This window comes from Pelmatolapia mariae, linkage group LG8 (genome assembly GCF_036321145.2).
Source record: "Pelmatolapia mariae isolate MD_Pm_ZW linkage group LG8, Pm_UMD_F_2, whole genome shotgun sequence".
Lineage (NCBI taxonomy): Eukaryota > Metazoa > Chordata > Actinopteri > Cichliformes > Cichlidae > Pelmatolapia > Pelmatolapia mariae.
The window spans coordinates 9,094,472-9,197,965 of NC_086234.1; the positions used below are offsets into that span (position 1 = coordinate 9,094,472).

At 39.4% G+C, this 103,494-nt stretch overlaps 10 protein-coding genes across 11 annotated transcripts; 3 read left to right on the forward strand and 7 right to left on the reverse strand.

Annotated features, from left to right (window-relative positions):
* The first annotated feature begins 3,736 nt into the window (after window positions 1-3,736).
* Window positions 3,737-7,900, forward strand: timm23a (translocase of inner mitochondrial membrane 23 homolog a (yeast)). Its single transcript, XM_063481943.1, has 7 exons — window positions 3,737-4,139; window positions 4,256-4,314; window positions 4,407-4,500; window positions 5,462-5,546; window positions 5,637-5,695; window positions 5,887-5,997; window positions 7,045-7,900. The coding sequence occupies exons 1-7, from the start codon at window positions 4,034-4,036 to the stop codon at window positions 7,158-7,160; spliced, it is 630 nt and encodes a 209-aa protein (XP_063338013.1). The 5' UTR covers window positions 3,737-4,033; the 3' UTR covers window positions 7,161-7,900.
* A 59-nt stretch (window positions 7,901-7,959) lies between these two features.
* Window positions 7,960-10,569, reverse strand: zgc:112285 (uncharacterized protein LOC561476 homolog). The gene is made up of 6 exons (XM_063482149.1): window positions 10,379-10,569; window positions 10,189-10,298; window positions 9,315-9,409; window positions 8,947-9,227; window positions 8,429-8,592; window positions 7,960-8,330 (listed from the first exon to the last, which is right to left on the reverse strand). Exons 1-6 carry the CDS (start codon window positions 10,512-10,514, stop codon window positions 8,151-8,153), a joined length of 966 nt encoding a protein of 321 aa, XP_063338219.1. The 5' UTR covers window positions 10,515-10,569; the 3' UTR covers window positions 7,960-8,150.
* Window positions 10,570-13,331: 2,762 nt separating this feature from the next.
* Window positions 13,332-17,509, reverse strand: LOC134633726 (uncharacterized). The gene is made up of 2 exons (XM_063482721.1): window positions 17,204-17,509; window positions 13,332-15,627 (listed from the first exon to the last, which is right to left on the reverse strand). Exon 2 carries the CDS (start codon window positions 15,610-15,612, stop codon window positions 13,645-13,647), a length of 1,968 nt encoding a protein of 655 aa, XP_063338791.1. The 5' UTR covers window positions 15,613-15,627; window positions 17,204-17,509; the 3' UTR covers window positions 13,332-13,644.
* Window positions 17,510-18,074: 565 nt separating this feature from the next.
* Window positions 18,075-23,135, forward strand: syt15 (synaptotagmin XV). The gene is made up of 8 exons (XM_063482300.1): window positions 18,075-18,225; window positions 20,014-20,206; window positions 20,449-20,591; window positions 20,896-21,188; window positions 21,736-21,903; window positions 22,040-22,148; window positions 22,293-22,475; window positions 22,996-23,135. Exons 1-8 carry the CDS (start codon window positions 18,075-18,077, stop codon window positions 23,133-23,135), a joined length of 1,380 nt encoding a protein of 459 aa, XP_063338370.1.
* A 2,639-nt stretch (window positions 23,136-25,774) lies between these two features.
* Window positions 25,775-31,251, forward strand: nat9 (N-acetyltransferase 9 (GCN5-related, putative)). Its single transcript, XM_063481944.1, has 6 exons — window positions 25,775-25,927; window positions 26,881-26,990; window positions 27,080-27,220; window positions 27,353-27,412; window positions 27,584-27,678; window positions 27,770-31,251. The coding sequence occupies exons 1-6, from the start codon at window positions 25,851-25,853 to the stop codon at window positions 27,917-27,919; spliced, it is 633 nt and encodes a 210-aa protein (XP_063338014.1). The 5' UTR covers window positions 25,775-25,850; the 3' UTR covers window positions 27,920-31,251.
* Window positions 31,252-31,694: 443 nt separating this feature from the next.
* On the reverse strand, window positions 31,695-36,855 carry lrrc59 (leucine rich repeat containing 59). 2 transcript variants are annotated; one of them, XM_063481946.1, is made up of 8 exons: window positions 36,720-36,855; window positions 36,466-36,604; window positions 36,249-36,308; window positions 35,731-35,889; window positions 35,329-35,433; window positions 35,171-35,243; window positions 33,733-33,924; window positions 31,695-33,560 (listed from the first exon to the last, which is right to left on the reverse strand). In XM_063481946.1, the coding sequence occupies exons 2-8, from the start codon at window positions 36,565-36,567 to the stop codon at window positions 33,277-33,279; spliced, it is 975 nt and encodes a 324-aa protein (XP_063338016.1). In that variant the 5' UTR covers window positions 36,568-36,604; window positions 36,720-36,855; the 3' UTR covers window positions 31,695-33,276. The 2 variants fall into 2 exon arrangements, with proteins under 2 accessions (XP_063338016.1, XP_063338015.1); XM_063481945.1 differs by having other exon boundaries at window positions 31,696-33,560; window positions 36,466-36,575.
* Window positions 36,856-36,865: 10 nt separating this feature from the next.
* LOC134633462 (5-hydroxytryptamine receptor 3A-like) lies at window positions 36,866-46,165 on the reverse strand. The gene is made up of 10 exons (XM_063482301.1): window positions 46,010-46,165; window positions 45,508-45,552; window positions 45,267-45,376; window positions 44,138-44,307; window positions 43,853-44,013; window positions 39,986-40,196; window positions 39,115-39,294; window positions 38,878-38,951; window positions 38,569-38,706; window positions 36,866-36,928 (listed from the first exon to the last, which is right to left on the reverse strand). Exons 1-10 carry the CDS (start codon window positions 46,163-46,165, stop codon window positions 36,866-36,868), a joined length of 1,308 nt encoding a protein of 435 aa, XP_063338371.1.
* A 4,437-nt stretch (window positions 46,166-50,602) lies between these two features.
* LOC134633463 (5-hydroxytryptamine receptor 3A-like) lies at window positions 50,603-59,525 on the reverse strand. The gene is made up of 12 exons (XM_063482302.1): window positions 59,489-59,525; window positions 57,898-57,966; window positions 56,276-56,439; window positions 55,963-56,007; window positions 55,716-55,825; window positions 54,896-55,065; window positions 54,610-54,767; window positions 52,860-53,070; window positions 51,253-51,429; window positions 51,061-51,122; window positions 50,733-50,848; window positions 50,603-50,624 (listed from the first exon to the last, which is right to left on the reverse strand). The coding sequence occupies exons 1-12, from the start codon at window positions 59,523-59,525 to the stop codon at window positions 50,603-50,605; spliced, it is 1,341 nt and encodes a 446-aa protein (XP_063338372.1).
* A 15-nt stretch (window positions 59,526-59,540) lies between these two features.
* Window positions 59,541-66,353, reverse strand: LOC134633464 (5-hydroxytryptamine receptor 3A-like). Its single transcript, XM_065471621.1, has 10 exons — window positions 66,265-66,353; window positions 66,138-66,154; window positions 65,187-65,354; window positions 64,699-64,739; window positions 64,453-64,562; window positions 62,789-62,958; window positions 62,509-62,669; window positions 62,146-62,356; window positions 61,871-62,050; window positions 59,541-59,611 (listed from the first exon to the last, which is right to left on the reverse strand). Exons 1-10 carry the CDS (start codon window positions 66,351-66,353, stop codon window positions 59,541-59,543), a joined length of 1,218 nt encoding a protein of 405 aa, XP_065327693.1.
* A 7,861-nt stretch (window positions 66,354-74,214) lies between these two features.
* On the reverse strand, window positions 74,215-86,025 carry LOC134633465 (5-hydroxytryptamine receptor 3A-like). The gene is made up of 8 exons (XM_063482304.1): window positions 85,989-86,025; window positions 80,505-80,666; window positions 78,918-78,958; window positions 78,700-78,809; window positions 77,436-77,605; window positions 77,168-77,325; window positions 74,417-74,627; window positions 74,215-74,348 (listed from the first exon to the last, which is right to left on the reverse strand). Exons 1-8 carry the CDS (start codon window positions 86,023-86,025, stop codon window positions 74,215-74,217), a joined length of 1,023 nt encoding a protein of 340 aa, XP_063338374.1.
* Between the last annotated feature and the right edge of the window lie 17,469 nt (window positions 86,026-103,494).

Sequence of the window (103,494 nt, forward strand, 5' to 3'; positions counted from 1 at the left end):
CCACTGATCACAGAGAGAGAGAGAGAGAGGGGACATAATGTGACCACTGCTGACAATCCTCTGGACAGGAAGAAGCAGAGTGGAAGCACTGAGTGGACATAGCAAGAGAGAAAAAAAAGAGAAGAGAGAATGTGTGTGTGTGGATAGAGATGGGTGGGGGTGCGTGCATGTCTGGATGGGTGTGTACCCTTGTCTTCATTTTTCCTGTTTTCACTTGAGTTTTTGTGCTTTTTTTATTCTTGTTCTCTGGTATGAAACACTCTTTAAGCATCTGGTAATGTATTCTGCAGTCAGCGCTCCCCATTGCCAACACTGGGGCCCAGAGCTCCCAGAGCTTACAATCAAAGTGTGTTAGCGTGTGCGTGTGTATGTGTGTGCGTGTGTGTGGGAGAAAATGAGCAAAAAGTGAGAAGGAAAGACAGGTTGATTTATATTGCTATGTATGCACAGCATTCTCCACATAATGAACAACCCCTGATTTCCTCTGCTTGGTAAATATTTGATGACTGAACGGTGGAATGATTTTAGCTGAAATTCAGAGGACTCCTACAAGCTGCTTAAAAGTTGTATTTCAAATCCCTCTCTCTCCCTCTCTTGTCCTCTTCCCATGTAAATAAGGCCAACTCCCCCTAACTCCACACACCCTTCTGAGGCAGTTTAAAGACCCAACACTGTCTCCTTGTATCCTTGGCAACCAGCATACACTGGGGTCCTGTCGTGGCCTCTCTGTCTTTTGTGTTTGGGAGCTCAGAGAGACAGAGAGAAAGAGAGAGAGAGGGAGAGGAAGAAGAGAGGAGAGGAAGGAGACGAAAACAAGACTTACTGAAAAAGACAACAAAGATGACATCACCGCTATTTTATCCCACAACTGAAAATTTGGTTTGTAGCCCAACGGTGATGAGGATGATGATTATGATGATGAGTAGCCAGAGGCACAAAATGGGTAGCAGCTCAATCTGAGAGAGAGAGAGGGGGGGGGGGGGGGGGGGGGGGGAGAGAGGCCCAGGGCTGAATGGGGCATTGTGGGAAAGACAGTGGGCACACTGGGCAGTAACACAGAGAACACTAACTCACAGATCATGCCAGAGAGTCTGAAAACACCCACACTGGGCGACAATGGCAAACTTCATCGCTCCACTTGGCCCCCTCTGAATACACACATACAATGGCAGAATCCAAATAAGATGCTCTGTTATTCGTGAAATTCAACACACTACATTCCTTCAGTGCCTCCATTCCTTTGGCCAGCAGCAGATGGCCTGGTCCGAGCTGCACTGAACGTGCACGTCATGTGTTGCATCACAGGTAGGGCACCCAGCTGGCCTGAAAGGTGTGACAGGTGTCACGTGGAAGTTGTTTTACCACCTCAGCTCTGCTTCCCTGCTTCAAGTAAATGCAAACGGCGTCATGCAAATTTAACTTGTATGTGCCACGACTGGTAACAAATTTAACTTAATCAGTTAATTAAATCAAGCCTAATTAGAGCGAGGACCGAGAAGGACCAGAACCAGCAGGTTTGACCCTCTGCAACCGGTTTCATCTGTACGGTGGGCTCTCTGCTCCCACCCTGTGCCGAATGTGAGGAATTGCACCTCTTACTCGAGAAATGTTTGCAATAAACCGAACAGGTAAGGAGATCAAAGACAGGAAAATAAAAAACCCACAGCATGCGTCAGCAGTAGAGCTGAATTCGTTATCTGATTGAATGACTAGTTCCAAGAAAGGTAAGACAATGAGTCTTGATGGGGATTTTTCTTTTTCACAATTTCACAAACTTCTGATAGAAGGATTAGATTAGAAATAAAATAAGTAAACGTTGCAGTAAATCTATGAGAATTAAATAATCATGGGGTTATCTGTTGTACATCTGATTTGTTTTATTGCACCATATGTCAAACATCTGAAATTCATCTACTTCATCTGGATGTTATCAGTTCATTCAATAGATGTGAGTCTCAGACAATGAGGCGTACTGATTGGATTTTTAAGACGTTTCAGTTTTTATACCCATTAAATAAAATGCAGTGTGCAGTGAGTATTTTGTACATAAAATAATTGTTGGTATATTTGCAAATTGCTCATTAAAGCATTTTTGAAGCTGACAATGGATAGTTATTATGAAAAATCATGAAGTCAAACTTGTTTTCAAGTGCAAGAACAATATTGTAAATTTACCAGTTTATACTGTATAATCATTATTACCAGGAGTAGCAGAATGTTAAAACAGATTACTTGATTGTTCCTCTTTCTCTTTTTTTATTATGTTTTACCATTATTGACATTTTCATATAATTACTTTTACTTACACGGAATATATTCTTGTACTACCAATGCAGTTTCTATATTAAAAACATTCTATAACTGCTTTTATTATGCAAGGAATCATGAGGCTGCAGAACAATAAGGATTTATCCCAGCCAATCAGCAAAGATCAGGCTATGTGACAGATAATGACATTATTGCATGCAATCAATCAGCAGTGACCTGGGGTATTTCACACCTCAGCGTTCTTTCGGGAAATTGGGTTTTTCTACCCCCTACCTACTCCCACACCTGCGGTCATAACATTGAAACTAACAGTGGTAAGTTGTTCTATTTTTTGTGGCATAAAAATGGTGGCACCTTATTTGATCACAGGCCCTGTTCACCTGAAACTAGTGCAAGTAATGGTAAGAACATTTTTTGACACACACCGGATGGATCTGTGAACCGTACTTATTTCGTATTACAGACATTTTCAGGCTATAATAATTAAATATGTGTAATTTTACGTGTTTTTTTTAACCTTTTAGCAGTTTTTATTATACTTAAATTGCATATATTAGTGTTTATTTTCCCTGTTAGTCTTATTAATGCTAAAAACGATTTAGTAATTCAATATTTGTGATTTACTTAATTTTGATTTCATTACATGTAAGAAAAAAAAAACTGTACCACCAGTAGTTCTAATGTTTTTTCACTTTGTATTATATATTTAAAATTTCTGCGTCAATATTTTATCATTTCGTTTTTGGTAGATCTATTTTTTTTTTCTTGTTTCTTTTTGCAGTGGTCTACTAGGCTCTTGTATGGAAGCTTGCCCATTCAGTACTATGCAAGAGAATAAAATAACATATTTGGGTTTATACAAAACTGTGTGAATGAACTTACATTAACTTAAATCTTTGAAGAAATGTATAAATAATTTGCCAAATTATCTTACTTGAGATTACAACAGCTTCACCAAGTATCATGAAGCAGTTGGCTGTGACTGGTGATATGCAGGTTTGTGTGTAAATATATACCATAATAACCACATTGTCTTACTGGATACTACTACCTTACAGTAGTTTCACAAAGTATCACAAAGCCTGTCACTGGTATATGTAATATTCTGATTCATCAGAATATTATATATATTATTATATTATATGATCTCTATAGGGTTGAAATTCTGAATTTCCATACCCTATAAAGGGTTAAATGGATCTCGTGTCCACAACTACCCTGCAGTCAGTTTTTTTATGCTCTGCCTGCTCCTCAAGTTTGCCCTTCAGTTAAGTCAACAGATCCCAGATCCGTTGAACTGTCGTAAAACCGTGGTTTTATTAACGACATCAGAAAGACTTTTTAGTCGACTTATCACTAATAGATACGCAGTAGTACGAACTTTTGGTGTTAAAAATAAGTCTGAGCCGATTTTTTCTCTCATTTTTCACAAGTTACTGTGGGTTTTGATAACGTAACGACAGTGCAGCACCGGTCATCGCTTTACGGCGGAGCGTGCTGCTGTAGGTCAGAGGCATGACGACAACGCGAGATTGGTAATATCGAAGCAAAAAAGACGTAGTTTTCGCTCTAAAAATCCAGCAAGACCAACAAATACGACCTGTGTTGACGTTTCTTTCTGGCAGCAGTGAATTCAGGAGCTCTTCTGATATACGTTTGTCTAATAGCTTAAGGGTTTCGACATATCTTGCTAACGTTAGCCAGTCGGCTGCTGTAGCAGCTCCCCTTCAGCCTCCTGTTTGACACTCAGAACATTTATCCAAGCATGGATAACAACTCACAAGGATCGGGGGGAGTTAAAGCAGGCCTGGGGAGTCTTTTTGGAGGGGGTGCACCTCAATACTCCAACACAGAGCTCGCAGGTGTCCCACGTAAGTGTCTAATCTAACTGTGATGCTAGCTGCTGTTACATTACTTCAGTGTTGCTGTACTGTCATTCAGTATCTGAAAAATCAACTCAGTCGATAATTGATCGTTTACATTACAGTGACTGGAATGAGCCCTTTGTCCCCTTATCTGAACGTGGACCCACGTTATCTGGTTCAGGTAAAGCTGAATCTGTCTCCTTTTCTTTGCTGTGAGTGAGAATGTTTTGGATTTTTTTTTCCGGGCATCACTGTTTGAATCTTGTGTTTTAGGACACAGACGAATTCATCTTACCTACAGGGGCCAATAAGACAAGAGGAAGATTTGAATTGGCTTTCTTTACCATCGGAGGCTCCTGCATGACTGGTAAGAAAGTGGTACACTGACAAAACGGGTTTAATGCTGAATATGACTTGGAAGTACAAATTAAAGTACTGTATAGTACAGACTAAGTAGAAGTATGTTGATGTCCTTGTTTTGTCTGTCCAATTGATCTACATTTTTTCCTGTTGAGAGCGACAGCTGTGGTCAGAAGATTACATAAAGGTGGAATGATTGTACTGCATACATCTTTAATGAAATCAAGATTTAATTTATTTTTGACAGAGTCTAAATTACACGTAGAGGCTCAAATATAGTATACCAACTATTATTTGGTTAGCAAGTTCCACCTTGATCAGATGCTTTTGGTTTCCATCAACAAGCTTCTGGTATAACTGTGGCTGGATATTTGATGACACTTCTTGGCAGAATTGATAGAGTTTATTTGTTGTTTCCCGCATGGACCTGGCTTTTAAGCAGAGTCTGTAACTTTGGAACATATTCATGTAACATTCACGGATATGTTCATATGGGTAACTGCAAGTCGAGCTTGAAGGTTTTTGGAGCAGGGGATCTTTCATGGTTGGCACTTTCTCAGCCCATGGTAATGTAAAACTGGCTTTTACATTGAATTTGACTTATGGACAGTGAGGCTGGTGTTTCGGTTTCCAGTTCATGGTAGGCTTGAGCCTTGGTGGTTCCTAGGTTGTTCCTGAACGTGCTAACCAATTTCCTGTCATATGAGGGTGACAGTTCTGGTCATCTTCCAGACCTTGAGCTATGTTCAGCTATGTTTAAAAAGCAAAACAAAACAACAAAAACACAAGAGACAGATATAAAGTGTGGGCATAGAAACACAAATGCAACAAGAACACACACAGTTAATGGCATATAAATCTGTCCATGTTATTTATTAAAACCAAAGCATGATGCAGGTGGAATAGTGTGAAATAATTCTTTCACTGACCCTTTGTTGACCTGTTCTGCATCCTTGTTTGAAATGCAGGGGCGACATTTGGGGCTTTAAATGGCCTTAGAATGGGCTTGAAGGAGACCAGAGACATGGCATGGTCCAAACCACGTAACGTACAGTAAGTTTGGTTACAGAATTCAGTTTATCTAATGGTTTTACGCTTGGATTTGGGTTGCATGTTGTTCAAATGTTTATCTTCCCTCCCCAGGATTCTCAACATGGTGACAAGGCAGGGCGCTTCATGGGCCAACACTCTGGGCTCTATTGGTAAAGCTTTATTGTTACTTAAAAAAAATGATGTAGAGGTGTTACTGTAACAAGAATATCTATGAATCCCATGGTTGGAACATCTTAGTGTTACTGATTTAAATTGATGGATGTATTTACAGGATTTTAAGTTTTCTAAATCAGTATATAATCATACTTTAATTATTTTGTTTTTCTTTATGTCACTGCAGCCTTGCTGTATAGTGCTTTTGGTGTTGCAATAGAGAAAGCCAGAGGAGCAGAAGACGACATCAACACAGTGGCTGCTGGGACATTAACGGGGATGCTCTTTAAATCCGGCGGTTGGTGTCTTTTCCTTTTTTCTGCCTCTACTTTATATCTGGCATTAATGTATATTAATGTACCTCTGTGTGTTTTTAACCTTTTAAATATTAGTTTTTACCAATAAATGATCCAAACATTAGTATTAGCAAATATCAGGCTGTCAGCAAGCAAAATGGCATTTACCAATGTTGGTGTTCATCAGTTATTTGTCATTTATTTTGCTCTGCAGTGTGATAAAGACTGAAAATTTCTTAGGTCCTTGTTTACAAAATGGGTGACAACATAAACAAAGTAAACGCAAACATGTATGGAAATGCTCAGTTTGTTAGGTAAGCCTTGCCAGTACAGACTTGGACCCCATTTTACTTTCAGAGCTGCCTTAATTGTTCATGGCATCGATTCAGCAACGTCCTGGAGATTTTGGTCCACACTGACATGATAGCATCACACAGTTGCTGTGCGTTTGTCAGCTGCACTTCCACGATGACTCACCACTTAGGTGGTCTGTTGGATTGAGATCTGGTGACTGTTGCCATTCAGCTGGCGGATTAGACAGTTGCGTTAACAAGCAGGTGAACAGGTGTACTAAATAAAAGGGCCAGTGAGGATGCTGGTTTAAGTTGTCAGTTAGCAGACGTTTAAAATCCTATTAAAATGATAGTTTGTTCAAAAGAATGTGTTAAATGTGACACATACAGTGTTCATATTCTCTTATTTGAAAAGCTATTAGCAGGGATTCTTTTATATTGAATCAAGGCTAAATTTTGAACCACATGTCGTAATCATTAATACTGCACTGACTTTTTCATCTTATGCTGTATAAATGTTGTGTGGGCATGTTGTGACTTACAAAGGGCAGTACAGTGAATGCGCAGGCACTGAGATTATCTTTGGAAAGCACCTAAACTTTGTGTTATTAATTTACTCCATGCTGTTTGAAGTATTAGGTTTATCTTTGCCCACCTGGTACTTTGGCTAAGCTGAAGCAATTATTGTTTACTGTAATTAAAATGATTATTGTGATGCATGTTAAGCCGTATGACTCACTCTGTTTGTTTTCTCAGGTGGATTAAAGGGCGTAGCCCGTGGAGGTCTGGTCGGTTTAGCCTTGTCTGGTGCTTACGCTCTCTACAACAACTGGGACCATCTCACCGGCTCTCCTTCATCGAGGCTGTACTAAACTCCCCCACACAGCTGCTTCAACATTAGGGCCAAATATTTTGAGGACACAGCTTTTAACTACAGCGCTGAAAGGCATTAGACTCTGGTCAAATGCTTTTTCTTTTTTTTCTTTTTTTCATTTTTGTTTGATTCTTTTGGGTTTTTTCATGGTGCGAATTGGTCGCAGTTCACTGGTTTCCCATCATAGCTGTTTTCCAGGAGCATTCTGGGAACTATGAGATGTGTCTTGGAAAAGTTTTGAACTGAATTAAAATAAAAATCCAGACGTAGACCATCCAGTGACAGTTCTCCTTTCATTTATGTTGATTCTCTGAGGTGTTCCTGTCACTGATCTGATCAGTAATGAGAGCACTCTGTGAGGATGCGATATAAAAATATGACTTTTTGTGATGATTGTTAATGGAACACATGTTATTACGCTAGATTTTAAACACCCATGATATTTGGGTTCAGTGAGTCAATTTGTAAGATGACCTCCAACATCTGTCATGTTGTTTAGCCCTTGGATAACAACAGATTCATGTTCTGATTCATGTTGGACTGAAAGACTCTTCTGTAATAGAAGAACAGCTCAGACCTGCAGTCAGAGGGAAGCCTTGGGGTCAGTTTACTCTTCTATTTATTGAAACGTATTGGCTTCTGGCCCACTGTGGAAGAAGAAATCACTGTAAACTGTACCTTGAAGTGCATGCTGTTAATATGTGTCCATCAAACCCACTGTATTATAGATTAAAATAAAAAAACAAAAACAAAGGAGGTGTTCAGAGCTTTTGCTTTTAACCAATTTTATTGCATAAATGAGATTGGATGTAAAAGGTGGTGAGCAGTGTGTACTATGCAGTGCTTCACCAGAGTATAAGTATATACTGTAAGAAGATAACAACACATTCAGAACATGTATTAACATCATGGAGTGGAAAGAACTGGCTGTGAGACTGTCTGTAGACGTCGGACATTAAACGGCAGAGCTTATGCTTGCTGCGAGCGCTCAGTGCAGGAAGAAGTCCCTGATGCGCGTTGCCTCGATCCAGGGGATGTAGGCGACGGTGCGGGTGAAGACGCTGGGTTTGTTCTCCACAGTGCAACCGATGGGGCCGAAACTCACCACGCCGTGCACCTCCCAGCGGTCCCGGTCCAGCTGGCACAGCAGAGGACCGCCAGAGTCACCCTGAGGAAGGAGGATGGAGACAGGTGTTGGAAGATGAGGTTAGAATTGAATCTGGTGGATGAAATTTGACTTCAGGATAGTTAAAAGTGTAGTCCTACCTGGCATGCAGCTGGTGGATCCTCAGTGTCTCTGAACCCGGCGCAGATCATGGAGTCTCGGACGCGGTCTCCCCAGAATTTCTTCTGCCGACAGGTCTTGAAATCAATGATTGGGAGACGGGCTTGATTCAGGGCTTCTGCTAGAGACACGTTCTCCTTCCCACCTGAAAAATGACATGATTTAAGAAATTATATCTCTTAACGTCTTTCTGCTCTTCTTGACTTTTTAGCTGTGTTTACATTATATCAATGGACATTTTTTTCGGTGGATGAATACTTCTGACATCCCTTAACAGCAATCTGTTGTGGAATCTGAGATAGAAGGGTAAAAATATTTAGCCTATTATACCAAACATGATCGTTCTTTAAAAAGGTGTTGCTGTTCCTCTACCACTAACCCTCTACCAATAACCCTAGACCCTAGCAATTTTCCTAAAAAAGGCATTAAGTTGCTTTTAAGATTTAAGCTCAAAGTTCTATCATTGCACAGCATTTCAGTACCTTTCTGCACTACTCACCCCGGGTGTCTCCCCAGCCGGTCACCCAGCAGTAGTGTCCTGGTTTGAGGCTGGTCTGCTTGCGCGGCAGGCAGGCATAGCGGATGAAGTTTGAGGGGAGGATATCTGTGGCAGACTTAACCAGGGCAATGTCGTAGTCCAGCTCGCTGTGAGCGGGATAGCGGAAGTTCTCGTGCCGGTAGATCCTCTTCACGGGGATAATCCTCTCTGCTGTCTCTGAACGCTTCAGCTGGTGCTTCCCCAGGACAATCCTCCAGCTCCCAGCATCCTCAGCTTTACCCCTGATAGACGAAAAACACGTGTAGTTTTTGTGTAGTTGTTGAATTTGTATAAGCGTGAAATTATAAGTGTAATAAATGTTTTCTTACTTTTGGAAGCAGTGAGCAGCAGTAAGGACCCAGGTCTTGTGGATGAGAGTGCCTCCACAGACATGAATGAAATGTTTACTTCCTCTAGGCCGAACCTGTGAGAAACAACCAGCTCAAAAAATGTGGCTTCTTACCCCTCAGATACTGAAATTAACCGGCTTTCCTTATTTTTTAAAAAATGAGCCTAGTCATACATGTTTCTCTCATCACTAATAAATGTAAATGTAAATTTTAAATACTACGTTCTGCAAAGAAGTTCCAGAGCAAATAAATTGAATATTACATAGAGGAACTCATCAGTTTCCCTTGTGAGCAGCAATTGGCTACAGTAAAGAGGAGAGTCTCCAAATTCCGAGTGGGCGACCATCTGTCTCGCCTGGTTGGGGTGCGAATCAGAAACAAAACTGCATCTGCTGATCAAGTAAATTTGTTTGTGATTTTTCCTCCTTGTGTGGTGGTCCAAAACCTGACTGGAAATTAGAGTCTAAAAATGTATGTAGTTCCAGGTGGAAGGTATGTGCTGGGTAATTGGCTAAATGTTCAGGTCATCTGTGACTTTTGACTATTTTCGGCCAATTTGGCAGATTAATATTACTTGAGATGACAATAAAAGTGAAGACTGTGTGCTTTAAAGGCTTTTCATGGTCACTTCTGAATAAACCAGTGATTCTCAAATAGCCCCTTCAGAAGCTCCTAAAGTTCCCATCCCTAAACCACAATTGAATTCTCCTTAAGAATACAGATAGGTTAGACATATCACTTAAAATGATAATGAAAATAATGATTAGTTACAGTCTAGAACTGATATGACCTTTTTAGGTCAATGTAAGACCTCCAGATTCTTTGAATACTGAGCCCCTTCAAAGAGGTTTACCTGCAAAGAAACCTGCCAGGGCCAAGAGTGAGGCCTGGCCTCATTCCCAGACACAATCCTTTCAGCCATGTTGGGCTTGAAGTGGGCCATACCACAATCCTTAGGCCAGTCTAAAAAGAGAAAGGCAGAAAATATGAGCACCAAATATTTTGTTTTCCTCATATATTTAGAAGTGTTTTCAAGTCCTCACCCAGGTGAAGGATTTTATGCTGTGGCTGTCGTTCAGAGGTGAGTGTGTATGCAGCTGCAGGCAGGGACGCCTTGCTCAACAGCAGCGGCAGCAACAGAGACAGCAGCAGAAGCAGAGGAGGTCCTGGTATAGCCATCGTCTTCCAGAGAATCACCGGCCGGCCTGCGTTCCACGCTTTTTATACCAAGCACATGCAGATGTACATAAACAGGTACACACACGCAAAAACAACACACTTCCAGGGACAATGAGCCGTGTCACAACAAAGGCTGAGCGCTGGATAGTTCTCCTCTAGCTTTGGAGTTTCTACTGTAAATGAAAAACAGGGGATTTTGGGGAGTCCCATCAGCACTTTCACACACATATAGTTTGCTCACATGACACTAATTTGCATGCAAGACAAAGACAACATAGTACTGTATGCAAACAAACATCACATCATGTCACGTGACTTAAAGCAGTGACATAGTGACCTGAAAATGACCTTTATCTCTGCATGTGGACTATTTAGAGAAACTGGTATTCCAAATAACCAGTGTAGTTCTCACTGTGTAAACATGGCCCAGAAGAAAACATGTTTTTACCTTGAGCTCCTATGATTAGTAATGTCCCTCAAAACTGGTAGTGGGAAAATAAAAACTGGGGTGAATTCTAGAGCACAAAATACAGCACCCAGTGTATGAATGACTCATATAAACTCAAACAAACTTTTACTCCGGTCAGCTAGAACACGTAACAGATCTCACGCTGTCAACATCATTGTGAAGAGATGTCAAATATTTCAGTTGTTCTCATTTTTAGGTTTTTAGATTTTCAGGTTTTCTTACACATACAAATTTTCAATAAGATTAAATTCATTTCTCACTATTTACAGAAATACATAAAAAATAAATACATAGCTTTTGGCTAGACTGGCATAATATTTTGTGTGAACATGAATTTTTCGCAGAGGATGATTCCTACGTCCCGATCATGACGTCCACAATCAGGTCAAAATTCCACCGCTTTACATTTAAATATCTGTTGAACTAATGATAGCATTATCTATAATTTTAATAGTTTTGCAAACCTCTCTTTTTACAGGACGAGACCTCCATCAGAACCAGGTCTGAGAGTTGCAGCCATCTGCCATGATGGTTTGGAGGCGACGGGGGGGGGACGTCACCTTTCTGGTGGGAAAGCAGTTTGAGCTCCTATATTGAGGTCTTCTCTGGTGGCTGAGAGGGTTGCTTTCCTATTCATTTGTGAATGGACCTTGACTGTTATTTGCACTTGTGTGCCAAATCACACTTCCAGCCTCACAGAGCTGCTAGGTTTATTTTTGAATTGTCACTCACCTCGTGGGTATTTTGGTGAAGGACGTTAAAAGCCATAAGTGCTTGAATACTTTACACCTTTATTAAATTTTACAAACTTTTAAATAGCACAAAATATATCAGCTTTAAAGAACCATTACTGGTTCTATTACAGTCCGTTCACCCAAATAGTAACAATAACGTGTTCATGTGTTTATGTCACCTGAATTATTTTGACAGACTATTTTGTAAAGTATTTATAACTTATTGGCTTATCAATTTTCATAAAAATACAAGTAACCCTCCTGCTCCTTCTACACACAAATCCAGATCTGTGAAAATATGACAACAATAACTGCAGTAGAAGCCACTAGTGAGCTGAGCCTTTTTACCCTTGGTGAATGAGAGAGAATGTGCCTGCTCATCTGAATGGCAATGCCTGAATGGCCAAAACTCACAACTGTGGTTCACCAAGTTTACATACAGTTGAACTTTGTGTGTGTGTTTTTCCGCCTGCTGTGAACGAGTTGAGTGAGGTGACGTGTTGCTTCAAAAGTTCAAACAACAAAGTAGCCAAACAATTACACATTTTAGCAAAGAGACCAAAATTATAAAATGTGTATTCCTGAAACATTTTCATTTTATTATTTTGTTGTTGCTGCTGTTGTTGAAGATTTTTGTAATAAGTTTTGAAGGACTCAGACCTTTACTCCAGGTAGCACTTTTTAGATAATAAAACCCATTTACAAACACATTCGTGCATTCATAGTTTTAACACAAACGTACAAAAGTACATTTTTAAGGGATTCGTGCTTAATAACATAAAACACATATTTGGGCAGAGAGCTAACTTAGCTACTGTGTATATTCCTTGGTTGTGTTTATTAAAGTCATAATGTGCGGAGTGGTTGGTAACCAGCACTAGTCCTGCCCAGGACTTTACATAACATTTATTTGCAGTGAAATGTCAATGTATGTATTTATTTAGCTCTAACTAAGCAAACTAAGCAAAAAGAGTTGGGCAATAGTTCGACTGGCCCCCAACTCAAATGTGTATAGGACTCTAACATCAATCCATCCATCAATCTCTTTTCTGATCTGGTTATTACACTAGGGCTCAGTGAGGCTAGAGCCCTGGACAGTTACGAAACCTTCAAAGGGCTAACACAGGCTGTTTTCACACATGTACTTTTGACTTTACCCACAGCGGTGCATTTGAAAATACAAATGGCCAAGTGGATCAGATATTAACTGGTCTTATGGTAGCGCGCCAATTCCCTTGTACAAAGTCAAAGTAATGCCAGATTGTAGTGGTGTGAGAATAATAATGCATTCACTGCCAACCAGTGGACAGCGTGTGTACTGCCTTGCTAAAGGCTACATCAAGGAAACTCCCTGACCTAAACAACAGAGTTTTTCCAGTAGTATGAGTATGTCTGAAGGAGAGTGTGGAAAATATCCCGACTTGGGTCTCACAGATGTCTGAGGCTGTGAATTCAATAATAGCTAAAGACACATAAAAAATACTTAGATTCAATTTAGAATGACGAATGAACCCAACAAGCATGTCTTTGCACAGAGAAAACTCTTACCCTTCACTTCTTATCCTTATGTCCATTGTGTTGCTCATTTGTAGTAATCACTCACAAACCAAAGAATTTCAGCAATGGACACCAATATTTTATTGTACATCTACAGGAACAAGTTTTAGTGATCACTGTTTACTTTCATGAAAAGTTTAGCAGAGTTGCATCTATCTTCAACTAAACAGTGAATACCAGTGAGAGAGGAAAACATTACTAATGTTGCACCTGTTGTAAGATGTACCTAATAACAGAAAACATGCTGACAGAAAGTCTAGAATAGAGCTGAACAGAACTGTGAAACTCTTTCAGCTTCAATCCAAGGTTATGAATATTGTGCAACCTGAGGATTTAATTAGTTATCATGGATTTAATTTAGCCCGCTATATTAGTCATCTGCCTTTGTGGAGGCTCCACACCATCTTGGCCTCCTCAGTGACCTTAACACACTCTTCTTCCGGCTGTGTCCATTCCCAGATGAGGGGGACTTAGAATGGTGGCTGCCTTCCTCTCCACAAATCTCTTGCTCATCTTCTTTTGCTTTGTCATCTTCTGCTGTGCTCTTTCTCTGTGAAGCTTCTTCTATTTCTATCTTATTTCCCCCTCCTTCCTGCTCTTCTTCTCTACCCTGTTCTGCTTCTGCTGTTCCTTCACTCTTAGAGGACACAGTGATATCAAGGTTTTGAGGAGGTTTAGGTGCTTTCTTCTTCTTTGAGGAACGTCTTGGTGGTTCTGGGCTGTTCTTGCTTTCCAGATGTTTTAGTATGGCTGTGTTCAGCTCTTCAGGGTCCACAGATGCCCCATGAACATCCCATGTCATACCATCCTCATCCCATTGCACCTGCTTCATACTGCTCCTCCTTCCACCTAGCTCATCCCTATCCTCTGCCTGAATCTTCAGACACGGCCTCCTGCTCTCCAGATCGTGTGAAGAAGCAGAGGTAACTTCCAATGCAGGGTCTTCGACTTGTTTTTCCTCCTCCTCTGCACTGCTAACTGGGAACATGCTGGAAGATGCTGATACTAGATTGGAGTTAGACCCTGCTGAAGACTTCAGGTTCAGTCTGGATCCAGGTGGCGAGCCCAAGATAGAATGGGACCCCATGTTGGATGTGGAAATGTTCCTCTTGAGGTCCCACCATGAGCCAATAGGAGAGACCGTCTGCACAGCTGCATCTGCCATTTCTGGCCGTGACACCATTGGAGCTTCTTGCCTGAACAGCTCTACCTTCATGGCCCTTTCAGTGCCCTCTCTGGCATTTAAGCAGCACCTGCAAGTGTCACCCAACCGTGAGTCACTCAGGGAAGAGACAAGTGGTGACCCCCAACCTCGACCTGCTGCACAGATTTGCTCTGGCTGCCACGGCAGCTCAAGATAGCAGACAGATGGTCCTGTTTTTGACTGCTGCTCTGGAGAATCAGGTGTCAGGTAGCTAAGCATTTGCACAGGGCTTCTTGCTTCTTCACCCTCGAGTATTCCTCTAGGGCTGGACAGCGGTTCTATCACGTCATCAACAAGGCATTCGGGATTTGAAGACACTCCTGCTTCATCTAAACTAACAGAGGACAGGATTGGGGAAGGGAACTGAAATGAAAGGGAATTATTCTCCAAGAAGCCTTCATCTTCTGTGTTGGTGAGCCGGAGTGTATCAGGAGAGTGGGACTGAAAGCTTGATGAGTTGTCGATCTTTGGGGATGAGAATGTAGGTGAAGGTTCTAGTAAATCTTCCTGCTGCAGTGAGTTCAGTGGAAGTGGTGAAGAAGAAGTCTGTACAGGTGGTAAAGTAGGCGTGTTGAGTGGGGAGATGAACGGTGAGGGTGTAGTTTCTGGAGAGGTCAGTTTGGACATTGGAGAATCTGGTGCTGCAGAACAAGTGGCTTCATGGATGAGACTGGAGGGGCGTGACACAACTGTGTCTGGAGTGCTGCTGCGACTATGTGTGCTACCGCTACACCCGCTCCATCGCTCCATGTTGGAAACCCAATGCTCGCTGAGAGCAGGAGAGCTATTGATGTCAACATTATTGGTTGTGGATGCTAACTGGTGGCTGTTGGTGGTGTTGACGTGTTGCCACATGTGAGCGTGCAGCGGCTGCAGCGTCACAGAGTTCTGCTCAGAGTGGGTGTTGGTGCTTGAGCTGCGCCTCAGGTCCAGTCTGGTCCATGCTGGATCACGCTTGTGTGGTGGACTTGCAGCCATTAAAACATCCATGGAGCTCTTAGAGAGGGAGAAAATTGGTGCCTGATCATCTTCATCCTCCACCTTTGGAGCTCCACTGGAGTAAGAGAGCGACTGATTGACAGAAAAGCAAGGTGGCTGGTAGCTCTCAGATGCAGGGCGCCCAGCCCTGGCCATGGTAACGGCACTGACCTGTTTGGGAAGACACACCTTTTAACATTAATTCACTGTTTTTCACTGATGCAAAAGTATTGGCCACTAAGAGGGAAGCAGCAATATGTCTATGACATAATACTGACATACAGTATCATCACCATTGTTGGGAAGGTTAGTTTTGCAACGAAATAGTTTACACATGACTAAATACCCTGTTGATTACCCAGTCAAAGTCACTTTACTATATTTTGATTATTTTTCTTATAAATAGTTGAAACTGCTGTCTTGCTTCTCTCACCCCAACCGATCGCAGCAGATGGCCCCGCCCCTCCCTGAGCCTGGTTCTACCGGAGGTTTCTTCCTGTTCAAAGGGAGTTTTTCCTTCCCACTGTCGCCAGAGTGCTTGCTCACAGGGGGTCATATGATTGTTGGGTTTTTTCTCTGTATGTATTATTGTAGGGTCTACCTTACAATATAAAGCACCTTGAGGCGACTGTTGTTGTGATTTGGTGCTGTATAAATAAAATTGAATTGAATTGAATTGAACTAGTTTTGCGTGTGTTTCTTAATGAAACATTTCAGTGTTAAATGTCAGAATTTTCAACAATAATTAACAAGCTTTACTCTGTGCAGTGATGTCAGGACACTTTTATGATGATTTAAACATTTAGTTAGTAAAAGTCATTGGTCATCAGTCAAAAAGCTATTTGCAGGCATAGCAGACTAAGGTTGTTTGGAACAATGTGTATTATTTATGGTGTCATACTCAAATTACAGTTTAAATTCATGGATATGTAGGTTAAAATACGTGGCTTATTTTGATTCTAGTAGAGAGGTAGAGAAATTGTTCCCCAACTAACCACTCAAAAAAGTAGGTAGTGGATGTAACTCTAGTTTTATGTGCTTAGCCCCCTTACAGGTACCAAGTTTGATACTTGTACAGCTCCATAGAGTCGAGGGAAGCTGCAGACTGTCATAATGTCACATGATACAGTTCATTATTGAAAACATCACAACTGACCACCTTACTAAAACTAAATTCAACAGTTTAGGAAATGCATGCCAAGACTTGGATGAGAAGGCCGATGCTCACACTGAGTGCACGTATATGCACACCCCCACACATCCGCAGGCACTCCAGATTAGCCAAATAAGATTACACAATCCAGATTATTTGGTCAACGAGACAAAAGGTAAATTGTTTGAGACAGAACTACAAAGCCTGTTTGGGACTCATCTGACAAAGACCCAAAAGAGACAAAGAATGATAACTACAGTGGATGGTGGAGTTTAGAAGAAATTACAATCAACCTTTTTTAAATCTTTGATTTGTTCATGCTTTTCCTCTTTATTTCCTTCTATTCATTCATGATTCATAAGTATAATGCTACTATTTCTGATAAAAAAAAGCGTGCATTCTTATTTCACTACCTAGCTGGCTCTGTCCAGCTCTGTCCCAAACTGACCTATTAGTATTTTGACCACAACTGACCCGATGGTACCCAGACTACCTAATCTGCACAACATAAACTCTTAGTTACCCATAATGGTTATTCACATAAACAAAACAGTATTACATTAGAAAGAAAAAAGCAAAAAAGTAAAGTCCTACCTTTAAGTTCACACGTTATGTCCTGTTTTACCCTCTGCCATGCCACAGAGCTGGTAGCCCTAAATGGTGTCTTTCCTTCCTCCCCTCATTCCTTCCTCTCTCTTCCTCCCTCACTTCTTAATAAGATCACCTTTGCTGTCTCTAGCATTAAAATAACCCACAGGTTCACACTCTGTGTCTGTCTGCTGTCAATTTGCTCAAGCTTAATCTTCTTCTCTGTCTTAGCTGGACTTCATTTGAAGCTGGCAACAGTGTAAATGTGATGATTTCCTTTTGTGAATTTGAGTTCTTTGGTATGTTCACATGCGGGGGAAACAGAGTGGGCCACTACTCTACCTTTAGCCCAGAAGATTAACGGTCATCTTATTAGCTGCCGTCCAATCTCTGAGCAGTCTGAGCGTGTGGATGAATGCGTGTGTGTAAGTGATCAGTGGGTAAGCAAGTGGCTTATTTTGATTCTGAGTTAAGGTCAGGCCAGCTGTCATGGCCACCATTGTATGTGTGTGCAGACTATTGTACGAGCAAAGGATATCATATAGATGTTTAAATCAATCATGTGGGAAAGTCAACCAGTCGAGGGATATATTTTAGAGAATGCGTAGAAACTTTGAGCTCCTAATGGTTACAAAGGTAAAGTTGGGTGTTTTCATTAAAATCAGTCAGAGTCACCTACCTGATAGCATGAATGTTGATACCACATTTTAGGGCAATGCAGAGGCCCCTTCCACAAGATCTTCATTTTAGGGTAAAGCAATGTTCTAATCAAACTGTATATAGTGGGGTGGGATGATGCTGATTTCAACTGAGAATGTAATCAGGCAGTTAAAAGAACACTAAGGAACTCCTTAATCCCACTACCTTGCCTTCTGTAATGGAACCAGAATCTGACCACCCGCTTCTTGTTGGGGTGAGGTTACTGATGCAGTTAAACAACTGCTCAGTGGCAGAGCCCCTGGGGGAGATGAGGTTATCCAAGACTGGGGTGATGGCTCCCATCTTTAAGAAGATGGTAACACCGGAGGGTGTGCCTTAACAATACCCCGGGAAAGTCTGAGGCAGGGTGCTGGAGAAGAGTTGAATATTAATTGGTAAATGAACTGGTTGTTATATAGCACTTGTCTGCTTTACTTGGGCACTCAAAGCACTTTATACTTTGGGTATGAAGTGCTTTTTCTGTGTAAATGCATAAGTGCTTTCTATCTGACATTCACACACATTCATACTTTGAATGATAAGGGGTTAGTATCTAGCCCAAGGGCATTTGGCATGCAGACTCACCAACCACCAGCCTTTTGATTAGTAGATGTAGCTCAGGAGGTAGATACCTCCTGAGCTACAGTGACCCCGAACCGAATCCCAGATTCACCAGTTGAACCTCAGAGGGACAATGTGGTTTTTGTCCTGGTGCTGGAACACTGGACCAGCTTTTTATCCCCTTGATAATACTTAAGGGTGCCTGGGAGTCACATAGTGATTGTTTGATTTAAACTCAACTGTAGAGGCGTACAGAGAAATCACAAAAATCCTGCCTTTATCCAAAATCCCATGGATCTTACTGCCCCTATTCTTATATTAGCGCTGAGGTACTACAGAGCCCCCAGTGACACTAGGTTGGATAATTCTTTAAATAAAACAAGTTCCCTCAGATTCAAAGTCTAATAAAGGATCAAAAGAACAGAAGACATACTCTTGTTTTAAGATGTGATGCAGCAGAGTCACTTCAGCACTTAAGTAAGAGAGACACAAACAAGAGAAAAATGCAGCTGAGACCAAAATATCCTGACTTATTCTAAGAATAATTTACCACAACACAGCTAACAGCTTGATGACATTAACAGGGTTTTTTTCTTGACATTTTTTTGAGGACACTCTTCCAGATCTGCAATTTTGCATGACTGGGTGCTCATCATGGTTGGGAAACTGACCTTCATGTGTAAAACTGAAGCAATGGCTCACTAAGGAAATTAATGAATGCCAGTAGTTGCCAGTCTTTAAGCTGGATCACAAAAGACCCAGTTTTCGCTCCATGCTCTTATTTCTCAGTGTAATTTTATGGATCTAAAATTATTGTAAGTTTCCGGTACTGATGTATATTATAAATGATTAGGAAACGTTTCTTACAGTAGGACTCCACATTAAAAACTAGCTTTAACACTTCATTTCAGCTGTTTTATAAAATTGTGTTAATGTCAACTAGTTAACACAGAAAACCTGACAAATGCATTGCATCCATGCATTCATTCTCAGTTCTGACAATGAACAAGAACAAAAATAAATCCTTAAAACCAGAAAGCACCATCAAACCCAACAAAAAATGTCTCTCTGCAAGGAAAAAATGAGACAAAACCATTTATTAAATGTTTCATCTTTTAATTTATGCAAAGCAAACAATTAACAAATAAATTCCGCTCTAAAGCTCAAGTTAGTTTCTGGGTGTTTGGTGAATTAATTTAACTTAGAATTAATTTGAGGCTCCACTGGAGCCCAACGGTAAATTTTTGCCCGGTGGGTCCTCAGGAGATTAATCCGGCCATGCATATAACAGCATGGGAACCAGCCAGATGTGTCGCACCCTCACAGCTCTGCAGAGTCACAAACGGTAACCTCTCACATTAACAATGAATGCTAAGCAGTAGCTTCATTCCTGGTGCGTCTGTCTGAGTCAAAGCTGACAAAGAAAGACAAGAAAAGTTATTCACGTGTTGGAGCTGACCTCTTCATGGCTGGTGAGCAGGAATCTAGATTAAACCTACTGCCTGTGAAACACCTGTATTACACCCTGTCGTTCCTCCTCTTTGTGTTTTGTTCAGATCACATGTTACAGCTTGCTGTTGGTCTGTCTGTGGGTGTCCTGTTGCTGTTGCTGCTGCTAATTCTGATAGCGTGCTACCTAAGGAGGAGGAAAAAAGAGCAGAGGCAGTATGAAGAGCTGCTCTCTGCAGTGCCTTCAGTCCCGGCATGCTCTGCTCCAGTGATCCTGGTGTCTCAGGGCTCCTGGGCCACGTTAGTGAGCATTTTACATGAAATATCTACATACGGGCTCTTGAAGCATTAATTTATTGATTCAAAGAATATTACATATTGATAAAACTTGATCAGACTTAATCAGTGAGTGAGTATTTTGAGTTTGTGAGGAATTTAGTCTGAATTTTACTGATATCTCTGACCACTACCAGCTATTTGCTAAAGGCAGTTGCAGCACCACTCAGCACTCATTTAATATTATTTGTCTCTATGTGTGGAAGGCCCCGTGAGATCGCTTTCACTCTACCTCCTCGCTTCATCACATATAACCATGGAGATCAGAAAAATAACGAGCAGGACAAGAAAGAGGAGGAGGATCCCCAGCGGGACGTACTGGCTCATCGTGGGTCGCTCTCAGTGAGGAGTAGGTCATTGCTTCTTTTTATATGACAGCGTATCAAGACAGTTAGAGCCACTTTGTGGGTGCTGGTTGTATGCTTGTGGAAACATAAGAGGATATTAAGAGCATTCACCTATGATCTCCTGAAGAAGATATTATTGTTGTTAAGAAGTTTCAGTCTGGACAGATATGGCGCTTTGGGGTGGACCAGCTCACCTACACTCCTTCAAACCAACAGGGCCACTCCTGGGCCTGACAATTACACCAAAGTATCACATAGCTTTCATTAAGTTTAAGAAAAACTGTGATATTTTGCTGTTTCCTTCAGGCTGGTACCCAGTGGGGACGGTTTTGGCTGGTCTCTACTCTGTACCTCCTCTAAACGAGGTGGTGGCCCCCCCTCCCGGCATGGCCTCCCGCCTCTGCTTCTCCGTGGAGTATCGACACAGCAGCGAACAGCTCACGGTCTTCTTGCTCCGCCTCAGCAACCTCCCTCCACGTTTCCATGGCAACATCACGATGGTGGAGCTCAGTCTTCTCCCTGATGACAGGCGGCCCCGTCAAGCCAAGGCCCGGGGCACGGGTCCAGACCCCGAGTTCACCGACTGCTTCGTTTTCCAGGTGAGGGCAGAAAAGTTTCCAGAAGTTCACATCTAGAAGTTAGAACTTTAGAGACAAAGGAGAAGACAAAAATTATTTCCTTAACTTTTATTTAAAGCTGATATCATTTATATTTTTAGAATGTTTTGACTGGAGATGAAAGGGGACAAAGTATCTTGCCCAAAGTATCTTTGGGCAAGAGGAAGAAGAGATGGAGGGTCAGATGGGCACAGAGATTTTTCTAATTTTTAGTAAAATGATCGTAAAATGCTTGATGGATACCATTCTCTGAAAGTTTAAAGGGAGCGTTGGGAGCTAGGAGCAACAAAACTGAACACAGTCCGTGCAACTTCACACTTGACTTCAGAATCATGGGTGAAGGTCCAATTTCTGTATTGGCAACAATATTGTTCCCATTCTGCAGTGATTAAATACTAAGAACAACAATTTATCAGAGTTCATTCAGTACACAGAGAAAGACTGACTCTGAGATCATAGCTCAGATAAATATTGTGGATAAATGAAATCTGCTTTTTGATGTTGAGGAATGAGTGTATTGACTCCACAGGTGTCAGCGTTGCGTGTGCTTCACAGCACCCTGAGTGTGTGTGTGCTGAGTGTGGAGCAGGATGGTAAACGCCATGTGGTGGGCAGGGTGCTGTTTTCTCTGGAGGGGGAGTTCGGTCAGGCTGGCAGGGTGCTCTGGAGAGACCTTGAGACTGAGGAAGACCCACAGGTACACACCAAACAATCAATTACACACACACACACACACACACACACACACACACACACACACACACACACACACACACACACACACACACACCATGAGTGCAAAGCTAAAAGTTCATGATTGCTGTGCTTGTCAGTGTTCAGAGCTGGGGGATGTGCAGATATCTCTCAGCTACAGTACGTCCCTGCAGCGCCTTTCAGTGGTGGTTTTGAGGGCTCGAGGCATACAGCTGCTCACAGATGCAGGTACGAGGTGATTTATGGTTGTGGATGGAGCTTGTGTGGAGTACACAAATCCACTGTTTATCTACAAAAGAAAGAAAATATGAGATAAATCTGGTTATGACAAAAGGAATGTCTGGTAATACAGCACCCATGTGTGTTTCTAAGGTGTGTGTGTCCAGGTGATCTTACAGAAGCACACTCAGGTGGTGAAGATGAAGCGCAGCTGTGTGGTGAAAGGTGAAAATGACCCCTACTTCAACTTCAGGACGACCTTTAAACTGCGACCTCAGCACCTGGACGAGGCCTGCGTGAGGTTTGAGCTGCAGCAGCCGAGCAGCGTCCGCTCAGGTGACTGTTGGACGGGCTGAACTTTAGATCTAAACTTTGCTTGGAGATTAATGGAAATGATCAGTGTGTCAGTGTTTCATAAGACAGGCATTAAAAGCTTTTCATCAAACACTCATCTTTGTCATTTTAAAATTTTAACTTCTGACATTTGTTTATCACACTTTGGACCAATAACAATAAGACCTCACCTACCTGACATTTATAGTTATATTATTTATATTTATTGAGTTTTTTGAGATGTTTATTAGTAGAGGTATAATCACATTTAATAAAATGTCATCAGTCTGGAGAGTCCAAGGTTTGGCATTACTGTTAATTTTTCTTTAATGCTTTATGGATTTTTTCGAACTGTCCATTGGAAACAAAGGTTCTTAGTCAAAGTTTATGTGTAACAGAAAAAGCCTTATTTTTTCCCTTTTTAAAAATGTTTCCTTTTAGGAATTTATTATTTTAAAAATAAGTAAAAACAGCATCTTCAGAAGATAACATTTCTCACTGGTTCTGTTTCTTTTCCTCTCAGACCCTCCGATCCCTCTGGGAGTGCTGGTGTTGGGTCCCTTCATGTACTCCAGAGGTCCTCAGCTGCAGCACTGGATAGACATGGTCAACACGGCACAGGAGCCCGTCACACTGTGGCACGGACTGCACAGACCCACCTAACGCTAAAAGCATCCTCATATGAGTAAATATCAAAAAAGAAATAAAATAAGTATGAATCAATCATCTACCATTTGTTAAGAGAAATTTCTACAGGAAACTCTGGAATACATCAAAGGAAAAAAGCTGAGAAAAGCTCATTGTTTCGTTTTTTGACCTGTAGCTTTACTCTTTTCGTTCACTGCTCTCAAAGTCTTGTTTTCAGCTGCTGCTGTGCAACATTTAGCAAATGTATTTTCAGGTTTTATTTTCTGTAGCTGAAATTGAACAAATCAGAACTCAAAGAGGGAGAAAACTGGACTTAAATTCATCAGATCAGCACTAAGCTGAACAGTTTTTGCTGCCCCCAAATGGTAAAAAATAGATAAATAAATAAATAAATAAATATTTAGGCTCCTACAAGTTTCAGTAACATTTGTTGTGCAATTCTCTCAAGATTCATGTATTACTTTAAAACAAAGGAATATGAATTCTAATGTGAGAAACTGTTATGTAATATAACAATTAGATGATAGGGTTTAATAAAAATGCTGTAATAAGACTCAGATTTTAATATAGACCATCTTAAAGCCTGTGTAGGAAAGTCTTATTTAGCATGTAAGCATTTCAAATGTAGAGATATTTTTAGTCTAAACCTCCAATATGTGACATAAGAGCAGCCAAACACAAAATATAGACTTTGATATAAACATTCTTATGTTCCTGCTTATTACTCGTCTTTTAACCTCTATGATTTATCCTCAGATCTTTCCGAGTGAACTCCAGAGTGCATCGTATGTGTAGCAACGTTAGAAAGAGGCATGCATGCCACATCAAGCTCAAATACATGGTCTTGAGTTTGTTGTTCCGTGATTTTCTTTTGTGTGTTTTTTAAATTACATTATATTATACTGTATTATATCTTAAAATATCTTAAAATGACTAATTATTACAAATTGTAATTATTATTAATTATTATTTTTATTAATAGCCACTTTTTTTTAATTTGCTTTATAAAAACAGAAAAAACTTTTATAATCTTTACGGTACTGTGCAAAAGTCTTGAGCCACTCATCCTTTCTTTGTGTTTTACTAAGAAAATGGGAAATAGGTTCAGCAAGTTATTAAAATATGTGCAATCATAGATGAAAATGCTGTAATTTGAAAATTCTAACTAAAATTAAAATTTGGTATGACTGCCTTTATTCTTCTACACAGCCTGAAATCTCTTAGGTATTTTCCTTGTAATTTATCTCAGTAGTCTTCAGAAATAGATCTTCAGGATTCAGGAGATTCTTACTTGGATGTTGGCTTCCTTTTGTTCTGTTCTCTGTCAAGATGATAACAAACTGCTTCAATAATGTTGCAGGAGGCCAATCAATGACTGGTAGCGTTCAGGTGTGTTTTTCACCCTGGTATGCTTTTACTGCATTGGCAATATGTTTGGTATCAATGTCACTGCTCAGAAATAAAGACACGGTCCTTTCCAGATGGTATTACATGTTGGCAAATAAAAATTCTCGACGCCACTGCTTGACATGCAACTCCAAACCATGATTTAGCCTCAGCTTTGTTCCACAGATGGCTGTAGACAATCACTGTTGTACCGCTCTCCTCTGATAATAATTTAATGTACAAAAATGTACATTTGGATTCATCACTTCATCAGACCTGTTGCCACTGATTTTCAGTCCAGTTCTTGTCTAATTTTGGATACCTCAGCCTTTTCTCCCCATCTCCCCTCGCTAGAGATTAGCCTCTTGACAGCCACCTTTCCACTGAGGGTGAACAGACAGATGAACTGAAGGGCCTGATGCATCTCTCAGGTCCTGTTTCAGGTCTTTCATTGATTTGTTTGGGATATTTCTCAAGAATATGACTTTCAGAAGCTGCTGATAGTTGTTTAGACCTGTCACTTCTTTAGTTGTCCACACTGTCCAGCTTCCTCAAACTTAAGGGCACACTGTACATCATGGAGGTTTTATGCTAATATCTTGATACAAAAATGCTATTTTATACAATTTAAAATCATTTAAAATAGTTTCTTTGTCAAGTTGTCTGTTATATGTAAGCACATGACTGGTTTATTCATGAGTCACAGGTTAGTGTTAGAAGTTTAAACTCCCCGGAAGGACATTATCACTTACTTTGAAACCAAAGAAAATAAATTATGTGCCATTGTCAATCTTAATATCTTACTAGAGAAATTCCACATACATAAATGTAAATTTCAAAACTCAATCCCAATATTTAGTTTGTTTTTAATTGAAATTGAATATTACTTAAACTCTCTAAATGAACTTCAAATTAAAAAGGTTTATCATTAATTGAAATTCATCCAGAAATTTTCAACAAATGAGCTGTCACAGATATAATTTTCAAGCACAAAGCTATTATGAAGTCTGTCACATCCCTTTTTTTTTTCTTCTTTATTTATTTACCCTTCCTATTTTCATTTTCATTATATTACTTAATGTTACTCTTATTTGCCCTGAATGTCTACTGTACAAACTGAACTGGAATGACTGACTGTTCACTTTACAATTTCAAATAAAGTTCTGAAAAAACAAAACAAAACCTCCCTCCCTTTCGTGCTTCCTAATTCTGTCCGGCAGGTGGCGCCTCCTGTCTGTGTGACTCCTGTGCGCAGCTGCAGGAAGAGTCTATGCGGAAGCGGTGTCTGAGCAGAAACGTGGATCGCTTTTAAAGTTTTTACAGCTTCATCAGCGGTTTGATGCCATGAAGATAAACGAGAACACTTTATTGGAGGGACACAGAGTCGTGCTGGTTCCTTACAACGTAAACCACGTGCCCAGGTAACGTGAACAGCTGTTAGTGGAAGCGATCCCCAGCATCACAGCTGTTTACTGTCCTCTCCCCCTTTTATTCCTCTTCTTATCACCACTTCTTGTTACAGTGTGTGTGTCTCTTTATGTGACAGTCTTTTAGTGCTAAGTATAAAACATTTGTTTACAATAGCATTTACACCTGCACAAGGAAAGGCGATAAAAAGAATAAAGATAGTTTAATCCGTTCAGGTCATATTTACTGCTTAAATGATGACACATTATTTGTCTTTAGTAAAGAGTATGTTTTAAGGCAGAGATATCAAATATGTGGTCTTCCAAAGGCTTTGCGAAGTGTGAAACCTGCAAAAAAGAGGCATAATCTTAGCCTTTTCTCTGCTTTTGCACTATTAACTATTGTGCTGCAACTCGTTAAGATGTATTGCACTATAAGAGTGTTTCTAAACTGTTCATCCCCCTAAATGAGTGTTAGACATAACCTGTCATATAACACTGAAATAAAATGACTGAGCCACACAGTCATGCAGATGTTTTTCTCTGAGTTCTCATTCAGCTCATCGTCTGTTTTTCCAGCGGATGCTTCTTTACATGTGAGTGTGGCTGTAAAAGTTAGTTAAATAGTTTGTCATGCAGCAGTTTTATTGACATAGCCAGCTGGAGAACTCCTGAACACCTTGAGCCAGAAGCAAGATGCATATCTGCCACCGTTGTCTGCTGTTATAGCCTTTTTCACAGCAAAATACAAACACCTCCCATATCATATCTGCATTAAAACATATAGTTCATAATTAATTCTGGCAATAATAGATTTTTCTCAACCCATTATTTATTTATTTTTTATTATTACAGCAAATCATTCAATTTCTCAGTAATTTAGTTTGATCATAGTAACCAGCTGTCTTTGTTATTTTGCATTTCCTGGCCATCTTTATTAGTGAGTTTAACTTGTACCTTTCATCCAGGTATCATGAGTGGATGAAGTCTCCGGAGCTGCAGCAGCTGACCGCTTCAGAGCCGCTGACCCTGGATCAGGAGTACGACATGCAGAAGAGCTGGAGGGAAGATGACGACAGTGAGGAGCCATCAGTAGACATGATAGGAAAGCAATGCCAAAAAAAAGCATTTTCATTGTGTTTGTGTGTTTTTATGTTGCCTTTCCAGAATGCACGTTCATAATCTTGGACAAGCAGCGGTGGGCAGACCCCAGTGTGGAGGAGGAGCAGTGCATGGTGGGAGATGTCAACATCTTCCTGACTGATCCAACAGACCCTTCGCTGGCTGAGCTGGAGATCATGATAGCAGGTTCTTAAAAACATCTATAAGAGCGTAACCAGTGCATTTTTACATGCTCGGTGCAGACTTTTTGTTCAGTTGTTTCATTGTTTTGATTCTGTGATAAAGAAGAAGTGTTTTTTATTGTTTGTTTTTTAACAGAGCCCAGTTACAGAGGGAAGGGCATCGGAAAGGAGGTGACACTTATGATGATGTGCTATGGTGAGGCAGCCAGAACAGTCTGTCAGACTTTTAAAGATTTCTGTATGGAAATGAAAGATTTTTTCAGCCTTTTTTAAAGTAAAAGTACTGTACTGTACTGTACAGTTTTTACATTACATTTGTAAAAAACATTTATTTTATGGTGGTGATCAGCATGTTTTCCTCCATCAGGAGTCACCAAACTCGGGGTCAGAAAGTTCCAAGCAAAGATCGGGCTGGAGAACCAGGTCAGCATCACCATGTTCAAGAAGCTCCACTTCCAAGAGGTAACCAGATCTCATTGTGTGGAATAGTGGATATGCTCTATAAAATAAACCTTTTGTTTGGGAATTTAATACAAAGTCTTGCTTGCTGCAGGTGTCGCAGTGTGCGGTGTTCAAAGAGGTGACACTCGAGCTGACGGTAGATGAGTCCGTTCGGACGAAGCTGCTGGACGATGCAGCTCATATGAAGGAACGAGATTACAGACAGACATGCAGCAGCAGACATGAACTGCTCTCACAGTGAGGTTCTATACTGAGCTTCTCACTCACCTTCTAAAGACTTCAGCTTGTGAAGCAGGATGATGTGACAGGATGATGTGAATCTGAAAACTTGCAACAGAATCCTTTATTCAAGTCACAAGAAATGTTATTTTCTGTCACGTAGTGGCAAAAAATTCTGATTATAAGACAAACAGAGGCAGACAAGGACAAAGCCATACCTCATACAATTTTAAATAAGGAAATCCAGATTCACAATAGAGTTGAATGGGTTCTTCCTTTTTGGATACGCTTCACCAGGTTTGTGGAATTCGTCTTGGTGGTTTTGGCGTGATCTTGCTGGCTGTTGGACTTTGCGGAGGAAAAAAACTGCAAATTATAACTTGAACACTGTTGAAAAACAAATGCATAGGTTTGAATATGACATCACACTTTCATCCTCACGTATCAAATCGTGTACTGTAGTCAAGACATTGATTTAACCGTTGTCATCTCTGATGCGAGGAGTAAAATGAAATGAAAGATGCTGTGGCTGACGTTTCTAGTGGAGCTGGTTCACTTTATATTGATTGTGTACCACTTTAACAAACTAGAAATCACTTGCCAACGCAAAGATTTGTGCTTCTTTATCTATAAACCAAGTTAATATCTCTAGTGTCCTTTGTTTGGAGAAGATTTACACTTAAAATTGAAAGGTGATGTTTTTATGTTTGGTTCAGTATTTCTATTGACCAGTTCTGACTTTTTGAAACTAAACTTCAAATTGGACCAAACTGATGGCTTTAGTCACCAGCTTTCAGCAACATTAGGCGCTAATTCTTTTTAATTATTCACTCTGTCCCCAAAATGAAATTGAGAGCTTTTTTCCACTTACTGATGCACAGCCATTAAAAACCACAGCCTAATGTGTTATTTACACATCTCTTATACATTAAAGTCTCGTATTCCTCTTAATGTCACATATTTTTCTTAATTTTGTTGCTGAAAACTGGTTGGTGTCAAACATTAAATGCCAGCTGCGGGAGCTTTATTGCCATGTTTATTTTCGTACTTCATACTCCTAAATCTCACTGTCCTCCTATTCAGTCAACAACAGACATTCATGAGGTCTTAAGATTCAGCAAAAAGGACTAGATGTTATAGTCCCTGATAGTGCATTGCTTTAGATGGAGAGACTCTTGAGGGATGGCTGTTATGAGGAAAGGCAGCCCAGAAACTTTGCCAGCAGCACACCTCGTTGTGTGCCTCAACTTTCGGTCTTTTACCCAAGCTAATCTGCCATTTCCCTTCCTTGGTTAGGTTTAGGGATTAGAGATCTGATCTAGGTTATCATTTTAAAATTTAGGACACATCGTCAGTAGTGGACCTTGGATTCATCGGGTGTTTCGGCCATTATCACTAGACACCCTCATATAAGGAGGTCTTGCCAGGGTTGATCAGGCCCTGGAGTGTGTCACTGGTTTATGTTAAATTGTTATTTCTCTTCTCCTTTCTTCTGTTTAGTTTCCTACAATTTATTTTTATCTTTTCACTGCAACTGAGAAATAATACTTGCCTCTTTAGCATTTATGGAGCCTAAATTCTTCTACGGGGTAGAAAAGGTGATAGAGAGAAGTAAGACAAAAAGGACAAGATAGGAGAGAGCAGAGAGGAGAGCCGGAAGGGGGGCACCCGATCTGGCTTCCCACACCTCCCCGCCGGATCGGGCTGTATGCTCTACCTCCCCACTGCCTCCCAGAAAAGGTAGAAGAGCAGAGGAGAGAAGAGCGGAATATTTCATAAGATCATAACTAACAAACCAATTAAAATTTTCCTCTTCTTCTCCTCATCAACTTCAGTTAAGTCGTATCATTACTATGTGATATTAGCACAAGTGTGCTACAAGCTAATGCTAGTCTACACCTTAAGGGAGTCCTGCAGTTAGGTCCATAAGTTTTTGGACATGTCATATTTGTGATTTTTATCATATCAAAGAGCAGAGATGTGATTGAAATGCACACTTTCATCTGCAGCCACCTTCAGTTTCTGCTTCTTTGTGGGTCTTTTGGCCTTCAGTTTTGTCTTCAGTTTGGGTTACAATCATGTGACTGACTGGGCTATTGAAGAATACAATCCAGATGTTGATGATGTTGTGGTTTGCACCTTCTTGTAAACTGTCAGGATTTCCTTTATTATAAAGACATCTGTTGATTGCTGACCTTCCTCTGTGAGGGTGCTCTTGGACAGATATTGTGAAAGGTTTTTTCCCATCAAGTTTAAGACTTGAAATCAACTCCAGATGAACTCCAGATTTATCTGCCTAATTTGTTATTAAATAATGATGGAGCAGGCCTCATGGAGCTGTAAAATGGATTGCTTCTGAGCCCTTAAAATAGGGAAAAGATATATAAAAATTCCAAAACAGCTGATACAATGTACTTTTTTTCAAAATTACCAAAATGCAGTCTTGTTTTGTTAGACTTGAACTGAGAGGTACTTGTTTTTTTTGAAGAATTGCTACATTAACTTCAGTTGTGACACCAAGCCTTTGATTGAATTTCCTTCCAACCCTATTTTGAAAAATCAGATTTAGGAAACATGAACCGCCACTAAAGGCACTTCCCACCCATTTTCTTTCTTTCTTTCTTTTTAACTTATTTGTTGTGGTTTCCCAGACTTCACTCACGCAGAATGGACGTATTAGACAAAAAGCTAATGGATGGCAACGGCAGCTAAAACGGAACGCTTTGTTGGTCATATTAGGTGGTTTATAGTCTCAGGTTTCAATTGTCCAAGGAGGGCATTCTGAGTAATGTTTGTGGTATTGTTTGCAATTTCTAGCTAGTTTAGTTTAGTTTTAGTCTCGTTTTGGAGAATGGCTCTAACAGCACAGAGTCCTCTGAGGTGTCTTAGTGCAGCTGTAAAAGTGCATCAAGATGTTTTTTTTTAAACACTAACAATGATCATCAATGTGTAACTTGAATATGAGCATTATAGTTCTTTTTTGACCTTCTAAGCAGCAGGGAATTTCACCACCCAGCCCATCCTGGTGCTTTAACATATAACATACCAAATAATCACATGAGCTGCACCTGTTTGTCACATTGATGTAATAAAGTCAGAAGCTCCAGAGAAGCTACATTCTGGCTCATTACACACTGATTCTCTATTACTTTCTCCATCACCCGAGTACTTTATGTTTCACAACATTTTACAACAACGTTAAACATTTCACCAAACTACAAAACCCAGGAAGCCATTCTCTAATCAGTCTTTATACCAGCTGTCAACTTCAAACTGATGCACGATTGAGGAACCTGCATCCAGTGTAGACGCAGCTTCATGTTCACTTTATGTTTAATTTGTGAATTTTTAATATTAAATGTGTATAACTCTAAAAAAATGTGTCAGCGTTTACATAAATGACCAGGATGTTGACCATTTCTTCTATTCCACATTGCACCACCTTCAACACTATTTTGAATGCTATGCTAATGCTGAAATACGTCGAATTAGCAGAGGAGAGATGAAACTTAAAAAAAATGCATAGTACGAGTCCTGCCTTTATTTATTGCCCAAAGTATGTCTGCAGCTAATATCATGAAATGGCTAGTGCAGAGACTGAACACTATATTTTGGGGGAAAATACTTTTACATTAACAAAGACAAAACTAGACCTGAACCTAGTGACGGCATTTTCTTGTCACCAAGGTGTTATTCTGTCACAAATAATATACGAGCCAAATATGATTTGCAGCGCATTTAATTATGCTGACAGGAAAATTACACAAAAAACAGATTTTTTAAAAAAGCTTTTTATTTACACTGCTAATTCAATATCCACATTGAACTAGCAGTCTTGGGGGTTAGATTTACACGCCACGTTTTTAAAAACAATACGCCACTCTTTCAACAAAGTGACGGCAAAATCACAACTAAAGAGGTTCGAAACAGAATATCTGAATGAGTTTTATTTGTCCTTCACCGCTGCATCTGAATTAAACATTCAGTTATTGCGACAGTAGCAAAGCTTGTTTATTGGTAGTCCAGTTTAAATACAAATTTACAGTTTGCACATTGTTACTGAAAAATTAAGAATCTGCAAAAAATACTCACAGTTGGGAAGCAGGAAGAATCTATGAAATGATATAATCTGTGCAGGATTTATGAAAAAAAAGTGTTATCAAGTTTAAAATGACCTGTTATATTAGAATCATCAGAACTGTCAGAACTGAAATTATTTAGTATTTCTAAATTTGCTTTCAAGGTAAACATTTGTTTTCTGATTTGCTGGTTTTGTTTATTATAAATGCACATAAAGGAAACAGAGCTTTATAGTGAAATGGAAGACATAGAATTCAATCTTGGAAGATGGTTGTTGGGCCACTGGATGGCTTTGGAAAATGCGAAGGAGGCCATCCTTTCCTATTGATAAAGATCTCTACCTATGCCATTCATACACCATCAAAGTAATGAAGTACATTTTCTTTCATTTATTTATTTGTGCTGACAGATTTCTTGCACGTACTACAGCAGCATTTATTTATTGTGGAGAAAACCCGAGATGTGCTGTTGAAATTGCCCTTTTCTTTTATTAAACGGGATTAGATTTGTGGTTAAGCAACTTTACACCGTCAGAAAGGGGATTTTTGCTCTTGTTAAAGATCTGTAAGCAGGAAACAGGATGTACTAAATGAGACATTTTGCTCTCTGCTGGATAATACCGACACTTTTTCTTAACTACCTCTGATATCTTTGGTATTTGTGTGACTGAAAATGTTTTACCGGCTGAGGATATAAGCTGTGACAACATAAAATCCACTTCTATCATTTGGACTCCAAAGTGCAAAATTAAGGAGGGTTGACTATATGGCTGGAAAGGCTTTGTATTGACACAGCTTTTACTGCACATGCTCAGACTGCCTAATCTAACACTGGCAAATGGACAACTGTGACTGGCAGCTAACATGTGACTGGTGCAGCACAGACAGGGCCTCCTGACACTTCACTGAACGTCTCTCAAATACAGCCTGTGCTCCGTGTAATGCACAGAAAACACAAACCAGCTGGCTGCTGGTCAAAGTGCAAAACATGGTCGACAGGGAGACATTTAAGATGATTTCTTCTTCTTCTTTTTTAAAAAACACACTGTAGTACAAAGAGGGTACAAGAGAGACAATTCCATAGGAATTTAAGATGGTTTTCACACCTGTTCCATTGTCATTTATCTGTACAGACCTTTCACCTCCCCAGCATCACAAACATGGTAAGGAGATGCAGGGTTACCCACTTTAATGAGACTCATGATTTCTCATATTTAAACAAACAAACAAACAAAATCCCTTGGTTCACAGGTGATAGTGGAAAACCTGGAGCTCTGAGCTTTGATGGAGGCATGAGTAATTAGTTCTTAGATGTTTGTGTGGATTCGAGGAACTCTTTCGCTGCAGTCGACAGATTCTGCACCAGCTGTCTGAGCACAACCTGCTGCTCTTTGGCCCAGGATAGGCCGTCGTCCACTACGGCGTTTATCGGCAGACAGAAAGCTTCCTTTTGCAGGTCAGCCAGCCGACAGACAGCGGCGACTCCGGCCAATCCCACGAGCAGCAGGAGGAGGAGCTTGAAGATCAGACCAATGACAGAACGGCGAGGTTTAGGCTTAGACTCCACAGCGACCTTTTTATCTGCTGTAATGAAACACATGTTTGACATCAGAGTGACTCATCAAACCAGAAATAAAAGACTTTCTGACCACTTTGAGTGATTTGTGCATTTCAAAGAAAAAGGAAAAAAGAAAAGGCCTGTTATAAAGTCTTCAAACATAGATATGGATACTTTCTACTTCAATAGATTTACCACCTGCTGCCTGTCCGTTCTTCTTCTTCTTCTCCTCACTTTTCTTCTTCTGTTGCTCTTGTGCAGCCAGTGCTGCCTTCTGAGCATTGTACTCTTTCCTCCTCTTCTCCTTCTCCTCTGCCTTTTCCCGTTTGCGAGCCTCCCTCTCTCTGGCCTCCCGCTCTCTCTGCTTCGCCTCCCTCTTCCTCTCCAGCTCTGATTAAAGGATGAAGGAAATGTGGCCAGAAGAGATGCAATTACACAGATTTATTCTTGCTGGGACATTATAAGCTTGTATTTCAGGGAGCTTTTTCCTGCTGTCCATAAATGAGATGAAGTGCCTTTACTTCTTTTCACAGCGGCAACAAGACTCCCATTAACAACGATCCTCTCGGTCTGTTGTTTGCGATACTTTTTCAAATAATCCAGAACAAAAACAACCCACAAAATTATTGTGCGAGTCTGCACTAACCTTTAAATAAATTTATCTATCTGAAAACTCTGATTTTTAACAATGATAGATTTGAGTGGTGGAGCAATGCATGAATGAATGAATTCATGAACACACTTTACAGTAAAGTCGTAAGTATAGTTTTCCTTGTTTAATTTGTCCTGATGTCTGCTTTTTTTTCCTTCTACTACTTAGACTTTTTGTGTTTTAAAGGCCCAACTAGGAACGGGTATTGCAAACATAACATACTTGTGCCTGTGTAAAAATAAACTAGCGTACTAGCTGTCTTATTTTACACCTGTAATCATTCTGTGTCACTGCAACTTTTAACTATGATGTTTTAATAGTAAGAACAATATTAATTGCTCATAAAGTGATAGAATTCACCCTCAAAGTCCCACATTTTCATCAGAATTATTTTTTATTATTTATTACTTATTTTTATTATTATTATTTTTCCTGTTTTTTTGGGTGGGGTTTGTTTTAATAGCACTTCTGTAGTATTAATTCTATAATCCTCCATTTTTATTCAGTCAAAATTTTCAAATCCTTTTATAGTCTGTTCCAAGGGCACAGTGAGACTCGTGCTTCATTAATGTACATCAATCGGTGTGAATACTAATGGTTGATAACAACTAAGTTTCCTTACTGTACGCAGGAGCATTTTAAATGTGCTTTTTCATAATTTCTACAACCCTGGATCTCAGTAAGAAATACTTAACTTCATTGTATTCCACTGCATTTGTTTTTTTAAAGCTACAGATGAAGTTTCCGCTACATTTCACACAACTTCAAAAATGTGTTGTTTGTGTGGACGATACACAGGATAGATATGCTCCTGTAACACTTGGGGAGGATGTGACCCCACTTTGCAAATCAGTTTTTTAATGTATCAAACAGTATCTAGTGCTTTCTCAACCAAATGCAACAGTATACTTGTTAGTTTAAAATAGCTTTTTTTTTCTCCTAGTTATTACTTTTTTGAAGTTCTCAAATGATAAAGTTGCCTACCTTTTTCTCTTAAAAGTCGTTTCTCTCGAGCATGATCGACCTCCTCCTGAATGGCTCTCATGTGCTGCAGAACCTAAAAAACCCCACGATCTTTAGTTTTGGATGCATTTATGGTAATATCATGTGTCAATTTGCTGACTCGTCATTCTCTCTGTCACCTTAGTGGCGCACTGTTTGCACTGTTTCTCATCCAGACAGTCTCCTGCTGCCTTGGCCAGGCCAAGCTCCAGTGGGTTATCCTTTAGGTCCAACCATTTGAGACTCTGAACACAAAGACACACACAGAAAGAGGTAAAACTGAGCTTGGGAACCCCAACAACCACACGCTTCACATCTTGTAATTACAAAGTAAGAAAACAGCAAGTTATCAGCAGCAAAGGTTAACAAAAAAGCAAAGGATTTTTGTTTAGAAACACATATACTAGCTTCTTCCTGAGATTTAGGAGATTTACATCCAGTAGCTCAAACTCTGGCTATGAATTTAGCTCTTTATGCTAAGCTAAGGCTGCTGGATGAGGCTAACTTAAACAATGGATGCACATCTATCAAAGAACACCCACCCTGAGCTGAGAGAAGCTCACTGGCAGGTTTGTCAGCTTATTGTTGTACAGGTCTAGATGCTGAAGGTTCACCAGGTTCCCCAGGTCATCTGGCAGACTGGTCAGCTGGTTTTTACTCAGATCCACCTTCACTAGGTGGGTCAGGTTGCAGAACTCTGGCTGCAGGAGGATAACCCAGTCAAAGAGACACACAGCAGTTATAAACATCCCAGCTCATTCATTACGACATTTGAATGCATGCAGGGTAATTCAACTTGTCGCTCCCAGAGTTTCAGAAAATGTAAGTTACTGAAAATACTTCACTAAAGCAAGAGTGATTACTTTTTAAAACAATGAAAAAGTAACTAAGACAAAGAAATACTTAAAACATTTGAAGATGATCAATTATCTAATAATATAAAATAATTTTGACCTCTAAAACTTCTCAAACAAACAGTCTTTGCAAAAAATTGTATTATTAAGAGCATCAACTTGATCAAAAACAAACAAAATGTTTAATCTGAGTGTTCAATACTCACAGGAAGGGAGGTAATGTTGTTACAAGACAAGTCCACAACTGTTACTTTGGGGAACAGGGCCTATTGGAAAACATCACATTACAAGTCAAGTTTGACATTAGTGGCAGGTAATTATTTAACAGACATTTTAACCAAGAAACAGGAATGGGAACAAACCACAGCAGAGTAACGGTGAGTGTAAAACTACAGTATGCTTTGAAGCAGCTGAGTAACTTACCAGCTCCCTGACTGGCACCTCAGTGAGATTACACAAGCTCAGGTCCACTTCATTCCCACTGATTTTATCCTTCAGGTTCAACACTTTGCTGTTTTTACTCATTCTGGAGTCTGTGGTGAGTAAACACACATCACAGGGACTGTGACAAAGAAATACTGACATGAGTGGCCAGTTTCTGTAGTTTTTACTGCAGATACTTCTGAACTAGCAACAGGAAAACCCTGCAATGTGAACATTTTACGCGACCTGCTCACCTGTTTCGACAGCTGCGGCACAACTGTGTTAAAAAGTGAAAAACGACGAAAGAGAGCGACGGATTCAGCTTGTAAATGTGGTTAAAATGCGTTAGAAGGAGAGCTCTATAAGGCTGGAGAAACTGCTTCTGGCAGCACTGACTGCTTCAATGAAAATCCACGTCACTAACTGAGCGACAATACGGAGATACTGAAGCGAACAGCGCCCCCTGTAGCAACGGAGGAAACAGCGCACTGCAACCAGTGCTATCTTTGATCTTATTCTTAAAAGTCATAATATACTAAATTATAAATGATGAATATAATAATATGCAATTATTAAATAAAATATAAATTGTGAATAATAATTATAAAAAATTAAAATAGTTAGTGTGTGGGGGCAATAGAAATGGCAGTTATATTTGATGTGTCAATCCATGCTTCTCTCAAGTGCAAAAGAACCCAAACTTCAGCATCTTCTCTTAAATTTACATAGATGTGAAATTAAAAGAGGCTTAAACTGATTGTACAAGAGGAAGCTTGAATGAAAAGTTTTGCAATTGTGCAACTTTTTTAATGGAAAAATTAATGAAAGAGTCCCTTTAGCGCTGAGCCCGAAGACAAATGATCTACTATATCTTTCACCAGGCATTGCTATTAAATTGAATGTTGAGAAATTATGTAATTCAGAATTTGTGAAAATTTACATTGTGATTTGTAAAGTGGCTTGTAAGCCATTTACACATTTGCTGGTAAAAAAAAAATAGAATTCCACCACCTGCAACTTTTAAAATACGACATCAAGAAATAGCCAGAACCAATGTTTTATCAATGCCAACTTTCTAGAAATTGGCAATGGTCTAAATTTCAAATATATTATATAAGAAGAAGAAAAAGAAAAAAGAAAAAGTATTTACCATTTTGGATAGCTTACAGCGTGGAGGTAGATCTCTCTGGACTGCACACTCACCCACACACATACACTCAATAGGAACACTTTTAGAACTTCCTTAATTCTCCGTGACACACATTTAGACATTGCTCAAATATTTTGGTTCATATTAACATGATAGTATGACAAAGTTGCTGTCGATTTGTCAGCTGGACATCCATGATGTGATAATGTTTCAATACATCCCAAAGGTGCTGGGTTGATTGGCTGGTTGCATTTGATTGGCTGTTTAGACATTTACAACAACAAGCAGTTAAACAAGTGTACCTCATAAAGACAGCTGATTGTACATTCCAGTTTCCATTTATTTTATTTTTTTCATTTGATCATCGTTGATACATGCTCCTGGTTGGTTTTTTGGTTGTTATAGAAAGACATAATGACTATGCATTAAAAGAGCATACAGTTGTAAATGTGCACATAAAGCAGCAGTAGCTACATTGTTTTACATTCCCACAGATGAGCTTTTAACTCGATTTGTAAGCTACACTTACAAAACACTAGACTTTAAATAATTCATTGTGTACTTGAAGAATAAACTGAGCATTTCACATCAAAAGAGTGTAATACATACAGTAATGTATAACAGGTCAGTAAATATTAGATGCATCAGATGAGACAAAATTGACCTAACTGGCCTATTCTTTGGTTTAATCCAAAGGAAATGAATTACAGGTGTGAACACAGACCACACATAAGTACATGTAATTGGCAATATTTATTATTATTATTATTATTATTATTATTATTATTATTATTATTATCATTATTATTATTATTATTATTATTTTTTTTTTTTTTAATTGAACTTTAGAGATACTAGTCTTCAGCAGTTCTCCACAATGAAAACATAGTTCCTAAAAATACAGTGACTGCTATGATATAGCAAATTAAGAAAACCCTGTTGATGACTTTAACCATTCTGGTCCAGTAGCCGGATTTCTCCTCTTTGCTCCCGTTGCTGTTGAGCAGATTCACCGTTTTCTCAATCTTCTCCAGCTCATCTGAGATCTTTTCCATATCAAATGACACCTCCATCAGTTTGTTGGTGCTACCCTAATGTGGTTTTGTAGAAAGGTAATTAACAAGGTTTTAGGCCATATATGGTCTATTAGTTGCTGCTACATGCAATAAACATTTTTTTCCTTATAATGTAATTTTTTTTCTCATGCATTATAGGGATATATTTCTTCCATGCATATAATAGCTGTTGTACTTTAATCTAACCTCTTTGGTCACAGGTGGTGCTTCATCAGTAGCTGCATCATAGACAGATGAACAGTGAATGAATTTCGTCATGTCTAAAGGACATACAGAATGCCACACCATTAGAATGATACAAACAATCAGTGTATAGTAAGCTGTGAAACAGTCTGAGCTTGTAAACCGTACCTACACATACAAACCTGCAAGGGTAATAGAGGTTTGTATGATAAGCTTATTTGATGCTATGGTACAGCATACCTCTAAAAGAGCACTGAAAGTTGGATTTGCCCTGTTTGTCCCCACACCTCTCAGTCAGGCTTTGATCCCCATTTGTCTCATTGTGTTGGGCTGTTGAGTCTTTCTCAATCAGATACATCACCAAAATTGTCTCCAGTAGGCTGAGCAGCATGAGAGCAAAAATTCCAATACAGTAGATTGCTGAGGAGAGCAGACAGCATCAATAAGATGGAGAAGGTAATAATTATTGAGTCCGTAAGCCAGATTAACCAACAGTCTACAGCAGCACATAACCATTGTTTAAAGTTAAAAACTGCTATTGGTATCTACTAAAGAAACATTGTATGAATTTTGCAGTTTTTTAATTTGTATTTTATTCTTTTCCTTTTCAGAGTGCAACATTTTGAAAGTAGAGTATTAAAATCATACAAATATGACTTATTAAGGTTTGCACAACAATTAGCCCTGAAAAATAACAAAAACACTCATATACTGGTAAGTTTGTTTCCTTTATGTGAAATGCCAGGGGATGTATAATTGACATGATTGGACTGCTCAAAGCACTAACTGTATTGGCTGTGTAATGGTATTTTGATGTGATACAACAGAACTTAACTGAAGTGAAATTAGACTGGAGCACTAGAGGGAAGGCCAGAATCCCAGTAATCACAAGGACACATAATGTGTTGAGTCAGCAAAGTTACTTGTTGTTACAGTGAGATGAGCAGCTTGAAGTGTTTTGCAGGTGGATCAGTACATCTTTGGTTGTTTTGGTCATTATTAAAATTAATTGTGTTTTAAAACAAATAGCTCAGTGTTAAAAGATCTCCACTCTGCAGTAAAACTGGTGTACTATGCACAGTCAAACACAGGATAGATTCAGCTGCATTACCTATAAGTGGAACCTTGTTTGAAGAGCAGGGCAGAATCTCATTGAGAATAAGTTGCATCACTGTGACAGCCAGCAGGACAGTAATCTTAAAGCCGAGTTTCTCGCCACCACTGTCTGAGATCAGGAAAGAAGCCATGTCCAGAAACAAGAAGAAGAGGACTGGCAGCAAGAAATTGGCGATGTAGAGTACAGACCTCCTCTTCATGGTAATCTGCCAAATTTTATGTCAGGTGGTTATGTTGGATAGAGGTAACTATACATATGCTACCAAGATAGCCACAGAAAGACAAGTAACAATATCAAACTTTTTTTTTCCTGCAATAAACAAAGATTATGTGACAATGTGCTGTAGCAAAAAGAATATTATATTCAGTTCAGTTCAGTTCATTTTTATTTCAAACATGTGCCTTCACAATCATTACAAAATATCATTCCATTCTTTTGTTTGAAAAGGAGTAGGCAGAAGTATACACTTATTAGTCCCTACCCCCTCAAATTTTACCTCTCATTGATTTAATTTTCTTTTAGCCTTAAATTAAGCAAACAACATATGAAGCAAAAGTAAAGCAAAGACAAAAACAAAACAAACAAACAAATAAACAAAAAAAATAAACAAGCCCCACCACAGTATAGTTACTTTCATATAAATAAGGACTGAACGTTTGCAGATTGACAAATTATGAGACAAACAAACTAAAACACTATTACGAACAACATTACCACCCTGGGTTAACCCTGTTTTCTTCATTCTTATATTTGTTAAAAATGTGTTTTTTATATTTCATTTTAAACTGGTTTATGTTGTTACTTTCTTTCATTTTTTCTGTTAGACTGTTCCATAATTTAACTCCTGCTATAGAGATAGACATACTTTTTAAAGTTGTTCTAACACTTTGTATTTTTAAATTCCATTTCCCTCTTAAGTTATACCCACCTTCTCTTTCTATAAACAATTTACAGATTTCTTTTGGAAGCATTTTATTTCTTACTTTATATATTATTTGTGCTGTTTTAAACTCCACCAAGTCTTGGAATTTAATAGATTACATTTTGAAAAATAGTCCATTTGTATGATCCCTGTACCCTGTATTATTTATTAATCTGTTGGGCCTTTTTGGTATTATATTTATTTATAAATTATAAATAGCAGCTTCTATCTGAGCATCCCTCCCTTGCTCAGCTGTTCCCTAGCCGTTATAGGTAGGAGTCATATACATGCCGCCGCTGCCTCAGTTTGGACTGGCTATATATTTTTGTTGATTGATGTAACTTGTGGTTTGTAGAGATCACCTGCAGATTATTTGCCCTGAGGCCTTCCATCCATCGATTTTGTGCTGTACATTCAGTTATTTTACTTGGTAGTCAACAATGGCTGCTTTCTCTGAGAATGAATGCCGTTTGATCGGTATGTAACTTTGACTTGCAAAGATCTGAGCATTATTCCTGTCACCATCGTTATGCTAAATTTAAAGGAGGTTTTGGCCTGGGTGGGGCCTGATAGATTTACAGCAGGACTACTGCTTCTCTGGGCTACGTTTACAGAACTTTATACTGCTACTAACAGAATCATGTCATAATTAAAAATATAACATAAAAAGATTTTTTTTACATGTTTGGATACTCTTAAAACAGCTAGGTAAGTCCTCAGTTAATTGTGATTTGGTGATATATAAATAAAACCGAATTGAAATGGATGTTTCAAAACATTCCCATCTGACATAATTCATTTATATGTTGGTAGACACATTTTACCCTGGAGAGAAGATAGGAAAAGCTGGCGATTGGCGAATGAGTGCATTTACACCACACTTATACTATCAGACTTTTAATGGATCTTAATACCTTTATTGACATGTGGGTCTCTAGCCAGTAGCCTCAGGGGACTCAGGGACTAACTGGCTCATCCATTTCTTGATGGCCCTTACTTTGGTCCATTCCCACAAAGTTGAGCACATGAAACTGTTTATGCTCTCAGCTTTCAGAACATGAACAGATCTTAATAGGAATATTCATGCTGGAACTTACGGGTCGAGCCCAACTCCTGGAAAACAACCCCGCACCACTATCCCCCATCCACCAAACTTCACAGTTGGCACAATGCAGTCAGACAAATACTGTTCTGCTGGCAACCGCCAAACCCAGAGTCAAATTGATCAGATTGCCACACAGAGAAGGATGATTTGTCAAAACAAGGGGAGCATCTCCACTGCTTTAGAGTCTTTTCACCACTGCATCTGATGCTTTGCAATGTGCTTGGTGATGTAAGGCTTGGATGAAAACCCATTCTACGAAGCTCTCTAGCACTGTTGAGCTAATCTGAAGACTATAACAAGTTTGGACATCTGCAGTGATTCACTCTATAGAAAGTTAGAGACCTCTACTCACTGTGCCCACCAGCATCTTATGACCCCACTCTATCATTTTACATGGTCTACTACTTTGTGGGTGAGTTGCTGTTGTTTTAAATTATTTTCACTTTGTTATAACACCCCTAACAGCTGACGGTGGAATATTTAGTAATGAGGAAATGTCACGACTGAACTTGTTGCACAGGCTGTGTCATCCTCTCACCGTACCATGCCTGAATTCACTGAGCTCATAAGAGTGGCTAATTCTTTCACAAATGTTGGTAGAAACAGTTTGCATGGCTAATTTTATACACCTATGGTGATGGAAATGATTTGAGCACCTGAATGATCAGGTGATTTAGATGGCTGAGTGAATACTTTTGGCAATATAGTGTATGTTTAGTATGAGTGCTTATTATAGGGTGGGCCAAGTTCACCATGCAAACTTAAAAAACTTAAACTTAAAAAAAACCCTACACTCTCTTTTACAAATGAAATATATATATGAGTAATTTATGTTTATTAATAAAGTGACTATCCATCCATTCATCCATTCTCCTCCACTTATTTTTTTCAGGGTTGCGGGGAGGCTGGAGCCTATCCCAGCTGTCTTAGGGCGAGAGGCAGAGTACACCCTGGACAGGTCACCAGTCTGTCACAGAGTTAACACATAGACACAGACAACTATTCGCTCTCACATTCACACCCGAATTCACACCTATGGGCAATTTAGAGTTTCAAATTAACCTATCCCCACTAACTGCATGTCTTTGGACTATGGACTGAGGAAGCCGGAGTACTCAGAGAGAACCCATGCAAACATGGGGAGAACTCAGGGGAGAACTTCAGTTTTCAGGCCCCTCTTCTATGGAACCAGCTTCCAGTTTGGATTCAGGAGACAGACACTATCTCTACTTTTAAGATTAGGCTTAAAACTTTCCTTTTCGATAAAGCATATAGTTAGGGCTGGATAAGGTGACCCTGAATCCTCCCTTAGTTATGCTGCAATAGGTGTAGGCTGCTGGGGGATTCCTGTGATGCATTGAGTATTTCTTCTTCAGTCACCTTTCTCACTCACTATGTGTTAATAGACCTCTCTGCACTGAATCATACTTGTTGTTAATCTCTGACTCTCTTCCACGGCATGTCTTTTATCCTGTCTTCATTCTCTCACCCCAATCGGTCGCAGCAGATGGCCGCCCCTCCCTGAGCCTGGTTCTGCCGGAGGTTTCCTCCTGTTAAAAGGTAGTTTTTCCTTCCCACTGTCGCCAAAGTGTGCTGCCCCTTAATAAAGTGTATTTATCTGAAATATATCATTGCTAATTTGAACCAACTAACTTGGCAACAAGCACACTGCATAGCTCTACAACTTACTAAACCGCAACAGCATGGATAGTGATATCCTTTATTTGCTGTGGAAACATGAGTCATCATAGTGTGGCTTGGCACTAAGTGGCTAAAGTATGCAACGTACCCGATTGAAAAACAATTATTTTATTCTGCTTTTAGCAATACTTACAGTGTAAATAATTGTAGTTTGGTTGAAGCCAAAATGGTTAACAGTTTTGTTGGTGACTGACATGCTGATGAACAGCCACTCGTACTGTGTGTGCATCACCTCACGAGACCACTCTGAGATCAAAGTACTGTTTTCCTGGTAGAATAACAGAATTTCTTTATCTGTAGTGAAATATAAAAATAACTGTGAGCAGTCCAACAAGGAAGGAATACATGTTGTGGTTTCTGATGCTGTGTGCTCATCAGAACATTAAAAACACATGCAAACAAAATGTTATGGGCTCACCAGAGTGCATGATAGACTTCACGGAGAGGTTGCAGCTCTGAATGTCAAAGGGGAATTTGTACACGTGCATCTTGCAGGTGCTTAGCACTACCTGATCATTCCTAAATTCAACCCAACCGTAATTCCTAATGTTGAGATAAGGACTTGGAGAGGCTTTGTCCTTCTCTGTCCTGAGTAACCAATGAGAACAAATTAGATTATGGTAACTAAAAATAGTGTATTATCTGTTATGGACTGTAACAACCTAAATACACCTACTATGTAAACAAAAAACTCTCATGTAGAAGAATGGTATTTTTTTTAGTATCTACAGCATACAACAGCTAACTAACTACTGGTGGGAGGGGCTTAAATGGAAGATTCGTCTAGATTTCTGTGCGCCACATCTTAGTTACTCACTGTGCCGCTTTAAACTGCTATGAACTAAAAAGAAACTAGGGTGACCAAAGTCTCATTTCTGAAGGTTGAACACATTTTGATATTTTTTAACATCTTCTGTCAAGATCTAACGCATGGCTTAAACTTAACTGCTGTACTGTGACCACTCGCATTAGCAGATCCTTAGCAGTTACACAAAGTGCAAAAACTGTCTGAAGGCTGCTGCAGTCAGATACAGCACAGAAGAGAATATTACAGAAGAAAATGACCTGAAAAATATCACTTATATGTTTGAGAGCGATTTCAAGAGGCTTATAAGGTGAGATAGTGGATAGTTAATAATATTATTATTAATAATAAGAAGGATGCTACCTGTAAAAACTTTGAACAAAGAAGACTTAAACAGTTTTGTCTGCAAAGCAGCGATGTCTGACTAAATCACCACATTCAAGACAATGGATGCACTGTGATCATTGCATCATATTCCTTCTTTGTTCTTTTGTATGGTGATTCAATGTTTCAAAGAAAAAAAATTAATATCTCAGGTAAAGACTGTTTTTTTCTAACCTTTTTATTAGCTATATTTCCGATTCCATTAGCTATTTGATGACTGAAAGGCTACAGCTTGATGAAAATGTATGTTTTCCCTGCAAATTAATCTAAATGTCTCAGGCTTTTGTCATTTCTAAACAATAACTTAATTTCTTCGGTAATGACTGTTTGTGAATCAGTGAGTGTTTATTAAACTTACATTTCTTCAATAGTTAGATCCGGCATCCACAAAAGCTTGGTAGGAACTAATATATGATCAAGTCCACAGAATTCATCTGGATCCCACCAAATGTGCTCATTGTCCCATCTCTGCACAGAGGAATGGAAAAAAGAGAGACGAGGTACAAGCAGAGAAAAAAAAAGCGAGGAAAAGATGAAAAATAATACTTTTAATTTCACCAATAGAGTGAGAAATTATGTATTTTTAAGAGTAGGCTCACCAAATAAACCCAAATGTAAGAAATGAAGGTCTGATCAGTTTCTCTCTGTGAGCAAAGAAATTGAGCAGTGTTACTTCAGGGAGAAGCTGAGCTTTTCTCAGTGCTATCTCACATCATCTGATGGCTAATGGCATACGGTTAATTCAGTTCAGTTTTATTTATATAGCACTAAATCACAACAATGGTTACATCAAGGGGCTATTGTATTGTAAGGAAACACCCTACACTAATAGAGAGAAACCACAACAATCAAACGGCCCCCTTTGAGAAAGAACTTAGCGACAATGGGAAGGAAAAACTCGCTTCTAACGGGAAGAAACCTCCGGCAGAACCAGGCTCGGGGATGGGTAGCTATCTGCCACGACTGAAAAAAAAAATTCCAGCTACGTGAATGTAGCTGAAAAAAATGGTTTGCTATGATCCTTTTAATCAGCTACAGAGGAAATAGCATTAAAAACAAGAGCAGTCGTTAACAATAAACAAAACAGTAAAAATAACTTACCACATCTAGGATGGCAAAAATTTTCAATTCAACAAATATCCATGTAAGATGATTGTGGCGTTTAACAGGCCGGCTCAGAGTGTATTTGTGACTGTCTTGGGTTAGGTTCAGGTAGTTTACAACAGCCTGAGAACTGCAACTTTCATTAGTGTCCATTAGTCTATCTGAAATGAATACACATATAATGCATTAGAGAGTAAATTCCTGCAAGAAAAAGAAAAAACAAATTCCACCTTCCACTCTTCCATGCTAATTTAATTTGCTTTCAAAAAGCACTTCAGTGCTCTGGTGGTCATCGAGACTTCAAACTTCATGTTTATCTATGTTAATGCTTATGAGCTAATGGTGTCAATGAACAACAGAACAATACTTCTGTGGGTACGTAGAGACTGCTTCAGGAACCTTTTAACAAGCCATGAAAAGCATGGGATCACAAATGTAACCCAGTATCCAGGGGCTTGTGGTCACAAAAAGGCCTGAATTGAGCATGTATATGTCATCAATTCTCTAATGAAATTATTGTAAATGTGAACATCTGAGGAGACAATTAAAATTAAAAACGAGTCTTCATTTAAATTCAGTTTTCTGAACGCATGAGTTTCAGCAAGTTGTTATTGACTCAATCCACACATAAACACTCAACCCAGAATTAAAACAATAACCTGGTTCAGTCTCCATGTATACTCAGTCTACAATATTAGACAGATTGAGAAGAAAGAGAAGAAGAAGAAAAATAAGCAGTTTTGGAGGTTTTGTTTCATACTTCGCATTTGTTCAAAGATCGGAATATCTTCAGGATTCTTTATCTCTGGAAAGTAATCAACTGAAAGAAGAACATTTGGGTTGTTATTTTCCACATTTTTCAGTATATGGTATTTGATAAGTGTTGGTTTAATTTATTTATCTGTTAGTATATTTACCTTGGGAGGAGCAGCTATATTTTATGGCATCAAATCCATTTAAAATGCTCACAAGTACATGTGTACTTACTATTTCTTCTTTATTTAGTCAGGAAAATTATCCACAACAAAAACACTGCCTAACTAAAGAAATGGCAAAGTTTAATCATTACACAATATTTATATAATTAGATTCTTACGTGACATTTCCACTTGTAGCTCAGAACTGGAGGCATTTCCATCTGGCAAAAAACAAAAAAATAAACAAACAATACACATTTCTTAGATTATTCATATTTTATCATCTGTTAATAACATCTAACTATTTTCTTATCCACTTGTACAATTCATTGTCACTATGGGGCTGGCAGGGTAGGGCACAGCTTGGAGATGTTGCGAGCTCATCACAGGACAAACACAGAGTGAAAAAGTTTTGAAGTGTTTGTTCTGTACCATAATCTTGTCTCTCTAAACTGGAGGCATTTCCACCTGAAAGAAAAGAGTTTTTTTTAATAAAAAATGAAAAGCAAAATTTCCTTTACATATTTTATCATGCAGGAAGACAATAGTCACGAATATCAACCATAGTGCTAATTTATGCAAGCCACAAAGAAAAGCTGCAATCATGACTGATCTGGGCTGCCTCTTTTACTGCCAGCCCAGATCAGCTAATTGCTCAGTTTATACCATTTATCCACTTGGCAAATCTTATATATAATATTCTTTGAAAAGTAATAGTTTGTTTGTGCAGGAATTTAGCAACCAAAACTTGGCATGAAGGCTAATCATAGGCCTTTGTGTAAATATTGTCAGTAAATTATTCCAACAGAATACATCACAGAGATGCCTACAACATGCTTAGAGAAGCAAGCATCTATCCTAGACTGAAATATTTATAATAAATAAAAACAAACAATGTTTCAATAAATTTAATACACATGCAGTACACAATAACGTCTCAGCTTACCTGTGAGGAGGAGTAGAAAAAAGAAACCCACAATTCTCATGGCTGTGAGCGTGTTAACCTCTCTATGTTGTCTGCAGATGCTGCACTAATCTCACTGCCCTCACTGGAAGAGGGCGGGGCAAATGTAAAGACTAACTGCGCATCTATGTCCACATCAATTGTAAGAGAGTAATGGCTGCAGCATAATGGCAACCAGTAACACCAATGCTGCTGTTACAAAGTCAGTGAAAAAAAACTGCCTGAATGTGAAAGTAAATAAACAGAGCAAAATCAAAGCAAAGTCAATATTTATAAGTAGAAATTAATAAAATGTGATAATCATTGTTTTGTACTGGTGCTGTATAAATTCCACTTAAGACGTGTGGACTACTCTAGGTTGTTGTGGTATCAAAGGGATGATTACCTTAAACAAGTGAATATACTACAGATTTCAGAACTATTTAATGAGGAAATGATAAGAATCAGCAGAAAAATACTTTGCAAAAATATATTTTGATCGAAACTTTATAGAAACAAAATCTTTCCTTGGTGAATGTGTGATACATGTTTGCTTATCACATTTATTACTTTATGTGGTAAAGGCATTTAACCCATAGTCATAATTTATTTTACTGTAGAAGAGTGGGGTTTTTTTTCAAATAAAAGACTGGTGCTTTCTTTGCATTTCACACTTACATACAATCTCTTCAATGCATGTGGGCAGCCATCCACTTCCTCATCAGCTTTGCTAAAAGCTGGATGTGGTGAAGGACTTTTTAGAAACTTTAGCTTCATCTTCCAGCAGAGGAAGATTTGAAGGGGGCAAACTCAAAAAGATAAAAAAAGCAAATTAATTTCCCTCCACTTGATATTTGTTTATCATTGTTTGCATCTATTCCCAATTACCTTGTTGTAGTTAGTGTGCCCTGCACCAGCGTGGTCTTAAAGGTCATAACTGGAAAACACAAAGTAATAAATTTAAAGGTGGACTTCCACTTTTAACAGTCCAACATAATAGTTAAAGCTTCTCCTCTGTCTGCAATAAAGGTGGATGGAAAAGAAAGAAGGAGAAGTAAAATGCTTGGCTACAATCTCATCTCCATACAACTGGCCAGTCACTCTTTACAGTCACTTTGTTTGTTTGTTTACTACTATAAATTGATGCATGCTCAATAATCCTGCTTTCTTGACACTCTTCGGTGTACCCTTTCAAATAGTCTTAATATTTTTTTTCTAGGACTGAAAAGTGTCAGTTACATGATTTACATTTTAAAATAATCTTTACTTATCTTATACTCAGTCTTGGGGCACCCCTTCAGTTCACCACTGAATGTAACACCACTGTAATAATAATTATTGTCATAGTCCATGTGTGCAAATTCAGCAGTGGCTTTAGCACAGAGAGAAAGACAAAGTACATACTATGGAGAGAGTAGAGATAATTTATTGCAGTGACATATAAAGACATGGAAAGTGAAAAGCAGTGAAAACTAAAAAAAAGAATAAATAAAGGTGTTTCAGGGTCACCTAATCCAGACCTAAATACAACTCAGCTCCTCTGGCCACTCCAGGTCTATGAGTTTCCACTGACCCATGTTAAGGGGTTTGAGAGGAGGATTAGGCACTACCTGCACAGATTGTCTCAGCAGCATTGAACTTCATGGCAGCAAGAACAAGCTGAAAACTTCCCTTCACCTTGTGTGTTGGAAGGATTCATGGTCGCCCTGCCCTGAGGGTGTCTGATGTCTCGATGACTCTGTCCAACTAGGTTGAACTAGTATCATTCTGAGATAGAATGTTTCTAATTTTATTGATATGGCAGAGATGAAGGAAAACAGTTAGTTAGAAAGCAAAACTTTAAAGGATGTCCTGGGCAAAAATCACTCCAGGTTTCCTCACAGTGTAACTTTGAAGCCAAGGCAATCTCATCCACAAGAAGTACTGTATATGGCTAAATTCTCATTTTCAATATTTGGCTAAATCATTTTTCCAATCATATAATTAACCTTAACCCAGCAAGAAAAGCCATTATCACATAAAAATATGCATATACATACACATATACATACACAAACTAACAGTCCATCAAATGACTTCCAGACTTACAGCAACAGATGTCACTTTACTAATATTCTCATCAAAATAAATACACATTTTAAATGAATTCAAAGAAAATGAAAGTACAATATAGAAGAGTACCAGTCAAACTTCCAATGACCAAAATCATTGAGGTCAGACTGGGTTAGACCCAATGTGTACATATCAGCTTTCGGTACAACATATTAAAAAAAAACTTACAGTTTAAAATTAAATATTTTAAAATAATATATCATATTAGTCTAGTTGGTAACTTTAACTGTAAAAAGTAATTAATAAATATAACAAAGTTGCGACCAGTTTGAACTTTAGAAGCTTAAACATACACTAGATAGAAGACTGAGGACAAGACTTGTCCCCCAAGTTTTTGTAATAATGCTTTAAAAGCCAGTATTTTCTACAGTGGGTCATAATAGATAACTAAACATAACTACATTATCAGTGTGGATCAGACTCCACGTTTACATCTTTGGATTACTTTGTAACATGCCAGTATGAACTCTCACCAGCCTACATTGCATCAATGACTGTTCTGTCTACTTTGGTTTGAATACATGGAAACTACAGGTGTGAAAACAGACGGTACATAATGATTTCAAAATGTTTAACTTTGTTTTTAAACTAAGAATTTCTTTATTGAGGGTTTTTCTTCTACCCATCATCATCTTCAGAACTGTTCCACATTATAAACATAACCCCTAAAAACAGAGTGACTGCTGAGACATAAAAAATCAAGAAAGCCCTGTTAATGATTTTAACCACTCTGGTCCAATAGCCTGACTTCATTTCTTCCTTCCTGTTACTGCTGAGTAGATTCATTGGTTTCTCAGTTGCCCCTGGTTCATCTGAAACTTTTTCCACAGCAAAGGACACGTCCGTCAGTTTACTGCTGCTCCCCTGAAAGCGGTTTTGGAGAAAGATAATTAACATTAGCAGTGCATATTTGCAGATGGTTTTTTCCCACTCCATTTGGAACAAAATATCATTCCAGATATACAAAAATGTTAAGAATAATCTCTTCCATGCAAACACAATGTCTGTTAAGATTTTTTTACACTTAAAAAATAAAAAATTTAAAAAATTCTTTAAAAGTGTAATATAATCCTCACCTCTTTGCTCACCGATTGTATTTCTTCAGCAGGTGCATCACAGACAGATGCACAGTGACTATCTGGAAAAACATATTAGACATAAAGATAAAGGCAACACAATTTAAATTTATATAAAGAATTAGTTGTACAATGAACCATTATTAATGTGTCTTTGAGTATATAAACCATAACTATACATCCAAAATATACCTGAAATTTCAAGGTTTCTGTGTGGGTTGGATTTGTCACCACAGTTCACATCTGTGCTTTGGTCTCTACTAGTCTCATTATCTTGAGCTGCAGAGTCTTTCTCAATCAGATGCATCACCAAAATTGTCTCCAGGAGGCTGAGCAGCATCAGAGCAAATATCCCAATGCAGTAGACAGCTGAGGAGAGCAGGCTGTGTCATTAATGTGGATATACAGTCAATGTAAAAAGAAAGTACATGGTTTTTAACTTCTAAGGTTTTACATACAGAGGTAATAAAAAGTAATGTGGTTCTTACCAGGTGCTAAAATTAGATAAATGGTTCAGATGAACAATAATGCATGACATTTTACACTACGTTGCAAAGTAAGGTAAAGACCCTACAATATTACAGAGGACACACGAACAATCAGATAACCCCGTATGAGCAAGCACTTGGTGACAGTGGGAAGGAAAAACTTATTTTGTAACAGGAGGAAACCAGGGAGGGGCAGTCATCTGCCACGACTGATTGAGGGTAAATTCAGACAAGAAGCAATTACTGCTGCCCATCAGTCTGGGAAAAAACTTTTTAAAGTCCAACGTTCTAGAGTAAGAAATGTTATTTACAAGTGGAAACATTTAAGATAATTTGCAGTGTTGCCAGGAGTGGATGTCCCAATTCATCCCAAGGTCAGACAATGTAGCGCTCAGAGAAACTGCAAAACACCCAAGAATTACATCTCAGACTCAGTCACAGGCCTCAGTTAGCATGAGTTCATGGGAGTACAGTCAGAAAAAGACCAAACAAGCTTAGAATGGTTGCCAAGAGAAAGCCTGTTGCATCTAAAGAAACCGCAAGACTTCTGGAACACCATCCTTGGGCCAGTATAATCAAAGTGGAGATACTAAACATAATGCACAGCACTACATTTGGAAAATGAACAAACAGAGCATGTTAGTGTAAACATCTCATGTCAACTGTCAAGCACAGTGGAGGAATGATGATTCAGGCTTGTTTTGCAGCCACAGGACCTAGGCACCTTGTAGTCCTTGAGTCCACCATGAATTCCTCTGTATACCAAAGTATTATAGAGTCAAATATGAGATTATCTGTTTGACAGTTCGATCTTGTCTGAAACTGAATGATAACAGGACAATGATCCCAAGCATTTCTACAACAGAATGGGTGAAAAAGAATCAGTGCTACAATGTTCCAGTCAAAAACCTCAACCTGATTGAAATGCTGTGGCAAGACCTTAAGAGAACTATGCATAAATGAATGCCTGTAAACCTTAATGAACTAAAGCAATGATGTAAGTAAATCAGCCAGAATTCCACCAAAATGATGTGAGAGACTGATAAAGTCAGAGAGAAAACAATTACTTCAAGTTCTGGCTGCTAAAGGGGGGACTACAAGCTACTGGCTTAGTTTCCTAGTTGAGTAGATAAATAATGACAGTGAAATATGTCATGTGTTGCTGTTCATCTGGGGTTCTATTAACTTAATTTTACTAACTGGTTTGGACCAGGTGATTTTTTCTTTACTATTTTCTGATAAATCATTATAATTAAATGCGGCATGAACGTACAACTGCTGCAACTATGTGCAGTTAATGCATTTCTTTACCTATGAGTGGAACCTTGTTTGAAGAACAGGGCAGAATGTCATTGAGGATAAGCTGCATCACTGTGACAGCCAGCAGGACAGTGACTTTGAAGCTGAGCTTCTCACCCCCAGTATCTGAAATGAGGAATGATGCCAAGTCCAGACACAAGAAGAAGAGGACTGGCAGAATGAAATTCACAATGTACAGGATAGACCTCCTCTTCATGGTAATCTGTGAAATTATGTTCAATTGGTTAATCAGATATATTGGTTATCCTCATATATTTTTGACTGTATCATGTTTACTCTGTATAAACTAGCTCTTTGTGGATTAGGGTTTTACCATGACCAGAGTAAGAGTAGTGAATGTTAAGATTACCAGAAGGGGAAATTTAACAAAATTGTGCATATTAAATGATATACTATAGTGTCTAAATGTTTAAAATAACTACTGAGAAGCAGGCTTTTCAATCTGAACAGAATTATTCAATTACATCAAAAAAGCAGTTTTTCCATATTTATCTAAGGATCTAGGGATAATTAATCAATTATTCATGACAAAGAAACACCTCCATTTGTACTGGATAGTCTATATTTTGTGGACTTGAAAACTACATTCAAACACATCTTAAAGTTTCTTGTGGGGAAGCTGTTGATTTACTTGTTGGTCTTTGTTCTTATCTTCGTTTATATTAACTAGCTCTGGTGACTGATATAAGAAGATTTTGGGTACATGTGAAATGAGCTTCATATGAAGGGTTACTAGGCTCAGCCTTACAGACAGACTAACAGACTGACTAACAACTTGCTCTTCCATGGACCAAGTTGGGGTGACTTGGGAATCCAAACAGGGTGTTTAATTGATGCCTCCTAGGTGAGGTTTCTTGGGTAGATCCTACTTGGAGGGGGCCCAGGTGCAGCCTCATGACAGCTGTCCTGGGAACATCGTTTAGTGCTTTGTTGATTTCTAGTCTTTAGCTTTTGTTTCTGTGCCTTCCTTGTGTCCCCTGTGTTACTTCTAGTCATCCTTGTTTCTATGTTCGTGTATTTCCTCTTTCCTATTTCCTCATTACCCTCTGTGTGTATACATGGTGTATGTTTTCTTTTGTTCCTCGTTGGATCGTCTGTGTATCTCCCTCTGCATTTCCTCTGCATTTTGTCTGCTATTCTTCCCTCCGTGTTTCCACGTTTCAGGTTTTTCTAGTTCTATATTTCAGGTTTTGTGTTTGATGTTTCATGTTTAGCTTTTCCAGTTTAGGTTTTTCTTAGGTTATCTCAGCTCCCTGTGGCCTTTTGTTTTGCAGTGTTTTGTGCCGCCAACAATAAAGGCTTGCTTTTTTGCTTTTTTTTTAATCCACCTCCATCTCTGTTTGTCTGCGCTTGGGTCCACACCTCATTCTCTCCACACAATCTGCCCTCACAAATCGTGATAGATATAAGGTAATTATAATTGTATATTGATGCATGAAAAATAAGGTCAGCAAGTAGGGTTAAGATGTGAACCTGGGTTAGTACTGTGGTTTTTGTTACAAGACAAATCTATCAAGAAAAGATAGAAGAAAGTGTAAATAAACAGAAAAGGATGGTGTAAAATTCTTATTAATAAACAGATGAAGAAGAGCCTACATACCAAATGCACTGGTTTTTAGTTGGAACTATGGAGATGTATTTGAGCTACTTTTTCTGTGTAAAACAAACCCAGCTGAAGCCCTGTAACATAGGCAAACGGGACAGTTTCCATTGATATGTCTCTGTTTGAAAAAATACTTACAGTATAAACAACAGAAGTTTGGTTGACGTCCAAGCGGGTGGTTTTGTTGGTGACTATCATGTTGATGAACAGCCACTCGTACTGTGTGTGCATCACTTCCCGAGACAACCGTGTGATCAAAGTGTTGTTTTCCTGGTAGTGTAACTGTATATCTTCATCTGAAGTGAATATAAAAATAACTGTGACCAGCTCAAACATGAAGAAATATGTTGTATCTATTGTATATTGTACCTATATGATATCTGATGGTGTGAGTTCACCTAAACAAAACATGTTATGGACTCACCAGTGTGCAGGATAGACTTGAACGAAAGGTTGCAGCTCTGAATATCGAAGGGAAATTTGTAAACATGCATTTTGCAGGTGCTTAGCACAACCTGGTCATTTCTGAATTCAACCCAGCCATCTGAGCTAATGCTGAGATAGGGACTCGGAGTAGCTTTGTCCTTCTCTGTCCTGTAAGAGAGCAAATATTGGACAAATGAGATCACTTGTAGTTTACCATATTACAGACTATGAAAAACAAGTAACATTGTGGTGTGAGATGCAGTTTACAATGTAAGGCTCTAGGAGGCAAATCTAAAGATCTAATAAAAAACCCAACAAACATAAACTAGATCAGTAGAACAATACACAATTGTTTCTGGTTGCCAGGGTGTCACTGACTGGTACTTAGATCTGGATAAGGAGTTGTGAGTTAATCACTTTAAACTATAGGCTAAATGAATTGCTGAAAGGGGTGTCAGGGTAACATATTCCATTTTGAAAAGTTATTTTTGTCTGTTTGCACGTACAGCATGCAAAAAAGCCAAAGAACAGGCTTAAGCATATCTACACAAGACACAGCTATCAAGCTATTAGTTTGGACCAAATTAATATGTCAAATACAGTCTAGTATTGTCCATATTCTAGATTCAATATGCACCTTCATGAATAAATGGATAGGCTTTTTTGAGTTTGGAGCAGTAGTGTATTATTTTATGTTTTATACAAGTGAATCAATAAGGGTTTAGCTTGGTTGACATTTTTAAAAATAAATCAATGTTCTCTCATTACTGCATGTGGATCTGTCAGTGTGAGTGCATGAGCAAATATATCACACTTACATCTCTTCAATTGTTATGTCTGGTATCCACAAATATCCGGTAGGGACAGTTATGTATTTAAGTCCACAGAACTGATATGGGTCCCACCAAATGTACTCATTTTTCCATTTCTACCCATGAAGATGTACCAGATACATAAAGGAGAAATATAGAAAGACATGGCAAATAGACACATTTTCAAATAAATAATTTGAATTTCCACATTTCAGTAAAATACTGTGTATTTTTAAAAGAAGAGAATACTGACCAAAGAAACCCAAATGTAAGAAATTAAAGTCTGGTCAATTTCCCTCTGTCAGCAAAGAAGTCACAAGTCAAGCTTAATAAAATACAATATACATACATACAAATATAAGTTATTGATTCTGAAAATAGTTTTCTTTAATTGTACCGCAGTGGTCCCAAGTACAATACAACATGTATAAAAAGCTTTCCAGCTGCCCATTTAACTGTTAAATGGCTGCATACAAAATACACACACCACATTTATTTTAATAAATGTCATTTGACAAATTAAAGAAAAAAAATCATCAAAAAAACTCGAAAGAAGTACAACTTACCATATCTAAGATGGCATAGATTTTCATTTCAAGCTCTACCGTCAAAGGGTGAGTGTGGTGTCTAACGGGCCGGCTCATGGTGTACTTATTATTGTCTTTAGTCAAGTTCAGGTGGTTTGCAACAGCCAGGAAAATGCAAAGTTCATCAATTTCTACTTTTTTATCTGAAATGAGATTAGATTCTGTATTAGTGAGGAAATTAGAGGAATGCATAAAGAATTGAAACTTGAACGCAATCAATTACACTCACACTCAATCTGAACTTACGTCGTATTAAACATGACAAACACAGTAATCACTGTGGGTAGATATTGACTGCTTCAGAAACCTTTTATCAATCTATTAAAAGCACTGACTCACAAATGAAAGCCGATATCCTGATTCTTGTGGCCACTAAAAGGCTTAGGTTGCAGGATGTGTCTCATGAGTTCTCTAATTACATTATTTGAAATGTAAAGATCTATACAGACATTCAGAAAGGGTTCTTTAATAATCTATTTATTATTAATATTAAAATTAATATCAGCAACTCAATACTATACACAACGAAACCCTGGCATAATAATTAAATTGCTTTGAGGCTGAACAAAAGTCTTGTCTCATGGCCTCACCATATTTCCCCCCACAGCTACTGTCAGAGCTGCCCCCTGTCCGCCTGCTATTAGTACCATCTTACAGCTGGAGCTTCTTACAGCTGCTTCAGCAATGGAATTGTGAACATTGTCCACTCACAGACAATGTCTCTGTTGAATTGGTATAAAAGTGTTGTGAGTCTTGAGGTCCTGCGGCCCTCATAATATGTTTTGGAGTGCCAGGCCTCTCCTGCATCCTTCCCCACCTGATCCAACTGAACACCAGGTGGTGATTGTTTGACAGCTCAGCTCGTCTCTCTAACCAAGAAATGTGGTTGCTGAACTGATGAAAGTATTACTAAATCAATCAGCGACCTGTGACCTAGGGTGTCTTGTGGACGTAAGGACACCCTTATGCTCAAACATGTTTAGTCCATAGACTAAGTTGGTCCTCTAGGTAAGTCCTAATAGGGTAACTTATTATTCAAAGGTGGATTAACTATGGACAAACCATAGTTAGTCCATAAAGTAACTATGGACTAGTAGTTACTAGTTGCCCATCGATTAGTCCATAGGATAACTATGGACTAGTCTAAGGACTAACTATGGTTGGTCCACAGACTAATTTAGTCTTCTAGGTTAGTCCTCTAGCTAACTTTGGTTATTCCATAACCCCTGGGGAAAACCCCAACATACTGGCAGCAAACAAACATACCTCTCGCCAAGGGCAACTCCACATTAGAAACATAAACTAGACAGCTCCAGATTGCTTCCAGAGCCAAAGTTGTGTACTGAGGTGAGCCTGACTATATCTAGTCACCGTCTCTGAACCTTTTCATTAGGTCAGGCTCCTTTCCCACAAGAGTGCTGATGTTTCATGTTCCAGGAACTAACAACAAGCCAAACTGCCAGGATCTCTGCCCTGCACTGCCACTGAACACTTATTGCACCTGACCTGTATGGTGCCTCCTGCAGGTGATCAGCCTACAAGAGAAAAATATAAAAGCATGCATCTGTAACTTCTGTGAACTCAAAGTTAGTTTTACTTACCTCTTGTAATGGTCTCATTGGGCATCAGTTGAGCATCATCTTGTAGCTCTAAAGTGGAGGTATTTCCACCTGAAAGAAAATAGTAAACCTGTTGTTTTTTTTAAACATAACTACTGTGTTGCAGTATATATTATGTCATCTTTTAATACTATTTATTTTAAATTTCCACAGATAATCTTTACAAGAGGTCTGGGCTATTAAATGTTAAAAAGTCACCTCAAGAATCACCTTCTTAATGTTCCCGCGGTGTTTTGGCATACCTGAGCTGGATCCAGACTGGAATAGCAACATGAGCCTGCCCTCCAGTGGGCATACCAGTTACACAATGAATGGTAGAAATTTGGTGCTATGTGGATCTATTTGTATTCAGCAGTGGTGAGCTGACTTTTATTTATCAAAAGTTAGTTTAGTTAGTTTAGTTAGTTAGACCTCAGCTCATAGCATGGTTCTGAAACAACTCTCGTGTAAAGGAGCTAGACTCTATTCCACTCAGCAGTTCCTCTCTCCTATTATCTCCTATTTCTATTATAAGACTTCTGTACTAATCACAGTTCGAACATAAGGTTGTTGCTAAAGCTCACTTGGCACCCAAAACCGTCAGACAAAGACTGAAGTTTAGTTTTGCATTGTACCATCGGATGTGCAGCTGGATGTACTGGAGACTCAAGTAAAGAGAACAGTTCAGCTGTCAGCTTACCAGGTGGTAAGTAAATAATGCTGGATAGGCCTGACATGCCTAAATGTGCAAGGGATATACACAAAAGGGCTCACAAAAAAACAAGAAGTTACAAATGGGGAAAACATGCAAGAATGTAACAAAATACATACATGTTGCTAGGTTTCATACAATATGAGACCTGGCAACATCGATAAATCCTTGCTTGGCTTCCCTGAGTCTCACTTCTGGTTTCCGATTACTGCAAGGATTAACTCTTAATGTTCCTCTGTACCAGCCCAAGTGTTCAGTCCAGCCTGCACCGTCCCACCTCATTTCCAGTCACAGATTCTCACGTTTTCTTTTAGTGATAATAAAGACTGAAATAACATGTTTTGTGATCTCCTTCTCAGTTTCTGGGTTCTTCATTCATGGCCAGGTTGTTTTTAATTAGTTTTAATTTTTTCACAATGTTTTTTGTGTTTTTAATTATTTGAGAAAAGTAGGAAGATTATTTGGACAGTAGGTTTTATATCAGAGTTTCATACCAAGCAGATTAAGCAGGAGAGCTCCTACTCAAACTAAATAAATGTTTCTATGGAGAAAAAAAGAAAAGAATAAAACTTTCTTGGTGAAGCTGAGTATCTGAATGTTACCACCTCATCATTATGTTGTCCTGATCCTCCTAATAACCAATTAAAATTGTGTTAAAGAATGAAGGTCACAACACTGCAAATTTGAGATGTTATGTCACAAAAAAGATTTAGTAAATTGAAATATTTATTAACGGTTGTCAGCTGGTAGCTACTAGATGGTAACATAAGCCATTATCTTACACTGAAAAACATTTTATTGGTCACAAGCAAAAACAAACAGTGTTTCTTAATTGAATTAAATGATAAGCTGCATGCATTGTACAGAAATATTGAAACTTACCTTTGAGGATGAGGAGAAAGAAGAGAGATACAATCATCATAGCTGTGAGAGATCAATGAGCCCTGTCATGCTCTATGTGCTGTCTGGAGAGGCTTCCTGTTCTGCTAATGTCACTGCCACATACTGGAAAAGGGGGAGGGCAAATGTAATCACCAACGGTGTGCCTACCACATCCATCCTTAGAGAGTAATCACCATCAACAGTCAAAACAGCAGCAACTGCCAACTTTTGCTGTTACAAAGTCAGTGAACAGCACTGCCTGTAGCAAACACTGAAACATTTTTTTAACATTTTAAAGATAAAAAACTAAAAAAAAAAGTGTAACTGAGATCCAGCAGAGCCATTGTTGCAGCTTCTTTCATGACAAACAGACAAACACAAATGGACTGGTTCTTTAGCACTTTTCTACTCTAACTGAGAGTTTAATGCACCCTCATTCACCCTTTCATATAAGCACTTTTTAAAAATGCTTTTCATATGCAAGTGCAAGTCCAAGGATGTTTGGCATGCAGAGTGGAGCAGACAGGGGTCAAACCACCAGCTTTCCAACTAGTAGGTGATCTGCTCTATATCCTGAGCCACAGCAACGCCAACCCCGACATACTCACAATCACACATACAAACACCACAGCAAGATTGTATGTTTGTGCATCCATTTTTGATAGTTGTAGTTGATCTACATGACAAATGAGCAAATGATATGTTTTTCAACATTTGAAATTGACATTTTTTTCTGCTAAACTGATTGCACACTTGTTGGAAGCTGTTGGAAGCCCTTTAATGAAGACTTGTTGACCTGAATTAGAGGTAAAAAATTAGTTAATTGTCAGTCATTCAATCAATAAAGGGAAGCAGGAATAGGGGTTAAACTCCTGGTCCTGATTTGAAAATTAATGGACCGAAATGCAACAACCAGGCTTTTTTTGTTTGTTTGTTTGTTTTTTTAGCAGCCAGATTAATCTAGTTTAGACCAGCTGAAGGGAAGCTGGAAAGAACTTAACTATATGATTTTTTTGCAAGTGTAGGGACTGGCTTCCTTAGCGAACTGACATTTTTGCCACAGTTAAAGTTTAATAAAGTTAAACATCCATTTTTTGATGATAATTAAACATTCACTGAGGTAAAATACCTTTTTTAGTTTGTTAGGTAAATCATACAAATAAAAAGTTTAAGGAGGTGGCTCAAATGTAACATATAAATAAAAAAAGAACTGGTCTAAGGTTTGACCCTAGACTAGTCCCACCTGCAAATCCTTCAACTTATATTTGTGATTCCAATATAATCATAGAAGAAGTTATAGAAATGCTGAGCGAAAATGGGAAACAAACTTCCACGATCATTACCTTTACATGGAGTGCACTTTATAATTCAAAGAGTCAGTTGGTTGTGCAACAAACACACAAAGATATACAAAAGAAAAAAATAAAAAGCTTTTTAATGTTTATTCCAACAGCCTTATATTCCAACATGATACAGATGTAAATGAAAGATATACAACACTCATGAACTGCATTGCTTTATATTGCCATGCATATAACCAAATTTCCCCTTGTGGGACAATTAAAGGATTATTCTATTCTATTCTATAATGTGATGTGAGCTAAAGTTACAGTGAATAAATGTGAGTTCAAAGTGGACTTAAATATGAGGTCCATCACACAGTAAAATACAAATGTTATAAAGTGTAGGAAAAGGGGCCTAAATGCATACTTGCATACATGCAACTTTAGGCCTACTCATCTTCAGCACTGTTCCACAATAAAATCATAATTGCCAAAAACACAGTCACTGCTGTCAAATAAAAAATGACAAAAACCCTGTTGATATGTTTTACTATATTGGTCCAGTAGCCGGACTTCCTGTTGGCACTGTGCAGAGTCACGGTTTTCCTAGTCTCCCGCAGCTCATCTGAGACTTTTTCCAGTGGAAAGAACATCTTCATCAGGTTGCAGCTACAACCCTGAAAAAATAGTTTTGTTGAAATGTAATCAATAAGATTACATACTAGTTGCTGTTACTTTCACACACTGATTTGTTTTCACATTGATTTAGTAAAAGTGTTTGCTTTCAACACCCATGTTAGGGTTTGGGACAATCTCTCTCTCATGCAAATATGATCTCTTCCATCAGTTTTTATATTTCACTTGAAACACAAAACACTTAAAAGTCCAATTTAACTCCAACCTTTATAATCAATGGTGGCAGACTGTTGATTGATGTAGACACAGTTGGTCTTTCATCCACAGATACATCATAAACAGATGCACAATGACTACATCTCTTCATGTCTGGAATAAACAAAAAATAGACAGGAAGATCAATGCAACACAACTAGAATTACATAGATAGGTGACAGAGAATGACGGCTACAATTAAACACACCTCTAAAACAGCTGTGAAAGTTGGATATGTCCTGTTTGTCCTCACAGCACTCCACCAGGCTTTGGTTTCCATCTGTCTCATTATCCTGGGCTGGCGAGTCTTTCTCAATCAGATGCATTACCAAAATTGTCTCCAGGAGGCTGAGCAGCATCAGAGCAAAAACCCCAATGCAATAGACAGCTGAGGAGGGCATCCAGCATGAAAGTGGACAAATCACTTGATGACTTGATAGCTTGATTAATTCACTGCACGAAGTCAAATATGCTCTTCTTTACCTATAAGTGGAATACTGTCTGAAGAGCTCGGCAGAATCTCATTGAGAAGAAGCTGCATCACTGTGACAGCGAGCAGGACAGTGATCTTGAAGCCGAGCTTCTCACCTCCACTGTCTAATATCAGGAAGGAGGCTAAGTCCAGAACCAAGAAGAAGAAGACTGGCAGCAAGAAATTGGCAATGTAGAGGACAGACCTCCTCTTCATGGTAATCTGTCAATTTGCATGTGAGGTGGTTAATCATCCTACTCCTACTCTATATTGGACATGTATTATGGTCACAAAAAGGAAAGTAACGAAAAAGCAACGAAATTGATTAATGCTTTTTTTCCCATTTCTGTGCAGCTGCTCCCAGAAATACTCACAGTGTAAACAATCATAAGTTGATTGAAGTCAAATTCATTGACAGTTTTGGTGGTAACTGACATGTTGATAAACAGCCACTCGTATTGTGTTTGCATCACATTTCGAGACCATTCTGTGACCGTATTATTGGTTTCGTTGAATTGTAGCTTTATTTCTTCATCTGAAGTGGGACATAAAAATAAAAGATCAGCAAGAAAGAAGTATATATTGTGGTATCTGATGGTTTGGGTTTATGACTTCATGAATGGCACGCATAAAGAGAATATGCTATGGGCTCACCAGAGTGCATGATAGACTTGAAGGAGAGGTTGCACCTCTGAACATCAAAAGGGAATTTGTACACGTGCAGCTTGCAGGTGCTTACGATCACCTGGTCATTTCTGTATTCAACCAAACCACCGCTTTCAATGGAGAGATAAGGACTCGGAGAGGCTTTGTCCCTCTCTGTCCTGTAAGACAGAAAATTACAATCAGTTATGGCACAAATAATAGCAACTCAAAAAAGCAGCATCAGTTATGACAAATAAGTAGGCAGAATCCTACTCAAATCTTACTCTCCAGCTGAGGAGGATTAACGCATTAAGCCACCATGTCTTGATTACTTATGTTACAATCCAGATAAAAACTGCAACATCAAGTGGCGACTGACACCAGAGTTTGTGTTAAATTACTTAATAATTTCAGCTAGAAATGATGGACTAGAAATTATGACAAAGTTTGGTAACCAATTCCCCTCCCAACTGTCCTCAGACACGCCTTTATCCACACCTCATCAAGTTCAGACCACCAGGATCAATACGAATGACCCACACAAACATGCCTGCGTGGGCCCATAATGAACCCTAGGGCTGTTCCACGCAGAGTCTAAACAGAAGTTTTGCCCTTTGTTGCCCTCAATAGCAAATCATACCGTTTCATCTCGGCTCTGGAAACTAATCTGCTCTGGAGAATACAGCATCTGTTACTATGGCAATGTACCCCATTAAAAACTGACCCACTTTCGTAGTATAAGAAAAACTAAGGATTTAATCTGTAGTTACTGGATAAGCCATGAGTACCATTCAGAGAAAGTTGGGAAATGGCTGTAAGATGGTGAAAGATGTACCCATAGGCCTCTTCCTTGATTCAGACATGGTCTTTCTTTTTTCATGTAAAGGAGCTACTCAAACTTGCATTCCTCCCTGTGCAGGATGTGTAACTCTTCATCACTGAAAAAGTAGCCACTGGTCTGTAGGAAAAGGCAGATCTAACACAATATCTTTTGGATGTGTTGTTTTAGGTGTGTAAAGAGAAATAGAGCATGGGCAAGCAATCTAGAACTGTCCATAGGTTTGGGGCGGTTTTGCAAAGGATTCTTTAGCACTAAAACTTTAGCAACACAAGGATGAACAAGTGCAGGAATATCACTGCGAGATTATCTAAATGACAGAGGGATATCCAAATAACTGAATATTCAGGTGCATCGATATGTGCTGGACAAAATGGATCTTGGAAAAGGAAGGTTATCATTTCATGTTTCAAAGCCACGATGTACCTCATGAATCCTGCTTGGTTTGAGCTGATTGCGCCATGACAAAACAATTATCCAGTGCACATCTCCAAAATTATCCAGGACAGTTTTGAGAAAAAAACAGCATTTAGTTGCTATTCTTCTTTAATGGGATGGTCAGCATAGATATAGTCCTTATTAATGTCTTGGAGGGCTCAACTTGACCACATGGACTTGCTTGCTGCTCAATTTGCAACATATTTAATGAATTACACAATATTTTCAAGGATAAAAAAAATAACGATGTTAAGATTTTGAAGAGCAGCATATAAGTTTCTAATAATGAATTATAAATGTTCAGCTTTGTTTTTTGTTTTTTTAGCTGTAGCTTAATGCCTTATTGCTAGTGACTGTATGGTCTGTGTGAGTTTATGTGCATATATGTTAAACTTACATCTCTTCAATAGTTATATCTGGCATCCACAAATATTCTGTAGGAATTGTTATTTGCTTAATTCCACAGAATTGATCTGGTTCCCACTTAGTGTACTCGTTTTTCCATGACTAGTCAGAGGGTTGCAAATAACAGGAAAGAGATACAAACAAGGAGAAAAAGACAAAAGATGAAAACACGTAATTTCAAGCAATTTCAATTTCAACAATACTGTGAAAATTGATGTACTTGTAAGAGAAAACTCACCAAATAAACCCAAATGTAAGAAATTAAGGTCTGGTCAATTTCTCTCTTTGAACAAAGAAATCAAGCAGTGTTCAAGCTCAAGTGGTTGAGCCTGACTTGTGCCACAGTAATCCTAGAAAGACCTGGGTAAGATCAACAATATGCAGCCTCCAATAGACAAGAAAGTTAAAACCCAACATCTGGGAAGTCTTAAATGGTCTTAGCCAACTAACAGAATCATAGAAGGCCACAAAAAGACAGGCCTTTGATGTATAAGAATTCATAGATGAAGCTTATGGATCTCCATAATTAAGACTGCCAAACCGAGAGAATAAATGAAATGGAAAACTGAAATTATGCATATGAAGCAGACAAATATGCACCAATTGAGCAGACTTTTGACATTATTTTATTATCGAAAGAAACAAACAAACTATTTGGTAACAAAAATATCCATTATCATTTATTCAAACTAAAACACACAAACATACACAAGTAGCTTGAACAACTTACCATATCCAGAATAGCGTAGAGTTTCATGTCAAGCACAACATCTGTATAATGACTGTTGTTTATAATGGGCCGGCTCATAGTGTACTTAATACTGTCTTTACTTAGATCCAGGTGCTGTACAATAGCCTGAAAATTGCAGAGTTTCTCCACATCCACTTCATTATCTAAAAGGACACATAAAAAGACATTCTTGAGATTGATTTTATGATATGAAAACAATAAAGCAGCTTCTGTGCTTTCATTTCTGATTTTCAATTTATTGGATCAGGTCTGGATAACTGTGTCAAGAAAACAAAAAAACAAACAACAAAAACAGACGACATCACTTGTTGGCATGTACAGTACTGTGGAAAAGCCTTCAGTCATCTTTATTTTCTTTATATTTTGCTATTAAAAGTGAAGAGATTAATTGAAAGGTTAGCAAGCATACATGTAATTACTGTATATGAAGCAAAAACTTCATTTATACAATTCTAACCAGCTTGAAATTCAACACTTTGTATAAAAAACAATATTATCCAACATAGTCTGAGCTCTCTTAGGCAAACTTTCTTGTAATTTTTTTAAGTAGTCTTCAGTAGTAGTTTTCTAGTCTTCTTTAAGGACATTTAAAGCTCTTCTTTGGATGTTAGTGGCCTTTTGTTCTATTATCTGTCATAATGATTTCACATTATTTAATTAATTTTGAGGTCTATCCTTGACTGTTAGTTTTCCATTCTGTGCTTTTGTTTCCATTTATTCTTTTACTGCATTAGCAGTGTGGTTGCCAAGCTAAAAAAATAATAAAGATGCTGATCAGCTGCTCCTGTATACCTGATCAAAATCTGACAGAATTTTTCTGCATTCATACTTCAAACAGTTTTGACTGGCTCCCGAACCCCACTGGCTTAATTTAAGCCCCACATCATAACAAAACCTCCATCATGTTTCACAGCTGGCTGTGGTACCTCTCTGCTGAGCTCCTCTGTACATATAGACAAAGGTTTCAATCCAAAAGTACAAATTTTGGATTCTTCAGTCTAAAAGACTTGTTGCGACTGATTATCAGTTCTTGTGTAATTTGACATACCTCACCCTGAGCCTCTTGACAGCCTCCATTCCACTGAGACCATTTCTGTTGAGGCTTTGGTGAATGGCAGGTGGGATTGAAGGGCCAGATCCATCTCTTAGCCCTGTATCAGATCTTTGTTGGATTGTTTTCTGTTTCTTAAAGCCATGAACTTAAGATACTGTTTGTGTGCTCATGTTTGGATGTTTTTCTAGACTTGCCAATTCAACCTTTGTCTTACACTTCTACAGTTTTCTTAAAATTTTTAAGAGCAGACTATGCGGCATGCTGAGATATGCCAGTTTTTTGACTAATAGCTCTTTGAGAATTGCTTTGTTGGTGCAAAAATACTATTTTATGTCAGTCGAACTGTGTTATCCTCTGTCATAGGCTTAAGAAAACAAGAAAACATGCCTCTGAAAATGGTTAGGTGGAAGCACTGGAATGAAAACGACTCCCAAGGACAGAAAAACTTTGAGAGACTGGAAATGAGAGGTGGCTAAAGACTTTAAGAGCGAGAGAGAGAGAGACTTTGTTTTTGCTATGTACCTCTTATAGTGGTCTCATTGGTCATCTGTTGATCTTCCTGTAGCTCTGAACTGGATGCATTTTCAGCTGACAATGAGTGCACTGATTTTTAAAAATAAAAAATGTGTTAATATGACTTGCTTTACTTTAATATGCAGTTAGAATTAATTTGAGTTTTTATTTAAAAATGCAGTGTCATGAATAGCTGTGTGGCAGGCAGGATGTTGAACCAAACACAAAACTCTGGAAACAGTATGAACTCAAACTGCAATTCAATTGCTGAACAATGACAAACAAAGGAAGTCCAAAAACACACACAGAGCGAGCTATGAAAATTAGAAACTAGGAATAAAGGAATCAAGAAACACAGAGCAGGGGAGCACACAGCAAAGTGAGATGACACGGAAAAGTGCCTGAGGAGAGAATATTTACACAAGGTAAAACAGGTGGGAAGCAAATCGGTGAAAATGAGACAAAGGAAATGAAATGAAATGAAAAGCACAAGAAACAAGACACCAAAATCAAACAGATTTTGGTGTCTTGGTGTCCAAAAACAACCACAGAGTTAAGACTGGAGGAACAGAATGGGGTCATGAAAGAGAACTAACAAATATAAGCAAACATTATGAGCAAAGAAGTAAAGGCAAAAATAACAAAGAGACATAAAGCACCAGAATAAAATCATAAACAGAAAACAACAACTTTGATAAAATCCTTTCACAAAGCCCCCAAAAAACCTTGAACCCACAAAACTGAAAACCTCGGATTTAAGACTCAGGGATTATGACACTCATGGATGTTAGATATGTTGATGAAAATCACAGGAAAATATATAAAATGTTTAAATTGAGTCATTTTACAGTTTCCTGACAATTATCAGTTCAGTTTGATTGCAACACATCTGAATAAAGCTGGGATGGGACAACAAACGGCTGAAAAAGTACAAGAACAAAAAAGAACTAGCTGGAGAAACATTTTGCAAACCATTAATCGTTAATGGCAGCAAGTCAGTGAGCATGATTAGATTTAAAAAGACCATCTAAGAAAAGCAGATTTTCTCAGCAGTAAAGCTGGGCAGAAAATCAATAATCTGCAAAAAACTGTCTTTTAAATAGTAGAACAAATTCAGAATAATATTCCTCAATATAAAATTGTGAAGACTTTGAATGTTTCATCATCTACAGGACATAATATCATCAAAAGATTCTAAGAACCTTAAACACCTGAATTTATACTTATCTATAGCAACACATTTGTAACTTAAGAGTCCAGGTTCCACACTGGCCTCCCTGCAGTCCAATTGAAAGCATTTTGTACATCTTCATATTGAATATACTTTACTAAATATACTTTGGGTTTAAATCCATCTGAGTTACTAGATACCAGATGTTTTTTCTTTCTTTCTTTCTCTCTTTCTTTTTATTTATATCTCTGTAAACTGATCTATTAATTACACAAAAGTGGAATTTAATTTAGTAAACAAGATATATTTACTGGGAAATTATAGAGGAACCTGTTCTTGCACTGAAATGCAATCTATTACAAGTAAAGCAGTCTTACTGATCTTACTGATTAAAATAAAATAAAATATAAAACAGCAGAAATAAAATAAATTAAATGGTATAAATTGTCATCTCCATTTAATTAGAATAATCTCAGCTTACCCACAAGTAACAGCAGGAAGAAGAAACTTGCAATCATTGTAGCCTTGAGAGACCAGAGAGCATTTTCACCCTCTCTGTGGTGTCTAGAGATTTTTCTATTTTCCTCTATTGATGTCATAGCCCTGCCCTAGAGAGGGTGGGGCAAATTGTATCTATTCTAACAGAGTGGTAACTTTAGCTGACATAACACTAATTTGTTTAAGCTTTTGTTTTTTAAAAAAAAGCCATGGAATTAATATTTTTCCTGCATTCAACCAAACTCCTGATATCCTATTTTCCAGCCCAAACTTTTACCTTCCTGTCATTAATCTGGTTGATTATTGTATTTTCTTTCTATTTTGAATAAAAGTTAACTTTTTTTTTTTAACAGTATCAATATTTAATCATTAAAAGTAATTGAATCAGACTGATTACATACCAATCTAAACAATGGAAGAGCTTTAACTCTGGCTTTTAATTAAAAACACTAATACAAAACAATTGAAAATGTGCTGGTATTATGGATGATTGAATTAAGAAAACAAAACATTTTTTCTAAATTTATTGTCTATTTCCTTACTGCATGTCTCTAATGTTCATTGTACTGGTCTTGTTTGTGGAATTGATGTGCTTTATAAGAATCTACAGATGATTTTAGAGCATTTTAGAGCATCCAGGTAATAAATGCATTTGAATCCACAATTCATGTCCAGGTTGTGTAAATGTTGTAAAACTGTATCAAACTTGCAAACAACAGTTCGTATGTCACCGGAATATACAAAACTGAATTGTGTCTAGACAGCCACACATTTCCTTATCATCTTTGGTAGAAACAAGATGTGAGTTAAAAAGCTTTCAGATGTTCAGATATTTATCAATCAAAGCAGCAAAATATGAATGTGAGGAGAAGAAAAACATATTTCAGTGCTCGATCAGGAGACGCAGTTAGATCCCATTTGGAAAAATGAGAAAGTTAATAACTGTGATCTTATTGTTTCTTTATCAGTAATCAAGCATGAAAATTGTGTTTTCCTTGCATTAGATAAAAAGCAAAACAAATACATTTATGTTAAAAGAAAGAAATATTATGTTGACACTGTAGTCTGACCCTAATAGGAACAGTACACATTCGTACATTCAGAGTTGTGAGTAGTACAACCACGCTGAATGGATGTTAAGGTATGCAATTAGGTTTTGCATCTACAGTGAAGTAGGTAGAACATGGACAATGACATTTCCAGGAATACTTACAGTGTAAACAACTATAGACTGACTGAAGCCAAAATGGTTGACACTGTTATTAGTGACTGACATGTTAATGAGGAGATACTCTAACTATCACGTTCTACATGTAAACAAGAATGTAAAAATAACTGAGCAGATCAGGAAGGAATATATATATATTGGGGTATATGGTTGTATGTGTTCTTGACACCATGAACACTAATTTGTTTTATAAGCAAAAGAAACACAAAAAGTATTTGGCAAAGGAAATATCAATATGAATATCAATATGAAAACCATCAAAAAATCCATCAATGGTTTCATTTCAGTGATTACTTCTGCAATATAATGAGTGTGGTTCATAATAGGTCTCTTCTGACTGTCTTTGCTCCATTTCCATTTCTTCAGAAATCATATCACACATGCTGTGTCGGAGATTAAATTCATGACATTAAAACAATGAAGCAATTTCCATGCTTTCATTTTTTTCTCATTAAAAACACTGGAACGCTGGTTGTCATCAGGGATCCAAATGATACAGTCACATGTATTTACATTGATTTGTGTTCATACAGTTATGTGTAGCTTATTTGCACAGTAAAGTGCTATGTATTGGGACATAATGAAAAAAAAGTCACCTGATAATTAAAAAAAAAACACATGAGTGTGTGGGTGTTTTGCCCTTTCCTTTTTGTATTGCTCCACCCCTAGGTCACAAGACTCCTCCCAGTGGGTGTGTTTTAAGTTAAAAGTTAAAGCACTCTCACTAGGAGGGTGGACATTGGTAGGAGCTGATTATTGTCACTATTTCTGGACCACCATAAAACTGGAGGTTGAACCCTTACCCTGTCATCCTTGATTTTTATTCAGTGGGAAGACCACTTGACTCAGCTGAAGTGCTTTGTAGGAGTAGGAGTGTAGGATGGATGTGGTTATACTATATGGAAGGTGTAAAATGCCCTTGTAGATGATAGTGACGCTGCTTCATATGATTGGAAAGTATTGGAGGGGAATGCATGACATTTAATGAGGTCTTACTACAAATTGATGTCAGATTGGATACCTGTCCAGGGTATAGCCAGCCTCCAGCAACATTATATTACATTGCTGGGTTCCTTGTTAGCTTTGTGTTAGCATGCTGTCTGTGCAGAGGCTCTACCATTTTCCTGCACATGAATCAAACTCAGCTGATTGTAGTGCAAGTGTACATCAAGAAAAAGACATGTTTTTTTCTATCCTCGCATTGTGCAGATAACTTAAGAACCTTTGTAATGGAAGTAACAACACAATTTTAACTGTAATTGGATTACTGAATTTAGTACAATATTGTGTTACTGTAGATTGTTACACCACTAAATACTACATTTAATAATACATGCGCCTTCATGAGGCAGCAAGATGTCAGCTGCTCTGGCTGCCAATAACATCAGATGCTCACATTCAAATGTTGAAACCTCATTCACACTAACTGTGTGTGAATCAAATTCAAAATGTCACTTATTGCCAAGGTTTTTCACACAAACAAGGGATTTGTCGTGTCATCATGGTCCAAGCAGTGGTACAAAAATAAAAAGTGGAATATTTATCTATCTGTTGTCCTTAGCTGTGTCAGCAATATACCAGATGATGGAAGTGAGGATAGATTCTATGATAGATAGACGTTTATCTGTTTATTTTTTATTTTTTTGTATTCATTAGTGACCATATCTAGACATAAGTTATTGGAGACTAGCTGCATCCATGAACAATACAGAAGATACAGACACCTTTTTGCTACTGTTAATTAACAAACTAACAGAATAGTAGAATTTCACTCACCAAATTTTGAGCACAAGCTTCTTGGACAGTCTGCAGCTCACAGCACCAATACAGGCAACAACAGAGAGCTTCATGAACTGCCACACCTGTCGAGCCGAGCGTCACCACCCCCAAAATTAAACCTTAGACAACTTTTAACAATTTAAATAGTTGCCTTGAAGTGGGGTTAGTTATAGACATCAAAAGTTTGGACTAGTCTGTGAATATATTAATTTTATAGATGAAGCTAGCCATGTTAACATGACAGTCTCTTCGGTAATTCTAAATTTGCGGGAAAGGTGTGTTAGTTGTGCAAGAAACATACAGAGAAAGGAGAAGTTTATTTATTTATTTTTTACATTTTTACAACCAGATGACAGGACTGATTATTTCATGCTAATACACAAAGTATCTAGGAAGCAAATAGGAAACATGAGCTACAATGCTTGATGTTGCCAGAAATAAGCAAGGTGTGGCTATTGTAGCTCAGGAGGTAGAGCATCTACTAGTTGGAAGATTAGTGGTTCGATCCAGGGCTGCTCCATGCTAAATATCCTAACCCCAAGTTGCCTTCTCTTTTGCCTAAATAAGGCAAGTTGTATAAAGCACTTTGATTGCTCAGGTATAGTAGAAAAGTACTATTTATTATCCAGTCCATTTACCATATTTGACACAAGTCATAAAAGATCTACACTTCCAATACACTGTACTTTAAATATATTCAATAGTTAGAATTGGCAGAACAATAGCATTTTGTTTATTACTTATCAAACATGTACATAGATCAGTAATTGGTGTCAAAATTAATGAAATGAAATGTTCCATTATAGGCAGACATTGCTCAAGTTCCTGTCCAAATGAATACAAAGTTTAACTGAGCTTAAAGAAAATCTTTAAAAGAAGTAGAGAAGTTAATTCACCATTCCACTGCATACCAGATAACACAAACAATGTGTTAGACCGTCTTAACTTCACCCATTGTGTAAATATGTTATAAATTGTATTCAAAGGGAGCTAAAAAAAAACAGACTTTAAAGGCAAGCCAGCAGGATTAAATGTAAATAACACAATATAAATACCTAAGACAGAGATAGAGTAGATAATAAGATGGAAGGGAATACTAGAGAGGCTAGACTAAACTAAAGAAAAGAATCAAATATACAGAACAACTCTAACACCAACCAAAAACAGAATACAAACTAAAACTAATGACTAAGAAGCTTAAGGACCAGATATTACATTGCAGCTAACATGCAGTATCTGCAAGCTGTTAGTTACATTACAGCTAACCACTGGATTGTCCCTTTTCAGTGCAACTAGTCAAATAACAAGGAGCCAAATACTGCTAGAGACAAAGACAGTCAAAGTGGACAGTATATCTTTGGTTTCTTGCAGCCAGGGGCAGCCTGAAACTGATCCCCTTAAACTGATTTTTAGGTTTAGTGTCCTTATTTTCCTCCAAGTTATCAATTCTGTCACTAGTTAGCTAAGATAAACTAATGTAAGTGTATTTGCTGCAACCAACCAACCGACCGACCTGGTGACATAACATCCTGTGCTGACAGAAGATGGTGCTAAACATCCTTTTAAAACTTTAAGCACTTATTTCTTAAATCCAGCTTCACAGACACTGTTACACCCCTTTCAGTTTTTGAGAGTAGGGCTCCATGATGTAAATTAGTCTTTATATGTGTCGTGTTTCATATCCTCTTTAAACACTTCTGATTGGTTTTAAAGCAAATTACTGTGAACCATCATCAACCTGCACCTTAATAGAACGGGTTTTATTTGGACCAATGGAAAAGAACAGCAGGGGTGAACACACACTAAAAATAAGTTCACGTTGATCTTAATCACTTCTTTTTTTGTTGTTTTTTTTGTTTTGTTTGCTTTTTACTTCAGCCCTAGTAGTTTTCACTGTTCCAAAATGAAAACATAGTTCCCAAAAACACAATGAGTGTTGTGATATAAAAAATTAAGAAAATCTTATTGATTTTTTTAGCTATTCTAGTCCAGTAGCCAGGCTTCACTTCCTTCCTTTTACTGCCAAGCAGATTCATTGTTTTCCCGTTCTCTTCCAGTTCATTCGAGACTTGTTTGAGATTAAGGGATGCCTCCATCAATTTGCTGCTGCTATCCTGTAAAAGTATAGATTTATTTTTTAAGAAGGAAATGAACAAGCTTGCAAATTATATACAGAAATAAATTAAATATTAATTTACACATAACCATATCTCTAAGGAAATATATAACTTTATTTGTGGGCAGCTACAGTTTAGATTGGATGGGTTGTTACCAACATCTGCGGAGAATTTCATATCAATAATACCTTTAAAAAAAAGATTTACTTAGAAAATTGGTGATGTGTTTAATACTTTACCTGCCGTACATGTATGGTGAAAAACTGCTGGTACATTTTAAAAACTGGTTTGTTGCCATTGTGACTGGAATAATAGTTTAACTGATATACAAACACACATTTTAACTTTCATGCAACATGACAACTTTTTATACGTTTTTTTTTTCTTAAAAACGTGTTAATTTTCACCTCTTTGGTCACAGATTCTGTTTCATCAGGCGATGCATCATATACAGGTGCACAGTGACAACATTTCTCCATCCCTGGAATGACATATTAAACACAAAAAACAACATAATTGAAACCATAACGAGAAATGTAAACTTGCATACATGATAGCTTTTAGATACAAAAGTAGAATAACTGTTATGATTAAGCTCACCTGTAAAAACAGCATTTTAAGTTTTAAGTAAGGTTTTTCTCTGCTACTCACTTAGGCTTTGGTCACCATCTGTCTTGTTGTTTTGTGTAGCAGAGTCTTTATCAATCAGATGCATCACTAAAATGCTTTCCAAGAGGCTGAGCATCATCAGAGTAAAAACCCCAATGCAGTAGAGAGCTGAGGAGAGTAGGTTGTGTTAATGTGATTAACTAATGTGTTCCATCGAATAAACTCTACTTCTTTACCTATAAGTGGAACCTTGTCTGAAGAGCTGGGCAGAATGTCATTGAGAATAAGTTGCATCACGGTGACAGCAAGCAGGACAGTCACCTTGAAACTGAGCTTCTCACCCCCACTATCTGAGATCAGGAAGGAGACCAAGTCCAGAATCAAGAAGAAGAGGATCGGCAGAATGAAATTGGCAATGTAGAGGACAGATCTCCTCTTCATGGTAATCTGTGAAATCATGTGTCAAGTGGTTAATCATCCTTCTACTTTGCATTAACTATTAAGGCAGGCACAAAAGGTAAATAAGGAAAAACAAGTGTGCACAGAGAAAAGATGCAAATGCAGAGAACGCTGAGTGAGAAAAATCACTTTCATGCTTATGACACTGACTTTTGTTCTGTCCTCATCACAACTTCAAATTACACTGAGATGTTGGGTCTAAACTCAGACCCCGCTGTATCCAGGACTTATTCCCATGAAAGAAAAACAAGGCAACAGCGTTCGATCGATTACTTGCGCAAGGGAGGCCTCGTTGGTATCTTAGCTCATCACGAATGACCCCAACGATGGCCTCCTCTCGCTGCCTTTTATTGAGAGACAGTTCACACAAAAAGTAACGCCCACATAGTTTCTAAGACATTGTATGTATATGTGTGAACTTCTGCATGTAAGTAAGAATGTGTGTGTGTGTGTGTGTGTGTGTGTGTGTGTGTGTGTGTGTGTGTGTGTGTGTGTGTGTGTGTGTCCTCCTGCTGATCAAAGGGTAAAAGCAGGAGGAACATCCTTGGTCATAAAGGAGGTAGTCTCCCCCACACCCAATGTATGGTTTACCATAGGTAACACAGTGAAACCATACAAAGGGCAGGAAGTTCTACCAAACATCAAACAGACCTCCACAAGGATGTTGCCTGTGATAAAACACTTCAGCCTCACAGTTAAACAATGTAGAAATGGATGGTAAGCATAAAAATGACAAACATTTAACAATTCACTCTAACACTCATCACAACTTCAAATTACACGGAGAATGTTTCAGAAAGCCAGAGAAAGTATAGTATAGTTTACATGGGTATAGCACCTTTATTTTGAAAATTCTCAATGCCCTATGACTGGCTTCCTGCCCTTCTTCAGCTTCCATAAAAAATAGACCGGATTGTAATTTAAGCCACATGAAGCGAGACTTGCTTTATGTGACACTGCTGAAATGCATTGCGGAGCATCTAGAGGAATTGCAAATATCTTGAATGGATGTAACCAACTCCTGCAGCCACGTTGGCACCAGAACACTTTATTTCCTTCTCTTACAGACTTTCCTTGGTTGCCAGCACCCATTTGGTGCCCCTTGGTATCTCTTGCCTATGCCCCAATGTGCCCTTCTGTAAATAAACACAACTCTTAGTCTATTTCACCAGTAACCATGATAGAACAATCTGGCCAATCTCCAGGCCCAGCAGACTTGGCAACAGTCCATATATCCGTCATGGGGCCATGTTAGGTGAGTATGACCAAGTTCTCGGTGCTTTGGTCCAGCAACTTAAGCTAACTTCACAGCAGATTAGTCAAATGGATTGTACCCTGCAGGCCATTCACTCTAATTTACTCCCACTGTTTGTTACAATGCTCCTTGTTGGTTGAACTCTCTGCTTGAGCTTTATCAAATGATTTCCGATATGGTTGGTCTTCTTGTGGGACCACTTGTTAGAGGCGACCGTGGCTCAGGGGGTTGGGAAGGGCACCTGTAACCGGAAGGTCGCCGGTTCGATCCCCGGCCTCTCTGTCCTGGTCGTTGTGTCCTTAGGCAAGACACTTTACCCTACCGCCTACTGGTGTTGGCCAGAGGGGCCGATGGCGCGATATGGCAGCCTCGCTTCTGTCAGCCTGCCCCAGGGCAGCTGTGGCTACAACCGTAGCTTGCCTCCACCAGTGTATGAATGTGAGCGTGAATGAATAATGTCATTGTAAAGCGCTTTTGGTGCCTTGAAAAGCGCTATATAAATCCAATGCATTATTATTATTATTATTAGCCTTGGGCATATTTAACAACTAACCCAACATCTTGAGTTTATTTTGAAAGCTTAACCAGGCTATCGTTGCGCCCAAAAGCGATCATCTGTCAAAACGTGATTGCCTGTATTTAATGACTTGTTGGCCTATAATATGTGAAACAAATATTAAATGTATCTCTGATGAATTATATTGATTCTTGAGCTACAAACAACATTCCTGTACTAATTTTTTGGCAGACAATCACATTTTGGCACAATACCTTCTTTGATCACACCCTCTGTGAGGATGAGATTATTTGCCAGCTGTTTGCTCTCCATCTGGGAGAGGTTCAATAACATTAAAATATTTGTGGATTAAAAAAATCATATAATAATCATTTTATTAGATACTGATCTAGTTGGTTTTGTAGAATTGCTGCAGTATACTATTAGAACACAATAACTTTTCTGACAATATACTTCTTCCCATAATCATTAAAGTAATAATCAGCAATAAATAAACATTTGGTACATTCAGTATCCAGTGCATTTTTTTTTTATCAACAGGGCAAAGATTACTTTGTTGGAGCTTAAGAACGCGGCAACCGAAGTAGGTGTCAGTAATCATAAATGTGGTGAAGAAACCTAGAAATTGAAAGCTGCCGGGGGAAAAAAGCTACACAATGGATTACCTTTGTTTTCATGACAAATGAATTAACCTAGAAATATGATTTGGCTTGATGCTGTGTGGCTAAAGTGGATAAATGTTTTCAAAATACTTACAGTGTAAACAAGCATAGATTGAAAACGGTCCAAATCACTGGTTTGGTTGTTGACTGTAATGTCGAGGAACTCCCATTCATCCTGTGTTTCTATCAAGTCTTTGGACCACCTTGTTATCACTTTATCATTTTCCAGTGTTTTCAAATTTATTTCTCGAGCTGAAGTGGGAAAATGGAGTAATCAGATCAGTAAGGAAGAAAAATATGCTGTGGTATCTGATGACGTCTATTCCTGAGACCAAGAAAAACAAAATCTGTTATGAACTCACGAGTGTGTGTCATTGACTTGAAGGAGAGGTTGCAGCTCTGACTGTCAAAGGGGAATTTGTACACATTCATCTTACAGGTGCTTACTACCACATGATCATTCCTAAATGAGACATTGCCATTTGAATAAATCGTCAGAAAAGGATTTGTAGTAGCTTTATCCTTCTCTGTCCTGAATGAAAATGAAAAACAAATTATTACACGAGGTATAGTGCAATTCCATAGCATCTATCATAGACCATGAGAAATGACATTAAAGCAAAAGCAAGCAGCACATTTTATAAATAATTTTTTTTCTAACAGTCCCCCCCCTCTTTTTTAACATAAAGTGTAGGCACAGTTTTCATATTTTTTCCATGAAATAACAATGTTACATCATCACCATAACTGTTGGTGGGTCTGTGAATGTGAATACATTCCGACCAAGTGACCGAGTCATTTTTTCTCTTTAATAGTTGTTTCTTTGTAGTTCTTGTGTTTCTTGTTTTTGTTTATCTATTGTGGACTGCTGTCCCCCACAATGGAGCTCAGAATTTTATGGACAATTGTGTTGATAAACTCATTAGGAAGGCCAGCTCTGTTCTGGGATGCACCCTGGACTCACTGCAGGTGGTGGGAGACAGAAGGAGTCTGGCCAAAATAACATCTCTGATGGACAGAGTCTCCCACCCCATGCATGTAAATGTTGCTGAACTGCAGAGCTCCTTCAGTGACAGAATGCTGCATCCCAGATGCATGAAGGAGCGTTTCCGGAGGTCCTTCCTCCCTGCAGCTGTCAGACTGTACAATCACAACTGCTCCCAACAGACATAGATGTTTACATCAGTGCTGCAACAACTTCTCCTGTTATAACTGCACATTACTTTTTCTCAGCCTATATATACACTAACTTATTGTAAGTTACATGTCTACTTTTTAATGCACAGGTACAATACACAATCTGCACTTTTCTAATTATTCTAAATATTCGTAACTATTTAAACATCTTTCAGTATCCTGCTCTGTTTGCACACTATCTGTACGCTAATTTTAACAACTGTACTGGACTCTGCTCTGGTAACTATTGTTCATGATGTAAATATGTAAAAATTGTGTTTTCTGTCCTATGTCCCGTTCTTTTTGTATATGTGTGTTTTTTTTGCTGCTGATACAACCAAATTTTCCCTTGTGGCACAATTAAAGGATTATTTTATTCTATTCTCCTATTCTACATCTAAGAGTGTATGGATAGAATATAAATATTAAGCATATTAATATTAAACTTACATTTCTTCGATAATTAAATCTGGCATCCATAACAGTTCAGTAGGAATTGTTATGGATTCAAGTCCACAGAATTCCTTTGGGTTCCAAGAAATGTGCTCATTTTTCCATCTCTACACAAGGTTTTGTAAAAGAGAAGGGAGGGATGCAAGCAAGAAAAATAGATGAAATCCATATTTCAACAATAGCTTGAAATTGTGTATTTCTAATGAAAAACTTACCAAAAATACCCAAATATAAGAAATGAAGATCTGTTCGGTTTCTTTCTGTGAGCAAAGAAATCAAGGGTGACGCTAGATTAGACTAGGTGCCTGAGTATTCCATATATGGTCACAGAAATGGTGAAGAGGTCCCAAAAACAGACCCAAATAATTTTTATTCCAGATGGAAATAACAATTCTTTATTTACAGTGGATCTTATATCTTGCTAGCGATGCAATTAGCAAACTGTAGCTAACAAAAGTGCTGTAAAACTAGGGATGGGTACCGGTATCGGTTCTGACATAAACGGTAGTAACCAGACCGAAAAGCAGCACACATTTCGGTGCTTTATTTCGGTGCTTTTTTTTTACCTAGATGTCATACACTTTGGATTCTAGCCAGTCATTTTACCTTTGCAAGGATAGTAGGCGGGCCCAGGTACGTATGTTCTTTTAGAGCAGAGCTACAGATTAAAAATGCCCAAGGCGAAGCAGTCAAAGTCTGGCTGTACTTCACAGCAAAAGATGCAAACTCAGCAGCCTGCAACAAGTGCTTTAAGGTGATACTGTGCAAAGGAGGTAACACCTCGAATCTGACAACGAACCAGCGACGCATAGTGTTTTTTTAAAAGCCGAGAAATGCACCATATTTGATAGCTTGCTGCGAGACCTCACACTGAGCACATCTACTGCAGGTGTGGTGCCTGTTATCGGACCCGGAGTTAGCAACATCCCCCAAGAACCCGAAGAGTAGAGTCCTGGCCCCAGCCCTGCCAGTGTAGCAGAAATGATGACGAATGATGATGGCAGCAGTAGCTGTTCTTCTTTGGGCGAGTAGCTTAATGTTGTTCGTGTGTAATTTACGTTGAGTAGGCTAACCACGTTATTAAATTAATACATGTAAGATGAACTAGCAAACACCGTCGTAGTTACATGCGGCTGTTTTCTTGTTTGATGGCAGATACTTCCTTCACCCTGGCCAAAAAGGCTAAAATGACCAAAGAAAAAGTGGAAAACAGCTAAACATGAGAGGTTTTTGGACAAAGTTTGTGGTTTTTCCATTGTTTAAGCACTGCTTCCAGCCAAGAGTGATACAATATATGCCCTATAGCTGCAGAAAAGGCTAACATTGTTATCTTTTTACACAAAACAGCTAAACATGAGAGGTTTTTGGACAAAGTTTGTGTTCTCCATTCTTTAAGCACCGGTTTGAGCACCGTTTAAGCACCGGCACTGTTTCAAAAGTACCGGTTTGGCACTGGTATCGGATAAAACCTAAACGATACCCATCCTTGTGTAAAACACAATACCTTTCCTTATTATAAAATACAAATTCAAAATTTGTAGGGCTCTAAAAACATAGCAATGTATATCTCTCATCATTAAACTTCAGAGTGCAAGCAGATGGCCAAAACTTGAAGACAACCCACAACAGTATTAACTAATAATAATAACTATAAGTATAGAGCATTAATAATAGCAAATAACTAGAGTAAAGAATTAATGTTTTCTCTTTTAGCAGAAGGGAATGATGCTTCATGAGCAAAAATAGAAAAGAATACACACACACACACACACACACACACACACACACACAGCTTGAACTACTTACCATATCTAGGATGCCAAAAACTTTCATTAGATGTAATACCTCTGTAACAGTATTGTAGTTTTTCACAGGCCTTGTCAGAGTGTACTTATCATTGTCTTTCTTCAGGTTTAGAAACTTTACAACATCGTTATAACCACAGTTTCCATTATTGTTCTCTTCTTTTTCTGAAACATCAAGACACTTTGATGATGATATCCATACAATTTAAACTGAATCAAATCAAAATGTATTTATATAGCACATTTAAAAACAACAACAATGTCGATCAAAGTGCTTCACAAATTAAGAGCAAGTACCAACAGTGAGACAACAGCAACACAAGACAAACATAGAAGCCTTCCAAATGATAATCAACTAACTTGAGTCAAGGCCAAAGTAAATAGATGAGTCTTTAAGCGAGATTTAAAAGACTGAATAGTATCAGAAGTACGAATGGCAATAGGGAGATTATTCCATAGTCTAGGTGCAGCGATAGCAAAGGCTCGATCGCCTCTGGCTTTCAGACTAGACCTGGGTTTCATTGAGAGCATCTGATTAGAGGACCTTAGTGCTTTTTTTGGGTTACACAAATGGAGAAGTCCTGTTAAATAGCTAGGTGCCATACTGTTTAAAATTTTATAAGTGAGTAAAAGAATTTTAAAATCAATACGAAATTTCACAGGAAGCCAGTGTAAGTTAGCTAAAACTGGAGTAATATGATCATGCATTCTGGCACCTGGTTGTTCATATCCTCTATGTAACCCAACTGTATATACATAACACTGTTTATTACATATTGCTTTTTAAAACTGGCTTGTATATTTGTACATTTCATATATTTTTTCTCTGTTAATACTGTCCATATATATATAGTGCTGCAGACCCCCCGAGCATGTTTGCACTGAGTAGGAGATGCTCTGTCTCTCATTGTACAAGTGTATAGTGACAATAAAGGCATTCTATTCTATCTATTCTAATTGCAAACAGTTAAGAAAAGAGTGTGGGGGGCCAAAATAAAATAAAGGGAGGTATAGTAGTCTAGTCTCGAAGTAATGAATGCATGAATCAGCTTCTCAAGGTCCTTGGGGGGGAAGAAATAGCTTGGCTTTAGTAATCAGTTTAATCATTACTGCTCTGCACATTATCCTTCAATGTTGATAGTCATCTACAACAAAATATGGAAAATGTAAGTAAATCTTTGACTGAATCTGAAGATTATTTTTAGATAGTCTGCTTAATGAATCAAAAATAAATTGGCAGAGAAAGCAAATTATTGCACATGTATTTAAAAATAGACCTGTACCTCTGTTAAAGGTCCCGTTGGATATCTGCTGATCAACATCTTGTGGCAATAAACCAGAGGCATTTCCACCTGGAATAAATAAATAGATACTGTTGCATATGATGAGTGTATATAACAACTGTATGTATGTACAATCTCATGAAAAAGTCTTTATTTCCCGTCTTATTTCTTAGTTTTTTGCATATTTGTCACACTTACTTGTTTCTGATCAGTAACCTGAATAAATAAGAAATGTATCAAGGGGAAAAAAGGTTCTCCAAACAAACCTGGTCCTCTTCCAACAATATCTTACAAACAGTGAAACATGGTGGTGGTAGTGTGACAGTCTGGGGTTGCTTTGCTGCTTTATTTGTCATCATCAATAGAACCATAAATTCTCTTTTCTACCCAAAATGAGAATTTCTAGCCACCAGACTTGGACTGTGAAGTATTTGATCCAAAACACACAAGTACTTCTCTGAATGGCTCAAATAATAAAATGAAGACTTTGAAGTTGCATACTGCAAATCCAGACTTAAATCAGACCCCAGTGTGGTTGAATTAAAACAACTCAGCAAAGAAGAGTGAACCAAAATTCCCCTACAGTGATTGTTTGACGCTTGATTGCAATTCTTGCTGCTGAGGGTGGAACAATGGTAGGTTGTCCATAACTTAAACCCCACCCCCACCCCCCCTGAAATCATCATTTAAAAACTGCATTTTGTAGTTACTCTGGTTATTGTTGTGTAATGTTAATGTTGTATTTGCTTGATGATCTGAAATATATGTGTGTGACAAACAGGTTTCTCATATACATGTACTGTCTTTATGACATATATACCATTTCTTACTATAGAAAGTACTAAATTAACAATATAAACAATAAATATAATCTAATAATATAATCTAAATAGTCAAAAGAAGTAATGAATACATTTTGTAAAACAGAAAAGCTAACTGGCTAGATAATTAATTTAAAATGCATATATTTATAATTCCTGACTACTTTGGAAGTGCTCTTTCTGTACCCATAGTAATGGTGTCACTGGGCATCTGTTGATCATCGTGTAGCTCTACAGTGGAAGCATTTCCACCTGGCAGAAAAGAGTACAAGAACATGTCAGTTTTTTCCCCTTTATTAATGAAATCTGGATGTTTCGTTAAATAGTGATTAAAAACATACACATCTACTGCATTAAATGTTGTAACATTTGTAATTTTAGAGTTTATAAAATATCTAACTTATAGGGTGAGGTAAAAAAAAAAAAAGAAAAAGTAAACCCTACTCATGGAATATTTCACTTCATCACATTTCTTAATTCATTATACACAGTGCTACTTCTTGTAGCGAAATCACATGATATAATATTACACAGATAAAACACAAGATGATGCCAGGCCCTCCATAACATTATATATATATTTCTATACAATTCTAGATGCCCCCACTTACCAAACTCATACTTCTAATAGGGTTTACTATTGTGTTACTGGTGATGAATTTATATCTTGAATTCATTCAAATTTACACAATTTTTAACTGACCTTCAGCAGTGCTAAAGGCAGTGGAAATATTGGCTGCAATATACAGACCCCATGGATTCTCTTCACTCTAGCCAGACCTGGCTGTTGAACAGGCCAAGGAAGATATAGCTTTACACAGTTATTCTTTTTGGACCTTTATAGTTTGTATTTCACTTAATGATTCATTTAATTTCCATTTGCATTATACATTGACTTATTTTTTTCTTTTTATTTTATTTATTTATTTAAAAGGGACAGTGCAGTTTAACATAGTTCAAGTGCAAGACATGAAACTGATGTACCGCACATAGGTTTATAGCTACTGCTAATTTTCTACTGCTAATTTTTACTGGTTAGCTGTTGGCACAAAACAAAATTGTTAAGTTTAGAAAAAGGGAAGGAAATTCAAATTTAATTCCACGTATGCCACAGTCGATCTTGTAAAGTACCTAAGTTGAATGCTGCTTCCCTGCTGACTTATTCACAGAGCTACTTCTTGTAGCGACATCACATGCTTCATTATTACACAAACACAAAGCAATATTACATAAACACAAGATGGTGTCAGAGCCTCTGTAACATCGGTTTCCATTCAGTATATTCAGACTTTCATTCCATATATAAATATCTCTGTGTGTGTGTGTGTGTGTGTGTGTGTGCATAGAGAAAGTCTAAAGAAAACTATCCGGTCTTTAAGTGATGATGTGATGAAACCTTGTCCCTAACCATCGGAAACCCTCACGTTAACTTTTATTGAGTGGAAAAAAGTTAGCATTTATCCTCCAGCTTCACTGTGTTTATGTTATGCTAACATAGCTGTGTCGCTAGCGGTCACACAGCACATCATTATATACCAGCTAGTCCAACTTCAGTAACCCTACAAAACGTCACTGCTGTTTACTTTCCTGGCTTCATTTATGTGAAGTGATAGCAGAGCTGTACGTCTTAATTTGTTTCAGAAATCTCTCAGTCTGAACATGGTATATTATATTTGGATGGAAACTAGCAAGCTAAGTCCCTGCTAACTTCTGTCTTCATTAAATTTCATAAATTTTGTTTTCATTGATGCCTGGATGTTAAACTTATGGTAGAGCAGCTACACTGATCATTTTATTACAGACGAAATAATTTAGACAGGTTTTTGTTTTTTTTTTTTTTTTAAAACTCTGAGTGATTCTGCAGCGATTGTTTGACTTAGGGACCTGCAACGGAGTTTGGGCCCAGACACGGCTGATGACGTCAGACTTAAAGGCCGGATACAACCTATTATTGCAAAACTGAATGAGATAACGGTGGGTTATTTAGGAAAGAAACTCTTTGACAGACGGTTTTTTTTATAAACGCCGCTCTGTAGTGCCTGACTAAAGCAAGCAGTTTGTACAGTTTATGTTAGTCAGTGCTAAACATCCTTCCTAGCAATACAAAATTGCAAGCACAGGTTTTATGTGCATTTGAGAGGCAGCTGAATGAAAAGGCAACCTTGATTTAATGGTGATACTCTCCAATGAAGGATTATATACTTGTTGCAGTGTTGTCCTGAATGATTGTGTTGTCATTTACACAAAAGCTCTAAATCAGTGCTGGTATATGAGGAGAAAAAGACAAAGCTGGAGACAAAGAAATTGTAGAGTTTTAAGGTGGTTGTGTAGTTACATGTAGTAACCTATTATGTTATAAACTGGTTGGGTATAACTAGGAAAAGACTTAATCCTGATATAACTGGTGGTTAAGTCATACCTTAAAATTGCTTATAATAGTGCTGATCGCATCTTGTAGAGATATACTTTGACAGCTGATTCCACTTTTGGTCTGTACAGCTAAATCGTTGAACAAAAAGCACATTTAGAGGGAACAGAGTTGACATCAGCCTGTTGGTTCGGTGAACCACTGGTGCACCTCAATTAAACAACCCCTCCTCCACACCTTTCATTTTTAAAGTGATCGACAAACCCCAGCATTACAGAGACAAAGACAGATTAACAAAGACAAAAACAAAGACTTTTCACACTTTCTTCCGTGAATGTCTGCCCTGCCTTAATTGTCTCCATGTCTGCTTTGTTCCCAAGTGTACACTATCTCTTGTTTTAAACAGCATGGTTAAGATAACTTTATTTAGTCTTGGTTGTTCACATCCTTTTTTAAAATTTTCATAATTCTTTGTCCCCGGTGTCTTACATGGAGTTATATTTCCTCCCCTGCCATTGTCTAAGTTGATTTCAGCTTTGTATTGTTTACCTCCTGCTCACTTACTGATTACTCTGTGCGTAAATAGTCTTGTTCTTCCTCTCAGTTGGTAGCATCCAGTAAGTCCCTGTGTGTTTCCATGCCATTACTCTGTGCTTTTTCCTGTTACTTTCTTTTCACATGTTTGAATTTTTAATCAAATATCTTGCTTTTTGTTTTGTCTTCCTCCTAGGAATGCATTTTTTTTTTGTATTAATGTGTTTAAAAGCCCTGACCCATTAATATTCTTTTCTAAAAATCTGGTTTTAGTAGGAGCCGGAAAAATGTGTAATTTATCAACAGGATATTTCTGTCCTTTGTGGTAAATGGCTGGTTTCAGAGGAAAACAGTCTTTATACTGAACTACATACTTACTACTTATTTTTATGAAGTTAAACTAAAGTGTTGGTTACTTAAATTTCAAAAGCACCATAAATCATCTCTATGAAGCTAGATGGAATTATCAGCTTACCTGTGAAGAAGATCAGAAAGAAGAAACCTGCTATCATCATGGCTTTCAGAGATTAATAAGCATCCTCGTCCTCTGGTTTCTTGAGATGCTTACTGTTCTATTACTGTTAGTGCCCTGCCCTAGAAGAGGGCAGGGCAAATGTAAAAAACAATTGTCCTCTATTGATCCCAACAAAACAGCCTTTTCAGTGCATTTGATCCATTAATTGAACTTGATGACAGCAACTCAAATGCTGAGACAGGGCCATGTTTACCACTGTATAGTGTCCCCTCTTAAAAGTCCATAAATCTAGGAACTGAAAATACCAGTTATTGGACTTTTGGGAGCAGAATGTTGTCCCATTTTTGTCGGACATAGTATAAGATTCTATCTTCATAACACTCTTGACTCCTTCAAGGACTTTTCTTTGCATGATGCACAAAATGTTTTGACTTGGTGAAAGGTCTAGACTGCGGGCAGGACTGTCCAATGGATATTTTATTTATATAGTGCATTTCATATATTATACTTATAAAGTGACTTCAGTACTGGGGTAGCATAGTGAAATTTCAATGGATGTAAAAGAATTCTAGCACACCCCCGGTCTCTGCGGCCTGCTGGAGCGGGGGGGCTAGGAGGAGGAGTTGGCCGTCCGACTGGGGTCTGGTGTGTGGGGCCTCCCTGCTGCTGCGGAGTCGGGGCGGTCTGCTTCTCCCCACCGCAGGGAAAAGGGTAACACCACCTGGGTCTGGGTGCAGTTTCCCCCTCCAGGGGCAAGGGTACCTAGACCCGGGGCTTAGAGTACGCTTGGGGAGTGTGATTGTGTGTACAGTGTCTCTTTATGTCTGTCTCCACGTTGGTTGAGTGTGGAGTAATTGCTTATGAGAGCATGAGGGTGGGAATGGATGTTTATATCTGTGTGTGCCTGTATGTCTGTGTCTATATGTCAGGTTGGGTATCAGACGCCACCTCTCTGGAGACATCTCAGGCCCTCCAAGGTTTGGAGGCCTGTCTCCCCCCACCACTTCCCCTGCCGGTGGCGGACGCCCTCAGACATCGGTGCATTGGTGGTTCTTTGTGTCCGGGGATGGGCGTCCAGGTACACACCGGCTCACTCCTTGGTGGCTGCTTATCGGGGCCTGGAGCCTGGGGCTCGCATGGGCCACTTCGGGGATGGGGTGCCCTCGGCCTCTCGGCCTGGGGCTCGGTCACTCAGGCACAGCTGGCTGCCGGCGGAGCTCACGGGCACGTCACTGCAACCCCCCCTGGCTTCTGCTCCACGGCTGCTGAGTGACCCCTCATCTGGGACTCTCCTCAGCTCTTTCTGGGATAGTGGCGCGGCTGCCCCTCTGTTGGTCTTCCTTGGTCTCTTGTGTTCTGGGGGCCTCTGGATGTCTGGAGTTTTGATCTCCTCCATAGCTGCTGGATTCTGCAATACCTTGACTCTTCTATTATGAGGCCATGCTGTTGTAATAGATACAGTATGTTTTTTACTAGAGGCAGGCAGATCAATTCAAATATTGATAGTATCGTAACTAACATTGGTATTTGTATTGAACACACACACACACACACACACACACACACACACATATATATATATGTAGCCTGCTGAATTATGCAAAATAGCTTTTTTTTTTATGAAGAAAAATTGCTCAAACATCAATTATGAAAAATGTCTCAATCTTTTTGTGTTGACTGTGAGGTGTATTGCATTTAAACAACATAAGTTGTGCTTTAGAGACAGGTACATTTACATTTCAGGTCTCCAAAAATTCCAGTTTCAAAATGCATGAAAACCTGAAAGGTACCCTGCATAAACTGCCTTTATAAGTTAAAAGTATAAGTATCGGTTTTGGTATCTGGTGCTAAATTATTACCAAGATCTGCAGTATTGCACACCACTGTTGTTTACTATTGTCTCGGTAAAATAGCAAGGTATTTCCCCCAAAAAGATATTATCTGGATGTAGGCATACATTTCTCTGATGTCTTTATGTAACCAATGTGTTCTTGGGTTGTGTCTGACGATGAAAGATAAAAAGAAAGACCTCCAAGTCAATAACTTGCCCGTTCCAGCTCCTCTCCCACAGGGTAATTGTAGAAAAGGGCTCGTATTTATTTTTACATTAAACATAAAGTACAAACTTACATGAAACATATTTGACACAAGATGAAAAAACACCAACACAAAATTTGACATACCTGATAATGAAAGGTAAAAAGAAAGACCTCCAAGCAAATAACTTGCCTGCTCCTAAAACCAAATATAAACAGTTGAGATAAGTTAGCTCAACCCACTACAACTTCCAAGCTAGCTTAACCCCTAAATAAACAAGATTTGACAGCAAGTAAGATCTGTATTAAAGCGAGCCAAAGTGATTTATATAGTTTTCAGCACTGAGAGGTCTGTGCTATGCAGCAGGATTTCATGTTAAACAGGTAACTTTCAAGTTCAAGTTCAAATTTTATTTGCCACATGCAGTGGCAGGTTGCCCTGCAGTGGAATCAACACCACAAAGATGGGGTACTGGGGTAGATCATCATAGTGATTTATGCTGCAGAAGTAATGTTCCAGATTAGAGATCAACAAGTATTAAATCACTGCCTACTGTTTGAATTGGAATAAAATACAAATGGTAGGCAGAGAGCATAGGCCTGTGGACCGAGTCGAATGAGTCTCTGTAAGAACCAAACTGGCCATTGTACATAGATCATGTTTTTGATGATGACTTTTCTATGAAAACTATTTTGTTTGTAAGAACAATAGTGAATGAAGCCCAGTGGTGTCTGGAAATGTTTCTCTGCCAATGTATTGATACCCAGTTAACCATACCTATTTTAATGTAGTGGACTTTTGATATTAGGTAAGTCTTAGCAATTTTACATTGCAGAACATTATTCTGTTCCACAATTTATAGACACCGCTCTTGCTGATTGAATCTCTGCTCAACCTGTTACTGACCCTTTGCCAGTTAACCTAACAATTTGCAAAGTCTTTCTTCCGCTGTTTCTTTGTACCATTACACTGTAAAACTACCAACTTTTTGTGCAATGTTTCTGCCATCATTTTCAAAATGACCTAATAGTTTTCTTTTCTTTTCTTAAAATCATACATTTTCTCAGTTTAAACACATGATATTATCTATCTGTAGTTGTGAAAAACATTAGTTGGATTTATGAGATAATTCCAAATTTGGATTCTGTTAACATTTTACACAATGTCTCAACTCTTTTGGAACTGGTTGTAAAAAGTGTTGATGTCGATGGTCCTAAGCCACATACAGAACTTCAAAATCTGTTCAGCCACAGATTTCAGGATGTGGGTAAAAGCTTTCAGAAGTTCATACAGTCACAATAGCAACATGAAGGAACAGGGAAGTGGGAGAGACCACAGTTAAGTGCTCCATCAAAAGAACCAGCTGGGTCATGTTTAAGACAGGCAAGACAGCTATGTTTTTTTCCCTCATCAAGCAAAAAATCTTTCGCGGCAATTTCCAAGTTCCCTTCACGCTGCCATTTACTTTCACCACAATAAATGCATCCACTTTAGTCAATTACTGACATTATCAGCTCTACTTAGGTTACTGGGCAAATATCTTAAAAGGACATTAAAATAATACTTCCATTTGGCATCAGCATATAATGTTGGTTTATCAATAGCAAAACATGTCTTATAGAGGGAAGGATACAACAACAGTTGAATCAATTGCAATATGATATGAGATGGTATTTGCATGCCACTTGAAGAACAGTGCATATGTTACACTGTAAAAAAAATAGATAAAAAATTATGTTTTTAGAATAGTGGTAAAATGGAAAGTTCTGTAGATTTACAATACACTTTCTGTACTATTTATGGACATTTACTTCAACTATACAATGGAAAATTATACAACTGAACAGATCTAAAGAAGGCGCTCCTGAAATTTGGGTTATTAGAACAAAACAGATGGATGACCACAGCCCTCTCAACACAAGCCTGACTTGTTCCCCATATAATAATAAACCACATAATAAAACATTAAAATAAAGTAGATAAAGACAGATTACTATACCAAACAACACATTTTCAACAAAAGTTAGAATGAAGACTGTCACGGCTGCCGGGGCGAGCCGTGAGGTGTTGTGAGAATGAGGACCCAAAATGCAGGCAGTAGACTGATGATATGAGTGATGTTTATTTACAAAGTGGCGGAGTGAAAAAACAGGCAATGAGGTATGACAAATAACTGAAGGAACCTAAACTGGGCAAACTAAGAGCATACCTGAAAATAATGACAAAACAGGGTGAAGGGCAGAGAGACACAGACCAGAGAACCAAAACACCATGAAATGCAGACGAGCTGACAACGAGCGCAGACCGACACCCACTATATATACACACACAAGGTAATCAGGTAATCACACATAGGAGGGAAGCACAGCTGATCCTAATACACAAGACGACTGGAGGATACAAGCTGAACACAGTAACAACAGACACAGACCTTCAAAATAAAACAGGAAATCCACAACACGAACTCAGGGACACGTTCCGGGCACAAGGGGTGGGCACAGGATACCAAAATCAGAATAAACTAGAACAGAAGACAATAATCATATTAAACACAAAATGCTGGGTCAACGACCCAGCACCATGACAAAGAAATAGTTGCAGAGAAAATGTGTCTGCTTGAAAATGTTAATTAAATATTTCTATGTGCTACAACATGGACATAATGATAAATATGCTGAGGTAAAACTGCATCTGCCAGGCAGGTCTGAGGCTAAAACTGGGTTTAGTGAAACTCTGCCTGAAACCCTTTAAAAGTCTAAAGTAGAGACAACTGTAAAACACAAATATTACTGTAGAACTTATTAGAGTCCTAAAACTATTCCTTCCTGTCTATACCTAAGTAGAACCATGAAGTTTTAACTTTTCCCAGTTATCTACATTAGTGTTTTGGGAATATGTGCCATGGCACATATTTCACATTAGAAAAATCACACGGCACACCACGAAAAAACTTTTTCACAAAAAACATATTGATAATTTTTCCCCACGGACCAGGTATAGCAGAATTGGCTTGGTTTTTGCCCTGGTATACCTTTTTTGCTTTCTTCTGACCAGGTGGTAGGGTCGGAATTTTCTCCAGGACCCAGGTCAGATTGGCTACTTTTCCTTTTCAAAAACGTATCTATTGTTATTATTTGTTGCGTTGTCTCACTCACAGCATGACTATTACAGTTTTTTCTGAATGCTTAAACTGTGATTCTTATAGCACAATTTCTAAAACTATTAATACTTATAGCAAAACCACTCACTGAGTTTGCAAAACTAAAAGCACAAACACTGCTTTGCACTCAGTTTGCCATTTTGTAACACACACTTTGCAAACCTGTTGCTACAATCCACTGCACAGCACTCTTTTTGCAGAACTGTAAACACAACTCACTGCTTTACACTCAATTTCCAAATGATCAACGCACTCCTAGCAAAACTATACACATTTATGGCCAATATTTACACTATTTTGCCAACTGTCTGGCACACTGTCACATGTGAAACTTTTTTAGATAATTAGTTCACTTTGCAATCAGCCTAAGCACTATAATACAGGTAAGCTCTGTGTGTGGCGTACAATGGAGGGAGCAGGAAGAGTGAGAAGAAGAGGAGGCCGAGGAAAAGGACGTGGAGGTGAAGAAGTAGGATGAAGAGGACGACAAGGACAAGGAGGAGCAAGAGGAGGATGAGGAGGGGGGAGAGGAAGGGTAAGAAGAGTAAGAAATAGAATTGCTGATGACATCAGAGCTACAATAGTGGAGCATGTAATCAACCGTGGAATGACCCTGAGGGAAGCTGGCCAACGGGTTCAGCCTAACTCAAGCCGCTACACTGTAGCAAGCATCATAAGGACATTTTGAAATGAAAATCGGTTAGTACAGTCACTTTGCACACAGATTTGTAGCACTGCCATATGCCAATGAGAAACACAACAATACCATAGATGTAAAATTCCAGAAGATATTTTCCCCAGTGCCTTGGACTAGAGGACATTGCATGTAATGTAGACGAAATTTTGTGGCCAGATTCACAGAGACGACACGATGTAGACTGATTTCTTTTTTTTCCTCAGTGAAATTACTATTTCGTTTTGACTTGGAAATAAAGACTTGTGTTTGTTTTGATGTGTGTGAATAAACACCAATACTTGAAGTTTGGATCCTTGTATGTTTACATGACACTATGACAAAAGTGTGACCTCAAATTGACATCTGTACACAGAGAAAGCAAAAGCCAGATGTGTTTTGTATTCATACCATCAGTGTGCAGTTGGCGCATTGTGTACTTAGTAGATGATGGCTTGTGTGTACTGTTTGATACGAAAACACCATTTTTACAAAGGTGTGAAGAGTTAATCTAGCTGTGTTCGCTTTTGCAAGAGAACTACAATGTTTTGATAATTGGGTGACAGGTTTTCTTATTTGTGTGTAGAGTTTTGCAAAAATAGCCAATAGTTACAAAAAATGTGCTTAAGCAATCAGAAAAAACTGTAATACAGGTAAGCTCTGTGTGTGGAGTACAATGGAGGGAGCAGGAAGAGTGAGAAGTAGAGGAGGCCGAGGAAGAGGACGTGGAGGTGAAGAAGTAGGATGAAGAGGACGACAAGGACAAGGAGGAGCAAGAGGAGGACGAGGAGGGGGGAGAGGAGGACGTGGAGGGGGGAGAGGAAGGGTAAGAAGAGTAAGAAATAGAATTGCTGATGACATCAGAGCTACAATAGTGGATCATGTAATCAACCGTGGAATGACCCTGAGGGAAGCTGGCCAACGGGTTCAACCTAACTCAAGCCGCTACACTGTAACAAGCATCATAAGGACATTTTGAAATGAGAATCGGTTAGTACAGTCACTTTGCACTAAGATTTGTAGCACTGCCATATGCCAATGAGAAACACAACAATACCATAGATGTAAAAATACTGAAATTGTTACTTTACAGAATTGCTAGACAACCAGATGCTGGGGGCAGAGGAAGAATGTTCACTGCAGACCAAGAAACCCATATAGTCAATATGGCGATTGCAAATAATCCTATACTTGGAAATAAACACTTGTGTTTGTTTTGATGTGTGTGAATAAACACCAGTACTTGAAGTTTGGATCCCTCTATGCTTACGGATCTATGACAAAAATATGACCTCAAACTGACATAGCCTACCTTGTGCACAGAGAAAGCAAAAGCCAGATGTGTTTTTCATTCATCAGTGTGTAGTTGGTGCATTGTGTGCTTATTACAGTTTTTTCTGATGGCTTAAGCACATTTTTTGTAACTATTGGCTATTTTTGCAAAACTCTACACACAAATAAGAAAACCCTTCATCAAATCAGCAAAACATTGTAGTTTTCTTGTAAAAGCGAATAACCTTTGCTTAACTCACCACACCTTTGTAAAAATTGTATTTTTGTATCAGACAGTAAACACAACCCATCAAATTAATAAGCACACAATGCACCAAGACCAGACAAAGAGCGATTCAGAAGACCCTTATGAAGAGAACATCGAGGGAACAGTTTACCCTGCCCGGGATAGGGTTACCGGGCCCCGCCCTGGAGCCAGGCCCGGGGAGGGTGCCCGAGGGCGAGCGTCTGGTGGCCGGGCCTTAGTCCATGGGGCCCGGCCGGGCACAGCCCGAAGAGGAGACATGGGCCCATCCTCCCGCAGACCCACCACCCGCAGGAGGCGCCATAGGGGTCGGGTGCATTGTGTGCCGGGCGGCGGCCAGGAGCAGAGGCCCTGGCGGACTGATCCCCGGCTGCCAAGACTGGCAATAGGGACATGGAATGTCACCTCTCTGGTGGGGAAGGAGCCTGAGTTAGTGCGTGAGGTTGAGAGGTACCGGCTAGATATAGTCGGGCTCACCTCTACGCATGGCTTGGGTTCTGGAACCAGTCTCCTGGAGAGGGGCTGGACTCTGTCTCAGTCTGGAGTTGCCCCTAGTGAGAGGCGGCGGGCTGGGGTGGGTATTCTAATATCCCCTCGGCTTGCTGCTGGTACGTTGGGGTTTTTCCCGGTGGATGAGAGGGTTTGTTCCCTGCGCCTTAGGGCCGGGGAACGGGTCCTGACTGTCATCTGCGCTTATGCGCCGAGTGGCAGTTCAGAGTACCCAGCCTTCTTAGAGTCGCTGGGGGGGGGTGCTGGAAGGTGCCCCACCTGGAGACTCTGTTGTCCTGCTGGGAGACTTCAATGCTCACGTGGGTAACGACAGCGAGACCTGGAGGGGCGTGATTGGGAGGAACGGCCTCCCTGATCTGAACCCGAGTGGTGTTTTGTTATTGGACTTCTGTGCAAATCACAGTTTGGCCATAACGAACACCTTGTTCGAACATAAGAGTGTCCATAAGTGCACGTGGCACCAGGATGCTCTAGGCCGCAGGTCGATGATCGATTTTGTAATCGTATCACCAGACCTGCGACCATATGTTCTGGACACTTGGGTAAAGAGAGGGGCTGAGCTGTCAACTGATCACCACCTGGTGGTGAGTTGGATCAGGGGGCGGGGGAGGACGCTGGACAGACCCGGTGCACCTAAACGCGTAGTGAGGGTGTGCTGGGAACGTCTAGCAGAGGCCCCAGTCTGCGAGATCTTCAACGCACACCTCCGGCAGAGCTTCGACAGCATTCCGAGGGAGACTGGGGACATTGAGTCTGAATGGACCATGTTCAGCATCTCCATCACCGAAGCTGCTGCATTGAGCTGCGGCCGCAAGGTGGTTGGCGCCTGCCGTGGTGGTAATCCCCGAACCAAATGGTGGACACCAGAGGTGAAGGGAGCCACCAGGCTGAAGAAGGAGTCCTATCGGGCTTGGCTAGCCTGTGGGACTCCGGAGGCAGCTGACAGGTATCGACAGGCCAAGCGGAATGCGGCTCGGGCAGTGGCTGAAGCAAAGACTCGGGTGTGGGAGGAGTTCGGAGACGCCATGGAAAAAGACTTTCGGACTGCCTCGAAGAGATTCTGGCAAACCGTCAGGCGTCTCAGGAGGGGAAAGCGGTGCTCTACCTGCACTGTGTATAGTGCTGGCAGAGCGCTGCTGACGTCGACTGAGAAAATTGTCAGGCGGTGGAAGGAATACTTCGAGGACCTCCTTAATCCCACTGACACGTCTTCCGAGGAGGAAGCAGAGTCTGGGGATGAGGGGAATGACCCGCCAATTTCCGGGGGCGAGGTCACTGAGGCAGTTAAACAACTCCTTGGTGGCAGAGCCCCTGGTGTTAATGAGGTCCGCCCCGAGTTCCTGAAGGCTCTGGACGTTGTAGGGCTGTCCTGGTTGACACTCCTCTGCAATGTTGCGTGGAGATCAGGGGCAGTACCCCTGGACTGGCAGACCGGGGTGGTGGTCCCCATCTTTAAGAAGGGAGACCGGAGGGTGTGTTCCAATTACAGGGGAATCACACTCCTCAGCCTCCCTGGGAAAGTCTATGCCAGGGTGCTGGAAAGGAGAGTTCGTCCGCTAGTCGAACCTCAGATACAGGAGGAACAATGCGGTTTTCGTCCTGGTCGCGGAACACTGGACCAGCTCTTTAGCCTCTCGAGGATACTTGAGGGTGCATGGGAGTTTGCCCAACCAGTCTACATGTGTTTTGTGGACTTGGAGAAGGCATTCGACCGTGTCCCTCGGGGTGTCCTGTGGGAGGTGTTGCGGGAGTATGGGGTGTCTGGCCCATTGCTACGGGCCATTCGATCTCTATACAACCGTTGCAAGAGTTTGGTTCGCATTGCCGGTAATAAGTCGGACTCGTTCCCGGTGGGTGATGGGCTCCGCCAGGGCTGCCCTTTGTCACCGGTTCTGTTCATAATTTTTATGGACAGGATTTCTAGGCGCAGCCAAGTGGCGGAGGGCTTTCACTTCGGTGGCCTCAGAATCTCATCTCTGCTTTTTGCGGATGATGTGGTTCTGTTGGCTTCATCGAGTGAAGGCCTCCAGCTCGCACTGGAACGGTTCGCAGCTGAGTGTGAAGCAGCGGGAATGAGGATCAGCACCTCCAAATCTGAGGCCATGGTTCTCAGCCAGAAAAGGGTGGAGTGCCCACTCCGGGTCGGGGATGAGTTTCTGCCCCAAGTGGAAGAGTTCAAGTATCTCGGGGTCTTGTTCGCGAGTGATGGGAGAAGGGAGCCGGAGATCGACAGACGGATTGGTGCTGCAGCTGCAGTGATGCGGACGCTGCACCGGTCCGTCGTGGTGAAGAGGGAGCTGAGTGTAAAAGCGAAGCTCTCAATTTACCGGTCGATCTACGTCCCTACCCTCACCTATGGCCACGAGCTGTGGGTAGTGACCGAAAGAACGAGATCGCGGATACAAGCGGCAGAAATGAGCTTCCTCCGAAGGGTGGCTGGCCTCTCCCTTAGAGATAGGGTGAGAAGTTCGGCCATCCGGGAGGGGCTCAGAGTAGAGCAGCTGCTCCTCCACATCGAAAGGAGTCAGTTGAGATGGTTCGGGCATCTGACAAGGATGCCTCCTGGGCGCCTCCCGGGTGAGGTGTTCCGGGCATGTCCCACCGGGAGGAGGCCCCGGGGCAGACCCAGGACACGCTGGAGAGATTATATCTCTCGGCTGGCCTGGGAACGCCTTGGTGTTCCCCCGGATGAGCTGGAGGAGGTGGCTGGGGAGAGGGAGGTCTGGGCTTCTCTGCTTAGGCTGCTGCCCCCGCGACCCGGCCCCGGATAAAGCGGATGAAGATGGATGGATGGATGGACAATGCACCAACTACACACTGATGGTATGAATGAAAAACACATCTGGCTTTTGCTTTCTCTGTGCACAAGGTAGGCTATGTCAGTTTGAGCTCATACTTTTGTCATAGATCCGTAAGCATAGAGGGATCCAACCTTCAAGTATTGGTGTTTATTCACACACATCAAAACAAACACAAGTGTTTATTTCCAAGTCAAAACGAAATAGTAATTTCACTGAGGAAAAAAAAAGAAATCAGTCTACATCGTGTCGTCTCTGTGGATCTACATCACATGAAATGTCCTCTAGTCCAGCGGTCCCCAACCTTTTTTGTGCCACGGACCGGTTAATGCCAGACAATATTTTCACGGACCGGCCTTTAAGGTGTCGCGGATAAACACAACAAAATAAAACTAGTACCGGTACCAAAAAAAAGAAGATTTATTCATAACACACGTGAAAAGACCCAGGAAAAGCAAGTTAACGATAAAAACGATAACAAAATAATGCTGAAAACCGATAAAAACCCTGAAAACCATACATTTCACACCTGAGCCTCAACTCTCGCGGCCCGGTACCAAACGACTCACGGGCCGGTATCGGTCCGAGGCCCGGGAGTTGGGGAGCGCTGCTCTAGTCCAAGGCACAGGGGAAAATATCTTCTGGAATTTTACATCTATGGTATTGTTGTGTTTCTCATTAGCATGGCAGTGCTACAAATCTTAGTGCAAAGTGACTGTACTAACCGATTCTCATTTCAAAATGTCCTTATGATGCTTGCTACAGTGTAGCGGCTCAAGTTAGGCTGAACCCGTTGGCCAGCTTCCCTCAGGCTCACTCCACGGTTGATTACATGATCCACTATTGTAGCTCTGATGTCATCAGCAATTCTATTTCTTACTCTTCTTACCCTTCCTCTCCCCCCTCCTCGTCCTCCTCTTGCTCCTCCTTGTCCTTGTCGTCCTCTTCATCCTACTTCTTCACCTCCACGTCCTCTTCCTCGGCCTCCTCTACTTCTCACTCTTCCTGCTCCCTCCATTGTACTCCACACACAGAGCTTACCTGTATTATAGTGCTTAGGCTGATTGCAAAGTGAACTAATTATCTAAAAAAGTTTCACATGTGACAGTGTGCCAGACAGTTGGCAAAATAGTGTAAATATTGGCCATAAATGTGTATAGTTTTGCTAGGAGTGCGTTGATCATTTGGAAATTGAGTGTAAAGCAGTGAGTTGTGTTTACAGTTCTGCAAAAAGAGTGCTGTGCAGTGGATTGTAGCAACAGGTTTGCAAAGTGTGTGTTACAAAATGGCAAACTGAGTGCAAAGCAGTGTTTGTGCTTTTAGTTTTGCAAACTCAGTGAGTGGTTTTGCTATAAGTATTAATAGTTTTAGAAATTGTGCTATAAGAATCACAGTTTAAGCATTCAGAAAAAACTGTAATGTGATGGCTTGTGTTAACTGTTGGATACAAAAATACAATTTTTACAAAGGTGTGGAGAGTTAAGCAAGGGTTATTCGCTTTTACAAGAAAACTACAATGTTTTGCTGATTGGGTGAAGAGTTTTCTTATTTGTGTGTAGAGTTTTGCAAAAATAGCCAATAGTTACAAAAAATGTGCTCAAGCCATCAGAAAAAACTGTATGTAATTTCTTCTTTGTCTTCTTCTGTTTTACTGGCAGTTGGCAACCCATTTATAGTTTTTCTGATGGCAAAGAACAAACAACCAAGCTTGATGGAGAGCCTACATGACCGCGGGGCAGGTCAGAAACCCAGGATTTTCCCTCCGGAGACTCGAACTCCGGAGTCGGCCAGCGTTCCCCCCCTCGGCCAGACAACAACTCTAATGACTGTATACAAAGTTAGCTACAACTCACCCATCTGCAGAAGTCCCCTCAAAGTCGATAGTCTCGGTGGTTGCTGAAACACACGGCTCCGTGACTCCTCCATTTCCTTTGCTTCAACAGCTGGTAGGACAAAGGTACCTTTTTCCTCAGGGGTGATCAGCCCGTCCACGGAACCGTTGTTCAGTGACCACACAGACTATCCTGTTCGTGACGCCATTTTGTTGTGGAAGTTTTCCATTAAATAAAGCCTGCAGACGAGCGGTGAGCGGTAGCTAACATTCTTTAATCAAAGGAGTTTGCGAAGAAAAGCGTCTGGACTTCTTTAAGTTGCTTGAAGAGAAATGGCAAAATTGAGTCCTTTTTTTTTGCCATTTCTCTGCAACAGTTGCCCATAGTGGACCTCATCACAGCCACAGAAACCGCCATACGGATTAATAAATTGTCACAGACAGAAGCAGAGCAAATCAGGATGAAAGTCTCAGCCACCCTCTCCAGTGCGAAAGTCCCTCCGTCTAACCTTACATTTCAAGAAAAGAAGGCCGTCGCTTCCCTGAGCAAAGACCACAACATCACTATATTACCAGCGGATAAGGGAAGGTGCACCGTGGTCCTAAACACAACAGATTACCACACAAAGACACTACTCTCCTCAGTGACAACAACACCTACGAAGCTTTAAAGCGAGACCCCACAAGCAGCTACAAAAAGAAAGTTATAGCTTGCCTTCAAGACCTTGAAAAGGACAAAATCATTGACCGCCTCACGTATCACCGCCTTTATCCAGGGGATGCCATACCCTGCATTTATGGACTTCCTAAAATCCACAAGGAAGGGGTCCCACTCAGACCCATAGTCAGTAGCATAAACTCAGCCACTTATAACATTGCGAAACACCTTGCTACCATCCTTGTACCTCTCGTGGGGAACACCCCACACCACATCAAGAACTCCACCGACTTCACCGACAAGGTCCAGAAACTTACCCTGGATCCAGATGAAACCATGGTGTCCTTTGATGTAGTCTCTCTCTTCACTTGCATACCCACCACGGAAGCAGTGGAGACTGTCAGAAAACGACTACAAGAAGACAACTCCTTGGAAGACAGGACCAACTTCACACCCGATCAGATCTGCACACTGTTAGACCTCTGCCTCACCACAACATACTTCAAATACAACGAAGGCTTCTACAGACAAAAACATGGCTGTGCCATGGGCTCCCCCGTGTCACCTATTGTAGCCAACCTTTACATGGAGGAAGTGGAGAGGAAGGCTCTTGGCTCTTTCAAAGGAAGAGTACCCAGCCAGTGGTACAGATATGTAGATGACACCTGGGTCAAAATCAAGACACAAGAAGTGAAATCCTTCACTGCGCACATTAACACCGTGGATAAAAACATCAAGTTCACCAGGGAAGACACAAAGGATAACTGTTTGCCTTTCCTGGACTGCGCTGTGCACATTGAAGAGAATGGCAACCTCAACATCGAAGTTTACCGGAAGCCCACACACACGGACCAGTACCTCCTCTTTGACTCCCATCACCCTCTGGAACACAAACTTGGAGTAATCAGGACCCTACACCACCGGGCAGAACATGTTCCCTCTAAGCCTGAGGGAAAAAAGAAGGAACACACACACGTAAAGGAAGCACTCAAAACATGCGGTTATCCTAACTGGGCGTTCATAAAGTCAGCAAAGAGGCACAGAAAAGAAGATCAGACACCAGCGAGGGAGGATAAGAAAGACATACGCAACAACGTTGTCATCCCCTATGTAGCCGGTGTATCAGAGAAACTCAGGAGAGTTTTCTCCAAGCACGACATCCCAGTGTACTTCAGACCCAGCAACACACTCAGACAGAAACTGGTTCACCCGAAAGACAAAACTCCAAAACACAGACTTAACAACGTGGTGTATGCTGTACAGTGCAGCGAGGAATGCCCAGACCTCTACATTGGAGAGACCAAACAGCCACTTCACAAGCGCATGGCACAACATAGAAGAGCCACCTCCACAGGACAAGACTCAGCAGTCCATCTGCATCTTAAGGATAAAGGTCACTCTTTCGAGGATGCCAACGTTCACATTTTGGACAGAGAGGACAGATGGTTTGAAAGAGGAGTGAAAGAGGCCATCTACAGTCAGGTCCATAAATATTGGGACATCGACACAATTCTAACATTTTTGGCTCTATACACAACCACAATGGATTCCAAATGAAACGAACAAGACATGCTTTAACTGCAGACTGTCAGCTTTTATTTGAAGGTATTTACATCCAAATCAGGTGAACAGTATAGGAATTATGACAGTTTGTATATGTGCCTCCCACTTCTTAAGGGACCAAAAGTAATGGGACAATTGGCTTCTCAGCTGTTCCATGGCCAGGTGTGTGTTATTCCCTCATTACCCCAATTACAATGAACAAATAAAAGGTCCAGAGTTCATTTCAAGTGTGCTGTTTGCTTTTTGAACCTGTTGCTGTCAACTGCCAGGATGAGATCCAAAGAGCTGTCACTACCAGTGAAGCAAGCCATCATTAGGCTGAAAAAACAAAACAAACCCATCAGAGAGATTGCAAAAACATCAGGCGTGGCCAAAACAACTGTTTAGAACATTCCCAAAAAGAAGGAACGCACTGGTGAGCTCAGCAACACCAAAAAACTAGGAAGACCACGGGACACAACTGTGGTGGATGACCAAAGAATCCTTTCCCTGGTGAAGAAAACACCCTTCACAACAGTTGGCCAGATCAAGAACACTCTCTAGGAGGCAGGTGCATGTGCGTCAGAGTCAACAATCAAGAGAAGACTCCACCAGTGTGAATACAGAGGTTTCACCACAAGATATAAACCTTTGGTGGGCCCCAAAAACAGGCAGGCCAGATTAGAGTTTGCCAAACAACATCTGAAAAAGCCGTCGCAGTTCTGGAACAACATCCTATGGACAGATGAGACCAACATCAACTTGTACCAGAGTGATGGGAAGAGAAGAGTATGGAGAAGGAAAGGAACTGCTCATGATCCTAAGCATACCACCTCATCAGTGAAGCATTGTGGTGGAAGTGTCATGGCGTGGGCATGTATGGCTGCCAGTGGAACTTGTTCTCTTGTATTTATTGATGATGTGACTGCTGACAAAAGCAGCACAATGAATTCTGAAGTGTTTCGGGCAATATTATCTGCTCATATTCAGACAAATGCTTCAAAACTCATTGGACGGCGCTTCACAGTGCAGGTGGACAACGACCCAAAGCATACTGCAAAAGCAACCAAAGAGTTTTTGAAGGGAAAGAAGTGGACTGTTTTGCAATGGCCAAGCCAATCACCTGACCTGAATCCGATTGAGCATGTATTTCACTTGCTGAAGACAAAACTGAAGGGAAAATGCCCCAAGAACAAGCAGGAACTGAAGACTGTTGCAGTAGAGGCCTGGCAGAGCATCACCAGGGATGAAACCCGGCGTCTGGTGATGTCTATGTGTTCCAGACTTCAGGCTGTGATTGACTGTAAAGGATTTGCAACCAAGTATTAAAAAATGAATGTTTGATTTATGGTTCTTATTCTGTCCCATTACTTTTGGTCCCTCAAGAAGTGGGAGGCACATTTGCAAACTGTTGTAATTCCTACACCGTTCACCTGATTTGGATGTAAATACCCTCAAATAAAAGCTGACACTCTGCAGTTAAAGCATGTCTTGTTCGTTTCATTTGGAATCCATTGTGGTGGTGTATAGAGCCAAAAATGTTAGAATTGTGTCGATGTCCCAATATTTATGGACCTGACTGTATGTCCACTGTGAGCGACCATCTTTGAACAGAGGCGGTGGTTTACGACACCAACTGTCTGCCATCTATAATCCAGTTTTGAGTTCCCTCCCCAGACGCCTTAATGCCCACTCACATCCTGGGCCATCTGACCTCAGGAATTCACATGACAAGGTGGGGCCAGGTTTCACAATGAGCTCACCCGAAACCCTGGCTGATTAGGTCCCACACCCGCTTTCACACCTTGGCTCATGTGATTAGAGGATCACCAGGGGGTCCTTTGTCCCTCTTTGGGGGGATACTCACACTGGGTTTAAATCTGGGACTCTCGGCCATTTGACCTTAGAACTGAAGAAGCTTCTCGGATGAGAGGTGAAACGTCTTCAAGCAACTTTAAGAAGTCCAGACGCTTTTCTTCGCAAACTCCTTTGACTACGATGACCTGGATGACTGAGAACCTTCACAGACAACATTCTTTAATCCAAACACACAAAGAACAGACAACCAAGCTTGATGGAGAGCCTACATGACCGCGGGGCAGGTCAGCAGAGTCTCACTGAGCCTAGCATGGCTCTCAGTTAAATACCTTCTTCAGGAACAAAAGGCAGTACACAGCTGTTTCACACCTTAAGGTACACACTTCCTTGCTACCTCCCAGAGTCCTCAAAGAGACAAAAGATTCCTTCCTGTGGAGTTGTCTGCTTCCTTACTAGACCCCCACCATTTGTCTTACAGTATTGGTGTGAGACATGTTAAAATCCAGTGGCACCAAGGCATTATACAATAAAATAATGTGATTAATACATAAGTAAAAGAAATTCCTATACAAGACCAAAGTTCAGTAAGGAGAATAACTGCAATATAAGGTTAATCATTAATATACTGCTGCACGGGCTGGGCTGTAGTTAAATCGTAAGGTTTTAAAAAATGAGCTTTAAAATGAATAGTAATGATAAAAACCGAGAGAGGCCGACTGTTGGAGTCAAATTGCTAAATGTTGTCATTGTGTTACTTAAATTTGTAAGTCTTAGTTCAAACGGCATGATCAAAGACATTCCTGTGTTTCTGTTGACCTCCCCAGACTGTTGAACGGTGGGGGAGGTTGTAGTGTTTTATCATAGGGACATCCTATGTGAGGGTTCTGTTTTCTTGTTTAGTAAACTTCCTGCCTTTATGACCCTTTTGTGGGCAGGAGGTCA

Excerpts from the sequence above, each read along its gene's own strand:
- timm23a (XM_063481943.1), top strand. The coding sequence starts at position 4,034 with ATGGATAACAACTCACAAGGATCGGGGGGAGTTAAAGCAGGCCTGGGG. Across the intron at positions 4,140-4,255 it reads AGAGCTCGCAGGTGTCCCAC|TGACTGGAATGAGCCCTTTG; the intron begins GTAAGTGTCTAA and ends TTTACATTACAG. Across the intron at positions 4,315-4,406 it reads ACCCACGTTATCTGGTTCAG|GACACAGACGAATTCATCTT; the intron begins GTAAAGCTGAAT and ends CTTGTGTTTTAG.
- zgc:112285 (XM_063482149.1), bottom strand. The coding sequence starts at position 10,514 with ATGGCTATACCAGGACCTCCTCTGCTTCTGCTGCTGTCTCTGTTGCTG. Across the intron at positions 10,299-10,378 it reads GCATAAAATCCTTCACCTGG|ACTGGCCTAAGGATTGTGGT; the intron begins GTGAGGACTTGA and ends TTCTCTTTTTAG. Across the intron at positions 9,410-10,188 it reads CCTGGCAGGTTTCTTTGCAG|GTTCGGCCTAGAGGAAGTAA; the intron begins GTAAACCTCTTT and ends TGTTTCTCACAG.
- LOC134633726 (XM_063482721.1), bottom strand. The coding sequence starts at position 15,612 with ATGGCCAGGGCTGGGCGCCCTGCATCTGAGAGCTACCAGCCACCTTGC.
- syt15 (XM_063482300.1), top strand. The coding sequence starts at position 18,075 with ATGGAACCAGAATCTGACCACCCGCTTCTTGTTGGGGTGAGGTTACTG. Across the intron at positions 20,592-20,895 it reads TGGGTCGCTCTCAGTGAGGA|GCTGGTACCCAGTGGGGACG; the intron begins GTAGGTCATTGC and ends TGTTTCCTTCAG. Across the intron at positions 22,149-22,292 it reads ACAGCTGCTCACAGATGCAG|GTGTGTGTGTCCAGGTGATC; the intron begins GTACGAGGTGAT and ends TGTGTTTCTAAG.
- nat9 (XM_063481944.1), top strand. The coding sequence starts at position 25,851 with ATGAAGATAAACGAGAACACTTTATTGGAGGGACACAGAGTCGTGCTG. Across the intron at positions 26,991-27,079 it reads CTGGAGGGAAGATGACGACA|AATGCACGTTCATAATCTTG; the intron begins GTGAGGAGCCAT and ends TTGCCTTTCCAG. Across the intron at positions 27,221-27,352 it reads GCTGGAGATCATGATAGCAG|AGCCCAGTTACAGAGGGAAG; the intron begins GTTCTTAAAAAC and ends GTTTTTTAACAG.
- lrrc59 (XM_063481946.1), bottom strand. The coding sequence starts at position 36,567 with ATGAGTAAAAACAGCAAAGTGTTGAACCTGAAGGATAAAATCAGTGGG. Across the intron at positions 35,434-35,730 it reads TGAGCTTCTCTCAGCTCAGG|AGTCTCAAATGGTTGGACCT; the intron begins GTGGGTGTTCTT and ends CTTTGTGTTCAG. Across the intron at positions 33,561-33,732 it reads GAAGAACGGACAGGCAGCAG|CAGATAAAAAGGTCGCTGTG; the intron begins GTGGTAAATCTA and ends GTTTCATTACAG.
- LOC134633462 (XM_063482301.1), bottom strand. The coding sequence starts at position 46,165 with ATGGACACTAATGAAAGTTGCAGTTCTCAGGCTGTTGTAAACTACCTG. Across the intron at positions 39,295-39,985 it reads AAACAAGGTTCCACTTATAG|CAATCTACTGTATTGGAATT; the intron begins GTAATGCAGCTG and ends TGCTCTCCTCAG. Across the intron at positions 36,929-38,568 it reads CCGGCTACTGGACCAGAATG|GGGGCGCTGTTCGCTTCAGT; the intron begins GTTAAAGTCATC and ends CCGTTGCTACAG.
- LOC134633463 (XM_063482302.1), bottom strand. The coding sequence starts at position 59,525 with ATGATTGTATCTCTCTTCTTTCTCCTCATCCTCAAAG. Across the intron at positions 54,768-54,895 it reads CAAGTCTATCCTGCACACTG|ATGAAGATATACAGTTACAC; the intron begins GTGAGTCCATAA and ends TATTCACTTCAG. Across the intron at positions 51,430-52,859 it reads AAACAAGGTTCCACTCATAG|CTGTCTACTGCATTGGGATA; the intron begins GTAAAGAAATGC and ends TGCTCTCCTCAG.
- LOC134633464 (XM_065471621.1), bottom strand. The coding sequence starts at position 66,353 with ATGGATCTGGCCCTTCAATCCCACCTGCCATTCACCAAAGCCTCAACA. Across the intron at positions 64,740-65,186 it reads CGCTATTCTGGATATGGTAA|AAATTGACCAGACCTTAATT; the intron begins GTTGTTCAAGCT and ends GTTCAAAGAGAG. Across the intron at positions 62,959-64,452 it reads GATATAACTATTGAAGAGAT|GACAGAGAGGGACAAAGCCT; the intron begins GTAAGTTTAACA and ends TCTGTCTTACAG.
- LOC134633465 (XM_063482304.1), bottom strand. The coding sequence starts at position 86,025 with ATGATAGCAGGTTTCTTCTTTCTGATCTTCTTCACAG. Across the intron at positions 78,959-80,504 it reads TGGCATCCTAGATATGGTAA|AAACCGAACAGATCTTCATT; the intron begins GTAGTTCAAGCT and ends GCTCACAGAAAG. Across the intron at positions 74,628-77,167 it reads AATCTATGCTTGTTTACACT|ATTACCATGAAGAGGAGATC; the intron begins GTAAGTATTTTG and ends ATGATTTCACAG.